This window comes from Carcharhinus amblyrhynchos, chromosome 7 (genome assembly GCF_965287045.1).
Source record: "Carcharhinus amblyrhynchos chromosome 7, sCarAmb.v2.hapA, whole genome shotgun sequence".
In the NCBI taxonomy this organism is placed as follows: Eukaryota; Metazoa; Chordata; class Chondrichthyes; order Carcharhiniformes; family Carcharhinidae; genus Carcharhinus; species Carcharhinus amblyrhynchos.
This window is the reverse complement of record NC_137330.1, coordinates 4,552,615-4,663,994: the sequence shown is the minus strand read 5'-3', so window position 1 is coordinate 4,663,994 and position 111,380 is coordinate 4,552,615. Positions and strand designations below refer to the sequence as shown.

At 43.3% G+C, this 111,380-nt stretch overlaps 6 protein-coding genes, 1 long non-coding RNA gene and 1 pseudogene across 7 annotated transcripts; 5 read left to right on the top strand and 3 right to left on the bottom strand.

Annotated features, from left to right (window-relative positions):
- Positions 1 to 13,620: 13,620 nt before the first annotated feature.
- On the top strand, positions 13,621 to 13,932 carry LOC145345401 (histone H4). Its single transcript, XM_080193217.1, has one exon. It carries the CDS (start codon positions 13,621 to 13,623, stop codon positions 13,930 to 13,932), a length of 312 nt encoding a protein of 103 aa, XP_080049343.1.
- An 839-nt stretch (positions 13,933 to 14,771) lies between these two features.
- On the top strand, positions 14,772 to 15,182 carry LOC145345333 (histone H3). Its single transcript, XM_080193147.1, has one exon. The coding sequence runs from the start codon at positions 14,772 to 14,774 to the stop codon at positions 15,180 to 15,182; it is 411 nt and encodes a 136-aa protein (XP_080049273.1).
- Positions 15,183 to 36,002: 20,820 nt separating this feature from the next.
- LOC145345400 (histone H1.5-like) lies at positions 36,003 to 37,625 on the top strand. The gene has a single exon (XM_080193216.1). The coding sequence runs from the start codon at positions 36,033 to 36,035 to the stop codon at positions 36,678 to 36,680; it is 648 nt and encodes a 215-aa protein (XP_080049342.1). The 5' UTR covers positions 36,003 to 36,032; the 3' UTR covers positions 36,681 to 37,625.
- Positions 37,626 to 38,200: 575 nt separating this feature from the next.
- Positions 38,201 to 38,611, top strand: LOC145345332 (histone H3). Its single transcript, XM_080193146.1, has one exon. It carries the CDS (start codon positions 38,201 to 38,203, stop codon positions 38,609 to 38,611), a length of 411 nt encoding a protein of 136 aa, XP_080049272.1.
- An 18,466-nt stretch (positions 38,612 to 57,077) lies between these two features.
- On the bottom strand, positions 57,078 to 57,488 carry LOC145345331 (histone H3). The gene has a single exon (XM_080193145.1). It carries the CDS (start codon positions 57,486 to 57,488, stop codon positions 57,078 to 57,080), a length of 411 nt encoding a protein of 136 aa, XP_080049271.1.
- A 5,251-nt stretch (positions 57,489 to 62,739) lies between these two features.
- On the bottom strand, positions 62,740 to 63,063 carry LOC145345399 (histone H4). Its single transcript, XM_080193215.1, has one exon. It carries the CDS (start codon positions 63,049 to 63,051, stop codon positions 62,740 to 62,742), a length of 312 nt encoding a protein of 103 aa, XP_080049341.1. The 5' UTR covers positions 63,052 to 63,063.
- A 781-nt stretch (positions 63,064 to 63,844) lies between these two features.
- On the bottom strand, positions 63,845 to 64,546 carry LOC145345329 (histone H1.5-like; annotated as a pseudogene).
- A 3,034-nt stretch (positions 64,547 to 67,580) lies between these two features.
- LOC145344731 (uncharacterized) lies at positions 67,581 to 108,660 on the top strand. Its single transcript, XR_013886968.1, has 4 exons — positions 67,581 to 67,679; positions 72,629 to 72,734; positions 80,182 to 80,247; positions 107,360 to 108,660. It is a non-coding gene; the product is annotated as an uncharacterized LOC145344731 (long non-coding RNA).
- Positions 108,661 to 111,380: the final 2,720 nt, after the last annotated feature.

Here is a 111,380-nt window from a genome sequence, read left to right as displayed (position 1 = left end):
GATTGATTCATGGGGTGCGCAAGGGAGTAAGAGGTTATTGGGGGTTACGGGATGCAGATTTGAGGTGCTAGCAGATCAGCCACGATCATATTAAACGGTGGAACATGCTCGAGGGGCTGAATGGCCTCTTTCTGCTCTTAATTTGTATGTTTGATTGTAGAATGTTTAATGAGCAATTGAACGAAGGTAAACAGATTACAAGCTTCAAGGCATGTCATTGAAATAGTTCTGATGTTGTTTAATCTCTCTGTCTGTCTCTCTCTCTCTCACACACACACACATGCATACTCACAAATACACAAACTCATGCACTCACACATGTGCACTCACAGATACATAGACTCAAAGATCCATACACTCACTAACACAAATATGCTTTCTTGTATGTGGACACCAATCTGACATACATGTGCACGTATACTTACACACACACTCGCACATATACACACACACACACATGCTTCCAGATGCGTAGACTAATTCAGATATACTTCAGACATACACACAAACAAGCACACTTGCAGGCAAGCACAAATACACATGTGCACACACATACATATACCTATGCCTGCACAGTCACATATACACACACTTGCACATGCACAGATACAAGCAGACATTTCCCCAAACTACAATCAATGTTGCTAATCATTGTTGAAGCTATGACCATCCAAATTGCATGAGAATTGAAGCGGTTTTCCTCCAAAGGTGAAACATATGCTTATTATAATGTAAATCTTACTGTAGTCAACAGGAGGAACCTAGAAAAAAAAGGATGCAATTGTAATTGATCATTTGAATGTTGTCCCACATGAAAATCAATTTCCAAATAATTTATTGTTTTACTTTAATATTAAAAAATGTAGGTTTTTTTCCCATCACAGTTGCAGTGATGAAGAGTGGAATACAGACTGAGAGTGAAGCTGCTCCTGCAGAGTGAATGCTTCTTGTTGTAATTCAGAAAATTTTGGATCCAATGTGGTTCTCATTTTCTCTGAACAACTGAACTGGGGCCTTTGGAACAAAGAACAAAAAAAAGTACAGTACAGGAACAGGCCTTTCAGCCCTCTAAGCTTGTGCCGATCATGATGCTGTAAATAAACTAAAGGAAAAGCCATCTACCATTACTCAATTCATACCCCTTTATTCGCTATCTATTCATGTCCCCATCCAGATGCCTCATAAATGTTACTAATGTGCCTTCTTCCACACGTCTGCTGGCAACGCATTCCAGGCACTCACCACTCTCTTCATGAACAACTTCTCCCAACATCTCTGTCAAACATTCTCATTCTCATTCTCACCTTGCACCAGTGTCTCCTTGTGTTGACACTTCCATCCTTAGAAAAAGCCTCTGCTTTCCATTCTGTCTTTGCCTCTCACAATTTTGTAGACATCTATCAAGTCTCCCCTCAGCCTCTGTCTTGCCAGGGAAAGCAATACTCATTTATTCAACCTCTCCTCATAGCCAATGCCCTCAAGACGAGGCAACATCCTGACGAACCTTTTTTGCATTCTCTCCAAAGCTTCTACATCCTTCTGGTAGTGTGGTGACCAAAAAAAAACATGCCATACTCCAAATGTGGCCTAACCAAGGTGCTATATAGCTGCAATGTAATTTGATAACTCTTGTACTCAGTGTTCTGGCTGATGAAGGCAAGCAGGCCATATGCTTTATTAATCATCTTGGCTGCCTGTGTTGCCACTTTTAGGGAACTGTGGACCTGCACACCCAGATCCCTCTGTATGGTATTGCTCCAAAGGGTTCTGTCACTTTCAGTATAATTCACACCTAAATTTGATCTTCCAAAATGCATCACCTTGCATTTGTCCAGATTAAACTCCAGCTGACATTTCTGTGCCCAAATCTCCAATCTACAGCCTGTTATATCCTCTGACAATCCCCAGCACTATCAGCAACTCCACCAATCATTGTGTTATCTGGAAACATCCTAATCAGTCCCCCTCAGGTATTCCTCCAGATCATTTATATATACTGCAGACAACAGATGACCCAGCACTGATCCCTGCAGAACACGACTAGCTATAGATTTCCATTTTGATCTGTAGTTCCATCGCTTCTCTTTGTCTCCTATAACCAAGGCAGTTGTTTCCATCCATCCAGCCCACTCTGAATCCCATTTGATTATAGTTTTTTTTTCTACCAATTTGCCATGTGGGACCTGCCTCTCATTAAGCTGATCTTTCTCTGCATCCGAACTATGATTGTAACACTACATCCTGCACTCTCTCATTTCCTTCTCTATGAATGGTATGCTTTGTCTATAGCACACAATAAACAATACTTTTCAAAGTATATTAATACATGTGACAATAACAATCAACATCTCGTCATCAATTGTCTTTATCACCTCTACAAGAAAAATAATCAAGTTGGTGAGACATGACCGTCCCTGTATCAAACCATGCTGCCTGTCACTGACCAGTCCATTTTCTTCCAGATGTACATATATACTGTCGCTCAGTATCTTCTATAAAAAGCTTCCCCACCACTGATGTCAAGCTCACTGGCCGATAATTTCCTACATTATTCCGACTTCCATTCTTAAAAAAAGGAACATCGGCTATTCTCCTAAGGGAGACTATGCCTGCTGTTGCTCCCCCTCCAGATTGCTAGGGGCTGCGATATCTCTCCATGCTGCTGTTTCCCAGTTGGGCTGCTAGGTTCGAACCAATTCTCCCTGCCGTTGCCTTCTCCCCGGCGGCTGGGAGCCAGCAATAACGCTATGTTGCTAATTTCCTAGCCACCCCATACTTCCCTCCCCGCCATGATGCTGTTTTCTCTCCAGTCCGCTAGGAGTTGCAACAATTCTCCCTGCTGCTGTTCCTCTCCAGGCTGCTAGGGGCCGCTAAAATGCTGCCGACAATTGCTTTTCCTGGAGTCTCAGGCGAGGGTGTAGTGAGAGTGAAGTGAATGTCAGCTCCAGCTTGAAACCGTCTGCTTCTTCAATGAGTTGACTAAATTAAGATGTTCCGTGGATATTTCATACCAGAATTTAGCCTAGGTGAGGACATAGATACGCCTGTTAGCATAGGAACTGAGAAGTTAAAGCATTCCTGATGTGGATTCGATAATACAATGTGCATTGGTGAATGAGTAATGACCCAGAACATTGTTAATCTGTGCATTACTAGTATACACAACTTGCGTTATCCACAACAGAATATAACTACAGGATATACTGACGAGTAAAATGAGGAGTTCCATCTCTGCTCCCTCTCTGCGTTTCTGCGATTTTCCCCATGGCAGCAGCTCCAAAGACCCGCCCGGACTCGACTAGCACCTAAAATACAACTGATGGTTTTGCTATTGAGCAGTAACGTGATAAAAAAAATTGAATATACTGAGTTAAAATACGGTGAAACAAGTCAAGTGATGTAAAAAAAAACTTTCTTTTGGGATACAATTCCAGGGAATATTATCTATTATATAGGAATGTTCTCATGCAAAGTACCAGGGGAGAAACTCTAAGCAGCCGAGCACACGCACAGGTCCTAGAACCACACCGGCCGTTCTCTCTGTGCAATATTTTGTTTTCAATTTAACACAGCAAATGACCACAAATCTGTCAATAGTGAAAGCGACTGTGAGCCAGACTGAAATCTCAGTGGCTGCAAAGAACAGGAGCAACACAAGATGACGCACGAGAGTTAAGAATAGGAATGAATATGAGAAGTAAATCCGAGCAGCCCACCTCAATGTGGGATAAGAAATAAGAGCAGGAGTAGGCCATCTAGCCCTTCGAGCCTGCCCCGCCATTCAATAAGATCATGGCAGATCTGAAGTGGATCAGTTCCACTTTCCCGCTTTTCCCCCGCAGCCCTTAATTCCCTTGTCTGTCAAAAACCTATCTACCCCTGTCTTAAATATATTTAGCGAGGTAGCCTCCACCACTTCAACGGGCAGAGAATTCCAGAGATTCACTACCCTTTGAGTGAAGAAGTTCCTCCTGAACTCTTTTCTAAACTGCGCCCCCCCCCCCCCCCAACAAGACCGACCAGGAGATCTGACATTGCCATTCCCAACAGGTAGCAAGTGATGCATTTGGACAGACTACACTTCCCTCAGAGTAGGATTATAATCACCAACAAGATGACTGCAAGACACAGAGAGGGGAAAGATTGCAGTAAATAACTGTGAATAACTGAGGCCAAATGGCCTCCTTCTGCTCCTATCTTTGTTTCTATGAGAGATTTTCTTATTAATTTAAACATTGGAGTCGAGTAATTTATGGAAGCAAAACAGCATTTGATTAGAATCAACCTATTCAGTCTTGTTCTTGTATCGAATGGTGCAACCACTTTATTAATCAGAGATGGACCTTCAGGAGAGAAGAAGCTTTAAACACAAGCACAATAGCTGAGTAGGAAATGGGCAGTGGAAGTTAATAGTGAGAGCAGCGCAGCTTTTGGAAACACCATCAGAGGGCGCAGTGTGAAGGAACAAATGGTTTTACAGAGAGGAAAGTCACAGGTTAAATATAAACCTGGGCTCCAGGCTTTCACCGACAAGGTTTGCCAATGTGGAATGTGCAGCTGTTTTGTAGCTGTGGGTGAAGTCATGCCTCAGTGACACATTGCCTTGGGTAGGCCATAGTTAAAGTACCCCGAACATTTCTTGCAACAAAACTCAGTAAGGCTGCGTTGATGTTGGAGAGAATTCAGCATAGATTTCCTGAAATAGGAGGTGAATGGTAAAGTTACAAAGAGAGGGCAAATAAACAACTATTCCCTAGTATTTAGCAGATTAAGGACTAATTCATTATGCAATTGGATAGATTTGTTTTAAAAGAAAATGTGGGAAACTGACTGGGTAAGTTAGGAGAGAATCTGGACATACATGGCACCAGCCAAAATAACAGACCATTCAGGAAAGAAAGTAAAATGTAGTTCTCCATACATAGGTTTGTAGAACTTTGGAATTCTTTTCCACAGGGAGCAATGGAGTTTGAGAGGGGCGAATGTGACCAAATTTGGGGCGAATGTGATGGGGAAAAAGCAAGATTAGGCTGTTGAGTTAGATATCAACCATGATCGTAATGAATGGCAGAGCAGGCTCAAAGGGCAAAAAAACCTTCTCCTGCCCTGATCTTCTACCTTTCTATGAGAGACTTTGCTTTTAATTTTAAAACTGGAATCGACTAATTTGTCTTCACCAAAGTTATGAAGAGCCATGTGGACAATATGTGTAACTGGAGTAAACTCCAAAATTAGCCATGAATATCATGCCTAGTTTGCTATTTGTTTCAATAATAATTTCATTATTTCAAGGTTGTGGCTGTGGCCATTGCTAGCTAGGCCAACATTTGTTGCCTCTCCATAAGAGTCCTTGTGATGGCAGTGAGCTACTTCCTGGCAGCATTGCAGACCAGTTTATGCAGATATATCCCCCACATCAGTCAGAAAGCGAGTTCCAGGATAACGAACTCGTGAAGGTAGAGAATCAGTAATATAGTTGGGTGTCAGCATGCAGTGTGATTCAGAGGGGTCCTACAAGTGTCTGTTGCCCTCGTCATTCTAATTGGTGGGTTTCTTACCAAGTTATAGAAGTGTTTCCTTTGAGTTATACTTTTTGCTGCTTTCCTCTTATATTTTAATTCAAGTACCTTTGAAATGAAATGTTGTAGTTTTGAAAAATGTTTCAAAAATCTCTAATTTCAAAATAATCTTCATGGTACGGTCTGATGATTCATTAAATCTGATGCCTTTTGACCTATTCTCTCAGTTTGTTTTAACCTATTTTACAAACGTGTGTGATTTAACCTCTACTGGTGGATAAAGAACAAAGAACAACACAGCACAGGAAAAAGGCCCTTCGGCCCAACGAGCCCGCGCCGTAAAGACAACAGGTCGACTTTGAACACAATTCCCTTTATTTTGCAGCTACTTAAACAACAGTAAATTCTTTCAATGCCTAAATCAAACTCTCACAATCTGTTACGTTACTTAATGTAAAGTGGTTTTGCATTTGCACATGAAACCTGGCTAGGATTTTGCCACATGTCTTTTCTTTCCTGATGTGTTGTTCCTTTTGAGTTTTGGTCCCGGGTTCTTCACAATGCCACAAGCTCTTTGTGTTAGCATAGTTAAAGTGCAAAGGCTCCTTGGCAACCAGCCAATGAATTGATCAAAAATGAAATTGAATGGTTTGATTAGACCAATGAAATAGACCCAGACAGAACTATTTATCTCTCCAGTCTGCATCATGTTTAACCCTTAAGTACATACTGTTTACATTCCGATGGCTATGTAGGAAACAATGGCTCTAAAAATCTGTAACCAACCTCCTTTATGCTAAGGACAAGCTGTTACCCTAACTCCTTGTGCCCTTTGATAAGTTCCAGGCCAGCTTGGACACACAAAATTCCAGGATAGTGAGAAAACAACTTTCACGAAAAATCAAGTTTTCTTTATTGAGGATGTTTTAATATATTAAAAGTTAAATCTCTGCAGGCTGTTCAGCCCCAAAACAAATGTGCCTCCATTCCCCTGTCCCTCATTGACATTATTTTATGTGCAATCCCAAGTCTCTCACATGCAAACATGTGCTAAAATTGCTTCATGTTATGGGCATGATTCACAACGTTATCTACTGCTGTGGGATCACTAATAGGTCAAGTGGTGTTACAAATTGCCAGACTTGAAGTAATATATAATATGGCTGATCTCACAGCAGAGAATGCTGGAAAGCTCAAGAGGTTTGTCAGCACTTGTGGACAGATACACAAAGTTAACGATTCAAAAATGTATTCCTCTTCTTTGGTAAGCTGTTGTAACATTCAGGTAACAGCTTTTTGTGAAGTGGGAAAAATGAGATGCTTAACAGGTTTAGACCATCCAGATTTTGAATACAGTATTGAAAAGCTATTGAGGTCCAAGGACTTACCCCGTGACACCATGCTAATTTTATTTTGCCAGACAACGAAGGGTCCATTGATCTCCATCCTCTGATTTCTGTCTGTCAGCCAATCCTCAATCCAATTTAGTACTTTACCCTCAATGCCATCTCATCTCACTTTCTGGATTCACCTTCGGTGCAGCACCTTGTCAAAAACCTTCTAGGTATCTAGATATACCACATCCATACATTCCCCATGATTCACCTTTCTGATTATGACCTCAATGAACTAAAGGAAGTTTGTAAACACCGTAACAACGTCCTTTAGTAATTCACGTTTGCACTTTTGGAACTCATTATGTCCTTTGAACATGGTGGTCCCCTAGAATCAGCAGCTTATGTACTGCAACAGTGGTTAGAATGCCATACATATTTTCTACCTGTTTTGGGCAATACTCAGGCATCCACATGCCTGGGACATTGATCAGCACAGGCACAATTTCATACTTCACATTATTGTGCAATATTTCTCCCTCATTTATTGGAGAATACAATTCCTTAGCCTTCTTATTCACAGGAAACATTTTGCAGAGTATTCTTAATCGGAACCTATGGATTTGTTTCCACAAGACTCACTCTTACTGCTAACAGTACACATTTCTATAATTTGTGCTAGTACATTTAATTGACTTGCACATCAATGTTGAAGAATGAATTTGATTCAGGTAATGTATTTTTGAATCCTGCAATTGTTCTGACTGCATCTGATGTTAATCCTTGACCACAGTAAGAAGTCTGACAACACCAGGTTTAAGTCCAACTGATTTATTTGATAGGAAACTCACAAGCTTTCGGGGTTAGCTCCTTCGTCAGGTGAATGGAGAGTTCTGGCCTCAGACAGAGCATATAACAGCACAGACAGTTTACAGATTACTGATTAGAATGCGAGTCTTTACAACTAATCTGCTACTCAAGTCTTAGAGAGGCCGACAATGTGAGTGGAAAGAGCATTAAGCACAGGTTAAAGAGGTGTGTATTGTCTCCAGACAGTACAGTAAATGAGGTTCTGCAAACCCAGGCAAGTCATGAGGGTTACAGATAGTGCAACATGAACCCAAGATCCCTGTTGAGACCATCCTCATGTGTACGGAACTTGAATATCAGTTTCTGCTCAGCGACTCTGCGCTGTCGTGTGTCATGAAGGCTGCATTGGAGAATGCTTATCCGAAGGTCAGAGGCCGAATGCCCGTGACCACTGAATTGTTCGCCAACAGGAAGGGAACAGTCTTGCCTGGTGATTGTTGAGCAATGTTCATTCATCCGTTGTTGTAGCATCTGCATGGTCTCCCAAATGTGTGCTACGACAATGGATGGACCCACCCCCACCCCACCCACTCACCCCTCCCCTATCCAACCCTCCAACGCCCCCCACCCACTCACCCCTCCCCTATCCAACCCTCCAACGCCCCCCACCCACCCACCCCAAGCCTCCCCTACCCACTCCTCCACCACCCCCCACCCACCCACCCCACCCCTCCCACCCCTCCCCCTACCCACCCCTCCCCCTACCCACCCCTCCACTCCCCACCCCTCCCCCTACCTATGGCAGCATGGGCTCGTTGGGCTGAAGGGCCTTTTTCCCGTGCTTTGTTCTTTGTTCTTTGTACCCCTCCACCCCCCACCTCCCATGCCCCAACCACCCCACCATCCGCACCCCAACTCCTCCCACCCCCCCCAACCCCACTAACCTCCCACCCCACCCCCAGGAAATTGAGATTTCCTCAGTTTCCGAGTAAAAATTTCCCATTGCGTTCACCATTTACTGAAACAAACAGCCGCTGCTAACACATTTCTTTTTCCTTTCTCAGCTGGATGAGCTGGTGCCGCTGATCCGTTTCAGTTACAGGATCGTTCCCATCCTCACTGTCCCGCCTGTTCCACCATTCACTGGACAATGATAACAAACAAACTGAAACAGGAGCTGAACCGGGATTATACATCACAGGTTTGAGCAGAGAAAATCCCAATCATTTTCACCAGCAGCTTATTCACCCTGTGGCTCCCTCAGCAGTGTCTCACACAGTCCCATGAACGCCTCTCCCTTCCCCTCAGCTCATTCCAATTCTGGAACAGGTTCCTGCTCCACTCTGCCTCTTACAAACAATTTGCGAATCTCCCTGAGCTCCCCCCCGAGTCAGTGAGGATCTCTGAGCTCCTCTGTGTCCACACTCACCAATGGATGTGCTGCTGGGACGAGAATGCTGTTTCCTCGCTGACCTGGGTGCTGACAGTTCCATTTCCCAGTAAGAAGTCTCACAACACCAAGTTAAAGTCCAACAGGTTTATTTGGTAGCAAAAGCCAATAGCTTTCTGAGTGCTGTCTCTTCATCGGGTGCGTGGGAGTTCTATTCACAAACAGGGCATATAAAGACACAAACTCAATTTACAAAATAATTGAGCCAATATTTTGAGCTAGAAAGATGAAGGCTCAAAACATTTGCTCTATTCTCTCTCCACAGATGCTGTCAAACCTGCTGAGAATTTCCAGCATTTTTTGTTTTCGTTCCAATTTTGCTTGCAACAAAGGCAGCTGGGCTGTGGGGGAAAGACACAGAACGGTTCAAGCTGCTGAATAACCCCTGTCTGAAGTTCAAACTGAGATCATTCCCTGCAGTGCCTTTACTGTTCATTAGCACATCCTCGCCAATACATCCTCATCCCAAATCAGTGTGTTTGCTGTGATATCACAAGACTTAATATCTGAACAGAATAGTCCCAGATTAGTTTAATCAGATGGAAAATGTTGGCCATGGAACAGCTATTAACAATTTGATCAAAATATTCTGAATCATTCCAGAGGATATAGACAATGCATTTCAGGCATTAATGACCTGATACTGTGATGAATTCCAGGAGTTTGAGATTGATTTTGTTTCTGTCTCAGGTGCAGCATCAGTGAGAGTTGGGTCACAATTTCTCTCACCACTTGGAAAGAGTCCAGGGCGAAGTGACTCTGTTTAGATCACACTTATTATTCAATAGTAAAATTCTCAACTTGTCTGGGAGAGTTGTGTGGGAATGGAACAGGAGCTGGGATTGAAATGGGAGCAGACAGTTCAACTTATTGTAGAAAGTATTGCACTGAGGCAGGAATATTACTGACCAGTCTGGATTCAATAGACCAGGCTAGCTTATATATGATATTCCAGTTTGTATGTTTTGTTCAAAGCACTCTTTCACTTCTGTTTAGAATTTGATTCTAAAGTGTCAGTTCGAGCAGGCAGTAGGAGGAATGAGATGCTTGCAGCGGTGGGGTCAAGTGGATCTTGGGCTTGATCTGTGAGGAGACCAAGTGAGGGTTTTCCTGGAGAATTTTTCCAGTGATGCATTTGGCCCATCAAGTCTGCATAGGCCATTGAGTACCTATCTATTCTGACCCATATTCCAGCACTTGGCCCTTAGCCTTGTGTGCTATGGCATTCTAAGTGTTCAGCAAAATGCTTCTGAAAACTGAGGGTTCTTGCCTCTATCTGGCAGTGAGTTCCCTGGTTATTGACCCTTCCACTAAGGGAAACAATTCATTCCTATCAGTCTTCTATTCTCTAAAGAAGACAATCCCAGCATAATCAGCCTCTGAAGAACTGAAAAGCTCAGGCAACATCCTGGTGAATCTCCTCTGCTCCCGCTCAAGTGCAAATACTCAGAAACCAGAAGCAGTAGGCCATATTGGCACTTTGAACCTGCTCCACTATTCATTTTGATCACACTGATCATTGAATTATTGAATTCTATATCCTGATACCCCTCCCTCCCACCTCTACCCCCACCCCACAACATACTTTGATCCTTTAAGTCCCAAGAGTGATATTTAATTTCTTCTTGAAATCAGGCAATGTGTTGATCTCAACTACTCTCTGTGATAGTGAATTACACATGTTCACCATTCTCTGGGTGAAAAAAAAATATCCTCACCCCAGTTCTAAAAGGTTTAGCCCTATCCTCAAACTATGACCCCTAGTTCTGGACTCCCCCACCATTGGGAATGTTCATTCTGAATCTACTCTGTCTAACCCCATTAAAACATTATAAGTTTTTATGAGATCCCCTCTCACTCTTCTAAACACAAATGAATATACTACTAACTGAATTAATCTCTCCTCATATGACAGATCTGCCATCCCAGGAATCAGCTTGGTAAACCTTGATGTACTCCCTCTATATATAGCAAGGATATCCTTCTTCAGATAAGGGCAACAAAACTGCATCTAGTACTCCAGGTTTGGCCTCACCAACGCTCGATCCAATTGTAGCAAAACATCCTGCTCCCTATAATCAAATCTCCTCACTATGAAGGCCAGCATACTATTTCTTTGTTTTTACTGCCTGCTGTACCTGTGTGCTTAATTTCAGTGACTGATGCACAAGAACACCAAGTCTCACTGAGTATCCACCTCACTCAATTTAGGCCCGTTCAGATAATACTTGTTTTCCTATTATTGCTACCAAAGTGGATTTCCTTGCATCTATCTGTATTATATTGCATTTGCCATGCACATATCCAGACAGTCAGCCTGTGCAAATCATGCTGAAGCATTTCTGCATCCTCCTCACAGCTCATCCTCCCATCCAACCTTGTATCATCTGCAAATCTGGAGATAGTACATGATGCAAACAGTTGGGTTGCTGACACAGATCGCATTCTATCCCACTGGTCACTTCGTGCCAACTGGGGAAAGATCCAGATATGCTTCCTATCTGCTAACCAGATTTGTCTCCATCTCATGATGCTGTTCGCAATCCTATGAAATTTGAAACTACACAGTAATCTGATATGTGTGACCTTGTTGAAAGCCCTCTGAAGGTCTAGAGTAGAGATAGTGCCATTGTCCGAAACACCTTGTGTTTCATTCTCTGTTTTATTTAACTTTCATCCGAAGTGAAAAAAAACATTAGACCTGACTCAATCAGTCTATTTCTTTGCATGTGAATGCAATGTTGCCTTTAGGTTGCTCAGTGTCTCCTCCATACATTTCATTTCTCATCCAGTTCACATTGACAGAAAGATTTGGTGCAGAGTTCCGGACATGAGCGACAGTGCAGCTGCCGCCACAGGCAAGGCAGCCAAGAAGAAGGAGGCAGTGGCTCCCCAGAAGAAAGCAACAGGTCCCAGTGTGGGCGATCTGATCCTCCAGATAGTGGCGGAATGCAAGGATCGCAAGGGGATCTCCACTGCCGCCATCAAGAAGGTGCTGTGGAGCAAAGGGGTGGATGTGGACAAACGGGGGAGCCAGATCAGGCAAAGTTTAAAGAGGAATGTGGAAAATGGAAAGCTGATTCAGCTGAGTGGTATTGGCGCCTCCGACTCCTACAAACTCGCTAAGAAAACAGCGGAGCGGAAAACTGTCAAGAAGGTAAAGGCAGGAGCGGCCAAGAAAACCCCAGTGGAGAAAGTGGTGGCCAAGAAAGTAACAAAGAAACCAGCAACAAAGAAATCGGCAACAAAGAAACCAGCAGCCAAGAAAGCCATAGTCAAGAAAACAGTCAAGAAAACGACAGCTCCAAAAAAGAACGTGAAGAAAGCATCCCCCAAGAAAAAGATTGCTGTGAAGAAGGTCGCAAAGGTAAAGACATCGAAGGCCAAACCCAAAGCGGCTGCAGCAAAGTCTAAGAAAGCAGGAAAGAAGTGAAATTCGCTGAGCAAATCCCAAACCTCTGAACCCAAAGGCTCTTCTTAGAGCCACCTCTCTCAGGGGTCATAGGTTCAAGGTGAGGGGGGGGGGCGAGGTTTAACTCAGATATCAGAGGGACCTATTTTACACAGAGGGTGGTGGGGGCCTGGAATGCACTGCCAAGCAGGGTGGTGGAGGCGGAGACGCTGGGATCGTTTAAGGCTTATCTGGATAGCCACATGAACAGACTGGGAATAGAGGGATACAAACGAATGGTCTAGTTGGACCAATGAGCGGCGCAGGCTTGGAGGACTGAAGGGCCTGTTTCCTGTGCTGTATTGTTCTTTGAAAGAACTGCTCCCCCCCCCCCCCCCCCTCTCCCGCGGTCAATGAATCGCTGTCCCGGCGATGGAGCAGATTTCAGAGAAAAATGTTAATCCAGTATTCCCGCTCACTCGCTGACATGTTCTAGACCTGGACCCCCCTCGCCCCCCTCACTCTCTGCACTCACACACAGGGATGTTGCTGTCTCTCCCTAAATCGGAAATGGCTCCGGGGGAATACTCACACTGTGTTCATTTATTCACAGATTCAGGGTGAGGATGTAAAAGGAATCCCGGCGGAGAAAATCCACTTCACAGTTTTAACCCCAAACACATTTTATCCGCTGGGAGAGATCTGAATAAAATTCTCAACCTGTCCGTGGAGGCGTTATCGGGAATGGAATAGAAGCTGGGATTGAAATGGAATTAAAGAATTACAGAAAAGATTGTACTGAGGCGGGAATGTTACTGGCAAGTCTGGATTGAATAGACCCGGGTTTCTAACTCGCTCGTATCTGATATTCCAGTTTGTACGTTTTGTTCAGCGCGCTCTTTTCATTTCTGTTTGAATTTGAATCTAAAATATCGGTTCGGGCAGGAGGAGGAGGAGCTGGATGGTGAAAGACATTTCACTGCTCTGCCTGTCTCTCAGTCTCCTCCCCGTCCCGCCTCTCTCTCTCTTTCTCAGTCAGGTCGGGGTGAGCTGTATAATAAAGGAAGCTGCAGCAGCTCCTCTCTCATTCAGCAGCGATTTGACTGAAGAAGAATTATGTCTGGCAGAGGGAAAGGAGGCAAAGGACTGGGGAAAGGCGGAGCAAAGCGGCACCGCAAAGTGCTTCGTGATAACATCCAGGGCATCACCAAGCCAGCCATCCGCCGCCTGGCTCGTCGTGGCGGGGTCAAGCGGATCTCGGGCTTGATCTACGAGGAGACCCGCGGGGTGCTGAAGGTTTTCCTGGAGAATGTGATCAGGGATGCGGTCACCTACACCGAGCACGCCAAGCGCAAGACGGTCACCGCCATGGATGTGGTGTACGCTCTGAAACGCCAGGGCCGCACTCTCTATGGATTCGGCGGCTAAACAAATCCACTCAATTCTCACAAAACCCAAAGGTCCTTTTCAGGGCCACCCACATTCTCACATTGAGAGCACTGACCTTAGTATAGAAGCGCCGATTTTAAACGTTAACATTTTTCGAAAAAAAGTGACATTTACCGATAGGAACCGGACCATAACCTCATTTACCCTGTCCGTCCCATTACACCATCGTCAGAGCATTACTGCCGCCCGCTTCAGAGAGTGGCCTAATTTCTGACATGTCTCGTAGAAAAGTAAGTGTTGGCTGCGGCAGTAAGAAATAAAGGATCAAATTGTCAGATTATATAATTGTTGCTGCAATTTCCGGTTGATCATTTATTACCATTACAATTTGTGCGTTTTAAGCTGATGTATTTGTCTATTCCATTCCTTCTATCGGTCTGTAGCAATTCACCTCCCTTCACCGTCTAAAACTGGGTTTTTAAATCATTTTTAGAGTCAACAAAATCCCTACAGTGCAGAAAGAGGCCATTCTTCATGGTGAAGTGTGTGTGTGAGAGACACTGTTTTGCGCCTCTCTCTGGGAGTTTGCTCCCAGCCTGTTCTGGGTCTATCACAGAATGAATCTGAATGTGTTTTTTGGTGCTGAGGCAGTGAGGAAAAGTTTGCAGTGAAATTGGCGGTCTTTTTTGGCGGTGAATTTTGAAAATCAGCGGCCATCCGAGCTCAGCCAATCAGAGCTGGCAGACTGTGGTTGCTATGAGGGTGATTGGATAGGGGCTGTGGCGGGAGCCAATCAGTGGCGGTGGGCGGTGCTTCAGCCAGTTGAAAAAGGGAGGCTGGAAGCCGCTCTGACATTCCGAGTTACTGCGTTTGAAGAGATGGCCCGAACCAAGCAGACAGCGCGCAAGTCAACCGGCGGGAAAGCTCCCCGCAAGCAGCTGGCTACCAAAGCTGCCCGCAAGAGCGCTCCAGCCACGGGCGGAGTGAAGAAGCCTCACCGTTACCGGCCCGGCACTGTGGCTCTGCGGGAGATCCGCCGCTACCAGAAGTCCACCGAGCTGCTGATCCGCAAGCTGCCCTTCCAGCGCTTGGTGCGGGAGATCGCTCAGGACTTCAAGACCGACCTGCGCTTCCAGAGCTCGGCCGTTATGGCCCTGCAGGAGGCCAGTGAGGCTTACCTGGTGGGGCTCTTTGAGGACACCAACCTGTGCGCCATCCACGCCAAGCGAGTCACCATCATGCCCAAAGACATCCAGCTGGCCCGCCGCATCCGCGGGGAGCGCGCTTAAAAACTCAGCTCAACCCCAATCAAACAAAGGCTCTTTTCAGAGCCACCAAGTCTGTCAGGGAAGAGCTCCAGCACGAATTGTCAGCTGCAGTGGTAATTTTCAATTAAATTCGTGCCGTGCACCCGTTGTGCTTTGTGCGAACCCATCCAGAGGCTGATTAATTCATTCTACCTTTTAACGTGGTTACGTTCTGCATTTTTCAGTCAGTCATGTACAGTAAGACAAGTAAAGGTGTAATTAAACCACTTATGGTACCAGACAAACTGTTGGCTAAGTACATCACAATAGTGAATTACAACTGCGGATTTGTTTAGGGAAATGCAATATTGCATCGTGACATGTACAAAACGTTTTCCCAATTTTCTTGCATATCAGAGATGTTGGATAAATCCCACATGCAGTGGATGGAAGAAGTTGATGGAAAACGGAATTAAAACGCGTCTGTTTGAGGGGCTGATGCGGAAGCATATCTGCACTCCTACCAGAAAATCCCTACAGTGTGGAGATCTTGCACCAACAATCATCCCACCCAGACCCTATTGCACTATCCCCAGGTTTTTATCCTGCTAATCCCCCTGACACTAAGGGACAATGTTAGCATAGCCAAACACACACACAAACAAGATAACACGTAAACCAACACCAATCATTTGAAACATCGTGTACACTAACGGAGACAGACGCATGTATAATGAAACACACTTTATGGTCCCTGAGTTTGTTGGCCCAGCAACCCCGCCTTACTAATTCCCCTGACACTAAGGGATAATTTTAGTATGGCCAATCAACCTAACCCGGGGAGAACTTACTGTGAGACAACAAAACTCATCACTGTGCCACTCAATGGCAATCACAGCATTAGTGCTGGCTGATACAGGGTATCAGAAAGTGACATAGAAACAGGCGCGCGCACGCACTGAGAACACATAAACCAACACCAATCATTTGAAATGCCATAGAATGATAGGCACAAGATGAAATTAACTTACATACTGTGGTAGATACTTAGTGGTAAAAAATAGCTTAGCCACAGCAGTATTTCCAGGTGCAGTCAGCAACAGATTGCATCCCATTTTCAGAGATTGTACCAACTGATGATACAGTTAGATTAATTACCACTCATGTACAGTAATGGTACAGAAAGCATCCCACATTCACATGCAAAAATGGCTGATCGAGTCAGATTAAATGTATTTCAAGTTAGAGCACACTTAAATTATAAGGGAGAAGGTGGTTCCGAGGGACACTTGTGGGTTGAACTGTGTCTGTTTCAATGCTAGGAGTGTGGCAGGGAAAACGGATGAGCTTAGGGCCTTGATGTTTGTGAGGCAGTTGGATGTGGTGGCTGTAACGGAGACGTGGTTACGGGAAGGGCAGGACTGGCAGCTGAATGTTCCTGGGTACAGGTGTTTTAGGTGTGACAGAGGAGGGTTGAAGAGAGGTGGAGGGGTGGCACTGTTAGTCAAGGAAAACATCACAGTAGTGCAGAGGGAGGGCGATATGGAAGAGATAGGGATTGAGTCGCTGTGGGTGGAGTTGAGGAATAAAAAGGGAGAGATCACATTGCTAGGGGTGTACTATAGGCCACCCAATAGCCCAAAGTCAGTGGAGGAGGGAATTTGCAGGGGCATTTTGGACAGGTGCAGGAAGAATAGAGTGGTTGTAGTGGGTGATTTTAATTTTCCCGGAGTGAATTGGAGGGGGCCTAGAGCTGGGGGTACGGAGGGAGAGGAGTTTGTGAAATGTGTTATGGAAGGGTCGCTAGAACAGTATGTAACCAGCCCGACTAGGGGAGGGGCTATACTGGATTTAGTGTTGGGAAATGAGCCGGGGCAGGTGGGTGAGGTAGAGGTAGGCGAACATGTGGCGAACAGTGACCACAAGTCCGTCTACTTTAGGATAAAAATGGAAAGGGACGAGTGCCGTCCGAACGGGAGTGTGCTGAACTGGGGAAAGGCGAGCTATAGCAGGATTAGGAGGGAGCTGCAGCAAACTGACTGGGAGGGACTGTTAGCTGGCAAGTCCACGGTTGGCAAGTGGGAGGCTTTTAGGGACAAAATGAAATGGTTGCAGGGGAGGTATGTTCCGGTTAAGCGAAAGGATGGGAAAGGTAGGATTAGAGAGCCGTGGATTACGGGGGATATTGAAGACTTGGTCAGGAAGAAGAGGGAGGCGTATGTTAGGTCAAAACAAATGGGTACGGAGTGTGCGCTGGAGGAATATAGAGAGAGTAGGAGGGAGCTAAAAAGGGGAATTAGAAGGGCGAAGAGAGGGCATGAGATGGCTTTGGCTGGTAGGATTAAGGATAATCCTAAGGCATTTTATTCCTATATTAGAGGCAAGAGAGTAGTTAGAGGGAAAATTGGTCCTCTTAGGGACAAGAGTGGAGAGTTGTGTATTGAGTCGGAGGGAATGGGGGAGCTCCTGAATGAATACTTTGCGTTGGTATTCACGAAGGAGAGGGGTTCGGAATCGTGCGGTCTCTTGGAGGGAGCGGAGGTTCAGTTGCAGGATATAGTTATTACGAGAGAGAAAGTGCTAGGGCTTTTAGGTAGCGTAAGGACGGATAAAGCTCCGGGGCCTGATGGTATTTATCCCAGGCTGCTTAGGGAGGCAAAAGATGAAATTGCTGGGCCTCTGGCGCACATCTTTGTCTCTTCTTTGGACACAGGTGAGGTCCCAGAAGACTGGAGGGTAGCAAATGTGGTCCCGTTGTTCAAAAAAGGTAGTAGGGATAACCCTGGGAATTATAGGCCAGTGAGTTTGACGTCGGTGGTAGGGAAATTAATGGAAAAAATACTTAGGGGCAGGATGTATGAGCATTTGGAGCGTTGCGATCTGATTAGGGATACGCAACATGGCTTTGTTAGAGGGAGGTCTTGCCTTACGAATCTGGTGGAATTCTTTGAGGAGGTGACAAAAACGGTTGACGATGGGAGAGCCGTTGATGTCATCTATATGGATTTCAGTAAGGCGTTTGACAAAGTCCCTCACGGTAGGCTGGTAGAAAAGGTTAAGGCGCATGGGATACGAGGCCAGGTAGCTAGGTGGATTGAGAACTGGCTGGGAAATAGGAGACAGAGGGTAGTTGTGGAGGGTACCTTGTCGGGCTGGAGGCCAGTGACCAGTGGTGTGCCGCAGGGCTCGGTACTGGGACCTCTCCTCTTTGTAGTCTACATAAATGACTTAGAAGAGGGCGTAGGTGGTGTGATCAGCAAGTTTGCTGATGACACCAAGATGGCAGGGTTGGCGGGTACGGAACTGGATTGTCAGGTGATACAACAGGATATAGATAGGTTGGTGCAGTGGGCAGATAGGTGGCAGATGGCATTTAATCCTGACAAATGCGAGGTGATGCATTTTGGACGGAATAATGCAGAGAGGAGCTATGTGATAAAAGGTAGGCCGATTAGGAGTATAGACATACAGAGGGACCTGGGAGTGCAGGTTCACAAATCCATGAAGGTTGCGTCACAAGTGGAGAACGTTGTTAGGAAGGCTTATGGGATGTTAGCCTTTATAGGAAGGGGCTTAGAGTATAAAAGCTGCCATCTAATGCTTCAGTTATACAGAACGTTGGTTAGACCGCATTTGGAGTACTGCGTCCAGTTCTGGTCACCTTATTACCGGAAGGACGTGGAGTCTCTGGAAAGGGTGCAGAGGAGGTTTACCAGGATGTTGCCTGGCATGGGGGGATTGGGTTACGAGGAGAGATTGAAGAGACTGGGGCTATTCTCCTTGGAAAGACGGAGATTAAGAGGGGACATGATAGAGGTATATAAGATACTGAAGGGAATAGATAGAGTTAATAGTGAGAGACTGCTCCCTAGACTGGGTACGAACACGAGAGGTCATCACTTAAGGGTGAGGGGGGGGAGGTATAATTTGGAGGTAAGAGGAAGGTTCTTTACGCAGAGAGTTGTGGGGGTCTGGAATGCGCTACCGAGTAGGGTGGTGGAGGCAGGAACGTTGGACTCGTTTAAGATGCAGTTAGATAGGCACATGAGTGAAACAAGAATGGAGGGATATGGTAGGGGCTATTAAATAGGGTTAAACCTCGGGAGACACTGGAAGGGCAGGCTATATGATTAATATTTTTTGTCTTTATTCCACAGGTGGAGGTCCACCTCGTGTCAAGCGAGGGGCATGCACACGGCGGGTCGTGCGTGGGCTGCTCTTGGAAGTCCAGGAGTGGCCTAGTACTTCATGTCGGTGTGTGTGCTTGATCCTGGACCGATAGACGGGCGCCACAACAGCTCAGTGGCTAGCACTGCTAACTGTGCAGATACATGGATTTGGGCCTGTGTCTGTGGGAGTTTGCGCATTCTCCCTGTGGTTGCGTGGGTTTCCTCCGGGCGCTCCGGTTTCCTCCCACACCCCAAAGATGTGCTCTTAGGCTAATCGGTTTCCACCAAATTGACACTATTTCTTCCCTGAATCTGACTGAGTAGGGTCCCATTCGTAGACATGCAGGGTAAAATAGGTGTAGGGTGATGCGGCGGCGCGGGCTCGTTGGGCCGAAGGGCCTGTTTCCCGTGCTGGGTTGTTCTTTGTTAAAGGAAGCACAATTAGTTTCAGAGAACAACACTATCTCTATACTTTCAGAAGGCTTCTGACGAGGTCTCACATAGCTGACAACTATATAAATTTAAATTGCACAGGATTGCAGGTAGTGTTTTGAGATGGAGGGACAACTGGTTAGCGAATAGGAAGCAATGAGTTGACAAACTGGGTCTTTCTCTAATTGGCAAACAGTGATTAGTGGAGTACTGATGGGATTTGTGCTCGCACCCCTACTTATATATTAATGATTTGGAAAAGGGGACTAAATGTATTATTTCACCAAATTTGCAGACAATAAAAATTTGTGTGGGACTGTGAGCTGTGATGAGGATGCGGAGATACTTCAGCACAATTTGGACAGGCTGAGCGATTTGGCACATGCAGGTCAGGTCCTGTATAACGTGGATAAATGTGAGATTATCCACTTCGATAATAGGAAGGCAGCCTGTCATTTTAATGGACATAACTTGAGAGAAGTGGATACTCAGCGAGACCTTGCTATCCTTGTGCATCAGTCACTGAAAACAAGTGTGCAGTGCAGCAGGCAGTAAAGAATGAAAGTGTTGCCCTTAATAATGAGAGGATTTGAGTACAGAAATAGAATTTTTTTTTACTGTAATTGTATAGGTGATTGGTGAGGCCACATCTGGAATATTGTGTGCAGTTTTGGTGTCTGTATCTGAGGAAGGATGTCCTTGTTATAGAGGGAGTGCAGCAAAGGTTAACCACATTGATTCCTGCAATGGCAGGTCTGTCATATGAGGGGAGACTAAGGCAGTTATGATTATATTCATTAAAGTTTACAAGCATGAGAGGGGAAACTTCTAAAATTCTAACAGGATTAGACAGGGTAGGTTCAGAAAGAACATTCCTGGAGGCGGGGGAGTCCAGAACTAGGAGTCATAGTTTGAAGATAAGGTGTAAATCCTTTCTGATTGAGGTGAGTAGAAATGTTTTCAACCGGAGACCACTTGATCTGTGGAACTCTCTATTGCAGGAATTACTTAATGCCAAAACTAATTGTCGTTTCAGGAAGAACAGAAATATAGCTCTTGGGGTGAAAACGGATATTTTGGAGGGAGGGGGTGCAGCAAAGCTTAGTGCAGAGGGTGAAATAAGTTATTGGTTAAGGGTAATATTACAACATTTGTAATCAATGACAATAGTACAAACATAAAGACATCGGTTACAGCTTGTACGACAATATATTTAGGGTGTAAAAAGCAGTCGGTTCTATTACTTCTGATCAGGGAGAAGATCACAGAAAGTACAAAGCTGTTTTTAGGGGAGATTTTAGTTTCCACATGGATCAGAATGGGAGGCAGTGCCCCTTGGCAGACCGGTCACACAGACACTACTTCTCTACCACCAGCTGAGTCAGAATGTACGGCATGCCATGAAGCTGCATTTCCAAGAATTGATGGTGAACCTACTCTGAGGAAACTGTCCCCTCAATTGACAGGATTCTCTTCCTCATCTGTTCACTTTAGGATATCTTGCAGTTCATGAAACCATTCCTGTAAACTACTACTGCACTCTCCCCAGTGCATTCACATTCTTTCCATCGTGTTGTATTCAGAACTGTACACCATTTGCAGCTGAGGTCTAACTAGTGTCTTCAATAAGTTCAGCTTTCTCTTGTCCTCTATATTCCTATTATTAAAGCTCAGAATACTATACATTTTATCCCCTGCTGTCTCCACTTATCTTGCCACCTTCAATGATATGTACACAAGTGCACCCAATCCCTCTGCTCCCGTGGTCCTTTTAGAACTTTACCTCATTTTCTCTCCCAGCTCTTCCTACCAAAATGCATCAGCTTGCTTCTCTGCATTGAACTTCAACTGCCAGCTATCTGTCCACTCCACCAACGTGTCTATGTCCTTCTGAAGTTTGACAATTTTTCCATCATAGTTTACAATACTTCCCAAGTTTTGTGTCATTCACCAACTTTCATATTGTCCCCTGCAACAAGATCCAGACCAGCACTCATGTCTGCGGAGAGAGAACAAACCTAGCATTGAGTTCGGATAACTCTTTGTCAGAGTTCAAATGTTAGGTTGTTGTATCAATCTGGACTTACGAGTTTGACTTCAACACAAACACACATTAACACAAGATACTTAACCGACAGATTGTCTTTATTTACTTGCTAGGAAGGGAAGGGTCTTGACACAATGGGTTGGAGACACCACTCCACCAGACAAAGAAAATCATTCTGGTTTATACAATTTTGCAGCTCAATCAGTTGGACGCAATCCAGTCAAAAGTGACACATATGACATATTTTACATATTGATCCAATATAATGAAAATACTGAAACACTATAATCTATGAGATCATGATATTTTGTGGGATACCCCAATATATCATCCCTAAGCCTGTCCACAAGTCTCTTTGTCAGACATCATGGGTCTATTTTCATAGCAGCCTCAAAAAGCACCTTCACTAAAACAGTCTCACATGGGCATCCTTTACTTGATAAAGGGGACCTACAAAAGCCATTAGTATTGTGTGCCCTTGTCAGTGAAGTTAACAATCTCTAAGGGATGTGGTCAACTCAACTTGCCTTCAGGATATTCCCTTATTATAGATCTGATAAGTTTGGTTATTGCCAACATAACAAAACACAGGTATCCATTGCTCATCAATTCAATGACTGAGCTTTTTATCACTACCTACGACTGAGGGGTGTCATCATATTACCATTAGTCCTTATCAGTTCCCACTAAGTCCTCTACCATAATTCTTTTGTTAGCTGTGACATTCATGTCTTTCTAACTCTGTTTTGATTGGAAACTGTGAAGGCATCCTCATTAAAACTCACTCTTGTATCAGTCGTTTCTGATGAGGTGTCTGGTGAGGCAATTAAGTGTTCTTTGTGGCCTCGTGATTTCATCAGTTGGGTGCTTCAAAAGGAATGTATTTAACAAATGATTAGTATCAAGGGGCACTCTGTAACTGCATCAAAATTTGATTAACTACTAAAAATGTATAGAAGATATATTTATATGTGTGATTAATTTAAGGTATATATGTACCTTTAAAACTACAAAGTATTTAAAACACCTAATTACAATTACTAACAAACTTGCTCTGCATTGATAAAGTGAATTCTACATCTGAGTTGATTAAACAAAAAAAACCTTAGCAGAGTCTGGCAATCTTATAGTAGGCTTTTTCTTTTCTATCTTTCTACAATACTGGGATCGGTTCATTGTGCAGGCTTTCACCTTCTGTTCTGTAAGAGATAATGTACATAGTGTCTGTGAAGGTGATGACTGTTGTTTTTTTGTGCAGTAGCTGGAGTAGTAATCACATTTATTCTAATTTGTTGACTTAATCTGCCGTAAGAAAACAAAGACAGAATAATGTCAGTGATATGGACAGGTGTGGGACAGTTCAAGATGTATTTTTGTCTAATTGGATGAAATATCTGAGGAAAATGAATAGCCAATAGAAACAGTGTTCTTTGATTGTACTGCAATGCAGTAACATGCATGGTCTCATTTTTATAGCGAGTTATCAGAAGACCTGAAGAGATGTTAGTGAGGTCTGAATTGGACAAGAAACCCAAAGTTAATTTGGAGGGTGGGAGATTTGATTTAATTAATTTAATCCAGAGTTGCAATTTATATCTAGACTATCAGAAAAGCATCTGGTTCCCTCATAAAACCATGAATCATTGGAGCAGATTTAGGGCACTCAGCCCATCGAGTCTGCTCTGCAATTCGGTCATGGCTGATATTTCTCTCATCTCCATTCTCTTGCCCTTTCCCCATAACCCTCTGATCCCCTTATTAATCAGGAACCTACCTATCTCTGTCTTAAAGGCACTCAATGATGTGGCTCCTGGCCTTGACAGCCTTCTGTGGCAAAGAGTGCCACTGATTCACCACTTTCTCATGTTCCTTGATGCAGGGGGAAGGTATTAACTTCAATTAAGTTAACCTAGAATATAAATCCAGAATTGAAAATTTATGTCTAGACAATCATTAATCATTGTTAAAAAGTACCTGAGAGTCATAAAACGTTACAGCACAGAAAATGCTTTTGGCCCATCAAGTCTACTCTGACGATAACTACCACTAAAATCCCATTTTCCAGGACCAGTCTCCTCTTCTTGAATATTATGTTATTGCAAATGCCTATTCAAATACTTTTTTTTAAAGGTGATTAGGTTTGTGGCTTCCCCTACCTTCCCAGGCAGTGCGTTTCAAATTCTTGCTACCCTTGAGTGAAAAAAAATGTTTTTCACCTGTGATTCACCCTCAACTAAGGGGAACAGCTGCTCCCTACTTGACCTGGCCATATCCTTCAATCTTATACACCTCAATCATCTCCCCCTTCTCTGCTCAAGAGAAAACAAACAATCCAAACCTATCCAGTCTCTCATTTTAACTCAAATGCTCCACCTCAGGCACTATCCTGCTGAATCTCCTCTGTATCCCCTGTAGTGCTATCACATTCTTCCTATAGTGTGGTCATAAGTGCACACTACACTCCAGAAGTGGTCTAACCAAAGACCTGTACAACCCTAACATTATCTCCTTGCTCTTATGCTCTGCTTCACCCACGTACTTTGAACATAAGAACATAAGAAATAGGAGCAGGAGTAGGCCATCTAGCCCTTCGAGCCTGCCCTGCCATTCAATAAGATCATGGCTGATCTGTCGTGGCTCAGTTCCACTTTCCCGCCCTCTCCCCATAACCCTTAATCCCCTCTCTTATCAAAAACCCATCAACCCGCGTCTTAAAAATATTTAGCGAGGCAGCCTCCACCACTTCAACGGGCAGAGAATTCCAGAGATTCACCACCCTTTGAGTGAAGAAGTTCCTCCTCAACTCCGTTCTAATCCGCCCCCCCTTTATCTTGAGGCTGTGCCCCCTAGTCCTACTGTCCTTTCTGAGCGGGAAGAGTCTCTCCACCTCTATCCTATCCATCCCATTCATCATCTTATATGTCTCAATGAGATCTCCCCTCATTCTTCTAAACTCCAACGAGTACAAGCCTAGTTTATTCAGCCTCTCCTCATAGCTCAACCCCCACAACTCCGGTATCAGCCTAGTAAACCTCCTCTGCACTCCCTCCAACGCCAAAATATCTTTGCTCAGGTGCGGCGCCCAAAACTGCACACAGTACTCCAGCAGGGGCCTCACCAATGCCCTATACAGCTGCAGCAAGACCTCCCTACTTTTATATTCAATCCCCCTCGCTATGAAGGCCAGCATCCCATTCGCCTTCCTGACCACCTGCTGCACCTGCAAGCTGGGTTTTTGCGACTCATGCACAAGGACCCCGAGGTCCCTCTGCACCGTCGCCTGCTGCAGTTTTTCACCCCGTAAGTAATAGTCCTTCCTACCATTCTTCCTACCAAAGTGGACCACCTCACACTTGCCAACATTAAATTCCATTTGCCATTTCCTGGCCCATTCGCCCAGCCTATCTAGATCCTTCTGCAGACTCTCTACACCCTCCGCACAATTTGCCGTTCCCCCAATCTTGGTGTCATCAGCAAATTTCGACACCCTACACTCGGTTCCCTCCTCCAGATCATCTACATAAATGGTAAAAAGCTGAGGCCCCAGCACCGACCCCTGGGGCACTCCACTAGTCACCATCCGCCAATCCGAATAGCACCCGTTGACCCCCACTCTCTGCCTCCTATTTGACAACCAATCCTCTATCCACGCTAACACCCTACCCCCAACTCCATGTCCCTCGACCTTCTGCAATAAACTCTTGTGAGGTACTTTGTCAAACGCCTTCTGAAAATCCAGAAAGACCACATCCACCGGCTCTCCTCTATCCACCGCCCTAGACACATCCTCATAGAACTCCAGTAAATTTGTCAGACACGACTTCCCTTTAATGAAACCGTGCTGCGTCTGCTCTATCAAGCAATTCCCTTCAAGATGCCTCGCAATTTCCTCCTTAATGAAGGATTCTAACATTTTACCTACCACAGACGTTAAACTAACCGGCCTATAATTCCCCGCCTTTTGCCTGGCACCCTTCTTAAACAACGGCGTAACATTAGCCGTTTTCCAATCCTCCGGCACTTCCCTGGAATCCAGCGACGTCTGGAAAATAACCACCAAGGCATCCACTATCACCTCTGCCATTTCTTTCAGAACCCTCGGATGCATTCCATCCGGTCCTGGGGACTTGTCCACAATCAGCCCCTCCAGTCTGTCGAGCACCGCCTCTCTAGTAACAGTAATGTCATTAAGACCCTCCAGTCCTACCACCTTTCCATCACTAACACCTGGCAAATTATTCACGTCCTCCTCCGTGAAGACAGAAACAAAAAAGTTATTCAATACCTTAGCCATATAAGAACATAAGAAATAGGAGCAGGAGTAGGCCATCTAGCCCTTCGAGCCTGCCCCGCCATTCAATAAGATCATGGCTGATCTGTCGTGGCTCAGTTCCACTTTCCGGCCCTCTCCCCATAACCCTTAATCCCCTCTCTTATCAAAAACCCATCAACCCGCTTCTTGAAAATATTTAGCAAGGCAGCCTCCACCACTTCAACGGGTAGAGAATTCCAGAGATTCACCACCCTTTGAGTGAAGAACTTCCTCCTCAACGCTGTTCTAAAACGCCCCCCCTTTATCTTGAGGCTGTGCCCCCTAGTCCTACTGTCTTTTTTGAGCGGGAAGAGTCTCTCCACCTCTATCCTATCCATCTCATTCATCATCTTATACGTCTATATATATCTTATATATCCCCATCCCCTACCACTAGGTCCCCTTTCTCATCCTCTAAAGGACCAACGTTCACCCTAGCCAGCCTCTTCCTTTTTATATATTTATAAAAGCTCTTGCTATCCTTTTTTATATTAAGCGCTAGCCCAGCTTCATAGTTTCTCCTACCCTTCTTTATCAACTTCTTTGTCAATCTTTGTTGACATTTAAACCTCTCCCAATCCTCTTCTCGCCCACTACTCTTAGCTACTCTAAATTCCTCCGCTTTTAATTTAACACTTTCCTTCACCTCCTTCGTTATCCACGGCTTATTACCTCTCCTCCTACTGTCCTTTTTGACCATCGGAATAAATTTCCGCTGAGCACCAAGAAAGATCTCCTTAAAGATCCTCCACTGCTCCTCAGCAGACCCTCCCTCCAACGCGCTCCCCCAGTCCACATTCGCCAATTCTTCTCTCATCCTACCATACTCCCCTCTATTCAAACAAAGTATGCGTGTCCGGGAACCCACTTTCTCCTCCTCCATCTGCACCAGAAACTCCACCATACAATAATCACTCTCCCCAAGAGGATCCTTCACCGCAAGGTCCCTAATTCTACCCGCCTCATTACATAATACCAGATCCAAGATAGCTCGCTCCCTCGTCGGCTCCAACACACACTGTTCCAGGAAACTATCCCGGCAGCATTCCAAGAACTCCTCCTCGAGCCCACCGTGTCCAACATGGGTCGACCAATCAATATGCAGATTGAAATCCCCCATAACTACGGCCGTCCTATTCCTGCACGCCGCACTTATTTGCGCGTTAACAGCCCGCCCCACCTCCAGATCATTATTCGGGGGCCTATAGACGACACCCACCAGCGTCTTCCTCCCTTTGCTGTTCCTAATCTCCACCCACAACGATTCCACGTTCTGCTCCTTGGCTCCAATATCATCCCTTGCTACCACCTTGATGCTATCCTTAATCAGCAGAGCTACGCCCCCCCACCTTTTCCCTCCTGCCTATCCTTCCTAAACACTTGATAGCCCTGTACATTCAGCTCCCAGTCCCTGTCACCTTGCAGCCACGTCTCTGTAATGGCCACCAGATCGTATCCATTTGTGTCGATCTGCGCCACCAGCTCATCCACTTTATTCCGAATGCTTTGTGCATTCAGATAAAGCGCTTTCATCCCAGCCTTCACCTGGACCCTATTTGCCGTAACGCCACCAACCACACTCACGCCCCCTACTCCCTCTATTATTGGGACATCCTCGGCCTCTTCCCTTACCTGTACCCTATCCTTAACTTTAGACCTCGTAACGTCACCTACCCTCGCACCCTCCCCCCCCCCCCCAATTAGTTTAAAGCTCTGTCTACAGTCCTCTTTACTCGATTCGCCAGCACTCTGGTCCCAGCACGGTTCAGACCAACCCCATCCCGCCCGAACAGGTCCCACCTACCCCAATACTGGTGCCAATGCCCCATAAATTCAAACCCATTCCTCCCACACCAATCCCTGAGCCACCCATTCAATTCCTTAATCCTGTCAACCTTATGCCCGTCTGCACTCGGTTCAGGCAGTAGCCCAGAGATGACCACCTTGTCGGTTCTACTTTTTAATTCCATTCCCAGCTTTTCATACTCCCTCCCCAGATCCTCAGTCCGCATTTTACTTACGTCGCCGACACCCACATGTACCACAACGACCGGATTCTCACCCTCCCACTCCAGGTTCCTCTGCAGCCCAGCTGCGACATCCTGGACCCGAGCACCAGGCAGACAACACACCCTTCTGTGCACTTTGTCATTGTGACAAAGGACAGTGTCAATACCCTTCACCCCACTATCCCCAATCACTACTACGTTCCTTTTCCCCTTCTCTTTGCCTATGTCCTGCTGCATCACTGTACCGTGTGCAGTTTGCTCACCAACCTCACCTGCCTTGTCCTCTTCCAGACTGGAAGCAAGAACCTCAAACCTGTTATGCAGATTAAGAGGCTGATGTGATGGGTGGATGGAATTCAATTGATTCAGTCTAGAGCATAAAGTTAGACTTGATTTTCTAATTTTCATAAACTGTGTGGAGTTTGCACATTCTCCCTGTGTCTGAGTGGGTTTCCTTCAGGTGCTCCAGTTCCCTCACACAGTCCAAAGATTTGTGGATTGGGTTGATTGCCCTGGGATGTGCGGTTTAGAGGGATTAGTGGAGTAAATGTGAGAGTTTGTGGGGAAAGGGCCTGGGATTGTTATTGGTGCAGACTCGATGGACCAAATGGCTTCCTTCTGCACTGTAGGCTTTTTATGATTCTACGTCTAGACTATCAGTCATTAAAAATGCATCTGGTTCACTCACGTACTTTGGTGTCTATACGTGACTCCAGACCCCTAACAATTTGATTGACTCTCTACCAGCCTGGGGAGCTACATCTCATGAAGCAAAACAAAATTACATTGGAAATGTTTGTGGGTCCTGTCCATGTTCATATCACTCACTTCCCCGGTGATTAAACGTAACATTACAAATCTCTTCATGGGATACAACCAGATACACCCTGCCTCTGTGTGTACAGCCATAGAACGTTACAGCACAGAAAGAGGGCCTTCGGCTTATTGTGACAGACCGTTACAGCACAAAAAGAGGCCCTCGTGCCTGTCAAGACTACGCTGGCCATCGAGCAGCAGTAGATTGCAATCCCATTATGTAGTACTCAGTCCGTTTCCTTGTAAGTTACGGTATTTCAACTGTTCATCTAAATGGCGCTTAAAATGTTCTGAGGGTCCCCGTCTCTACCACCCTTTCACACACTCAGTTCCAGATTCCCACCATCTTTAATTTTTCCTCAAACCCCTTGTAAATCTCCTACTCCTTAAACTTACATTTAAGCTGCCTGGTTTTATTGACCCCTTTGCTGAGTTTCCTATCTTCTCCGTGTCCCTCATAATTTGGTACACTTAAATCAGGTCCATTCCTCAGCCATCAACTTTCTTCCTTGCTATTTAACACATTACTGACTTTTGTGTCCATGCTGGCCATCAAACACCTATCTATTCTCATCCCAATTGCCCAACACTTGCTCTGTAGCCTTGTATGCTTTTGTATTTCAAGTGCTCATCTAAATGCTTCTTAAATGTTGTGCAACAATTCTTCTCATTGAGTTGAGCAGAGACTGAGAGGGTCTGTGGAGTTTACGATAGCCAACATCTTTGTGCAGTTGATGGCACTACTGCTGTGACTGGAGACTTGGCTGTTTGCTAAACTCTGTTCTCACAGTTGATGGGTACTAGCGTATTTTGGCTCTCAGCAGGCCTGGTCTTGGTATCAAGATTCAATAAAATTGCTGGGGGTCTGGCATCACGTATAGACACCAAAGTACATGAGTGAACCAGATGTGTTTTTAATGACAATTACTGATAGTCTAGACATGGAATCATAGAGTCATAAGAACATAAGAAATAGGAGCAGGAGTAGGCCATCTAGCCCTTCGAGCCTGCCCCGCCAATCAATAAGATCATGGCTGATCTGTCGTGGCTCAGTTCCACTTTCCCGCCCTCTCCCCATAACCCTTAATCCCCTCTCTTATCAAAAACCCATCAACCCGCTTCTTAAAAATATTTAGCGAGGCAGCCTCCACCACTTCAACGGGCAGAGAATTCCAGAGATTCACCACCCTTTGAGTGAAGAAGTTCCTCCTCAACTCCGTTCTAAACCGCCCCCCCCTTTATCTTGAGGCTGTGCCCCCTAGTCCTACTATCCTTTCTGAGCGGGAAGAGTCTCTCCACCTCTATCCTATCCATCCCATTCATCATCTTATACGTCTCAATGAGATCTCCCCTCATTCTTCTAAACTCTAACGAGTACAAGCCTAATTTATTCAGCCTCTCCTCCTCAACCCCCTCAACTCCAGCATCAGCCTAGTAAACCTCCTCTGCACTCAGGAAGCTGGGATCCCTTGAAGAGTACAGAGGTGTAGGAGTAGAGTTAAAAGAGAAATCAGGTGGGCATAAAAGGGGACATGAGATTGTTTTGGCAGATAAGGCAAAAAAGAATCCAATGAGCTTCGACAAATGCATAAAGGGCAAAAGAGTAACAAGGGATGTCTTGAGTCATGTTCATATTACAGAGAAAGAGGTGCTGGAAATTTTAAAGTGCATCAAGGTAGATAAATCTCCAGGACCTGATGAAGTGTATCCCAGAACATTATTTGAGGCTAGGAAGTAAATTACAGGTACGCTAGCAGAAATATTTGAATCATTGATAGTCATGGATGAGGTGCCTGAAAATTGGAGGGTGGCATATATTGTGCCTCTGTTTAAAAAGGGCTGGGAACAACAGCCAGCGAACCTCACATCGGTGGTGGGCAAGTTGTTGGAAGGAACTTTGAGAGACAGGATCTACAGGCATTTAGAGATGCAAGGACTAATTTGGGACAAGCATGGCTTTGAGTGGAAAATCATGTCTCACAAATTTGATTGAATTTTTCAAAGGAGTAACCAAAAAAGGTAGATGAGGGCTAATCAGTTGATGCAGTCTACATGGACTTTAGCAAGACTTTTAACAAGGTACCGCATGGTAGATTGTTGCATGAGGTTAAATCTCACAGGATCCAGGGTAAGGTACTAAATGGATACAAAATTGGCTTCTTGACAGAAGCCAGGAGGTGGCTGTAGAGGGTTATTTTTCAAACTGGAGGCCTGTGACCAGCAGTATACCTCAAGTGCTGGATCCACTGTTATTTATCATTTATATTAATGATTTGGATGAGAATATAGCAGGCATGGTTAATAAGTTTGCAGATAACACCAAGATTGATGGCATAGTGGATAGTGAAGAAAATTATCTCCGATTGCAACGGGATCTTGATCAATTGGGCTAGTGGGCTGACAAATGGCAGATGGAGTTTCATTTAGATAAATGCAAAGTGATGCATTTTGGAAGACTGAACAGGGCAGGACTTACTCAGTTAATGGAAGGATACTGGGCAGACTTAGAGAACAAAAAGATCTAGGAGTACATGCTCATAACTCTTTGAAAGTGGAGTCACAGGTGGACAGAGTGGCGAAGAAGGCATTCAACATGCTTAGTTTCATTGGTCAGAACATTGAATACAGGAAGGAGACATCTTGTTGAAGTTGTACAAGACATTGGTAAGGCCACACTTGGAATACTGTGTACAGTTCTGGTCACCCTAATATAGAAAGGAAACTAAACTAATATAGAAAGGAAATTAAACTAGAAAGAGTGCAGAAAAGATTTACTAGCATGCTCTCCGAACCTGAAGTTTGACTTATAAGGAGAGGCTGAATAGATTGGGACTTCTTTTCTCTGGAGTGTAGAAGGCTGATGCGTGACCTTATAGAGGTCTATAAAACAATGAGGAGCATATATCAGCTAGGTAGTCAATATCTTTTCCCAAAGGTAGGGCAGTTTAAAACTAGAGGGCATATGTTTAAGGTGAGATGGGAAAGATACAAAAGTGTCCAGAGGGGCATTTTTTTTCCACACGGAGGGTGGTGATTCTCCAAAACAAGCTGCCAGAGGTAGTGCAATGTTGTCTTTAAAAAGCATTTAGACAGTTACATGGGTAAAATAGGTATAGACGGATATGGGCCAAATGCGGGCAGTTGGTATTAGATTAGGGATTTAAAAAATGCGGTATGGATAATTTGGGCCGAAGGGCCTGTTTCCATGCTGTAAACCTTTATGACTTTATCAACATTTGGAAAACTGCATATCTAACAACAAACACGACTAAATTCAAATACGGTGGCACAGTAATTAGCACGACAGTCTCTCAATACAGGGACCCCGGTTCAATTCCGGCTTCGGGCGACTTTATGGAGTTTGCATATTCTCCCGGTGTTTGCATGGGTTTCCTTTCGGTGCTCTAATCCCTCTTTTTCTTTCTCTAGTCTAAAAGATGTGCATTTCAGGCGGATTGCTAAAATGACCCAAAACATGTAATTTAGGGTGATTAAAGTGCTAAATACGTGGAGTTAGGGGGATAGGGCCTGGAGGTGGATGAGGGGGGGAGGATGCAGCGTCGGAGGCGACCTCCTTTTGTATTGTAAGCATTCTGTGGCTCACAAGGCAAAATAGTACGGATTTGGAAATCTAAATTACAAATTCTGAGTGTTGTTTGTATACGGTGGGTCAGACGGACTGCTTTAGCCGGAATGAATTCTCTCAGTCTGCTGCCAGTGGGAACGGAGAGTTGGCTCTAAATGCAGCGGGACCGGAAAATTCTAGTTGCGGTCGAGTTTGTAGAATGCAGCCCAGTTTCCTGTAGGGACCGGGGAGGGATGGTCCGGCAGATTGGAAATTTTAGCCGGAATTCTCTAGTGTCACACGTTCCGCTATCGTTGCCAGTGAAAACGGAGAACCGTTAAATACAGCGAAACCGGAAAATCTCAGTTGCGGCGAAGCCGGAGAATTCCGGCCATGTTTTTCTCTCTCTGAGTTCACGCAACATTTTCTGCTTTTAATGAGGAAGTAAGATGCAAACCATCCTTTGAAGGAACATCTACTATCTCTGTTACCTTGTAAGGTATGCACTGATACGAGCAGTGGACTGCCCGCTTTCCTCCTCACTTTCTGCAGCTTCCGGGTCCAGTTCAGGCTCCTCTGTGCCTCCCCGGCCAGCTTGTGTTCCGCGGGTTTCATCAGTCAAATGCTATGCTGCAACTGGGCAACAGGCGATTTGCTGTTCTTCACTGGAGCTGCTTTAATTCCCGGCCTTTGTCTCTCTGATACTTTGAACTATCCGCACACGGCCCAGCACAAGAGCAAAACACAATGTACTGGCACAGGGGGAAGGGCAGTAAAGGCGCATGCGCCCTTTCTGACAGTGTACAGGTAGGGAATTAGCACGCAGCCGCGGGACCCAAGGGAACCCAACAGCAACAAGCAACTGAATTTGCATAGCGCCCGCAACGTCACTTATCGGCTTAAATCGATTTGCAGGACTGTCAGCAAAGGCAATCAGTCCATAATGCAGAATCAGAATCGCTCTCAAATATCCTGTACAAACACGCAGGCATAATGGAGGACAATGTTGCCTCTCAGCGCCATTGAACGGGGTTCAATTGCAGCCATGAGTCACTGTCTGTGTGGAGTTTGCATGTTTCTTCGTCATGCAAGAAAGAATATTTTTGACTGCATACTAATGCTTGTGACAATAACAAAATGAACTTAAAACTTAAACAACAGGTCTGTGTTTGTGATCTGAAAATAAAGCAGGCCAGATCTGTCCGGCTGAAATGTGAAGACTAAAATGTTGGCGATTTGGTGATGATCCCTGATAGCGGCTGCTAGATTTAATCCGAGTGAAACAACTAACCTCTCTGAATGAAGCCGGAAGAGTCATGGACTGTGTTGCCGCAGTCCTGTACAACGGGTAGAAAGTGTTCCACTAGTTCACTGCATAGCACTGTCTTTGAGTGCGGCGATAGTGGATGATCCATTTTTGAACAAAGTGCTAAACAATTTTGTGATTTATTTATTTATCTCTGTAACAATGAAGTTGAAGAGCAGAAAGAAGAGGAACAACATTCATCCCTCACTGATCCTAAACATGACACTGTGGCTGCGTCTGTGATAGACTTTCTCTGTGTGTCTCTCTCGCTCTTCATTATACTTTCTCCCTCACTCACTCTGTCTCTCTTTCTGCCTTTATTTCTGTCTCCCTCCATCTCTCACTCTTTGTCTGTCTTCTCCTTCTTTCACGGTTTCTCACTTCGTCCTCCTGCCTTTCTTTCCGCCTCTATCTTCCTCTCTTACTGCTCCCCCCTTTTTTCCTCTTTTAGTGTGTGCCTGTCTCTCTTTCTCGATCTGTTTGTTTTTGTTTCTACCCCTCACTCTCCTCTCTGCCTCACTTTCTCCTACCCCTATTTTTTTCTCTATTTTTCCCCCTCTCTCTCTTTCTCTGCCTTTCGTTCTTCCTCAATATCCTCTCTCTGCTTCCCAATCTCACGGCATCAAAATCTCTCTCTTTCTCTCAAACTGTTCCTTCTCTCTTTCCATGTTTGCACCTCATTCTCCCATTACCAATGCCTTGCAAGATATCAGTTTAATGTTCCCAAGTGAATGAGTGACAGCGACTCGGATCAGATGTTAATTACTCCAGATGAGTGTGAGGTAGTTCCAAACCCTTCTCCTGGAGAATGGAAATTTACAAGTATGCTGATTCTCCAGTCCTTCTGTTCTCCAGCCTTGCGAGTTTGATCTGAACAGTTTGCACGTTCTCCCTGTGTCTGCACTAGTTACCTCTGGGTGTTCTGGTTTCCTTCCACGTGCCAAATTTGTGCATGTTAGTTGGATTGGCCGTGCTAATTTACCCCTTAGTGTCCCAAGATGTGTAGGTTAGTGGAAATTAGTCGAGTTAGTATGTGGTGATACCGGGATACAGCCTGCATAATTTGCTCTCTGAGTCATTGCATACTTGATGGGACAAATGGCTTCCATCTGCACTGTAGGATTAAATGGGAAAATTGGTTGTAATGTCGAGGTCAGCGCGATTAACAGGTCATCCCATTCTTCCTGTGAACAATCTGAAAGCTAGATCTGGCAGACACAGTCGAAAGTGTGTTCTGTCGCTGGGGGGTGGGGGATGATCGAAGTGAACAAAATTATCAGGTAGCTAGGAAGAACATTTTCCCATTAGTCCAGGTTGAATATAAAAGGCGCAAACATTTAAGATAAAGGGCAACGGATTTAGAGGGGATTTGACGGGATTTTTTTTTAAATCTCCCAGAGCGTGGTGGGAATATTGAAGCCGCTGCCTGGGAGGCTACTGGAGGCGGAAACCCTCACAACATTTCAGAATTTGGAGAAACATTTGAAATGCCATCGCATACAAAACTATGGAGCAAGTGCTTGGAAATGGGATTACAATAGATAGGTGGCCGGCACTGACATGAAGGGCAGAATGGCCTCTTTCTATGCTGTAAAACTCCATGATTGTCTAAAACATAAACGGCAAAGGTACCAAGAGCAAGAACTCCCCAAGTCAGACTGGGAAGAGGGAAGATCCAGCTCCCGGAAACTCTTTAAGAGTAGACGCGGGCGGGTTCTACTCTCCCTGTGCTTGTGTATCCGGCTTCATTGGAGCATTTCTCGGCCACTTTTCAACCTAATGATCTGAATCCCCGGCAGAAGCAGAGCAGTGATGTCCTGTCGGAAGTCCGGCTGGGAACTGGGGGTAAAGCCTGGCGTCTTGCTGACGATTTGGAGCAAAAGGAAGAGGACTTGTCGGCGGAGCTAGTCAGACAGATAGCTCTGTGCAACATTTGGAGAGGTTTAACTCGCCAATGCTGGCTTAAATCCGGTGGGATTTTTTATCACGATAAAGGATCCAGTCTTAGGCACATGGGGGACCACTACTGATGTTTTCGGGAATTCGAATTAGGTGGGTATCGGGGGGTTTACGTGGGAGAGAAACACAGACATGGAGGCAGCTCTGAAGCTGAGAGCTGCCAGTCACCGTTCACGTCCGCTCCATGTCTTTAACTTGCTCTGTGCTGCCGCCTCTCGCTTCATTCCAGATTTAACTCTCTCTGAATTCGAGATAGTTTTCGGACACAGATCCAGCTATGGCAGACGCTGCAGCAATCGAGACAGCTCCGGCAGCCGCTCCCGCCGCTCCAGCCAAGAGCCCCAAGAAGAAGAAGAAGGCGGCGTCCGCCCGCTCCAAGTCCACCGGTCCCAAACTCAGCGAGCAGATCGTCAAATTGGTCGCGGCCGGCACCGAGCGTCGGGGGGTCTCCGTGGTGGCCATCAGAAAGGCGCTGGCCGTAAGCGGGCTGGACGTGGGAAAGAACCGTGGCCGCATCAGGCTGGCCATCAAGAGGAGCGTGGAGAAAGGTGTCTTGCTGCAAACCACGGGCAAAGGCGCCTCCGGCTCCTTGAAACTTGCCAAGCAGGCAACAAAGACCAAGAAGGCGAAAAAACCGGCGGCTAAGAAAACCATCGCCAAGAAACCGGTATCCACCAAAAAACCCACGAAGAGGTCAGTCAAGAAATCTCCCGCCAAGAAGTCAGTCAAGAAAGCTCCAGCCAAGAAATCCGTCAAGAAAACTCCCGTCAAAAAATCTGTCAAGAAAGTGACCAAAAAACCCCTCGTTAAGAAGGCTGCCTCCGCTCCCAAAAAGGCTGTCCCCAAGAAGGGCAAGCCCGTGGCAGCGAAACCTGTTAAAGCCAAGGCGAAAACCTCGAAGACCAAGAAAGTGGCCAAAAAGTGAAGTGACCCCCGCAACCTGTTGCAAAAAGTTAAAACTCTGAAACCAAAGGCTCTTTTAAGAGCCACCACATCTTCCAAAAGAGCCTCAGCCTGGTTAATTGTTCATGCACTTAGGTGGTAATAAATGTTTAAACGGCTTTTAATAAATGTATTTTTTTCTAAAGAAGCGTTTAGCGATGTAACGCCATTGCATCCATGGCTACTCACCAAGTGCTGGGAAATGGGGTTAGAATAGACGAGACGTTTGATGGTCTGCACAGATGCAATGGGACAAAAGATAGCGCATGCCCAAAGGGCCTAATATCATGTTCCTAATTTCCATGTTTGCTTCGGGGGCCTGGAATAGCTACATTTTATTTTCAAAGAAACATTGCTGGGGTTGCGCACTACTTTTTAAACGCTGTGCGCCTTTAATGTGTTGACACGTACACTTATAATGAGCTTTAGAGCACATTTGTCTTAGAATTAGGGTGAGGAGGGCCAGGAGATGTCAACGTTAATACGAGATGGTTACGTGAGATTAGCGCTATGTGCGCTGTGTCCAAGTGTGGCGTTTTGCATTTTGTGAAGTGATCCCAGATGAAAGCCGCGGAAAAGGAATCCTCATTTCGAACGGGGAGATGTAACATTGAGTGCCCGTTGATTCCGTAAAGAGATTCTGTTGGGCAGAATGGATACTATGCATAATGCACACTTTCAATATTTTGTATTTTGTTAGATATTTATTTAATAAACATGTATTTCCAACAAAAAGTAACACTAAATGCCGTCCCTCCTACTGCAGAGGGATGTGGTAGTGTGGAACAGTATGCACTAGAGAATGAAATGTTAAGTCTCCATGTTAAATTAACCATGCATTTCTTGTGCAGTGAGACAGCGCAGAGTGCCAGATATTGTAGTGAAGCAAACTAAACTCCACAGTTTCTGACAAATTTGAACAGCTATCAATGTGCCTTTACCAATATTAGAAATCTGTGTATATAATAAAAACATAATGCTGGGACAACTCAACATACCCAGAAATTGTTTTTACATTCTATTGCGAACAATCGCACTATTGCTTCACATATATTACGATATAATTTTATATGTATATAAATATTATATATACATTTATTGTGCGCATTTATGTATAATATACATTTTAACGTATGCATTATCTAAATTGTATATGCCTAAATTGAAATATATGTATTATGTGTACAATACATAAAATGTAGTGATATATACATTTGTATAATATGTAGATATATATATATTTAAAAACACATTGGAAAGGGTTTGCTTTGACCAATACGGTTTGATTTACACTGAACTTGGCGGTCTTTTTTGGCGGTGAATTTTGAAAATCAGCGGCCATCCGAGCTCAGCCAATCAGAGCTGGCAGCCTGTGGTTGCTATGAGGGTGATTGGATAGGGGCTGTAGCGGGAGCCAATCAGTGGCGGTGGGCGGTGCTTCAGCCGGTTGAAAAAGGGAGGCTGGAAGCCGCTCTGACATTCCGAGTTACTGCGTTTGAAGAGATGGCCCGAACCAAGCAGACAGCGCGCAAGTCAACCGGCGGGAAAGCTCCCCGCAAGCAGCTGGCTACTAAAGCTGCCCGCAAGAGCGCTCCAGCCACGGGCGGAGTGAAGAAGCCTCACCGCTACCGGCCCGGCACTGTGGCTCTGCGGGAGATCCGCCGCTACCAGAAATCCACTGAGCTGCTGATCCGCAAGCTGCCCTTCCAGCGCTTGGTGCGGGAGATTGCTCAGGACTTCAAGACCGACCTGCGCTTCCAGAGCTCGGCCGTCATGGCCTTGCAGGAGGCCAGCGAGGCTTACCTGGTGGGGCTCTTTGAGGACACCAATCTGTGCGCCATCCACGCCAAGCGAGTCACCATCATGCCCAAAGACATCCAGCTGGCCCGCCGCATCCGCGGGGAGCGCGCCTAAACTTACCGGAACCCACTTCTGGCCTTTGAAGACTAAACCAACCAACAAAGGCTCTTTTCAGAGCCACCAAATATACCCAAAAGAGCAACGATGCGCCGTGAGATAAGAGTTCGGTTCTAGTGTGGCTGGTGTTTGTGCTAACTAAATCCGATTTTCAAGTTATAGAATGAGATTGATTATTTAATAGTAGGACGAGTCTGGGCATATGAGCTTCATTCAGGTGCCCGCCCGCGGTCTGGATGAGCATCTCTAGGTGTAGGTAGGGATTCTTGTGCGTTAGAAGGGCAGCTTCACAAAGTGTATTAAATTTAATTGTCCTGTCCTATTCTGCGTGGTGGGATTCGAAACAAAGCGTTCTTCAGAGTATTATCATATGCTTGTGTATTGCACTACCCCACTGCCACCTCTCTTTCATCCAGTTTTACGTAGCCAAATGAATCCCTTTTGGCTGTCATAGCTACGCGGGCCTTTCAGCAGCTACGCATTCTAACCCCATTTTCCAGCAATACGCCTTGCTTGAGTGCCATTAGTTTGCAAGTTACACATAGAATCATACTGTGAAAGAGGCTATTCTGCACATCCATTCCACAACGACCAAAGATGGGCGGGGGCTAACGGTAAATACATGGGGACGCGGGGCGGGGGCGAACGGTAAATACATGGGGACGCGGGGCGGGGGCGAACGGTAAATACATGGGGACGCGGGGCGGGGGCTAACGGTAAATACATGGGGACGCGGGGGTGGGGGGGGGGGGTTAACAGGGTAAATACATGGGGACGCGGGGGTGGGGGGGGTTAACAGGGTAAATACATGGGGACGCGGGGGTGGGGGGGGTTAACAGGGTAAATACATGGGGACGCGGGGGTGGGGGGGTTAACAGGGTAAATACATGGGGACACGGGGCGGGATTGTTGTGCAGGCTCGATGGGCCGTATGGCCTCCTGTGGGGAGTCTGAGACTTTGACAGAATGTAACCCTACGTATTTACCCTGCTGTAACCCTACGTATTTACCCTGCTATCCCCCTACACATCTTGGGAGTACTAACGTGTATTTTTTAATATATATTTCAAAAACATCCTTTTCATATAATCTGAGAAAACATTCCCAATCACGACAACAGTTTAAAAAAGCCTTCTTTATATTTCCTTAATTTCAGTCCAACAAGTTTTATACTTCAACACAATTCAAAGAATGTGCATTTGTCAAATTGAACTTTTTGGTGCTTTAACGGGGTTACACATATTTGGGACAGTGAGGGTCTTTGCCAATCAACCTGACCTGCACATCTTTGGACTGTGGGAGGAAATAGGAGCCGAAAAAGGGAGAAAATGCAAATTCACATGGTCACCCAAGACCAGAATTGAACCTGGTTCCTTGGTGCTTTGAGGCAACCATGCCAACGTGATGCGGCAGCACGGTGGTCAACACTGCTGCCTCTCAGGGCCAGGGACCCAGATTCCATTCCTGGCTTGGCTCACTGTATCTGCACATTCGCCCATTGTCAGCGTGGGTTTCCTTCATGTTCTCCGGTTTCGTCCCATTGTTCGAAATACATGATGATTAGGTGCAGTGGCCATGCTAATTCCCCCTCCCTCACTGTACCGAATAGGTGCCGGAATGTGTTGACTAGGGAATTTTCACAACAACTCTTTGCAGTGTTAATGTAAGCCTACTCAATGTAATAATAAACAAACTTTAATTACTCTACCACTACTTCCTCACGCACCCCCCCCCCCACCCGCCTCAAGCTACGATGGTACCGACCGCCACGGGCTATGCAAATAATGGATTATTGAAGGCAGAGACCACGATTTGTTCAACTCCTGATATTGTCCCTGTGCAGATAGAGCTAAAGTACTGAAATTGGACTGAGCGCTCAGAGTTGAAGTTGAATTCCATTGCGCTTTTGTCATTTTCAGTTTGGTCTTTCGCCCCAAAAAAATGTCTGACATGGAATGAATCGTGTAAACATTACAACTGAGTGCGGCTGAAAGAGGCAGGTTGAAACTTCCCATCATATACTCGCCAGAACACGTCACAGGAACATTAGTATAGAGGGAAAGCAGCAATTCATACCGTGTGTATAAATTAGTGTTCTCCTGACACCGGTTTTCTTGCAAAATGCCCTCATGACGGAAAGATGAACAGCTTCCACATAAGTATACATTATTCAGCATAGACATGGGGATCGAAGGCCCCGTTTTTGTGCTCTATGAGCACAAGATGAAATGGTTAAGATGAAATGTCGGATTTCTGCCTTTATTAGCTAAGATGTGGAGATGCCGACGTTGGACTGGAGTAAACACAGTAAGAAGTCTCACAACACCAGGTTAAAATCCAACAGGTTTATTTGATAGCAAACAGTACCAGCTTTCGGAAAGCTGCTCCTTCATCGGGTAAGTGGGAGTTCTCCCACTTTCTTTATTAGCCAAGGCATAGAATACAAAAACAGTGAGGTTATGATGTAGAAATCGCTGGTTAAGTCACAACTAGAGTATTGTGTGCAGTTCTGATTGTACAATTATATCCTTCCTATCGTGTGGTAAAGAGACGGTGCGGAGGAGATTCACCATGATGTTGCCTGAGTTGGAGCGTTTCAATTGTTGAGGCTCATGACGCTGGGATTGTTTTCTTTAGCGAAGAGAAATGATTGCTGGGAATGAACGCTTCTCCTTAATGGCAGGGACATTAATCAGTGAGCACAGATTTAAGGTTCGGGGCAGGAGAATTAAAGGGGATTTGATGAAAACTTTTTTTTTCACCCAAAGACTGGTGGGAATCTGGAACTCTGCCTGAAAGGGTGGCACTTTAGATGAACAGTCAGAATGCTATAACACACCAGACTCAGGGTGCTGGGATATGGGATCAGAATAGTCAGGTGCTCGTTGGCCTACAGAGATACGATGAGCCAAATGAGTGTGTAGGTGAGTGCATCCGGAAAAAAAGATTCAGCGGGTCTCCTTGTAGATCAAGCCCGAGATCCGCCTGACGCCGCCATGGCCATTATGCAGCTCCTCCTCCTGCCTGCTGGAGCCGACATTTTAGATTCAAATTCAAATAGAAGCGAAAAGAGCGCGCGAAACAAAAAGTACAAACTGGAATATCATATACAAGCTAGAAGAAACCCGGGTCTATTCAATCCAGACTGGTCAGTAATATTCCCGCCTCAGTACAATCCTTTCTATAACGAGCCGAACTGTCTGATCCCATTTCAACCCCAGCTCCTACTCCAAGCCTGACAACGCCTCTTCCAGACGAGTTAAGAATGTTACTACTGAACAATAAGTCTGATCTTAGATTTAGAGTCTGAAATTGGATTATTTTCTGAATGACTGTAGAGAGAAAGGCATGCGCGGCGCAGCCTTGCTCTCAACGTGATTGGCTGGGATTACAATAGCGCATGCCCTCCCCTGGCCCCGCCCATTTCCTCAGTGAGCGGAAATCCTTTGTTTGAAACTGACTGAAATGGAAATGTCAGCGCCCAGGTCAGCGAGGGAACAGCGTTCACATCCCAGCAGCACATCCATTGGGGAGTGTGGACACAGAGGGGCTCAGAGATCCTCACTGACTCGGGGGAAGTTCAGGGAGATTCGGGAGCTGTTTGTAAGAGGCAGAGCGGAGCAGGAACCTGTTCCGGGATTGGAGTGAGTGAGCCGGGGGGAATGGAGAGGAGTTCCTGGGACTGTGTGAGACACTGCTGAGGGAGTCACAAGGTGAATAAGCTGCTAGTGAAAATGACCGGGCTTTTCTCTGCTCAAACCTGTGATATATAATCCTGGTTCAGCTCCTGTTTCAGCTTGTTTGTTGACATTGTCCAGTGAATGGGGGAAAACAGGCGGGACAGTGATGATGGGAACAATCCTGTAACTGACACGGATCGGAGGCACCAGCTCATTCAACTGAGAAAAGAGAAAAAAAAAAGGGTTAGCAGCAGCTGTAGTTTCAGGAAATGGTGAGTACAATGGGAAATTTTAACCAGATCTGAGGAAATCTCCCTGTTACCCCAGGTAGTGACATCCTCTGAGCGCTACTGGTGTGGATAGATTCTAAATGTTGTCAAGTGTTATCAAAGCACCAAAAAATACCGGATGGATTGAGCTGTGTGTGGGGGAGTGAAATCAGAAACGTGCTGTTTTGGTTATGAGATGTAGAACACGTTTTTCTTACTGATTATCAATTGAAAAATGTATTTGACTCTTTCATGATATAGGCTGAGCTTGAGTTACAAGATAGATAGTTTCTTCCTCCAAGGTGCAGATTAATTTGAAAAGAATAAGTTCCCCTGTCTCCTAATTGCCAACTGCAATATTAATTCTACAATGCAGACGCATCTGCGGAATGTCAGTTCCACTGTTACAGTGAACAGAAATCATCAGAATTTCATTGATCTGAAGTTCTGGGTAAACATATTCAATCCAACAATCATACAATTAAATGCAAGTGGGGGAAAAAAAACTTCCCCAGTTCACTCCTGCTCAGTGTCACAGGGCAGTTGAGTGTCAATTCAAAGCCCCAAGCATTATCACATAGTCAGACAGTACACCAGAGGCTTTTTGGCCCATTGAGCCTGGATGAGAAAACTAAAGCTACAAGAATCTCGCATAATTTGCTCTTACAGAAAATGTTAAACCAAATCATTTGGCCCAAAATCTTGACTGTTATATGTATGTATGAATGTACATGTTCATCCATGTACATTTTAAAGTTTGATCTTTCCAGTCTCTACTACCCTTACAGGCAGTGCAGCCCAGACACCCACCACCCTCCGGGTGAAGGAATCTTTCCTCAAAACACATTGGACAGTAGTCCAATCACCTCACAAGTGTAGATCTTCAGCTAGAAATGAAATATTCGTTGCTGTAGCTGATTGGAATGTTCAGTATTAATACAAGGATTGTACCTTTGTAAGATCTCATAAAACAACACCTTGAATTCCACTGCAAAGATCTCAAACTTTATCTTTAATTTTCATATTGTTTCAATTTCAGTTATACACCATGTGCCAGATCATTATTTTCATTAATGGTCATAATACCAGATCACAGCAAAAACAAAGTTATACTGAAACTTGTTCAACATCCCTCACATAGGAAACATAACCCATTGGAGAATAAACCCAGTTTCCCATAATGAAGACAGGCAGTCATGTAAAACCCATGGATAGATATTAGAGACAGAGTGATGTGGAATGAAATCACTTCTTCCTGAACAGCAACAACAAAGCAGTAGAAACGTGCCAACGTTGCAGCCGACCATGTCAGTCTTTATTTTAAAACAAAGTTATGAAAACTTTCCAGTTTAAGTTAAAATGGACAACACACAGTCACATACCAGAAGCTGACAATTCATTGTTTTGCCAAGGCACTTGTGCAAAATATTGAACAGACATATTTTATTCAAAATTTCCTAGGTACGGAATAGAGCCACACCACCATGTAATAAACTGATGATTGCTGATAAACATGATGTCACAGATTGAATACTGAGTTAAAGTAAAATGTCCATGCACCAACAATATCTAACAGATTTCAGGGTGCAAACTCGCTGACAAGTGCACCACACACACGTATGCATACAATCTTATATTTACTATTAGATGCAGAATGAAGGTAACACATGCAAAATAATTAATAGATGTTAAAACATGCTCACCTGCCACAGAGCCAGTGATTCATTGATATTCATAAGAACTAGGAGCAGGAGTAGGCCATCTGGCCCCTCAAGCATGCTCTGCCATTCAATAAGATCATGGCTGATCTTTTTGTGGACCCAGCTCCACTTATCCGCCCACTATTCATAAGCCTTAATTCCTTTACAGTTCACAAATTCAGCTATCCTTGCCTTAAGGCAAGCAATGAAGGACAAAATTCCATTTGCCTTCTTAATTAGCTGCACCCACAAACCAACTCCTTGTGATTCTTGCACAAGGTCCCTCTGCACAATAGCATGCTGCAATTTTTCACTTCGTAAATAATAGTCCATTTTGTTGATATTCCTACCAAAATGGATGACCTCACATTTACTGACACTGTATTCCAACTGCCAGACACTCGCCCATTCACTTAGACTATCTGTATCCTTTTATGGACTTTCAGGGTCCTCTGCACACTTTGTTGTGCCACTCATCTTATTGTCATCTGCGAATTTTGACACACTACACTTGGCCCCCAACTACTAACCATCTATGTAAATTGTAAACAATTGGGTCCCAACACTGATCACTGAGACACACCATGAGTCACTGATCACCAACCAAAAAAAAACACCAATTTACCCCCATTCTTTGCTTTCTGTTAGTTAAGCAATCATCTGTCCATGCTAATACATTACCTGTAACACTGTACACCTTTATCTTATATGGCAGTCTTTGTTGTGGCACCTTGTCAATTGCCTTCTGGAAATCCAGAAACACTACATGCACAGGGACAGGGGAACTTGTGGATGTGATGTTCTCAAAAAATTCCACCAAATTAGTAAAACACAACTTACCCTTCATGAAGCCATGCTGCTTGTTACCAATGGGACAACTTATATCCAAATGCCTCACTATTTCTTCCTTGATGATAGATTCAAGCATTTTCCCTACTATAGAAGTTAAACTAACTGGCCGATAGTTCCCACTTTTAATCTGTCTCCTTTTTTAAAGTAGCGATGTCACATTTGTTATTTTCCAATCTGCAGGAACCACCCCAGAGTCCAGCGAATTTTGGTAAATTACCACTAGTGCATTTGCGATTTCCCCCACCATCTCTTTTTGTAGCTTGTGATGCATTCCATCAGGGCCAGGTGACTTGTCTACCTTTAGCCCCATTAACTTGCCCAACACTATCTCTTTCATGATAATGGTAGTTTCTAGGTCCTCACCTGCCATAGCCTACCTGTCATCAATTTTTGGCATGTTAATTGTGTCTTCCACTGTGATGATCGACATAAAATACCTGTTCAATATCTCAGCCATTTTCTCATTTCCAGTTATTAGATCCTTCTTCTCACTCTCTAAAGGACAAATGTTTACTTTAGCTACTCTTTTTCATTTTATATATTGTAGAAACTTTTGCTATATGTTTTTATATTCTGAGTAAGAAGTCTCACAACACCAGGTTAAAGTCCAACAGGTTTATTTGGTAGCAAAAGCCACTAACTTTCGGGCCTCTGACACTTCGTCAGGTGAGTGGAGAATGGAGGGTCAAAGGCCCAAAAGTTAGTGGCTTTTGCTACCAAATAAATCTGTTGGACTTTAACTGGGTGTTGTGAGACTTCTTACTGTGTTTATCCCAGTCCAATGCCGGCATCACCACATCATTTATATTCTAAGCCAGTTTACTCTCATAATCCATCTTACTTTTCTTTATAGCTTTTCTCATGGCTGTCTGTTGACCTTTAAAGATTTCCCAATCCTCTAGTTTCTCACTAATCTTTCCCACTTTGTATGCATTTTCTTCAATTTGATACCCTCTATTTCCTTAGATATCCATGGCTGATTATCTCTTTTTTGACAGTTCTTCCTTATCACAGGTATATACTTTTGCTGAGCGCTGTGAAAAATCCCTTTGAAAGTCCTCCACTGTTCTTCAATTGTCCCACCATAAAGTTTTTTCTCCCATTCTAACTTAACCAACCGCTCCCTCATAACATTGCAGTCTCCTTTGTTTAAGCACAAAACACTGGCATTGGATTTTACCTTCTCACGCTCCGTCTGTATTTTAAATTCAACCATACTGAGATTGCTTCTTCTGAAAGAATGCATAACTGTAAGATCATTAATTATTCCTCTCCTATTACACAGGACCAGATCTGGGATAGCTTGCTCTCTCATAGCTTCCTTTGACGCCCGTTTTCCTAACTTACTTCCTAGCTCCTTTGTGCTTTTAGGACCTCATCTCTTTTTTTTAACCTATATCATTTGTACCAATGTATACTACAACCACTGATTGTTTGCCCTCTCCCTACAGAATGTCGTGCAGCTGCTCCAAGATATCCTTGATCCTAGCTACTTAAACATTTAGCAAAAACTGCCATGCTGACTAATATCAAATCCGTATATCAGTTATTGACAGATACAGAATAATTCAGAAACTGACTGAGAAAGAGAGCAAAAGAAAACAAATCATGTACAAACAAGGTTCTTGACACCAGAAATGCACAGGGACAATGAAACCTTAGTACGCAATTATCAGAAACTGACAGAAGTGCCAAAATCACAATTACATATCAGGAGCTGATTTGTAATAAATGGACAAAGGAATCACTTCAACACAACCAAACTTTTACACACAGTTCAGAACTTATTTTCAATGTTAAGAAGTGACAGATAGAGAAACAAATACATTGTCTTCTGCAAAATAAAAGCTTTGGTATGTACAGATTAAAAAAAAGACTTATGTATTGCAAAAAAATGACACATGTATTGTAATGAGATCAAAGATGAGCTACATGGCTAAATCAATCTTCTTTCCCACATAACTGAGGTAGAAAGCTAAGTGGGCCTTTGGCATGAATCAGAAGGATGGAGGGAGAAAACTAGATCTCATAGCAGAAAATGATCAGCAAAAAACTAATAATAAAATCTATACTGGCAATTGACAGTGATGTTATAATGAGAAAAATACACAGAATGACATAATATCACAGAGAGAGCAGATTGACAGATACAGACTGAACCCAGATTCCCATGACATAGACAGGCAGTCACAATGCTAAACTCCAAAAACAGACAACAAAATGGAGAATAAAACGAGTATTTGCACAACATAAATATACAAACAGAAATAGCACGCTTCTCAAAATAAGATAAATTTGGACTGAAAGCATATATTGGTAGCTACAGTAGATAACAAACATGCCTACAACCCTATGGTATAGAGCAGACTGCCAAATAAGAGCTTTGATGTGTACAGATTTTAGAAAACTCATGTTGCAAAAAAAAAAGATACATGTAGTGTAATAAGATCAAAGATGAGCTATGTAACTGGATCACTCTTCTTTCCCAAAACTTTGAGGTATTAAGCTAAGTGGGCCCAGAGGCATGAATTAGAGGACACTGACAGATACAGTCTGAACCTAGATTCTCTTGACATAGACAGGCAGTCACAATGTGAAATCTACAACACAAAGTAGTACTGAATGAAACCATTCTCTACACAATATAAATATAAAAGTCAGGAAAAGTTTTCTGAAGATAACAAGGATGAACTTAGTTAGAAAACAGACATTGAAAGCTTTGGTAAAATAACAAACATGTACAGGCAACTGTAATGTGAGGAACAAACTGGGAGAAACTGGTGAGAAAGATGAATGCTCACACAGGAAATTGAAAGGTACAAAGTGTATCTTGCACTTAAATAGCAGAGCTTCAGAAACAGAAATAACAGAAAATGACATACCAGGTGCAAAAGAGACGGGAAGTAAAAGCGATGGAACCAAATCCCAGAAACAGATAAGCAAAGGTTAAATCCCACAATCTCATATCACAGATTGTCTAGAAATTATGAATTTCTCATTAACTTACTGTCACCTAAGGAACACAGGTTAAATTCATGGACATATGTGACCCTGACATTTACAAGAAGAACATACAATTGCAGTTACATGTCACAATAGTTAAAAAAAGCTGAATGGAACCCACATACATGCCTATCAGAAACATTTTCATGTCAGAGACACAGTGAATGTAAAACATACAGCTCCTAATCAGGCACATTATTTGCATTATTTCAGCTATATTCATATTGCAGAGAATGGTACATTCAGAATAAAACTCAGTCAATGAGACATATATTAAATAGGTCAAGTAGTTGCACAGCAGTAATTAACAATATGAAGAGTAAAATTCCCATGCAAAAACACAATGTTAAAACAAAAAACGATAGTAATTTTATTTTAAGTACATGGGACTTAATAGGATTGAGGGTTATAGGGAGGCCTAGTAGGGAGAGATATGATCAGCACAACTTGTGGGCCAAAGGGCCTGTTGTGGTGTAGTTTTTCTATGTTCTATGTAAGATAAAGGAAAGTGACAGACACAGAGGGGCGGCATGTAGTTTGCACTGCTGCCTCACAGCACCGGGTTCAGTTCCATCCTTGGATCACTGTCTGTGTGGAGTCTGCATATTCTCCCCATGTCTGCATGGGTTGCCTCTAGGTGCTCCAGTTTCATTCCACCTTCCAACAGATGTGTTGTTTAGCTGCAGTGGCCATGCTAAATTCTCCCTTGGTGTGCCCTAATAAGATAATGGAAGTCCAGCTTCTTCACAAATTCTCTTTTGCAGCTCCACATAAACATACCTAATGCCACTGTAACTATGATTAAGTGATTGACATCCAATTTAGGACATAAGTGGAAGGTGACTGTTAACCCATTCCTAACACCTGAACAGGGACCGGAGTGTGGCGACTTGGGGATTTTCACAGTAACTATTGCCACATTAATGTAAGCCTACATCTGATACGAATAAATACATTTTAAAACTTTAAACTGGCGACTGCATTTGCCTCTTGGTAAAGCATATCTTCACCAGCTCCAAGAGCAGCTTCAAGCCCGTTGCTTTCCAACTTTATGCTCACAGATGGCAAGATCTGTTTTGTTGTGGACTGTTGCCATCTGCGGGGTTGAAAATGACACAAACAAGAAGGTAAAGATTAATTTGGAAACATTTTAACTTGGAACAACGTACCGTCAGGTTCAACTGTTTGCAAATCATTGCATAGAAAAATGTGAAGTTCTAAAGGTCAAGGGTATAAAGCAGTTCCACAAATACAGAATGTGTAGCATAATGTGAATTTCAACAATCAGATAGCTATGACAAGAACTGCCTTCCACACCATTGACCTTAGTTTGATTCCCAGCTTTTGCAGTGTTCCCATACTTTTAATGTATTTAATTAATTATTTCCAGCATTGATGTAGTTCACTGTTAAAATAAGAACAACAAAATAATCTTAACATGGATGTGATTTCAATGTAAAATTCTGTTTCATTCTTGAATAGAAATTTTGTTCTAACGGAAGTATAGGCTTGTAAATTAATAAATTAATTCAAGAGGAGAAAACAATCCTTAATACTGAAACATACAATAAAAAAAATACAAACAAGTTCAGACACTGGATTCTCCTGATGCCTGCTGAAGTGAGTAATTGAGGTAGATACATAAGTGTCAACTTAAAAAGACAGAACTTAAACACCTGAAATGCCAAGATAATTTTGACACAATGTGGATAAATGTCACTCACAAAATATACAGATACTATCAGATCATCAGGCCCAATGTAACAAAGAATAGAATTATTCAGTCACACACTGTTCCCAAGGTCATAGATCACTTTTTAATCCAAAAGTAAAACAGAGTGCGACTGGATGACTTTTTTCAAATTTTTCTTTAACCCAGGTGAGAGGTGGAGACATCAAATACAGAATTTAATAATGCCAGATTTAAATATCCTGTATGATACTGGTCAGAAATCAAATGGCTATTCTTAGCTAGAGCAGATAGTGTATAACTTATAAACAGAACCTGGAATAATTGCAATGAAGGGCCCAATAATTCATCCAAGGTTACATTTTGCACACCAGTTCATCATACAGAAAAAAATCCCAGCACGTTCTATAAAACTGAAAGATAAGAGGTCAATACCTTTACTACACTATGCAAGAATTAAACGTGAGGCCACGGACCTAACTGAAGCATTTTATTATTCAAAATGTTTCAAAGTGAACACTATTCCACACCTCAAATGCAGCAAGTGAGAGTAGCCTATTACTATAATATAGAACAAATATCAATGTGTTAATGTGTTAAACAAATATTTCCAACACAATGCCAGAAATAAAAATAAAGTTCTGGGAAAATGTGAGGTAATGCCTTTTGGAAGGTCTAATACAGATAGGAAATATACAGTAAATGGCAGAACACTTGAGCGTATTGATAGTCAAAAGGATCTGGGTGTACAGGTACACGGGTGACCGAAAGTGGCAATGTAGGTGGAGAAGGTAGTCAACAAGGCAATATGGCATGCGTGCCTTCAACAGCCGCGGTATTGAGTTTAAAAACTGGCAAGTTGTGTTTAAGCTTTATAGAACCTTAGTAAGGCCACACTTGAATACAGTGTTCAAGCCTGGTCACCACACTACCAGAAGGATGTGGAGGTTTTGGAGAGGGTACAGAAAAGATTTACCAGGATGTCACCTGGTATGGAGGGCATTAGCTATGAGGAGAGGTTGGAGAAACTTGATTTGTTCTTGCTGGAACGACAGAGGTTGAGGGAAGACCTGATAGAAGTCAACAAGATTATGAGAGGCATGGACAAAGTGGATAGTCAGAAGCTTTTCCCCAGGGTCAAAGAGTCAATTACTTGGGGGGGAGGGGGAGGGGGGGGGGCATGGGTGTGGTGGGCGCAGCAGGCATAGGTTTAAGGTGCAAGGGCCAAGTTTTAAAAGAGACATACGAGGCAGATTTTTTACAGACAGTGGTGGGTGCCTGGAACCCATTGCTGGGGGAGATAGTGGAAGCAGATACAGCAATGACTTTTAAGGGGCATCTTGACAAGTACATGTATTGAAAGGAATAGAGGGATATGGTCCCTGGAAGCATAGGGGGTTTTAGTTAAGTCAGACAACATGGTCGGTACAGGTTTGGAGGGCCGAAGAGCCTGTTCCTGTGCTGTAATTTTCTTTGTTCTTTGTACAGAATATCCCACATTTACATAGATAAACATGGATTCAGAGCTGCAAAATGAATCTGCCATTCACATTCTTTTCTTTATGGAATCATACTGTGCAAATGGAGGCCATTTGGTCCACCACGTCCACAGCAACGACAATCCCACCCAGGCCCCACTCCCATAACCCCATGAATCTACCCCAGCCAGTCTCCCCAATACCAAAGGCAACCCAGCATGGCCAATCCACCCAACACGCACATCTTTGGACTGTGGGAGGAAACCAGTTCCCCCGGAGGAAACCCACACAGACATGGGGACAACTTGTAATCTCCACACAGCCAGTGACCTAAGCTGGGAATCAAACCCAGGACCCTGGCACTGTGAAGCAGCAATGCTAACCATGTGCCACTGTGCCACCCATGCCCTGCCACAGCTAAACACAAGAACAATATGTTTCAAAGCTTCCCGGGGGGGGGTAAAAAAACAACTACTGATTGATTCCTACCTGTATACATCATACTGGAAGCTGACAGACTGAGGATGCAAACTTTAGTTGTAAGAATTGCCAAGACTGAAATCTATATAAGAAATCCTACAGTCATTTACACTCTCTGAAACTGAAGAATCAGAAAAATAATCTTGTTCATAAAAAAATCTATATGAATACGGAAACTATGTTACAATCAGATACAATGTAATCTGAAAATGATGCAATGTGTCAGACACTGAAAGAAACAGATAGTGGCCTACTCACACCCAACAGCAAAAACAACGGAATTTAAATGAATCAAACACACAATATCAGCTGCATCTTGATGAGTTAATCCACATTCACATTTGCTTCGAGAGAATGACAAATGCAGAATCATGTTCCCACTCACAGACTGTCCAAAAAACTAAGAATAAATGCATTAAACCCACCTGACTGAGACTACGAGAAAATTAAGCGCAGAGTATTGCCACAGTCATATATGTAGTTCTTTTTATTCCAAAGTTGAATAGACAGAGAGCTGGATCCACGGTCATACAACATGCCACAGATTGAAAGACACTAAAAAGCATTTGTTTTGACTGGATCACAATCAACTTTAACTTCACATTTGTTCCTGACAGATTCTGCTGGAACTCACTCTCACAGGTTTTACCAGACACAGTTTGATTCCTAGTCATGCATGCTTCACAAATACTGAACGATACACAGAGGCACAAGATCCATGTATTCACATATAATATGCAAAAGCAGTGAGTGCAGAGTCGCTGAGAGTACACAGCAAGGAGAAATCATAGAGTGAACAGTCTATTTCACAATCCTTAAGAACAATCGTCAAACAAAAGTATTTCTACACAAGAATGAAAAAAAGTGTGCAGAGTACAACAAACTGATGGACATAGAAATAAAAGAACATTATTCTGACAATGAGAGAAGAAAGAGCAATACTCACTTGCAGAAAGATAAAGTCTAAAACCGGGAATCCCATAAAAAAAATTCAGAGAACCAGATTTACTATAGTTAACAATACTCAAACTGGAGACTACAGAGCAAAGACTTACTAAATTGGTTCTTGATTTAAGAGTGCACTATGATGAGATTTTGAGCAAATTAGGATTATATTCTCTAGAATTTAGTCTCTTGGGAAACAAGTTTATGGGACAGCAGTTGGAAAATGCGAGGAACAAGAGATTGGCGGGGGGGCGGCGGGGAAACACCCTTTCTCAATTCAGATTACAGATAGTGAAAAATAGGCAGTTCCACATTCCAGAGACAGAGAGACAGTTTGAAAACCCTCAGTCAATTATGAGCATAAAATTCTTACATAATATTGATGCAATTGAAATGAAGTAACTAACAGATAGAGAATACAATCCAGACTCTCATTATCAGAAACAGACAGGTCAGAGTAAAAACAAAGATGATATGTTCTGAAATGTTACAAAAAAAAACAAGTTATCAGAAACAGACACGTGCAGAGTTAAAATAAAAATAATATGTTATGAAATGGTGCAGAATAATACCAAAAATAATAGATCAGAATTTGACAGGTACAGAGTACACACACAAAAAAGAGGATTGATAGAGAGTAACACATATATCAGACTGTGACAGGTTCAGAGAGACCCATATAAACTTATCAGAATATAAAATGTGTAGATAAATGTTCTTTTTTCATCTGTACTAGAAACTGCCATATGTGAAGGAAAACAATCATTTATATGGTTGTAACTGAAGGCACTGAACAAATCTGGATTTACACATTAGAAACTGACATGCAGCATATAATTTTAAAATAACAGCTGAGAAGCTCACAGGCTGACAATAATGCTACATTTACCAGCCTGGAAGTAAGTGATAACAACTTTCGATAAAAGCAAATGACTGTGGTTGCTAGAATCTGAAGCCAAAAGAGAAAACACTGGAAAATTTCAGCAAGTCTGGAGCATCTGTGAGGAGGGAAAACAACTGATTTTTTGAGTCCAGATGACACTTTGTCAAAGCTTTGGCCTCATGGCAGACTGGTGCAGAAGGTGAAGTCACATGGGATCAGAGGTGAGTTGGCTATGTGGATACAAAAGTGGCTTGGTCAAAGAAGATAGAATGTAGCAGTGGAGGGGTGCATTTCTGGATGGAGGGCGGTGACAAGTGGCATTCCTCAGGGATCTGTACTGGGACTGTTGCTGTTTGTAAGATATACAAATGATTTGGGGGAAAATGTAACTGGATTGATGAGTAAGTTTGTGGACGACACAAAGATTGGTGGATTTGCAGATAGCGATGAGGACTGTCAGAGGACACAACAAATATAAATCAGTTGGAGACTTGGGCAGAGAGGTGGCAGGTGGAGTTTAATCCAGATAAATGTGAGGTAATGCATTTTGGAAGGTCTAATACAAATAGGAAATACACAATAAATGACAGAATCCTTAAGAGTATTGATAGGCAAAGGGACCTGGGTGTACAGGTACACAGGTCACTGAAAGTGGCAATACACATGGAGAAGGTAGTCAAGAAGGCATACAGCATGTTTGCCTTCATTGGCCAGAGCATTGAGTTTAAAAATTGGTAAGTCATATTGTAGCTTTATAGAACCTTAGTTAGGCCACATTTCAGATATAGTGTTCAATTCTGGTCACCACACTACCAGAAAGATGTTGAAGCTTTGGAGAGGGTATAAAAAATATTTACCTGCATGTTGCCTGGTGTGGAGGGCATCAGCTGTGAGGGGAGGTTGGAGAAATTTGGTTTATTCTCATAGAACAACGGAAGTTGAGGGGAGATCTGGTAGAAGTCTACAAGATTATGAGAGGCATGGACAGAGTGGATAGTCAGAAGCATTTTCCCCAGAGTGGAAGAGTCAATTACTAGGGCACAGGGGTTTAAGGTGTAAGGGGCAAGGTTTAAAGGCGATGTACAAGGTAGATTTTTTTAAAAAAGAGGGTGTAGGTGCCTCAAACTCATTTCCAGAGGAGGTAGTGGAAGCAGATATGATGGTGACTTTGAAGGGGTGTCTTGACAAATATATGAATAGGATGAGAATAGAGGGATATGGTCTCGGGAAGGGTTAGAGGTTTTAGTTAAGTCAGGCAACATGGTTGGTCCAGGCTTGGAGGGCCAAAGAGACTGTTCCTGCACTTTTTTTTGTTCTTTGTTCCTATTTTGATTCTAAATGATACGGTTTAAAATCCCCATTCAGACATTTGAAGATGATTTACAAAAGAAAGGATCAGTTTCTCATCACAATGAGGCCAGGTACACACTTAGAGGCAAAGACACATTGAATACCAAATATATACAGACACAGGCATAATCCATACTCTGTAATAAAAATAATTAAAATAAAAAACTCCCCAGTACAGATCAGAAACCTCACAATCTGAGAAATATCAATAATTTGTAGGAAAAGAAATACATATAAGTGAAATTCCACTCTACATACCAGAAACCCACAAATACTGAATGCAACAATCAATGAACCAGAACGTGATAAATATTGGAATCATGATGATTTCCTTCATCAGAAATAGAACATAGAACATTACAGCGCAGTATGGGACCTTCGGCCCTCGATGTTGCGCCGACCAGTGGAACCAATCTAATGACCCTCTAACCTAAACTATTCCAATGTTATTCATATGCCTATCCACTGACCATTTGAACACCCTTAAAGTTGGCGAGTCCACAACTGCTGCAGGCAGGGCATTCCATGCCCTTACTATCCTCTGAGTAAAGACCCTACCTCTGACATCCGTCCTATAATTACCACCCCTTAATTTAAAGCTATGTCCCCTTGTGTTAGCCATCACCATCCAATGAAAAAGGCTCTCACTATCCACCCTAACTAACCCTCTGATTATCTTGTATGCCTCAATTAGGTCACCTCTCAACCTTCTTTCTAACGAAAACAAGCTCAAGTCCCTCAGCCTTTCCTTGTTGGAAACAAAAATGAAATAACATACATACATTTTTTAAGAGCCAGCCACAACTTCTGTGAGAAAGCTATGCTATTATACTTTTAGAAGTTATTTAATTCGGATTGTATGTTTCATTAGCTCCTCAATCAGAAAGTTATGGATAACATAGAGTATTCGCCTGTTTGGTTATGAGTCTGTTAACCTGTTCTGAGGGCGGTCAGGGGTCCACAACACGGGAGACGGTGTGAGAGTATAGTTTTATAATACAATATTAATTTACTCAAAATCCACGCCATTAGTCTCCAAAGTCCAAAGAAGTGAGACTTTGGGCCGCCAGGAAAGTGGGTTTCAAAAAAAAATCAGATTAAACCCGTATGGATCCACGTTTGTAGAAGCTAATCTGAGACTCGTGATAAAATAGGATCCAGCAAAATAATGGACGGTAATTTCTAAATATTTTCATTTGGCGGTGTTAACCATTCATAGAATTTGAGTGAAAGCATTTCCTTCTTCCTAACAAATATCGACGTTTGAATTAAAAAAAACATTTTCAGATTCTGCAAATTTGGCGTTTTATTTTCTGTTATTGTTCTGTCTTCGTTAAACAGACACACATAATGAGGAACTAGAGGAAGAGAGAATGTTAACATCCCTCATTAAAACTGTTTGATTATTTTAATTATTTCTTGTTTTACACATTGGCGGGATTTTAAAATGTAAAAAAAATCGGTTGGGATTTGAAAATGTGGCTCCTGACCTCCCGCCCTCTGATTTTCTGTTTTAACGTCAGAATTCCCGCTTCTCAGTTACAGAGAAATCTCACATAAACTCGGAAACTGGCTGATAACGGGAATTTTTCGAGAGGGAGAGAAAGTGCATTGTAATCTTGAACTGAAATCTGAATTCCATGATCACATTTTTTACAATTCTTATTCGACTTGTGATGTATTTTGGGTTAAAATTTGAAATAAAGAATCGGTTGGAATTTGAGAATTTGCCCCCCTTACTTTCCGCCCTTAGCACCGGGGCCTTTCCCGATTGGTGCTTTAAACAGATATCTGATTGGACATTGTGGAGAAGGTCTCATTAGGTTTTTCTTGTGGCCAATCAGCAACGTGTGCACCACCATCCCTCCCCAAGCTGTAAGAGAAGTGAATCTGCTTGTATAAGGAAACACCGCGTGCGCTGTATTGAATTGAACTCATATCAGTTTAAATGAAATATTTACTGCCACACAACCGACAACGTGCCACACATTGAGGTGACATAACTAGGTGAAAGAAATTAAGTGAAAGAAAGCACACTGTACCATCCATATACAATCCACGTTGTAGCCCTTTTCCTGACAGACGTGGCGGCTCTGAAAAGAGCCTTTGTTTGTTCGGGGTTGAGCTGAGTTTTTAAGCGCGCTCCCCGCGGATGCGGCGGGCCAGCTGGATGTCTTTGGGCATGATGGTGACTCGCTTGGCGTGGATGGCGCACAGATTGGTGTCCTCAAAGAGCCCCACCAGGTAAGCCTCGCTGGCCTCCTGCAGGGCCATGACGGCCGAGCTCTGGAAGCGCAGATCGGTCTTGAAGTCCTGAGCGATCTCCCGCACCAGGCGCTGGAAGGGCAGCTTGCGGATCAGCAGCTCGGTGGATTTCTGGTAACGGCGGATCTCCCGCAGAGCCACAGTGCCGGGCCGGTAGCGGTGAGGCTTCTTCACTCCGCCCGTGGCTGGAGCGCTCTTGCGGGCAGCTTTGGTAGCCAGCTGCTTGCGGGGAGCTTTCCCGCCGGTTGACTTGCGCGCTGTCTGCTTGGTTCTGGCCATGATGTGTAACTGTGTGGGACACAAAGGCTGAGAAAGTGGGTGCCGCTCTGCGAGTGTCTATTGAATACATTCTAGTCACCGCCCTCTGCTCCTGACTGGACGCTGCCCCATCCCGTGGACCATTTGTAAAGAGCGATTGGTCAACAGGGGTTTCCGGGCCCCGATTGGTGGAACTCTGACAATTCACCAATTCAAAATGCGCGCCAATTTCTGAGCGACAAGAAAGGGAAATTTGAAAAGAGCCTTTGTTGGACTTTGAAATGAATTGTCTCATTATTAGAGACCGCAAAAAATCTCAATGTTTGCTCACTGCCTTGACACCAGGAATAAATTCAGATTCATTCCGCGATAGCCCTGTAACAAGCTGGGATAAAACTCCAAGTCATATGCGGAAAGCGGAGTGTCACACAAACGTCATGTGTGTACGGGATTGTTTATATCAAAGCCGAATACTTGTTAAGGGGCAACGGGCCGCTTCACTTTTCTAATGCATTGAAATGGAGTGGGTGGAGGTGGTATCGGCCGGATCTTCTGCACCGTTTTTGTAAACCATTTATGACCAAATTCATAATATTGATTTTGGCTTTCTACTTTCTGCAGACAGATTAAATAAATGGAATACACATAGAAACTAGAAGAAGGAATAGGTCATTCGGCCCTTCGAGTCTTCTCCGTCATTCATTTTGATCATGACTAATCATCGAATTCAATATCCAGATTCCCCCTTCCCCACATATCCCTTCATCCCTTTAGCCCCAAGAGCTATATCTAATTTCTTCTTGAAATTTGATAATAAGAACATAAGAAATAGGAGCAGGAGTAGGCCAACTAGCCCTTCGAGCCTGCCCCGCCATTCAATAAGATCATGGCTGATCTGTCGTGGCTCAGTTCCACATTCCCGCCCTCTCCCCATAACCCTTAATCCCCTCTCTCATCAAAAACCCATCAACCCATGTCTTAAAAATATTTAGCGAGGCAGCCTCCACCACTTCAACGGGCAGAGAATTCCAGAGATTCACCACCCTTTGAGTGAAGAAGTTCCTCCTCAACTCCGTTCTAAACCGCCCCCCCCTTTATCTTGAGGCTATGCCCCCTAGTCCTACTATCCTTTCTGAGCGGGAAGAGTCTCTCCACCTCTATCCTATCCATCCCATTCATCATCTTATACGTCTCAATGAGATCTCCCCTCATTCTTCTAAACTCTAGCCTCAACTACATTCTATGGTAATGAATTCCGAACATTCACCACCCTCGGGGTGATTAAACTTTTCTTCAATTCAGTTCTGAAATGTTTATCCCTTATTCTCAAACCAATGCCCATCGTTCTGGACTCCCTCACCATCGAAAACATTATTTCTGAACCTATCTTTCTGAAATTGTTTTAAGTTTCTGAGATCCCCTCTCATTCTTCTAAACTCCAGTGAATATAATCTTAACAATTTAGTCTTTCTTCATAGGCAGACATGCCATCCCAGGATTCAGCCTGGTAATTTTTTTGTTGTACTCCCTCTAATGGCAAGGACATCTTTCCTCAGATAAGGTCACTCCAGAAATTCCTCCTCTATTGTACTGTGACTAATTTGACCCTCCCAATGTTTTTGCAGATTAAAGTCACCCATAATCACAGATTCATCTCTGATTTCCTGTCTAATGTTTTTTCCCAACATTACCACTACAGTTTGGTGGTCTGTCTCCCACCATCACACATTTTTTTTTCTCCCTTGCTGTTTCCTAACTCGATCCCTACAGATTCCACGTCATCTATGCTAATGTCTTTTCTCAATATCATATCACTATCACCCTTAATCAACAATGCAACTGCAACTTTTTTTTCCTTTAGTCTGTCGTTCCTAAACATTGAATAGCACTCAATGTTTAGTTCCCATCCTGGCTCACCTTGGAGCCATGTATCCATAATTCCATGTTTCAAATGCTTTGCACATTCAGGTACAAAACCTTAAGGTGGGCGCTTTTAACATTTATTTTCCCTTTCCTATTATTTTGCTCTTGATCCTAATCTGACTTTAGCCTTCGATTTCTCTGCCTATCACTTTCTCCTTACTATCTTTTCGACTTGTTCTGAATTCTTCCTGCTCTGAACCCTTGCAATGGTTTCCATTCCCTGCCATATCAGTTTAAACCATCTCCAGCCACTCTAGCAAGGGACCCAGCTTTGATTCCTGGCCCGGATCACTGTCTGACAGGAGTTTGCACGTTCTCCCCATGTCTGTGTGTGTTTCCTCTGGGTGCTCTGATTTCCTCACAGTCCAAAGATGTGCTGGTTAGGTGCATTGGCCATGCTAAATTGCCCCTTACTGCCTGGGGGACTAGCTAGGGTAAATACATGGGGTAATGGGGATTGAGCCTGGTGGGATTGTGGTCAGTGTAAACTCGATGGGCTGAACAGTCTTCCTCTGCACTGTAGGATTCTATGAAGTACTCCCCCTCCCCCCCCCCCCCCACTACCCCAAGGACATCAATCCTGATCCTGCCCAGGTGTAACCCATCCAGTTTGTACACGTCCCACCTCCCCCAGAACCGGTCCCAATGCCCTAGGAATCTAAAATCCTGCTGTTCATACCATCTTTTGACCCGCATATTCACCCTGCCTACGTATCTCGCTGTTTCTACTCTGACTAGCACGTGTCACAAGAGTAATCATGATATCATGACCTTTGAGGTCCTACTTTTCAGATTGCTTCCTAGCTCCCTATGTTCCACTTTCAGGACTTCATTCTTTTTTGTTTATGACTTTTGTACCAACGTGTACTATGACCACATACTGTTCATTTTCCCCTTTCAGAATGTCCTCCAGCCACTCTGAGACATCCATGACCCTACCAACAGGGAGGCAACATACCATCATGGAGTGTCGTTTGCAGCCACAGAAATTGAATCCCACGTATCTAATGCATTTCCACACATTTTACTCCTCCTCTCTGCAGCAGAACCAACTATGGTGCAATGGATTTGGGTGTTGCTGATTTCCCTGAAAGACCATTCCCTCAACAGTATCCAAAACGGTATATTTGTTTTGTAGGGGAATAGCCACAGGAGATTCCTGCACTGCCTGCCTGACTGTTTTGCTCTCCCTGGTGGATAAACTGATACATCAGCTTACAACACTCGCAAAGGATTAACAAGAAATTGCAAAAAAACTAATAAATTCTACCCATTACTCTTTCGACCCACAGTCAGTCTGTCTTTTTCTACCAGATGTTTGAAGTTTATTTATTAGTATCACAAATAGACTTACATTGACACTGCAAAGAGGTTACTGTGAAAATCCCATAATCGCCACACTCCAGGCCCATTTCGGTACAAAGAGAGAATTTAGCACGGCCAGTACACCTAACCACCACGTCTTTTGAACCATAGGTAAAATGTTAGAATCCGTCATCGAGGAGGAAATAGCGAGGCATCTTAAGGGGAATTGCTTGATAGAGCAGACGCAGCATGGTTTCATTAAGGGGAAGTTGTGTCTGACAAAATTATTGGAGTTCTATGAGGATGTGTCTAGGGCGGTGAATAGAGGAGAGCCGGTGGATGTGGTCTTTCTTGATCTTCAGAAGGCGTTTGACAAAGTACCTCACAAGAGGTTATTGCAGAAAGTAAGGGGGCATGGAGTTGGGGGTAGGGTGTTAGCGTGGATAGAGGATTGGTTGTCAAATAGGAGGCAGAGAGTGGGGGTTAATGGGTGCTATTCGGATTGGTGGTTGGTGACTAGTGGAGTGCCCCCAGGGGTCAGTGCTGGGGTCTCAGCTATTTACCATTTATATAGATGATCTGGAGGAGGGAACCGAGTGTATGGTGTCGAAATTTGCTGATGACACAAAGATTGGTGGAAAGGCAAATTGCGCGGAGGGTGTGGAGCGTCTGCAGAAGGATCTAGATAGGCTGGGCGAATGGGCCAGGAACTGGCAAATGGAGTTTAATGTTGGCAAGTGCGAGGTGGTCCACTTTGGTAGGAATAATGGTAGGAAGGACTATTACTTACGGGGCGAAAAACTGCAACAGGCGACGGTGCAGAGGGACCTCGGGGTCCTTGTGCATGAGTCGCAAAAACCCAGCTTGCAGGTGCAGCAGGTGGTCAGGAAGGCTAATGGGGTGCTGGCCTTCATAGCGAGGGGGATTGAATATAAAAGTAGGGAGGTCTTGCTGCAGCTGTATAGGGCATTGGTGAGGCCGCAGCTGGAGTACTGTGTGCAGTTTTGGTCGCCGCACTTACATAAGGATATTTTGGCCTTGGAGGGAGTGCAGAGGAGGTTTACTAGGCTGATACCGGAGTTGAGGGGGTTGACCTATGAGGAGAGGCTGAATAATTTAGGCTTGTACTCATTAGAGTTTAGAAGAATGAGGGGAGATCTCATTGAGACATATAAGATGATGAATGGAATGGATAGGATAGAGGTGGAGAGACTCTTCCCGCTCAGAAAGGACAGTAGGACTAGGGGGCACAGCCTCAAGATAAAGGGGGGGCGGTTTAGAACGGAGTTGAGGAGGAACTTCTTCACCCAAAGGATGGTGAATCTCTGGAATTTTCTGCCCGTTGAAGTGGTGGAGGCTGCCTCGCTAAATATTTTTAAGACGCGGGTTGATGGGTTTTTGATAAGCGAGGGGACTAAGGGTTATGGGGAGAGAGCGGGAATGTGGAACTGAGCCACGACAGATCAGCCATGATCTTATTGAATGGCGGGGCAGGCTCGAAAGGCTGGATGGCCTACTCCTGCTCCTATTTCTTATGTTCTTACTATGTTCTTATAAGAGAAAACCGTAGCACCCGAAGGAAAGCTACTCAGACAACGTACAGACTCCAGTGACACAAGCCGGGAATCGAACACCGGTTCATGGCGCTGTGAGGTAGCAGTGCTAACAACTGTGTTGCCCCCATGTACATCAAGAATTGCAGTCAACTTAGCTGAAAGGTGGCAATAACAGTCAGGTTGTTGTGCAACAGGACAAAGGGTAAATGCTTAAGGCCGAAAGGTTAACATGATTAATTATATATGACAAATTATAAACATAAGAATTTACACCCTCATCCTGAATCTGTATATAAATAAACTCACACAAAGTGTGAGTGTTCCTCCAGAACCATTCCCGGGTTAGGGAGAGGCAGCAACATCCCTGTGTTGAGTGCAGAGAGTGAGGTGGGAGAGGGGGCTTTTGTACCAAGGTCGATGCTCTCAACGTGAGATGTGGGCGGCTCTGGAAAGAGCCTTTGGGTTTTGTGAGAATTACGTTGAATTATTTAGCCGCCGAATCCATAGAGAGTACGGCCCTGGCGTTTCAGAGCGTACACCACATCCATGGCGGTGACCGTCTTGCGCTTGGCGTGCTCGGTGTAGGTGACCGCATCCCTGATCACATTCTCCAGGAAAACCTTCAGCACCCCGCGGGTCTCCTCGTAGATCAAGCCCGAGATCCGCTTGACCCCGCCACGGCGAGCCAGGCGGCGGATGGCTGGCTTGGTGATGCCCTGGATGTTATCACGAAGCACTTTGCGGTGCCGCTTTGCTCCGCCTTTCCCCAGTCCTTTGCCTCCTTTCCCTCTGCCAGACATGATTCTTCTTCAGTCAAATCGCTGCTGAATGAGAGAGGAGCTGCTGCAGCTCCCTTTATTATACAGCTCGCCCCGACCTGACTGAGAAAGAGAGAGAGAGGCGGGACGGGGAGGAGACTGAGAGACAGGCAGAGCAGTGAAATGTCTTTCACCATCCAGCTCCTCCTCCTCCTGCCCGAACTGATATTTTAGATTCAAATTCAAACAGAAATGAAAAGAGCGCGCTGAACAAAACGTACAAACTGGAATATCAGATACGAGCGAGTTAAAAACCCGGGTCTACTCAATCCAGACTTGTGGCGACTAGGGGAAATTCACAGTAACTTCTTTGCTGTGTTAATGTCTTACTTGCGACCAATAAATAAAATGTACTTTAATATTCCCGCCTCAGTGCAATCCTTTCTATAACGAGTTACACTGCCTTTCTATTTCAATCCCAGCTCCTACTCCATTCCCGACAACTTCTCTGAGAATTTTATTTACACCTCTCCCAGCTGATAAAATGTGTTTGGGGTTTGAGTTGTGAAGTGGGTTTTCTCCCCCAGGATTCCTTTACACCCGCATTCTGAATTTGCGAGTAAATAAACACTGAGTGATTCCCGGAGCCATTCCCGGGTTAGGGAGAGGCAGCAATGTCCCCGTGTGTGAGTGCAGAGAGTGAGGGGGGTCCGGGTCTAGAACATGTCAGCGAGTGAGCGGGAATACTGGATTAATATTTCTATCTGAAATCTGCTCCCAGCGCCGGGACAGCGATTCATTGACCGCGGGCGGGTGGGGGGGCGGGGGGCGGTGTTCAGTTCTTTCCTGAGAGAGGTGGGTGGCTCTGAGAAGAGCCTTTGGGTTCACAGGTTTGGGATTTGCTCGGCGAACTTCACTTCTTTCCTGCTTTCTTAGACTTTGCTGCAGCCGCTTTGGGTTTGGCCTTCGATGTCTTTACCTTCGTGACCTTCTTCACAGCAATCTTTTTCTTGGGGGATGCTTTCTTCACGCTCTTTTTTGGAGTTGTCGTTTTCTTGACTGTTTTCTTGACTATGGCTTTCTTGGCTGCTGGTTTCTTTGTTGCCGATTTCTTTGTTGCTGGTTTCTTTGTTGCTTTCTTGGTCACCGCTTTCTTCACTGGGGTTTTCTTGGCCGCTCCTGCCTTTACCTTCTTGACAGTTTTCCGCTCCGCTGTTTTCTGAGCGAGTTTGTAGGAGCCGGAGGCGCCAATACCACTCAGCTGAGTCAGCTTTCCATTTTCCACATTCCTCTTTAAACTTTGCCTGATCTGGCTCCCCCGTTTGCCCACATCCACCCCTTTGTCCCGCAGCACCTTCTTGATGGCGGCAGTGGACATCCCCTTGCGATCCTTGCATTCCGCCACTATCTGGAGGATCAGATCGCCCACACTGGGACCTGTTGCTTTCTTCCGGGGAGCCGCTGCCTTCTTCTTCTTGGCTGCCTTGCCTGTGGCGGCTGCTGGAGGAGCCGTTTCGGCGGCTGCACTGTCGCTCATGTCCGGAACTCTGCACCAAATCTCTCCGTCAATGTGAACTGGATGAGAAATGAAGCGTTTGGTGGCGGCACTGAGCAACTTAAAGGCAGCGAGCGGACGGGGCGGAGACAAGCTGCTGTCAGCTCCAGGCTGCTGCTGCCTTCTCTGTGTTTCTCTCTCGTCCCAAACTCTCAATTTCCACTCAAATCCCGGCTCCACATTGTCCGAGATTCAATCCCCATTGTGCCTGACACCCTATGTTTGTTGTTGAAAAAATTTCACTCGGATTGAAGGCTGCATTTGGGAGTAAATCCCGTTTCTCTGCTGTATTGCTCGCACTCTCTCACCCCATCGCAGTCATCTCCCTTACTTTTCGACTGAAATCTGAAAAGCGTCATGGAAATTGCGTTGAAATCTAACTTTGAGAAGTAGGAGGGATACAGGCAGAGAACTTGATTGAAAAATATTTTTGTTTTACACAAGCATAATGTGGAGATCTCACAATCTGAACGGACACACAAACACAGTGATCTTCTCCTGTTTCCCCCGCCCCTATCACACACTCTCTCCTGCACAACATTCCCATCTACACAATCCCAGGCTAAAGTGATTTTGCAATTTAAACTTTCCAGGGCATATTGTCCTTCTCTTCGACACTTTCCCCGTTATGTTGGTTAATTGTAAATTCTCCCTTCACTTTGTTAATCTCTCCGTATTTCCTGCACCATGTATAGTGTGTTAACCTCGCTCCCCAGAGCAGCCAATCAGATGTGTTTTCATGAAATTATATTGAAGAAAGCTGCACGATCAAGGTAAAAATACAAATGATTTCTTCACTAAACCTGGAGATTTTCCAGATTGAGGTTATCCTCCTGCACTGCTCAGTAACACCAAACCCTGAACTCAAATAGCAGGGACGTCCAGTTAAAAAAAAGTCCTACAGCTGCTGTTAGTGGAGTTGCTGACAGTCACAGGCAAACTCTGACTGCTCTGATCCGAACTGGAGATTTAAACACTAAAGATAAAATCATGCAATAGGTCATTCTGAGGCATAGTGACCTTCTCGCCCACAACACGGCAGCAGTGTTCACAGTGAGTGTCAGTGTTACACATGTTACAATTTTGTCCACAACACGCGCAATAAGATACTGGAAATGAGAAGAGAAATGGGGAGACCCATAGCCACAGACAAAAAGAGACAGATAGTGATACTCAGAGAGAGGGAGCTGGAGAAAGAAACAGAGAGATAGAGGAACAGAGAGGCAGAGTTAGAGAACGAGTGGAAGGGGCATAAAAAAGACAAAAGGATAAAAGAGAGAGAGAGAGAGAATGGGACATATAGTTTGAGAGAAGCAGACATAAGCACGTACAGCAAAATAAAGAGGGGGTGGGGGTCGGGGGCCATAAAGGTACAGAAAGACAGAGAAGAGAATGGGAAACATAGAGAGACAAACAGAGGGTGAGAAATGGGCAGCCATGTAGAGACAACATAGAGAGACATAGAGAGTCACATTGAGATGGCAGGCATAGTGGCAAAGAACGAGAAATAGATTGAGCGAGATAGAAAGGGAGAGAGACATACAAAGACAGAGAAAATGAAATAGAGACACAGAGAGAGGAGAAAAAGAATCAATACTACAATACCGAGCTTTCTGCCAATGTCAGAATGAAGGACAATATTACACAAACACATGCAGTAACAGATGATGTAAGATGCGGTATGAATACATAGATACCACAATCCATAACTGCGCCAAAAGTATATATATATATCCTCAAAGGGAAATAAAATCGCTTTAGAATCATATCATATTAGAGGAGGTTGTAAGACAGGAGATTGTGTATACCAGAGATATGTTTAAAACCAGGGACTGTATAACATCAAGCGAGTTGGTGAACTGTGTATACCAGGGATGTGAAGCAGGAAAGTGTAAACTAGGGAAGTATGTATACCTGAGGAATTGTGCACACGAGGGGAGAGAATAAAAATCCAGCTATATGTCCTCTTCTAAAGCAGAGGAATATGCAAATAGAGAGAGTGTAAATTAGGGGTGTGTACACGGAGAGAAAAGTACAAACCCGGCAACTGTTAAATTGAGGGATTTGTGTCAATGCATCGGAACATGAAAAACTGGGAGAGTGCACAAACCAGGTGAGTGAACAAACCGGGGGATTGTGCAAACCAGAAGCATGTGTAAACAATGGGAGTATACAAATTAGGGGACTGTGCAAACCAAAGGCTGATGAATGTGCAAACTAGGGGAGTGTGCGCAAACCAGAGGAGTGTGTAAGGAAGGAAGGGAGGGGAGGGGAGGGGTGCGCAAACCAGAGGAGTGTGTAAAGGAGGGGGGGTGCACAAACCAGAGGGTGCGCAAACTGGGGGTGGGGGTGTAAAACAGAAGAGTGTGCAAACCAGGGGATTGCGTAAACTAGAGTGCGGAAATTAGAGGAGTGCGTAAACCAGTTGGGTGTGCAAACGGAGGAGTAAGTAAACAAAGGGCATGCACAAACCAGGGGACTGAGTAAGCCAGAGGAGTGCGTAAGCCAGGTGAGATCATGAACCAGGGGAGCGTGTCAACCAGTGGAGTGCATAAAGCAGGGGAGTGTATCAATCATATTACCTGAAAAGACTCACATTACAACCATTCTTTTGCAAATGTGCCTTTGTCTATCAATGCCGTATTTGTGAAGCCTACCTCTTCATTCACCTGATGAAGGAGCAGCGCTCCGAAAGTTCGTGATTTCAAATAAACCTGTTGGACTTTAACCTGGTGATGTGAGACTCCTTACTGTGTCCAGCCCAGTCCAACGCCGGCATCTCCCCATCACCTCTTGTCCCTGAACCATCCTCTCGGCTTCTCTGTTTACTTTGGGATTTAATCGGGTCAGTCAAGATTAGAAGTGAGAGCGAGCTCCCTATTGGCTGCGAATGATTGATTGATATCTCCATTCGCCAATTAACTGGGAGGATCATGGAGCTCCCGCCCGCCGCTGGGTCTCGCGCCTCGGCCGTTAAACCGCCTGCGCGCGCGCGCCCCCTGGCCACGGCGGGAGTGACGTCACGCCTGAGCAGTGCGCATGTGTAGAAACCCCCAACAAACAGGAAAGGCGCTGCTCTAATGAGCGGGTTTGCGCGGAGCTGCTCCGGTGGCAGGTGAGTGGAAACGGTGTGAGGTGATTGAGAAGCTCGGAGAGAGGGGCAGAGGGGCAGTCGCGGTCTTTTAGGTTTTTCTGGGGAGGAGAGAGGCAGCAACCCCTGGGGAGGAGGAGGAGGAGAAGGAGGAGAGTTGCCGAGATTAGACACTTTGCCGTACCGTAAGAACTTGCAGGTATAGCGTGCGATAAAGCAAGCAAATGGTATGTTGGCCTTCGTTGTGAGAGGTTTAAGAAGGGAGGGAGGCCGGCGATGGGAAATTATAGGCTGGTTAACCTGACTTCAGTCATTGCGAAGATTTGAGAATCCATTATTAAAGATGATATCGCAGTGTACTTGGAAGTGCATGATAAAGTAGGCCTGAATCAGCACGGTTTTGACAAGGGGAGGTCATGTGTGACAAATCTGCCAGTTCTTTGAGGAGGTAACAAGAAGGTTAGATAAAAGAGAACCAGTGGACATGATTTATTTAGATTTCCAAAAACCTTTGACCAGATGCCACATAGTAGACTGTTAAATAAGTTAAGTATCCATGGTGTAAAGGGTAAGATCCTGGCATGGTAGAGAATTGGCTGACTAGCAGAACATAGAACATTACAGCGCAGAACAGGCCCTTCGGCTCACGATGTTGCGCCGACCAGTTTAAAAAAAACAATGACCCACTAATCTAAACCAATCCCTTTTCGTCCATAAACCTATCCACGGATCTCTTAAACACCCCCAAACTAGGCGCATTTACAACCGCAGCAGGCAGGGCATTCTAATCCCTCACCACCCTCTGGGTAAAGAACCTACCCCTGACATCCGAGTGGGCTTAAAGTGGTCTTTTTCAGGATCGCAGCTGGTGACTAGTGATGTGCCTCGGGTCAGTGCTTGGACCACAATTTTTCACAATATACGTTAATGATTTGGAGGAAGGAACTGAAGGCACTGTTGCTATATTTGCAGATGATACAAAGATATGTAGGGGGACAAGTATTATTGAGGAAGTGGAGGGGGAGGGGTGGTGGTAGTGGTGCTACAGAAGGACTTAGGTTAGGAGAGTGAGCGAGAAGTGGCAGATGGAATACAACATGGAAAAGTGTGAGGTTATGTATTTTGGAAGGTGGAATAGAGACATAGACTATTTTCTAAATGGGAAAATGCCTAGGAAATCCGAAACACAAAGGGGCTTGGGAGTCATCGTTCAAGATTCTCTTAAGGTTAATGTGCATGTGTGCAGCTGGCAATTAGGACGACAAATGCAAAGTTAGCATTGATGCTGAGAGGGCTAGAATACAAGAGCAGGGATGCACTTTTAAAGCTTTATAAGGCTCTGGTCAGACCCTATTTGGTGTATTGTGAACAGTTTTTGCCCCATATCTGGGGAAGGATGTGTTTGCCTTGGAAAAGGGTCCAGGAGAGGTTCAGAAGAATGATCCCTGGAACAATTGAGATCTGTACTCTTTGGAGTTTAGGAGGGTGAGGTGGGATCTTATTGAAACTGTGAGTGGATGTGGAGAGAATGTTTCCACCAGCAGGAAAAACTAGAACCAGAGGGCACAACCCAAGGCTAAAGGGACAATCTTTTAAAACAGATGTGGAGGAATTTCCTCAGACAAAGAGTGATGAATCTGTGGAACTCTTTGCCACAGAAGGCTGTGGAGGCCAGGTCATTAAGTGTTTTTAGGACAGAGATAAATAGGGTCTTGATTAATTAGGGGATCAGGGGTTATGGAGAAAAGGCAGGAGAATGGGGGAAAGAAAAATATCAGCCATGATTGAATGACGGGGCAGACTCGATGGGCTGAGTGCTTAATTCTGGCTCAAGTGGCTTAAGTCTTATGGTGACCTGGGGAGAATGGAGCCAGTGAGTTCAGGGAGTTTGTGACCCGGAGAGAATGGAGTCAGAGATCAGATAAAGAAGTTGATAAAGGAGGGTAGGAGAAACTATGAAGCTGGGCTAGCGCTTAATATAAAAAAGGATAGCAAGAGTTTTTATAAATATATAAAAAGGAAGAGGCTGGCTAGGGTGAATGTTGGTCCTTTAGAGGATGAGAAAGGGGACCTAGTGGTAGGGGATGGGGATATGGCTAAGGTATTGAATAACTTTTTTGTTTCTGTCTTCACGGAGGAGGACGTGAATAATTTGCCGGGTGTTAGCGATGGAAAGGTGGTAGGACTGGAGGGTCTTAATGACATTACTGTTACTAGAGAGGCGGTGCTCGACAGACTGGAGGGGCTGATTGTGGACAAGTCCCCAGGACCGGATGGAATGCATCCGAGGGTTCTGAAAGAAATGGCGGAGGTTATAGTGGATGCATTGGTGGTTATTTTCCAGACGTCGCTGGATTCCGGGGAAGTGCCGGATGATTGGAAAATGGCTAATGTTACGCCGTTGTTTAAGAAGGGTGCCAGGCAAAAGGCAGGGAATTATAGGCCGGTTAGTTTAACGTCTGTGGTAGGTAAAATGTTAGAATCCGTCATTAAGGAGGAAATTGCGAGGCATCTTGAAGGGAATTGCTTGATAGAGCAGACGCAGCACGGTTTCATTAAAGGGAAGTCGTGTCTGACAAATTTACTGGAGTTCTATGAGGATGTGTCTAGGGCGGTCGATAGAGGAGAGCCGGTGGATGTGGTCTTTCTGGATTTTCAGAAAGCGTTTGACAAAGTACCTCATAAGAGGTTATTGCAGAAGGTCAGGGGACTTGGAGTTGGGGGTAGGGTGTTAGCGTGGATAGAGGATTGGTTGTCAAATAGGAGGCAGAGAGTGGGGGTCAACGGGTGCTATTCGGATTGGCGGATGGTGACTAGTGGAGTGCCCCAGGGGTCGGTGCTGGGGCCTCAGCTTTTTACCATTTATATAGATGATCTGGAGGAGGGAACCGAGTGTAGGGTGTCGAAATTTGCGGATGACACCTAGATTGGGGGAACGGCAAATTGTGCGGAGGGTGTGGAGAGTCTGCAGAAGGATCTAGATAGGCTGGGCGAATGGGCCAGGAAATGGCAAATGGAATTTAATGTTGGCAAGTGTGAGGTGGTCCACTTTGGTAGGAAGAATGGTAGGAAGGACTATTACTTACGGGGTGAAAAACTGCAGCAGGTGACGGTGCAGAGGGACCTCGGGGTCCTTGTGTATGAGTCGCAAAAACCCAGCTTGCAGGTGCAGCAGGTGGTCAGGAAGGCGAATGGGATGCTGGCCTTCATAGCGAAGGGGATTGAATATAAAAGTAGGGAGGTCTTGCTGCAGCTGTATAGGGCATTGGTGAGGCCGCAGCTGGAGTACTGTGTGCAGTTTTGGGCGCCGCACCTGCGCAAAGATGTTTTGGCCTTGGAGGGAGTGCAGAGGAGGTTTACTAGGCTGATACCGGAGTTGAGGGGGTTGAGCTATGAGGAGAGGCTGAATAAACTAGGCTTGTACTCGTTGGAGTTTAGAAGAATGAGGGGAGATCTCATTGAGACGTATAAGATGATGAATGGGATGGATAGGATAGAGGTGGAGAGACTCTTCCTGCTCAAAAAAGACAGTAGGACTAGGGGCACAGCCTCAAGATAAAGGGGGGGCGTTTTAGAACGGAGTTGAGGAGGAACTTCTTCACTCAAAGGGTGGTGAATCTCTGGAATTCTCTACCCGTTGAAGTGGTGGAGGCTGCCTCGCTAAATATTTTCAAGAAGCGGGTTGATGGGTTTTTGATAAGAGAGGGGATTAAGGGTTATGGGGAGAGGGCCGGAAAGTGGAACTGAGCCACGACAGATCAGCCATGATCTTATTGAATGGCGGGGCAGGCTCGAAGGGCCAGATGGCCTACTCCTGCTCCTATTTCTTATGTTCCTATGTAACTCGGGGAGGATGGAGTTGGTGAGATCAGACCGTGTGTAAATTGCGGAGAATGGGGTCAGTGAGATTAGGTGGTACGTAACTTATGGAGGATGACATCAGCGTGATTAGGCTCTGGTTATACTAGGTGGGATTTGAAAAATCAGTCAGTGTTTCCTGGAAAGTTCTCAAACCAGAGAAGCAACAGTCCCTTCCTGTCTCTTAGCAATGTTTATATAAACTAAAATCAAAAATTCTTGGAAATACTCAGCATATCTGGCAGAATATGTAGAATGAGAAACAGAGTTTATGTTTCAGCCCTGTAGAAGCTTTGTTCGAGTGAATTATTTTTATCTCTACTTTTTGTCATGCTGTTTGTCTCGAGTCTTGTCTTTGGTCATCGTTATCTGTCTGCAATTAAACATTGGACAGAAGTCATTGACATTTATTCTGCAGCTTCCAATGCTCATTTAGAACCCTCCAAAACTCACTTCATTAATCTAGTTTTCCATCAGTCCTCTTTCTGCTTCCTTTGTTCTGCACCACGACGTTCTCAGAGCCAAATAAATATTGTTGTTTAATTTAACCTAAGAAATAGGAACAGAAGTAGGCCATCTAGCCCTTTGAGCCTGCCCTGCTATTCAATAAGATTGTGGCTGATCTAAAGTGGATCAGTTCCACTTTCCTGCTTTCTCCCCATAATCCTTAATTTCCTTGGCTATCAGAAGTCTATCTACCCGTAACTTAAATATATTCAGCGAGGTAGCCTCCACCACTTTAATGGGCAGAGAAGTTCCTCCTCAACTCCATTCTAAACTGCACCCCCCACCCCTCTCCCCAGCTTATTTTGAGACTGTGACCTCTAGTTCTGCTATCCTTTCTAAGTGGGAAGAATCTCTCTACTTCTACCCCATCTAGCCCTTTCATTATCTTGTAAGTCTCTATAAGATCCCTCCTCAGCCTTCTAAACTCTAATGAGTACAGACCCAGTCTATTCAATCTCTTCAAAAGCTAATTTATTCTGATTATATTAGTGTCACTGAAAAAAAAACAGGTGATAACGTTTTATATGATTATAACGTAATGCTGGTGAATGGTATCAGCAAAATTTGCAGAATTTGAAACTAAATTGCTTTTCCATTTGTACATTCAGCAAATTAAAGTTCGCTAACCGAAAGCATGATTGGAAGTAGGGACATAAGCACATGTCGTGCAATACACAAAATTTCACATCAGCCTCAAATCCCAGAGGGAGAAAGGTATGTACAATGTGTATCACTTCGTGGAAATGTCCTTTGTATTCTTTTGCCTATGAGTTACCACTGCATAACTTTCACCTCTCTGTCTTCACCCAGTGGATGGGCAATCTTGTTGCCATCTGGCAGGCTAAAGTCCCCAGTGGATTGCTCTTTATGCTAGAGTCCTATCCCTTACATCAGTGACCTTGGGTGGAGGGTGTTATGTAGACATGAATCCCATACAATCATACGTTTTGTTAATTCAGACTTACAAGATGCTTGCATCTTTTACAGCCTTGTGTTGTACATGAGAACACATGTATGTAAATTATCCAAAACAGCACCCTTTTAAGTTTCCTGAGAAATCTGTAACTTTAATTTTTGATTGCTCTTGATACCTATTACAAAGGAGAGCAGGAAGGTGGCAGGACCTCCACATGTTCCTACTTCTGAGCTTTGTGAAGCTGGCCATTAATAGATATAGGCTGTGGGAGGTTGAGTGGTTGTCACTGACTGTTTACCCATCTTCTGTGGCTATGTTTATTGGTGATCTTGGAAAAAGAAAACGTGATGTCTGTTAGCAACATCGAGGCTTTCTTTATCTGGTGGGCACTGCAGGGACTGAGTTGTGTTCTTAATCTTTCATGTTGTGTCATCATATTTTGCTTTGTTGTTTGTTGCAAAGCTGAATTTGTCAAGTTGGAACTTCATGTTGGTAAAGATGTGAAAATTGTAAAAATGCTGGAGGGGATAAACATTGTGTGGTCCCTTTAAAAGCTGGTGTTTTTCTGTGACTGGAGTTTTAAAATGCAATGTACATAGGGAATCCAAGCTGAAACATTTGTATTGAAAAGTCGAGCAGCATTCTTGACAGGACAATGTGTTTTTTAATATAGCCAATCAATTTAAAGCAGACGCTCAGCCATCAAGAACTACAGGGCCTGAATGTCAGACCAAATCTATTCGAGGAAAAAATGATAGGTTGTCACAGGTGTAAAAGAGATTGCGGGGAGAAAACAGAAGAACTGCCACATCAAGCCTCAAAAGGGAGAGAGCAGCTCTCACCACTGCCAGCCACAAAACCCGGTTGTATTTTGAGTGTGATTGAGTTCTGTTGTTACAATTGTTTGGTTAATGAATAAGTATTTTATTTATTTAAATAAGATTCCAGTAGAATCTTATTTTATTTGTTTGAGGTTCCCAATTAGTTAAATAAATTAAGTGCTCATTTTAAGAATGTCAGGTATTTCTGTTAGTTACCCACTAAACGTTACCGAAGGACAGTTCACCTTCTCAGACACTTTTAACAGATTACAAACTGAGGTAGTCACCTTTGGGGAATTCAACGTTACATCTCAAAATGGAGCAACCTCCACATCATAACATGTTTAAGTGTTTTTTTTTGTGATTCTGTTCATTTTTACACAGCATTCCATTAAAGAGTTGCATTTTAACTGATCATCCAATTTACTGATTTGGATATTTGGTTAACCAAAATATGCCCATTGCATCACACAGAATTTCAGTTCCACCTCACACCCCAAACTTTCCCTCAGTTGTCAGTGCCCCACAATCTGACTTAGCTTGCAGAAATGTGGACATCCAGAAGGCATTTGGACAGACTTCCCTAAAGTTTCAATCATGGAATGAAGGCAAATTATTGGTCTTATTATGAAATTGACAGAGTATCAGGAGATGGGGAATATGTAAATATTTAGGTTACTTGCAGGATGCAACTTGCCATGTTCCAGAAGGATCTGCGTTAGGCTCTCAACTATTAACCATATTTATTGATGACCTAATTTAGAATTCTAGAATCCCTACAGTGCAGAAGGAGGCCATTCAGCCCATCAGGTCTGTATCAACCACATTCACAGCCAGGCCTTATCCCCATAGCCCCACGTTTACCCAACTAGGCCTTCTGACACTAAGGGGCAATTTAGCATGGCCAATCAACCTAATCCACACAACTTTAGATTGTAGGAGGACAGGAACACCTGGAGGAAACCCACACAGACACAGGGAGAACATGCAAATTCCACACAGTTACCCAAGGCTGGAATTGAACCTGGGTCCCTGGTGCTGTGAGGCAGCATGGCTTATCACTGTGCCACCATGCCGTCGCCATGAAATAAAAAGCCACACGTCTAAATTTGCTGATGACAGACTATAGTAAAGTTTACTTATTACTCACAAGAAAAGCTTACGTTAACACTGCAATGATGTTACTGAGAAATTCCCCTAGTTGCCACACCGGCACCTGTTCAGGTCAATGTAGCTAACTAGCATGTCTTTCAGACTGTGGAAGGAAACCAGAGCACCTGAAGGAAACCCACGCAGACACTGGGAGAATGTGCAAAATCCATACCAAAAGTGACCCAAGCAAGGAATAGAACCCAGGTCCCTGGTGCTATGAGGCAGCAGTGCTACCACTATGCCACTGTGGCCTCTGATTGTGATGGAAATATGCAAAGAGATGTCAGTAAATCATGTGAATTTACCAATTGTGTACAAAAATAATGTTGGCCCTTGTATTCAGTGAACAAAGACACTAAGAGATAGACAGTGTTTTCGGAGCTAACAAGCTCCTGTACAGACAGTTCCTAGAGTTAAGGCCACAGTCAGGTCATCCATTATCTCAGTGGATGGGAGTACTGGCTTCATGAGCTGAATGGCCTTAACTGCTGCTCCTAGTTCATATGATTACATGATCATGCTGTTAACAATTGTGCTTCACGTCTTAGGAAGGGTCTCTTGTCTTTAGTGGCAATGCAGTGTATATTTAGTGAAATTATACCTGGCCTGCAAGGATTATGTTTTGAGAGTTGATTATATAAATTGTGATCGTATTCAATGCTATTTAGAACATTACGTGGCAGATAGAGAAACACATGCTGGTATGAGGTTGGGTCTAGGATTTGGTGCTGTAGGGTGGATGTGTGGTAGTGGTTGTAGTCAAAATTAGATTTTGATTTGATTTATTATTGTCACATGTATTAGTTTACAGTAAAAAAAATGTTTCTTGCATGCAATATACTGCATACTGTTCATAGAGAAGGAAAGGAGAGGATGCAGAATGCAATGTTACAGTCGTAGCTAGGGTGTAGAGAAAGATCAATTTAATACAAGCTAGGTCCATTTGAAAATCTAATAGCAGCAGGGAAGAAGTCGTTTGGTTGATACATGACCTCGGACTTTTGTATCCTTTTCCTACAGAAGAAAATGGAAGAGATTATGTCCGGGGTGTGTGGGGTCCTGGCTGCTTTTCGGAGGTAACAGGAGGTGTAGACAGAGTCAATGGATGGGAGGCTGGTTTGCATGATTGACTGGGCTTTGTTCATGACACTTTGTAGTTTCCTGCGCTCTTGGACAGAGCAAGAGCCATACTAAGTTGTGATACAACCAGATGGGATGCTTTCCGTGGTGCTTCCATAAAAATTGGTGGGAGTCATAGCTAACATGCTAAATTTCCTTCGCCTCTTGTGAAAGTAGAGGCATTGGTGAGCCTTCATAACTATAGCGCTGGCATGGAGGGGCCAGGACAGGTTGTTGGTGATCTGGACACTTAAAAACTTGAAGCTCTTGACCTTTTTCACTTCACCCCCATTGTAGACAGGAGCATGTTCTCCTTTACATTTCCTGAAGTCAATGACTATCTTCTTCATTTTGTTGACATTGAGGGAGAGGTTATTGTCGTTGCCAGTTCACCAGATTCGCTATCTCTTTCCTGAAGTCGTCTGATCATTGTTTGAGATCCAACCCACCATGGTGGTTTCATCAGCAAAATTGAAAATTGAGTTGGAGGGGAATTTGGCAACACATTCTTCGGTGTATAATAAAGGGCCGAGGACAAAGCATTGTGGGACACAAGTATTGAGGATAATCATGGAGGAGATATTGTTGTCTGTTCCAACTGATTGCAGTCTGTGGGTTAGGAAGTGTAAGATCCAGTCGCAGAGGGAGGAGCCGAGCCCATGGAGTTTGAAGACTAGTTTTATGGGAGTAATGGCGATGAAGGCTAAGCTGTACCCAATAAATTGGAGTCTGACAAGTGTCTTTCTTATCCTGGTGTTCCAAGATTGAGTGTAGGGCTGGGTAGATGGTCTGCTGTGGACCTGTCAAACTGTAGTGGATCCAGACAGTCTGGCAGGGAGGAATTGATTTGTGCCATGACAATCCTTTCGGAGCACTTCATAGTGATGGATGTCAGTGCCTCCGGATGATGGTCATTAAGACACTCTGCCTGGCTTTTCTTTGGTACAGGAATTTTGGTTCTCATCTTGAAGCAGATAAGGCCCTCAGATTGATGTAAGGGGATGTTAAAAATGTCTATGAATGCCCCCTCCAGCTGGTCCATGCAAGATTTGAACGTTCATCCGGGCTAGTCGCTTCCTGAGGCTTTTCAGAAGGCTGATCTGATGTCTGTGATGGTGACCTTGGATATTGGTTCAGCGAGGCTTCTGGGGTGGAAGGTATGCTCTTGTTGACTTCCTGCTCAAAATGGGCATAGAATGTGATGGGCTCATCAAGGAGGGGTACATTGCTGGTAATTCTACATGCCTGCATATTGTAACCTGTTAAGTCCTGCAGACCTTGCCATAGTCAATGGAAGCCTGTGTGGCTAGCCTGGGACTCTAGCTTGGTCCAGTACTGTCTTTTGGCATCTTTGATGTATTTCCGTAGACCATATATGGATTTCTTGTATGGGCAGTGTCATTTGACTTGAATGCCTCAGACCTGGACTTGAGCAAGCAGTGGATATCCTTGTTCATCCATGGTTCTGGTTTGGAAACACACAATTTTGCTTCTTTGGTGCACAGTCTTCTACACATTACTGACAAAGCCAGTTACTGTATTGGTGTACTCACTCTGGCATATCTTGCAGGAGTGAAATTAGAAAATGCTTCTTCATGTAAAGACATTCCTTCCACAAAATAAATTTGATATTTGAAATTTGAGGTCAAATTTCTTGTTAACTTGAGGTGTTAAGTGATTTGGAGCAAAACTGGTTATATGATCTTAAGTCATGAATTAGCTAGGATATCTTTGAATGCTCATGGAATTTTGAAAGGTTGTTGAAATGTGGCTCACAGGAAACTTTAGTGATGTGCTACAAGTCTAAGAGGAATTGTAAGGGCCCAGGTAGAAACTAAATAACATGTGTTTCCTAATTTTGTGTTCACAAATCCAAACTCTAAAATCACTGAATTTTTGACAAAGTCTGCTGATTATCAACTGTTCCTGCTGATAAAATTCTATTGGGACAGAATAGAAATGGTGATAGTAGAAGGATTGGAAGGTCTTGGTCTTACAATAACAGAATGCAACAATTTCAGTGGTCAAGAATATCGTGCAAGTGTGGGAGAAGTTTATACAATGGGCAGCGCAAGATGGAACTCCTTGGACAGCAAAAGCTGGACCATATTCAGTCTGATACAAGCTACATAAATACCAGGCAATGACCATATCCATAAAGAGAAATTTTAATGAGCTTTGTTTGAAATTCAGCAGCTGTAACATTGCTAAATTCCTCACTGCCACAATGGTTACTATTGACCAGCAACTTAATTAGTCTGGCAAGGTAAAACTGTGGCTACAAGAGGAATTATGCTGCAAGTGGCTCACTTCTTGACTTTCCAAAGCCTACAACTCATCAAAAAGACATAAGTGAGGAATATGACATATTACTCTCTACTACCATGTATTAGTGCAGGTCCAACAGTATCTAAGAAGCTCACCATCATCCAGGATAAAGCTATTCACTTGATTTGCATGCAGTCTGCTACTGGAAACATTTCCTTCCCTCTACCACTGACACAGTGACACTCATATACCATTATGCTAGTTGCACTGAAGTAACTCACTCAGACTCCCTTGACAGAATCTCCAAAATGCAAAGTGTGGACCACCTGGAAGGACAAAGACTGAAATATATGTCTGGTGTACTCAGTAATTCTGTATCCAATCCTATCACCCAATTTAATCTTCAATAATTATTTTGCACTGAGGCATCTACAATTACATGCTCACATCAAAAAAAGAAAGACTTGTATTTATATAGCATTTTTCACCTCAACAGGCATTTCAAAGCCCCTTATCATCTACAAAGTGCTTCTGAAGGGTAGTCGTGACAGCGGCCAATTTGTACACATCAAATTCTCACAAATCTTTTACATCCACTGGAACAGGCAGATTGTCCATCGATTTAACATTTCATCTGAAAGACAACGCTTCCAATAGTTCAATGCTTCTCGTTACTGCTGTAGGGTGTAAACCTTAATTTTTGTGCTGCAAAAATGTTCTTGTGTCAGGAAGAGAAAGGGTTATCTCACAGGAGTCTATTTTACCCTATTAAATACAGCACAATACAATAGTTAATTTCCACGCTTTCACTGGGAATTATTGGATGTTTGTAGAATGTTATAGTAAAATAGGAAAGAAAGAAATAAACTCAGCAAATGTTATCCAAAACAATCTGAACAGTTGAAGATAGTGGAGGATTTCTCAGTATCTGCACCAAGGACAGGGAAACAATTTAGGGATAATGGAGTGAAAACAAGGAAAAGAGCTTTAGTGGGATTGGGAAAAGGAGTGACCACAGGTAACTCCTTCCACCTTTACGTATGTAGAAGGAAGGCAATGAATTACACAGGAAACTATATTGACTAGAAACTGAACTGAACCAATCGTGAATACTGTAGTGATGAGAGCAGGTCAGAGTCTGGAAGGTCTCTGAGACAAACTCACCTGACTCTCCAAAGAACTGTCCAAAATCCACTATTTACAAGGCATAACTCAGGAGTGTGATGGAATACTCTCCACTTGCTGGATAAGTGCAGCTCAAACAACTACCGAAGTGTGAGAACATCTAGAGTAAAGCAGTCGCCTGAAAGCCACCCATCCTTCGCCTTCAACATTCACACCCTCCCCAGTGATGCACAGTAGCAGTAAGGTATATATGATGCACTGCAGCAACTCATCAAAACTCCTTTGCTGCCATCTTCCAAACCCATTACATCTACCACCTTTGAATGATCGTCATTTCTTTGTAAATCACTAAGTGTGAGAAACAAGTTGTTCATGTTGACAATCAGTCATTTAATGACTTGTTGGACGTTTAAGGGCAGAGAAAATTAATTACTTTATAATTATTGCATGTTCTCTGTGATTATTTACTCTCTCAAATGTTTTTTTCAATTATAAATTTAGTTTATTCCCATGTACTTGACGTTAACAACTGAATCAAGATGTGAGGAGAACATGCAAACTTCACACAGACAGTGACCCGAGCTGGGAATTGAACCCAGGACCCTGGAGCTGTGAAACAGCAGTACTAACCACTGTGCTACCGTGCCGCCCAGGATCTTGGTACGTTAGGATAACACAGTGAATTCAAGGTTTAAACACTGCAGATTTTACTATGTAATGTTACACATCTGATTTCATGAAATGTAATTCCTTTATTCAGGTCATGATCCATTTGATTATATGAACATCACACGTGGTTTATCAGAAATACCCACTCACCTGAAAGGTAAGAGATGAATAAGAAATTTCAAACCATGTACTTCACTTTTTAAATCTGAATGATTAGCTGTCTGAATGTGACTCTGCTTTCAGTGAGCTATGAATATGTACCCTTAGATCTCTTTGTTCTTTAATTCTCCACAATGTCCTAAAATTAATTAAGTCCTGCCTTGGTTTGATCGACCAAAATGCATCATCCCACATTTATCTAAATTAAACTCCATTTGCCATTCGTCAGCCCACTGGCCCAATTGATCAAGATACCATTGCAGTCCTAGATAACCCTCTTCGCTGTCCACTAAGCCACCAATCTTGGTGTCATCTGCAAACTTACTAACCATACCTCCTAAATCCTTATCCAAATCATGAATATAAATAACAAATAACAGTGGACCCAACACTGATACCTGAGGCACATTGCTGGTCACAGGCCTCCAGTTAGAAAAGAAGAACCCTCGACAACCACCCTCTGTTTTCTGATATCAAGCCAATTTTGTATCCATTTGGCTTTCATCATTCTATAAAATCATAGCGAATCAGATTGCAGCCTCAATCCCACATTCCTGTCTTCCCCCGATAATTTTTCTCCCATTCGTTAGTCAAGAATCTATTGAGCTGTGCTTTGAAATATTCATAGATAGTGCTTCCACTGTCTTTGGAAGAATGATTTCCAAAAATCCTTTGAGAGCAAATTTCTCCACAACTCTGCCTTAATGGATTGATTTGACTTATTGATTGTCACAAGTAATCTTACATTAACACTGCAATGAAATTACTGTGAAAATCCCATCTTATTTTGAAACAGTGACCCCAGTTCTAGATTCTATTACAAAAGTTAACATCCTTTCTGCATCCACCCTGTCAGTAGCCCCGAAGAATCTTAAATTAAGTTGTTTTCTACTCTTCCAAACGGCAGTGGAAACATTGTCCAACCTTTTCTCATTGGACAACCCATTCATTTCATGTATTTGTCCAGTAAACCCGTCTGAACTGCTTCTAACCCTTTTAAATAAGTGGATCAATACTGTATGTAGAATAGTACCAGTGCCCCACACAATTAAAGCATAACCTCCATCTTTCTGTTATCAATTTCCCTAATACTAAATGATAATACTCATTAGCTTTCTTGTGTTACTCATGAATTACTTATTCAAAAGATTTCTGCCATGCATCATGCACATCTTTGGACATTGCATTTTCTTATCAAATTGAAATAATTTCTGTTATATATGACACCTTTTACCTGGAAGGATGTCGATTCTCTTTGAATCCTGATATCAATCTTCTACGTGGAGCAAGGACACTGCTCACAACGAAGGGGAAGAAAGGCATTACACCAAGTGATAAGCATCTCCTACACCTGAGAAACAGCCAAAAATGTAACAAAGCAGTTACGTTTTTTGTAGAAGTAGGAAGTGACCCGATGGCCCGCCAAACCATGCTGCAAAATGTCAGTGTCATGGATAAACACATCCACCCTCTCACTTTGCAAACCTACAGTCATGTATTTTACAAGCAAAAATGAGAAAATCACAAACAATAATGAAAAGCTAATGTTCTTTCCTGATTGCCTCAGCCGATTGAAACCAATCCAGGAAATTATATGGGCTAAATGTTGCTTGTAATGATACTAACCCTTTACATGCTGAGTTCCACCCCAGTCAGAAACAGGTACATGGACCTCAATGGCAGAGATTCAGCGAACACCTGCTGTTGAAATTACAATTCTTAGAAAATTAACAAAGAACACTGAGAATAAGCCAGTGTTCATGTGTCCTCCCCAACCTGATAAACTGGAATAATTTATCAATAGTGAGTCTGTTGGGCTATTTAGTTATTTATTTAACCTTTACAAGGTCATATGTGTATGCACTAGAGGAAAGTAAATAAACAGGATCTTTGAGCCAGTCTGAATAGCTGAACACCTCTAAACTGAAATCATTCCTATAGTAGTTCTCTGGCAATTTTCCATTGTGACTATATCACTTACCATGCTAGGGTTAGCAAAAATATGCAGAGCACCTATGGGCTTGTGCTAATATTTGGAAAGTTGTCTCTCAGCCTAGTCAAGCAACAGCCCGACAGATGTATTCATACCTTGCAGATAATGTCCCTATCACCAGTATCACTATTCCTGGTTATCACCTGTCCCACAGGCAGGATAGACCCAGCAGGAGTTTGCTGCACAATTGTACACAGGAACAACAACATTGTGCTGAGTGTGTTCAATATCAGCTTTAGACCCCAGGATGTCTCATTGCATCATATGGGCAAGGAAACCTCCAGCTGATTATCAAATATGACCCCTTCAGCTGATAAATGAGTACTCCTACACAATGAATCCCATGATGAATAACAAATTAGGGTGCCTAGAGTGCAGCATGTACTCTGGATGGATTTCCTGAATATCCACCACTAAAAGTGGCTCGGAATCGTCAACATAGATTGACAAAAAGTCTCCTCCCCCTCCTCCTCCACCGCACTATCACCACCAAGCTAGTGGACCAACCCTGTTTCAATGAAGAGTGAAAGAGAGCATATCAGGGACAACACCACCCAAACTTGTTTCAAAAAAAAAGTGCCAACTTGGTAAGGCTACAACACAGGAATTATTCTTTGCCAATAGCATGAACAGCAAGTAATTACACAACCATTGGATTGTATAGTTAAGGGCATTGATGTTGTACTCTGTGATCAAGATCCTGAATCCTGAAGGTTGTGTTCAAGATATCTCAGATGGGCTGCGGAGGAACTTGGAGTGGGAAGGTAAAGATCCAGTTATCATGGTCCACGTAGATACCAATGACGTAGGTAGAACAGGAACAAAGGTTCTGCTAAGGAAGTACAAACAGCTGGGAGCGAAATTAAAAAACCAAAAAGCTAATAATCTCTGGATTACTACCAGAGCCACAAGCTAATTGGCACAGGGTCAATAAAATTAAGGAAGTAAATGTGTGGCTCAAAAATTGGTGTGGGAGGAATTGGTTTGAATTCATGGGATATTGGCACCAGTATTGGGGAAGAGAGGACCTGTTCCGATGGAACGTTCTTCATCTGATCATGCTGGGACCAGAGTCCTAGCGAATCATATAACTAGGGCTATAGATAGGGCTTTAAGCTAAAGATCTGGGGGGAGGGTTCAGTTGTATAGAAAGTTAGAAAATCAAAGTTAAAGGATGGGGTAGAAGTGCAGGTTAATGGAGCTGAGAGCTCAGGAGAGATTGGTAAAGTTTCCAGACCAAGTAGTATAGAAGGTGGCAGGAATCTAACCTCAAGCAGAGCAAAAAAGGTGACAAGTATGAGAGAGGAGGTGGTCAATGCGGGACTGAAGGTGTTGTACCTAAATGCGCACAGTATACGGAACAAGGTAAATGTTGCACACATTGAAATTGGTTGGTACGATATTGTGGGCAGCAGAGACGTGGCTGCTTGGAGATCAGGCTGGGATCTAAATATCCAAGAGTATGTGTCCTATCGGAAGGACAGGCAGATGGGCAAAGGGCGCAGGGTTGCATTGTTTGTAAGAAATGAAGTTAAATCAATAGCAAGAAGTGATATAGGATCAGAAGGCAATCTCTATGGATAGAATTGAGGAATCGCAAAGGTAAAGAGACCCTGATGGGAGTTATGTACAGGCCCCTAGCAGTAGCCAGGATGTGAAGCAGAAAATATGTTAGGAGATGGAAAAGGCATATATAACAATAATCATGGAGGACTTCAATGTGCAAGTGGACTGGGAAAATCAGGTAGGTAGTGGATCCCAAGAAAAGGAATTTGTGGAATGTCTAAGGTGTTTTTTTTTTGAAGCAGCTTGTAATAGTGCCTATTGTGGAATAGGCAATTCTGGATTTGGTGATGCGTAATGAGGCAGACTTGATTAGGGAACTTAGTGAAGGAACCCTTAGGGAGCTGTGACCACAATATGATAGAATTTACCCTGCAGTTTGAGAGGGAGAATCTGGAATCAGATATAACGGTATTAAATTAAATAAAGGTAACTACAGATAAAAGAGAGAGGAGCTGGCCAGAGTTGATTGGAAAGGGAACCTAGCAGGGAAGACAGTGGCACAGCAATGGCAGGAGTTTGAGAGTTATTTGGGAGGCAGAATAGAAATTCATCCCAAGAGGGAAGAAACATGCTAAGGGGAGGACGAGGCTTCTGTGGCTGATGAGGGAAAAGCATATGAAGTGGCAAGGATTCGTGGGAAGCCAGAGGATTAGGAAGCCTTTAAAAGAAATCAGAGGACAACTAAAAAAGCAGTAAGGGAGAGAAGATGAAATATGAGTGTAAGCTTGTTAGTAGTATAAAAGAAGATGGGAAGAGTTATTTCAATATATAAAAGGTAAGAGAAGAGGCAAAAATAGCCATTGGATGACTGGAGAAGCAATAATAGAAAACAAAGCAGTGGCAGAGTAACTGAACAGTTACTTTGCATGAGTCTTAATGGTGGAACACACCAGTGGGATGCCAGAACTGCAGGAAAGTTGGCGTCACAGGTGAGTGTAATGCCATCATGAAGGAGAAGTTTCTGGGGAAACTGAAATGTCTGAAGGTGGATAAATCACCTGGACCAGATGCACTACACCTCAGGGTTCAAAAAGAGATAGCAGAGGAAATTGTGGAGGCATTGGTGATCTTTCAGGAATCACTCGCTGCAAGGGCAGTATCAGAAGACTGGAAAATAATGAATGTAACACCGCTGTTTAAGAAGGGAGGAAGGCAGCAGATGGGAAATTATAGATGGCTAGTCTGACTTTTGTCATTGGCAAGATTTGAAAGTCCATTATTAAAGATGAGAGCACAGTGTACTTGGAAGTGCATGATAAAGAAGGACTGAGTCAGCACAGCTTTGTCAAGGGGAGGTCATGTGTCACAAATCTGTTAGAGTTCTTTGAGGAGGTAGCAAGGAGGTTAGATAAAGGAGAACTAGCAAACACGATTTATTTAGATTTCCAGAAGGCCTTTGACAAGACTGTTAAATAAGTTAAGTGTCCATGGTGTGAAGGGTAAGATCCTGGCACAGATAAAGGATTGGCTGACTAGCAGAAGGCAGAAAGTGGGGATAAAGGGGTCTTTATCAGGATTGTGGCCTTACTAGTAGTATGCCTCAGGGGTCAGTGTTGGGATCACAACTTTTCACAATATACATTAATGATTTGAAGGAGGATACAAAGATATGTAGAGGGACAAGTATTGAGGAAGCAGAGGGCTGCAGAAAGACTTGGACAGGTTAGGAGAGTTGGTAAAGCAATGGCAGATGGAATACAATGTGAAAACGTGTGAGGTTATGCACTTTGGAAGGCAGAACGGAGGCATAGACTGTTTTCTAAATAGGGAACTGCTTAGGAAACGAGAAACACAAAGGGATTTGGGGGTCCTTGTTCAAGATTGTCTTAAGGTTGATGTATAGGTTCAATCAGCAGTTGGGAAGACAAATGTAATGTTAGCATTCATGTTGAGAGGGCTGCAATACAAGAGCAGGGATGTACTTTTGAGGCTGTATAAAGCTCTGGTCAGACTCCATTTGGAAAATTGTGAGCAGTTTTGGGCCTAGTGTCTAAGGAAGGATGTGCTGGCCTTGGAGAGGGTCCAGAGGCGGTTCACAAGAATGATCCCTGGAATGAAAAGCTTGTCATATGAGGAACGGTTGAGGACTCTGCGTCAATACTTGTTGGAGTTTAGTAGGATGAGGAAGGAATCTTGTTGAAACTTATAGGATGCTAAGAGGCCTAGATAGAGTGGATGTGGAGAGGATGTTTCCACTAGCAAGAAAAACTAGAACCTGAGGGCACAACTTGGGCTTAAGGAACGATCCTTTAAACAGTGATGAGGAATTTCTTCAGCCAGAGAGGTAAAACTGTGGAACTCGTTGCAGAAGGCTGTGAAGGCCAGATCATTGAGTGTTTTTAAGATAAAGATAGGTTCTTGATTGATAAGGGGATCAGGGAAAAGGCAGGAGAAAAGAAACAGCCATGATTGTATGGCAGAGCAGACTCGATGGACCAAATGGCCTAATTGTACTTCTATGTCTAATAGTCTTATGGATCAGATCTAAGCTGTTCAATGCTGCCACATTCAACCATGATGGTGTTGGACAATTAAATAACTCAGTGGAGGAGGCGGCTCCACATATATCCCCATCCTAACTAATAGAGGAGCCCTGCACATCAGTGCAAAAAAAAGAGGCTGAAGCATGGGCAACAATTTTAGCCAGAATTGCCAACAGGAGGATCCACTCAGCCTCCTCTGGAGATCTCCAGCATCACAGATCTGTCTTCAGCAAATTTGATTCACTCCACATGATGTCAAGAGCGGAAGGCACTGAAAACTGTAAAAAGGCTATGGACCCTGACAATATTCAGCAACAGTACTGAAAACGTATGCTCCAAAACATGCCACTCCCCTCAGCAAGCTATCCCAGTTACAGTTACAGCAGTGTGGAAAATTTCCAAGGTATGTCAAATACACAAATAGCAGGACAAATCCAACCGGTCCAATTAATCTTGATCACTAGTTAAGCGATGAGAGTGGTCATAAACTGTGCTATCATGCACCTGCTCATTAAAGCTTAGTTTGACTTCTGCCAAGGTCACTCAACTCCTGACCTCATTACAGCCTTTGAACAAGCATGAACAAAAGAGCTGAATTCCAGAGGTGAGGTGCGAGTAACTTTCCTTAGCATTAACACAATATTTGACTGAATGTGGCATCAGGGAATTGTATCAAGAGGAAAGTTCTCTGCTGGCTAGAGTCATTCTTGGCACAAAGATGCATGGTTGTGGTGGTTGGAGGTCAACCATCTTAGCTCCAGGACAACATTGCAGGAGTTCCGCAGGGTTGTCATAATTCCAACTATCTTCAGCTGCTCCTTTCCATTTTCTGTTGATTGCACAATGCTCATACCATATTCAGTGGGGCTGATGTGAAGAAAGGTTGAGTTTGATACAATTATATTCCCTCAAGTACCGAAGAATGAGGGAGGATCTTTCAGAAACCTATAAAATTCTAACAAGACTACACAGGTAAATGCAGGAAGTATGTTCCTGATGGTAGAGGAGCCCAGAACCAGGGATAGTCTAAACAAAAAGAGTAAACATTTTTGGACTGAGGTGAGGAGGAATTTCTTCATTCAGAGAATGGAGAGTCTCTGAAACTATCTACCACAGAAAGCACTTGAGGTCACAACAATGAAATGTTTTCAGAAAGGAGGTAAATATAGCTTTTGACAATAATGGGAACAATGGATATGGGGGGGATGTGGGATCTGGTTGTTTATTGAGTTGGATGATCAGCCATGATGGCAATGAATGTTGGAGTATGTTCAAAAGGCCTGCAACTCCTACTCCTAGTTTCTATATTCCTGTTCATGACACTGGTGACATTGAAGCTGCCTATGTCCAAACTCAGCAAGACCTGGACAATATCCAGCTCAGGCTGACACATGCCAAGTAACATTTGTGCCATACAATTGTTAGGCAATTACCGACTCCAACAAGAAATAACCTAAAAATCTACCCTTGACATTCATAGAATCTACATAGTGCAGAAGGAAGCCATTCGGCCCATCAAGTTTGCCCCTCACGTTTACCCTACTAATCCCCCTAACCTTCACATCCTAGGACACTAAGGGGCAATTCAGCATGGCCAATCAACCTAACCTGCACATTTTTGGGCTGTGGGAGGAAACCAGAGCACTTGGTGGACACCCACACAGATGCAGGGAGAACATGCAAACTCCACACAGACTTTCACCCAAGGCTGAACCTGGGTCATTAGCGCTGTGAGGCAGCAATGCTAACGATTGTGCCACCAATTAGCACAACCATCACTGAATTTGCCACTATCAACATCCTTGACTTTACTCTTGACCAGAAACAGAACTAAGCTAACCGTATGAACACTGTGCCTACAAGAGGCTAGGAATCCTTCAGATTGTAAATCATCTCCGAACACCACAAAGCCTGTCCACGACCCCAACCTCATTCTAAACATCAACATGACAGAGGAGCACAGGTTAGGAGTTTGATGAAATGCTTTTCACTTGCTTAGATTTGTCCTGTTCTGACAGCTGTCAAAAGACTTAATACTGTAAAGTACAAAGAATTCCCCATGATTGGCACCCCTTCCACAAACATTCGCTCCTTCCATCACTGACATACAGTAGCAGCAAAGTGTATTGTCTACAAGATGTACTGTCAAAACTTGCCAATGTTCCTTGGGCAAAATCTTTCCATTGTAAATTGTTGGGAAACGTGGAGAAATGAGGAACGTTCAAATGTTACTGAAATATTAAAAAGACGTTGCTCAGAATGGGAGATTAGAAAGTATTTGATCCATTCAGAGATTGTACAGATGGATAGACCATAGAATATGAATCCATAGAAATTTTGAGGAAAATGGATCAGAAAGATTCTGAAGCTATTGGCTAGCTTCCTAATTGTAGTTAAAGAAAGACTTATTCCACATGAAAAATGAACTGATATCTATCATTCAAGGATTATTTTTGTCCAGTGTAATGATTAACAGAGAAATATAGTTTGAATCCCTGAGCCAGCATTTTAGCAAGCTAGGGCAAAATAAATCATTGACTATCACTATTGGTGGAACAGTTCAAATGATCTGAGTATTTTCTGCTATAGTTTCACTCTGATTGAAATGGGCAGATGCTTGATTTCTAACTCTACTCATTAGCATGTCAGGATTGTCATAAAAAGCAAAATCAATATTTGTGTATAAAACTGCTAAACACAAAACTGTTTGTGATTTTTGAACCTTAATGTGACAGGGGAGTTTTATGGACAAAAAAGGCCACTTTACCTAAACCGGTCCTTGTTACAGAGATAAATCATTCTGCTCATGCACACTATATCCATATAAGTAGCTTCATTTATCTTCACACCCTACCTGCGCTCAGTGTCGGTTTTAGACTTGGTGAGGCCCTAAGCTATGTAAAGCTTGGAGGCCCCTTGTTAAATAGTTAAACAAAAAGTTTCTCAAAGGTGCGTACCAAAACAGGACCTTGGGTCACCACAAAATATTGAAAACATAATAATGCCTTTTAATTATTTAATAGCAAGGTATTTAAAGTGAAAAATACAAGTTATTTTCAAGTGAATGTATTTTCTGATTACATATTTATCATTTGGCTGGCTTGATCTCTCATGATAATATAGTACACCCTGGAAACAACACTTAAATGTAATTTTTAAAATCTAGAAGAGTACCAGCTTGTCATCTTGTATCACCCTTTTCATTCTCCTCAGTATGGAGATGACTTTGAGCACTGGTGGTTAACCTGTAACTCTCATTTATGGCAGACACAGCTTTGGCATGTGCTCCCCACCTAGTGTCAGATAGATATTTAACATACTTGGATACTTTGGAGTGTGCATTCAAGAATGATAACAACACAGCCCACCTCTTTGTAGAAGATGAAAATAAAGTGTATATTTCTTGCACAACAGCAAAGAAGTTAACTGCATCTAAACAGCAATCTACTGCAGCACGGCCAATAAGATTTAGTGAATGTCCGGCACAGGGAATGTACATAGCATGCTTGTTTTTCTCTAGAATTATTTGCTGCATTCCTTTGTATTTACCAGCCATATTTGCTGCATTATCATATGACTGCCCTCAGCACTTACTGAAATCAATGTTGCAGTCTTTACTTAGTCCACCACCATATCCACCATACTTTTACCACTGTGATTTTCCAACTCCAGGAAAGCTAGAAAGCGTTCAATAGGTAAACAGTCATCAGGTGACACATCTTACTGTAACATTTAGTTGATCCATGTGGGAAAGATCTGGTGTACAGTCCACAGACAAACTGAAGTAGCCAGCTTTTCTCAAATCATCCAAAACTGATGCTCTTATTCTATTACCCATAAACTGAATAAGTTCATCACATTGTCTTAGACAAATATGAAGGAGACCCAGATCCTCTGTTTCCATATTATTTTGTGTGGTTGGAAAGAAATGGATCAAACATAGCAACTAATTCTAATAGGCCAAGGTAGTTGCCATTATTTGGTGATCTAAAAGTTTTATTGTCTCCCCTAAAAGCTAGCCCACATTCTGCTAATGCGCATATCACCGCAACAACACTTGCAAGCACATGTCTCCAGTAGTGTGGTTTTGTTCTTATTTGTTCTGCTACTCTTGAGTCTAAGGTTGAACCACATTTTCTTGTCAAGTATGTCAGCAAAGCTGTTCTATGCGCTTCAGAGTTTTCATGACTTTTAATTGCAATGGGATTTCACCAGTCAGAATACCCACCAGAAGCTAGTGCTGCAGTTGATGTAGAAAAGACCTTGCAGACAAAGCAATTAACACAGCCAGTTGTTGGAGAGTACACTAGCCACTCCCGATCGTATATTTCACCATTAACTTTTCTGGACTGAAAAAAAAAACCTTTTGAACAATATCTATCCTGATTTTTGAATGACCACTTTGAGTTTTCAAATGGGCCTTTCCAGTGTTGACACTCTGAAGGACCCTTAAGGATCCAGTATCAGAGTTCAGCCTCGGTTATGACACCCCATTGATCTACATCATTGAGTTTTGTGAATTTTGTTGTTTCAACTGTGCATGTCGGCTCTGCAGCACTCACATTTGCATCACTTCCACTGTTTTCCTCAGCTGAGATTCCTGACTCTGTCTCAGTAACAGAGGCACTAGGCTGTGGTTGTTTGGACTTTGCTGATCACCTTGGATGTGCGGAGCCTTATCTGTTTCTGCAGTAAAGTAACTATCAAGTTTAGATAATTCTTTTGAGTTGCTCTTCAAGCTGGTGCTTTCTTTTTCTTTTCTGGTACCCACTGTCAAATGGTCTCTTCATTATTTCATTGTGAAATTTAGTGAGGCCCTAAGTGGTAGCTTGTTTAGCTTTTGCCTAAATCCGGCACTGCCTGCACTGCTCCTATCTTTCCCTGCTAAATGCTTCTCCACCTTCTATTGCGTTATGCATGGACACATTTTCCCTGCTCACTCTCGTTTCTGTCAACTTCATGCATTCTTGCTTATTTTGGGAATTGAGTCTGCTTGTGGAATTATAAACTATTCCACATTATTCTGCTGTCACTTTTCCCTCCCTGCCAGAACCACGCTAGGTAGCTGCTTGTCATCCCATAGCCTCCATATTTATTCTCGGTCATTCTTGGTCATACTTTCAGTGTGGAGTTCTATGAGGATGTGTCTAGGGCAGTGGATAGAGGAGAGCCGGTGGATGTGGTCTTTCTGGATTTTCAGAAGGCGTTTGACAAGGTACCTCACAAGAGGTTATTGCAGAAGGTCAGGGGACATGGAGTTGGGGGTAGGGTGTTAGCGTGGATAGAGGATTGGCTGTCTAATAGGAGGCAGAGAGTGGGGGTCAATGGGTGCTATTCGGATTGGCGGATGGTGACTAGTGGGGTGCCCCAGGGGTCGGTGCTGGGGCCTCAGCTATTTACCATTTATATAGATGATCTGGAGGAGGGAACCGAGTGCAGGGTGTCGAAATTTGCTGATGACACCAAGATTGGGGGAAAGGCAAATTGTGCGGAGGGTGTGGAGAGTCTGCAGAAGGATCTAGATAGGCTGGGCGAATGGGCCAGGAAATGGCAAATGGAATTTAATGTTGGCAAGTGTGAGGTGGTCCACTTTGGTAGGAAGAATGGTAGGAAGGACTATTACTTACGTGGCGAAAAACTGCAGCAGGCGACGGTGCAGAGGGACCTCGGGGTCCTTGTGCATGAGTCGCAAAAACCCAGCTTGCAGGTGCAGCAGGTGGTCAGGAAGGCGAATGGGATGCTGGCCTTCATAGCGAGGGGGATTGAATATAAAAGTAGGGAGGTCTTGCTGCAGCTGTATAGGGCATTGGTGAGGCCGCAGCCGGAGTACTGTGTGCAGTTTTGGGCGCTGCACCTGCGCAAGGATATTTTGGCCCTGGAGGGAGTGCAGAGGAGGTTTACTAGGCTGATACCGGAGTTGAGGGGATTGAGCTATGAGGAGAGGCTGAATAAACTAGGCTTGTACTCGTTAGAGTTTAGAAGAATGAGGGGAGATCTCATTGAGACGTATAAGATGATGAATGGGATGGATAGGATAGAGGTGGAGAGACTCTTCCCGCTCAAAAAAGGCAGTAGGACTAGGGGGCACAGCCTCAAGATAAAGGGGAGGCGGTTTAGAACGGAGTTGAGGAGGAACTTCTTCACTCAAAGGGTGGTGAATCTCTGGAATTCTCTGCCCGTTGAAGTGGTGGAGGCTGCCTCGCTAAATATTTTTAAGAAGCGGGTTGATGGGTTCTTGATAAGAGAGGGGATTAAGGGTTATGGGGAGAGGGCGGGAAAGTGGAACTGAGCCACAACAGATCAGCCATGATCTTATTGAATGGCGGAGCAGGCTCGAAGGGCTAGATGGCCTACTCCTGCTCCTATTTCTTATGTTCTTATGATAATGCACATCCCCTTTTAGCATTCAAAAGGAATTATTAATTCTGCCTCACTGACAACCTGATTTCGTCCCAGTTCCCACAGAGCACCTATCAACCCTTCTCCTCCAACACCCCCTCTCCCCAAACCCAAATATTACCTCCTTACCGAACGTACTTCTCCCTGGAATCTGAAAGTGGCAGGATCTTGAAACATACCTGTATGACCACATTTTGTGTTGTAAACAATAGGTGTCTCCTCCTTACCTATTATTCAGCAGCCCATAGAAAGCTTTCTCACACTGCATGTGTTAGAAAATTGGTTGAGAAAGAAGCAACTTCATTTTAGTATAAGTGATTAGGAGTAGAGTGGCAATCTGACTCTGCCATTTCACAAAGATTATGGGCCACTGGTGAAGGGCTGTTGCTTGAGTTCTATCTGAGGACAAGAAGTTGAAACTTGCTTTGTGGCTATGATGGAATCTGAGTACAGGTTCCAGCTTTGTACTTTCTTTTCAGTACTGCAGGTGGTGTCTCTAAGTAGATTGGTTTTAGTACAGCATTGTAATAGTTTCTGGCAACCTTCATCAGGTACTGCCTGTTGATATGTAGTTTCTGTTTTGAGATGTCTCTTTCATGATCATGATGGTTCTTAACACCAAAATGCAAATCAGCAGCCTGCCATTATACTGTCAAGAAACTTAGAAGTGGCTGCTTTCATGTGATCTGGGCAAAATGCCTAATTTTCTTTTTTCTTCCTTCAGTGGATGTGAGCATCGCTGGCTGACCCAACATTTAGTGCTCATCCCTAATAGTCTTTGAACTGAATAGTTTGGGCATTTCAGAAATAAGACAAGTAGCAATTACATTTAGAAAATCCCTTAAACAGCTGCAATGCTCCAAAAGGACCAGATCCTTTCAAGGAAGTTCATTGTCTCCTTGAAGACCAAGGAAATTTCACAAGACTTTTCACATCTTTTCACATATGTCTGCGTGCAATTTACCTAGAAATGTTTGGAAGTGTGATCACATTGCAAGGGAATTTCAGCAGCCAATTTTATGGCTTCTTGTCTCCATTTCAACAAGGAAGATTAGCTTTAACTACAAAATTTATAATTTCACAACTCTTACCATTCTGTCCTTTGCCAGCTATGTTGTCCCAAAGAAGTTAAATGCAAGCTGTAGGGACACTTTCAACTCAGCATTCATCCTTGTCCATTCATAGAAACTACAAGCAGGAAGAGGCCATTTGGCCCTTCGAGCCCGCTGCACCATTCACATTAATCACGGCTGACCATCAAATTCAATATCAAGGTCCCCTCCTTCCTCCATATCCCTTAATTCCTTTAGCCCCAAGAACTTCTAACTACTTCTTGCTCTTCCCTAGCTGTTATCTAATTTCTTCTTGCTCCTCATCAGCCAGACCCAACATCTCCTTACCTTTCCACAGCATCTCCCAGACAAGCACAGCAGTTTCAACATTGACCCTTTCATTGAGTCCTGTCTAACCATCCAGCACCATTAGCACTCCTCCCAGGTGAAATTCTTTATCTTTTTTCCCCAATTAAGTAACTCTATTCACAACTCACTAGGAAGATTGAACAATATCTGGATGTGGGACTCCTCCATTCAATCAACAAGCATGGCCCTGAACTTCCAGTCTCCTGTTGTTTTAATTTTCTATCTCATTCCAGCATTTGTTTTTGTACTCACAATTCCACTGAAGCTCAATTTAATATCAAACTACAGTGCCTTGTTTTTTTGTTAAGTCAGGAAAGCCTTTCAATCAGTTCATAGGAACATTGGAATTAGGAGCGAGAGTAGGCAGTTCAGCCTTTTGAGCCCGCTTCGCTATTCGGTATGATCATGGTTGATCTCCATCTCACCCTATCTCCAAATTCCTGCCTTTTCTCCATAGCCCTTTATTCTGCTTTTCATCAAATATTTATCTATCTCTTGACTCCATTGATTGCTTCTGCATCTATCGCACTCAGCACTGATTTCCATAGATTCCCAACCGTCTGAGAGAAGTAGCTTCTCCCTGTCTGTCTTGAACCTCGCCCCTCTCACTCTACAGTTATGACTTCTTGTCCTAGACTGCTCTAGAGAAAGGAACATTTGGTTAACGTTTATTTTATCAATCCCATTCAGCACACATTCAGATCATAATTTCTGTTCCCATTTTCTCTGGATTGTTGGTGGTGATGTTGCGATTGTTGCACACATCCTCTTGACTCGTTATTACTTTTCACTTGTTCCATTACCGTCTCATTTTCCTTTTTTTTTTCATTTAATTGTTGCTGGCTCTCACCCTGTCACAACACTTTGCTATTTTTGACACTTCTTTTCTTTCACTGTTCTGGTTGAATGTCCCTCACATCCCTAACATTTTTTTCCAATTAATGAAAGGCATTCGACCTTAAGCATTAACTCTGTTTCTTTGTCAATAGATGCTGCCTGATTTGAGTACTTTGTTTTTTTTTCTGTTTTTGTTTCAGATTCCCAGCATTTGCACTAATTTATTTTTGTTCCTTAATCATCATTCATAGCTATTCTGTATCTTTAGAATGACAATAATCTTAACCTCTCATCAGCTGACTATAGAAGTGCAGATAATATCCTGAATTGTCTAACTCCTGAAACAGCAGCAATTTAACTCCTATGTATTTTCAGTCTGTCTCTCGCTAAGTGCATGCAATACCCAAGATAACCTGTCCAAATCCTGAAACCAGATATTTAATCCCTGTGTTTCCACAGTTGTCTTTTCTCCTAGTGGATACAGACACCAGATAACTCCCTTTGACGTGGTATAATGACAATAAAACTTTTGTAAAGATCTCTGGGAGTTAAAGGGAAAAAAGGTCAGATCTTCAGGTCCAGACAGCTAAAGGCATAGTTGTCAATGATGGACTGTGGAAAGCTGGCAGTGGGAATAGGCCAAAATCGACGTAACACAAAGATTTTGGCTGGACTAAGCATGCAGAAGGTTATAGAAATAAATGACAGTGTTATAGAGAATATTGTTACACAGATTAGAGTGTTAATTGATACGTTGCTGGACTAGGAACAGATCTAGGTTTTTGAACACAAGAGTTTGAGTGAATGAGAGTTCCAAAACAGATTTGAATGAGCTCAGGCTTACACATTGTGGGCTGCTCGCTGGAAGATCGTTGGAATACTCGAGTTTGGAGTTAATTATGCTCTTGATGAATCATCCACAAGCAAATTCAATGAGGCAGGAATGAAATTGGTGTTTTCATAATGTTGGTAATTTGTGGTCTTTGTATTGGTGACAGTATGGAATGGGAAGCTTGGTTAATGGGCAAAGAAGATGCTGACTGGAATTTCTTCCCATGCCCAATCTACCTGATGCTGTCTGGTGTCCTGAATAACCTACCCACAGTCTGAAGGAGACAGTGGGATTCTTGTCTACTTGTAATTGTTTCTTCCCCCACTGTACACAATATCCATGATCAACTGCCCAATGCTTTGTGTAATAACAGTGGGATTGCTGATCCTGTACCAACCGATTCAAGAACAGCTGCTTCCCTGCTGCCACCAGACTTTTAATGGACCTACTTCGCATTAACTTGATCTTTCTCTATGACCATAACATTACATTGTGCACTCTCACAGTATGCTTTGTCTGTATAATATGCATGAAGCCATACTTTTCATTGTATGCCAATACATGTGTCAAATCAAATTTTGTCCTGCATTGATATCTGTCTCTCTCTAATTGATATTCAATGCTATGTTGCCCATTTCTACAAAAGATGCACATCAGTAATGTCTTCTCATAATGATCTACTATAACATCTACTTCATTATTACCAAGATTTTGTTTGAGTTGTTAGTACTCCATGAGTCTGGAACATTAGTGTGAAAGCTTAAATCACTGTGACCAGTTGTTTATTTTTGCTATTGTTTGATCCAGAATGAAAGAGACCTAAACAAGGCTTCTTTCAATAAACATAACATCATTGATTTATTATGAAAATAATCAAAAACTGTAACTGTATCCCTTTCAAATCCCAACAAGCACTAACATACAGATACAAGCCAACTGCTGCAAAGAGCCTCTTTGTTGTGTCACTTGTTTTGACGAAGGGAAAATGTCCTTTTCCCAATGGAAACACATTATGGAGAAGATAGAAGTTGGAAGAGTTTTGACTGTGGTGGTCCTGTATGTGATGACAGCTCATTGGTCAGCAGTTGTCTGGAAGTTTGTTCCAGTTCTTGAACTCTCTTTTTCAGCACAACTTCTCTGCAGGAAAGCTGAATTGAGATGATGAATCTCTGGTTAAAGGTGCATATCAGCACTGAATCCCAGGAAGAGAGAGAGGTGTGATGTTCCTCCTTAGTTTTCTGAGTACACCCACCTAACCCAAATACACATTCAAACAAGACTGGTTTCAAGTCAAGCATATTATAGCAAGTCAGCAGGGTTCAGAGCAAGGAAACAACTTTTTTTCAGCAGTAATTACTACAAGTAAACAATTGGTATCAGCTCAGATCTTGCTGATCATTAAGCTGAGGTCATGTGATCTCAAATGATCAGATCAATACCAAGACAGTTCATATAATTTATCATGTTTCCATTAAAAAAACATGTAAATCTTATGGATATCAATCGAATAGAATTGTAAAGAGATAACCACAGCATTAAACAGATGGGATAGTATTCACCATCAAGAAGAAAGTATAATCGTTGAAACCCACATGTTCAACAGATACTAGACTTAAATAAGGAGTTCAAAATATTCATAAACATTGCAAACTTTCAAGCTTTGCTTTCATTAGCTGAGTTTTAATGTCTTCATGCAGTACAACAGCCAGATCACTCTGATTCTCAGAGCTTGGCAAATTCCCACCATTTAGGTTTTTTTTCATTCTGCCTGCCAAAATGTATTAATTTCACATTTTCTCGCATTAGATTCCATTTACCAGATCTCTGTCCTCACTGATCCCTATGCCATATAGATGCAATGAAACCCTGTGGTACAGAAGGAAGCCATTCAGTCCATCAAGTCTGCTCTGACTCTCCAAAAGCGTGCCTTATCCAGGCTCTATTCCTGGAAGGTCATAATCCCCCTAACCTACACATTTTTGAACACAAAGGGGCAATTTTTCATGGCCAATTCACCTAACTGTGAGAAGTAGTTCCTCCTCATCTCAGTTTTAAATCTACCATCTCTCAGGCTATACCTGTGACCTCTTGTTTAAGATTGCTTCTTTAAACGGAAACGTTTGCTCTACATTTACTTTACATAGGAATTAGGAGCAGAAGTAGGCAAGTTAAGCCTCTTGAGCCTGTTCTGCCATTCAATCAGATCATTGCTGATCTCTCCCTGGTCTCAAATCCATCTCCCCACCTGTTCTCTGGATTTTTTTTAAAATTAAAAATCAATCCATCTCCTTCTTGACACCATTCAACGATTCAGATTCCAGCATGCTATGGGGCAGCGAGTTCTAAAAATTCACCACCTTCTACAGGAAATATTTCCTCCTCATCTCAATTTTAAATTTACTGCCTCTCAACCTATTCCTATGATCACTTGTTCAGGATTTCCCCTTAAGAGAAAACGTTTGGTCTACATTTACTTTACCAATCCCTTTTTAATTCTTTTTACACCTCAATTAGATCTCCTCCCATCCTTCTAAGCTCCAGTGAGTATAAGCCTTACGTTTGCTCCTTTTTCATTTGACAAGCAGATTCTCACAATTTTTCCAATTAATTATATTGACTGCGTAATGACATAGCAAAATAAAAAGCTGGAAGTAGTCTCCAGATCCAGCAGCATCTGTGGAGCAAGGAAACAGAATGCTCTGGCAAAATTCTGATGAAGGGTCATCTAGACTCAATGTTGATGCCATTCACTCCCCACAGATGCAGTCAGACCTATTGAGATTTTCCAGCATTTCCTGTTTTTGTTCTAAGTCCAGTATGATTCTTTAAATCTGAGCTGTCCATCAGTGTTTGGGCACAATTTAGACAGACTGTTACGTGAATGTGATCTATCAGCCAAGTCCAAAGTTAGAAAGCACTGTTGGCAGAAATCACTTTTGAATCTCATTTAATGCCTCCTGCATTAAATGAGATTAGAGAATTTTTATTTGCAATTTAATTTTATATCAATACAAACAAAGGTGCAGGTTAGGTGGAATAGCCGTGGAAAATGTGCTGTGTTACGAGGACAGAGCAAGGAGAGGGTTAGCTTGGCTAAGATGCTCTTTCAGAGATAATGCAGACTTGATGGGCTGAATGGCCTCCTCCTGCTCTATAGGTATTCTATAGTTTGAAGGACAATATACCCTAATGTTTCAAACTTCTTTCTATCTGTTCTAATTGAAGACGTTCATCAGAAACAAGGAGACATCACGGGAACAAACTGAAACACAGTGAACACTATCCTAGTAAAGGAAAAAGTTAAGTCTTTCTAGCTGGTTGATCAATACTGATGGTTATGTCTGGTGTTCGAGGTTGGACACTTGTAGAACATGAGCTCTGGCAAGGGCTGAGACCATGAAGAGTGGAGAGAGTGAAGCATCTGTGGAGAGAACTGTGGATAAAAATAATATCTGAACTAATCAATTTTTCCAAGTCAGCTTTTCCGAGGGAAAACCCAAATCTGGGGGTTCAGCAGCAGTGAACGGAGTCCCAAGAATTGGAAAAAAAAACAATAATACAGATTGGGCGACTGAAAAATTATACCCACACTTTCAATTTGTTTTCTGTTTTAAATTCCAGGATGTGAACACTGCAGAATAAACCTGAGGAATTAGCTAGTGGGTCAGTATCCTCACCCTGGGAATGTTCTGAGAGAACTCTGGAAGAATTCAGAGGGATTGTTGTTTTTCTTTGAAGGTTTGGATGAATTCAAGGACAGCATTGATTTTCCTGACAATCAGAGCAATACAGAACTTAAGTTCATGTGTACAGGTCCCTGGTGTGATGTATCTGACATTGTGTACAGGTCAATGCAGCATAAGCTGCTCCCAGGATGTTCAATGCTAGTGACCAGCCACCCCACTGTATCACATGTTTTGGAAAAGGCTGACATCAGTGTCTGGGCTGAAATCCTGGGATTTGTTGGTAATGAACGGAAGGAATATTTCAAGTTTTTTTGAAAATCAGAAAGTTGCAGCGGCTGTTTTCAAACACATGGAGGAAAACAAGATCCTGTACAACATGTGTTACAACATGTGTTACAACCCTTCCTACAGCTGGATCCTCGGCGTGTTACTCAGTCCCTTCTTCACACAGAGACAAGAAACAGCAGCAAGTTCACAAGACTATCAACCAACTATATTTCTACCATATTTACAGTATTTTGAAAAGCCATGGCTGAGGCATTAAAAACCCATGTGACGTGTTATTGAAGCTTGGTGAGATGGCCTTCACAGGAGTGTCTGAGAAGAGGATTGTGTTTAACAATGAAGATTTGATCATGTTCGATCTGCAACCTTCCCAATTCCTGTCTGGGTTCCTGATGGAACTTTTGGAGACCGATCATTCTGCCCAGGGTGTGATTTACACATTCCCACACCTCGCCATCCAAGAATTTGTAGCTGCACTCTCTCAATTCCTGACTCCAAATCCAGAGGACATCCAGAAACTCCTCAGTGAAACCCACAGCGAGGAAGATGTGCGATTTGAGGTATTTCTCTGTTTTGTTGCTGGTCTCTCCTCCTCGCAGTCAACTTGGCCTCTAGAGGAGCTTCTGGGTCCATTTCTTCATCAAATAACCTGTTGAGGATTGGGTGAAAGAGAAAGTTGAAAGGCAGATTGGAAATACAGTGTGAAACTGAGAAAAGGAACATTCCACTCCCTGTTTGAGTCTCAGAATAAGTAAGCACTGGCTCGAACACTGTGGGATCTATGGAAATATTTTGATTTAGTAGATTGCGACTGACCCCAATTGACTATGTCTAATCTTGCTCATGTCTAATCTTGCTCATGTCATTAGACTCTGTGATACAATAAAACATCTCGATCTACATAAATGCTGCGTTCAGTATGAAGGACTCCAGCAACTGGGATTCATTCTGTACAAATGTCAGGAATTGAGGTAACTGCTTGTTTGCTCCCATACTTGATACTTTCATTGTAGATGAGCCATTTATTTTGTTTGCAATACCACCTTCCAACTCAATCAAAAATGGACACAGTCAGAAAATCTTTCTGAACTAAGAGGATGAGTGGAAAATAATAATAATAATGTCTTTGCTAAAACGTTATTGGTTTACTGAGTAATGAGTTGAAGAGTTTGACCATTGACTCAAAATGCAAAGAACTGTGAAATTTATTTACAATTACATAATATTGTGTTATTGTAAATACATCTTATAATAGGGAGGCACTGTGGTTAGCACTGCTGCCTCACAGTACCAGCAATTCAGGTTTGAATCCAGCCTTGGTGACTATCTGGAGTTTCCTCTGGGTGCTGGGTTGCTTTTCACAGTCCAAAGATGTGCCAAGTAGGTAGATTGGTGGGGTGATTTAGTGGCGTTATGGGGATAGGGTGGGGGATGGCCCTGGAAAGACTGCTCTATTGGAGAGGTGGTGCAGACTCGATGGGCTGAATGGCCTCTTCCTGCAATGTAGGAATTCTGATTCTATCCATAATAAACACAAATGCTGGGGGGAAAAATCCTGTTAATAATCAATCACATGATTGTAAGCTGTACTGAATGCAAGAGAAATTACGTCTTTCTTAGCGTCATAAATAATCAGGTAGGTTCTATTCAGGGAGAGTGAAACATGCTTTTTATTTTGTACCAAGACCCTACGGCTGTAATTATTTATAATTTATTCCAAAATGTTTTTATTCATTCAAGGAACGTAGTCTTTATTGGCTAGGCCTTCTTGAATCTACCTTCTTGAACCGCTGCAGTTTTATCACAGAATCATTGATTTATTACAGGTTCAGAAGGAGGCCAATCAGGCCATCCTGTGTGCAGCAGCTTTCAAGTTAGCTTTATGACTTTGTGCCATTCTCCTGCCTTTTTCCTGTGATCATTGTATTTTTTTTTCTGTGGAAGTAATCTCTAATTCCCTCTTGACTTCCTCGATTGCAGGTGGCACAGTGGTTAGCACTGCTGCCTCACAATGCCAGGGACTCTGGTTCAATTCCTGGATTGGGTCACTGTCTGTACGGAGACCGCACATTCTCCCCATGTCTGCTTAGGCTTTCTCCAACAGTCCAAAAGATGTGCTGGTTAGATGCACATGGCCATGCTAAATTCTTCCTCAATGTACCTGATTAGGTGCTGGAGTGTGGCAACTGGGGGATTTTCACAGTAACTTCATTGCAGAATTAATGTAAGCCTACTTGTGACACTAATACATAAACTTTAAACATTAAAAAGATTGAACCTGCCTCTGTTATGGATTGGGGCCCACCCTGAGTGGGCAATCAACATTTTATTACTCAGCTATTAATTCAAACACCCTCCAAGCATTCCAGTTTCATGAGAGAAACAAGGACAGGAGTCGGCTCTTCATTTATTCTCCGTTTATTTAACGGTTCAGGTACTAACTTAAACTTTAACAGATGTAACACTTCTAACTATTTTACTGAACTTTAATCCTTAATTGAAAATTAACTCTAATTATTTAGCTAACTAAAAGTAGATAATACCAGGTATTAGAAAAAACTGGCTTGGACTATTTTTTGAATGTAGAATCTAACCTCATTGTCCTCTCTGAAGAAGTTCCTTCAGGGCACACGTCTTATGATAGCGAGAAGGTCTTCTTGCTCTCCAAAGAGCTAAACTGCCAAACTCCACTGTCAAAAATGTTTTGGAATCCTTTCTCAAATGATGCTTCCTGTCAGGATTTCAATGCTTTATTTCACCTTTCCTCAGCCTTGGATTGTCATGTGCATTCAAACTTCCACACAACCATGTACCCAGCCATGCCAACAGAACATCATTGTTTTACACGCTGTATGAAAATGTCAGCAACCTTTGGATTACTTCAGACGTCTGGATTCCCTGTTAGCAAACATTCCGGTCCAAATTTTGGTAAATTTGCCACCATTATCATCATCCCCACTAACAGTTCCACTCGAGCCACTGACCATCCCATTTCCCTCCCTAGTGACTCCAGGTTACAGACATGAAAATCCTGTGGTTTTTCTATCTCACCACGATCCTTTTTGTCATTTAATCACTCCTACACTTCCAGTTTTTTCTTTCCTTGCCATTCATCCCCATTTTCCTATCACTTAAAACAATTTAATTCACTGCTCTTTCCCAGTTCTAATTAAAACTCATCAAACTGAAACATTAAATCGGTTTCTTTCTTCAAGATACTGACTGACCCACTGAATATTTCCAGCATATTCTGTTAAATATCAAACTTGCAGCATCAAAAGTACTTGGCAGTTGTGTTAGTTGTGTACCATATTATTATTGGCAATGGTATTTCTTAAAAACGCTGGGGATTTACACTGATTCCTGTTTTTTTTCTCTCTCTGATCTTCAGTCTGAATGTTAACAAGCTTGCAGAATATGTACTAAGGACGTGGCCTCTGTTCTCAGTGCAAATTAGTCACTCATTAATCTGAATCTGTGTTGTAATAAACTGGGAGATTCGGGAGTGCAACTACTTTCAGTGGCTCTAAGGAAATCAGACTGTAAAATACAGAATCCACAGTAAGTTCCAGATGGTGTGAGAATATGTTTGTAATAACTGGATATTTGTCAGTATATTTTGAGCACCATTATTAGTATAATATATAAAGTGTCCATTATTATCAGTGACATGGGGTGAAAATCAGAGTCAGATTGCCAAACTGCTACTTGCAATTTATCCTCAAATGCAGCTGCATATTTCTCAGCCTACCTTCTGACCCGGGCACTCGCCGTTGACTGCTGGCTGGAACTTGCAGTCCCACCAGTGTGTATGGTGCTTTGTGTTGCTCACACCTTCCACCACCCATCAACCCACCACGGGGTCACCTTTGGCAAGATAGGATGATCCTGGTAGAGGGAAGGTCTGAAAATTCAGCCTCTTCAGTATAGTGCGGGAGAGTTGAACGTAAAGAAATACCTGCCTTTTTTTTTACAGGGTTGAGAGCATAACTGTGCTGGGAACTTTAGTTAGCATGAGATGTGGATGAGTCAGGGAGGTGGGTTGCCATCTGGGGGGTTGTCATGGAGGAGTCAGGACAATTGGGGGGTGTCTCTAGGGTGGTTGCAATGGTCATATCTATAGTTACTCAGGAGTTAGAAAAGTTTTAATTGTTCTAACATTTTTCTGGGGTGGTCTTACTGTAAGACAGTGGGAACAATCTGAAACTTGCAACTTAATTCGAACTCAGATGTTTCTTATTTCAGAGCAATTGCCCAACTGAAGTTTGAACTTTCAAGGCAATTTAGAACCATAGAACATTACAGCACAGAAACAGGCCTTTTGGCCCTTGGCTGTGCCAAAACCATTTTTCTGCCTAATTCTGCTGACCTGCACATGGACCATATCCCTCCACACTCCCCTCGTCCATGTACCTGTCCAAGTTTTTCTTAAATGTTAAAAGTGAGCCGGCATTCACCACTTCATCTGGCAGCTCATTCCACACTCCCTCCATTCTGTGTGAAGAACCCCGCCCCCGCCAATATTCCCTTTTAAACTTTTCCCCCTTCACCCTTAACCCGTGTCCTCTTCATCAAACATCCTAGTGATCCCAAACTTCCCTGACATTTCTCCTCCCTCTGAAAACTACACCAGAAGCTTGTTCCACCAGTGGTGACTCTTCTGCTAACTGTGGTCACCCGGTGACCAAAGGAATCCTTCAGTTGCCCCGCAGACCCCAGATGTCAGTGACGGTTGTAGAGAGCAGTTCCGTGGTGGCACCCGAGTCCACGTGCTTGTTGCCTTCCTACACTCTTCCTGATGCCTTTTGAGTGCCTATCTGCCCTCCAATTGTTTTGGTACTCTTTCCCTCAAAGGTCCGTGGCGAAAGTCCCTGCTCTTGCCTTACGGCCATCAAAATGGACAGCGTGTCTTCACCAATGTTAAGTCTGAGACTACTGTGAGTAATCCCTCCAAATCGCTCCAAGGCAGGCCTCAGGAATGACAATGGTTTACTGAAAACCCTACTCACTTCACTCCGCAGCAGACAACTGACCTGAAAGGACCGATCTGAAAGGGCCAATTCCCGGTAGGTCACCCCAAACCCAGGATCAGCTGACCTGTTCTCTTAAAGGGCCTATGCCCCACAAACATAACACAATCCATTGTACATGTCACGTTCCTCTCTAGCCACTCTGAGTGAGGACAAGGGGATCCTGTGTTTTTTGTCTTGTTCTGTCATCCCTTTTTGATATTTAATCACTCTACTCAATTCAATTTTGTCCTTTCCTTGTTTTTTCCCCAGTCACCCACTGCTGTCACTTCAAACCTGTCAATTGAGAGAAGAATTGGCGAGTGTGGACTGGGGGAGCGCGTTGGAGGGAGGGTCTGCTGAGGAGCAGTGGAGGATCTTTAAGGAGATCTTTCTTGGTGCTCAGCGGAAATTTATTCCGATGGTCAAAAAGGACCGTAGGAAGAGAGGTAATAAGCCATGGATAACGAAGGAGGTGAAGGAAAGTGTTAAATTAAAAGCGGAGGAATTTAGAGTAGCTAAGAGTAGTGGGCGAGAAGAGGATTGGGAGAGGTTTAAATGTCAACAAAGATTGACAAAGAAGTTGATAAAGAAGGGTAGGAAAAAATATGAAGCTGGGCTAGCGCTTAATATAAAAAAGGATAGCAAGAGCTTTTATAAATATATAAAAAGGAAGAGGCTGGCTAGGGTGAACGTTGGTCGTTTAGAGGATGAGAAAGGGGACCTAGTGGTAGGGGATGGGGATATGGCTAAGGTATTGAATAACTTTTTTGTTTCTGTCTTCACGGAGGAGGACGTGAATAATTTGTCGGGTGTTAGCGATGGAAAGGTGGTAGGACTGGAGGGTCTTAATGACATTACTGTTACTAGAGAGGTGGTGCTCGACAGACTGGAGGGGCTGATTGTGGACAAGTCCCCAGGACCGGATGGAATGCATCCGAGGGTTCTGAAAGAAACGGCGGAGGTTATTGTGGATGCCTTGGTGGTTATTTTCCAGACGTCGCTGGATTCCGGGGAAGTGCCGGAGGATTGTAAAACGGCTAATGTTACGCCGTTGTTTAAGAAGGGTGCCAGGCAAAAGGCGGGGAATTATAGGCCGGTTAATTTAACGTCTGTGGTAGGTAAAATGTTAGAATCTGTCATCAAGGAGGAAATTGCGAGGCATCGTGAAGGGAATTGCTTGATAGAGCAGACGCAGCACGGTTTCATTAAAGGGAAGTTGTGTCTGACAAATTTACTGGAGTTCTATGAGGATGTGTCTAGGGCAGTGGATAGAGGAGAGCCGGTGGATGTGGTCTTTCTAGATTTTCAGAAGGCGTTTGACAAAGTACCTCACAAGAGGTTATTGCAGAAGGTCGAGGGACATGGAGTTGGGGGTAGGGTGTTAGCGTGGATAGAGGATTGGTTGTCAAATAGGAGGCAGAGAGTGGGGGTCAACGGGTGCTATTCGGATTGGTGGATGGTGACTAGTGGAGTGCCCCAGGGGTCGGTGCTGGGGCCTCAGCTTTTTACCATTTATATAGATGATCTGGAGGAGGGAACCAAGTGTGTAGGGTGTCGAAATTTGCTGATGACACCAAGATTGGGGGAACGGCAAATTGTGCGGAGGGTGTGGAGAGTCTGCAGAAGGATCTAGATAGGCTGGGCGAATGGGCTAGGAAATGGCAAATGGAATTTAATGTTGGCAAGTGTGAGGTGGCCCACTTTGGTAGGAATAATGGTAGGAAGGATTATTACTTACGTGGGGAAAAACTGCAGCAGGCGATGGTGCAGAGGGACCTAGGGGTCCTTGCGCATGAGTCACAAAAACCCAGCTTGCAGGTGCAGCAGGTGGTCAGGAAGGCGAATGGGATGCTGGCCTTCATAGTGAGGGGGATTGAATATAAAAGTAGGGAGGTCTTGCTGCAGCTGTACAGAGCATTGGTGAGGCCGCAGCTGGAGTACTGTGTGCAGTTTTGGGCGCCGCACCTGCGCAAAGATATTTTGGCCTTGGAGGGAGTGCAGAGGAGGTTTACTAGGCTGATACCGGAGTTGAGGGGGATGAGCTATGAGGAGAGGCTGAATAAACTAGGCTTGTACTCGTTAGAGTTTAGAAGAATGAGGGGAGATCTCATTGAGACGTATAAGATGATGAATGGGATGGATAGGATAGAGGTGGAGAGACTCTTCCCGCTCAGAAAGGACAGTAGGACTAGGGGGCACAGCCTCAAGATAAAGGGGGGGCGGTTTAGAACGGAGTTGAGGTGGAACTTCTTCACTCAAAGGGTGGTGAATCTCTGGAATTCTCTTCCCATTGAAGTGGTGGAGGCTGCCTCGCTAAATATTTTTAAGACGCGGGTTGATGGGCTTTTGATAAGAGAGGGGATTAAGGGTTATGGGGAGAGGGCGGGAAAGTGGAACTGAGCCACGACAGATCAGCCATGATCTTATTGAATGGCGGGGCAGGCTCGAAGGGCTAGATGGCCTACTCCTGCTCCTATTTCTTATGTTCACTGCCACTTCCCAGTTCTAATGAAAGCTCAAACTTCAACTCTGCTTCTTGTTACTTAAACTGCTATTCAATGTCCTTATTTTCTGTTCCATCTTTAATCTGTTTCAGGCTGGGAGGAAATCAGTTCAATCCAAATGGAAAGAGACCCTGCAGGAATCCAGACGGGGACTACGTATGGATGTGTGAACATTTTAACTTCTAAATATTGCTGCTCTACCAGTCACAGTGAATTCCTGAATTGTGAACATCTTCGACAGCCCCTTCCAAACCCTTTATCCCTCCCTCCCTATTTCATCAGCCCATCAGCCAGGCAGTGACTTTCCTGCTTACCTGGTTTGGTTGAGATTCCAGCTGGTCAACTGTACGCAGTTTTGGCCTCCACATTGAAGGAAAGATTTTTGGAAACCATTGTTTAAACGGCAATGTGTTGTCAGCACCAAAGTCTTCATTCTCTTTTCATAAGGAAGCAGCTAAGATAATTCTCCAGAGAGAAGTGTACAAATGCGATTCTGACAGTATCCAGCAGAGGGTAGATTGGTAAAGGCCTTGTCAGAGATTCCTGTCTGTCAGTGTGAATGAATTAAAGGCTCCACAAGCATTTCCTCAAACTTTTGTCACTCGCTTGCAGTTAAAGTGATACAATGCCACCATCTACTGGTTGCTCATAGCTACTGCAGGTGTTGCCCTTCTTGAGCTACAGACAAGTTCAGTAACTCCCACATCTGCACCTGGGAACTGGTTGCTGAAGTTTGAACAATATTGTCAGGGATTAAAGTTTACAGTAAGAACCTCAGCTGGTGCATTTACCCATTATCACCAAACACTGTCCACGAATCCTGCTCCCTCATTCCCTATGGGAGGTATGGGTCATACAAATATACAGTTCCGAAACAGATCCTCCAGCCCAACTCACCCCTGCCGACTAGGTTTCCTAGACTAAATTAGTCCCATTTGGCTGTGTTTGGTCCATATCCCTCTAAACTTTTCCTACCCGTGTACCTGTCCAAATACCTTTTAAATGCTGTAATTGTACCTGCCTCTGCCAACTCTTCTGGCAGCTCATTCCATTTATGCACCATCCTCTGTGTGAGAAGATTCTTTTTTTAAATCTTCCCCCTCATACCTTAAACCTATACGCTCTGGTTTTGGACTCCCAGGCTTGGAGGAAAAAAGACCTTGGCTATTAATTTGATCTATGCTCCTTGCTTATAAACCTCTGCAAAACAGAGATTGTAGTTATGGATTATCTCAGAATATAATGCAGTTATCAGACACTAATCCCATTCAGAATGGAAGTGAGTAAATTTAACTTGTGTATCAGACATTGTCAATGTTTAGTCTTTTAAATGTTTCCAAGATAATTGTCTCAACAGACTGATTTTTTGATTATTGAAAACACAATCATTTTATGGCACGTATTTTAGTATTTTATAACTTTACAAACTTTATTCACATTGTGTCTGCACTCAACCAGAAAGATCTAAACAACCTATTTGCATTTTGTAGCTCTCGATCTACAATTCCACAGACTATGGTGAGAGAACAGCTCAATTTGAAATCTAAATGTTCCACGCTTACATCAGAACATAAGAACTCAGAGCAGGAGTAAGCTATCTGGCCCCTCGAGCCTGCTCCAGAATTCAGTAAGATCATGGCTGATCTTTTTGTGGACTTAGCTCCACTTACTTGCCTGCTCACCATAACCCTTAATTCCTTTACTGTTCAAAAATGTATCTATTCTTAGCTTAAATTTACCCTGCCAGTTATAAACCTCAATATTTGTCAGGAGAAGTTTTAATGTTGATTATGGCAAAAGAGAATGACCATTCCTTACACACAAACACACAGAGGATAAATGATACTTAAATTGTTTTATTAACTATTAACATCCCAAATGCACAGGTTGGTTAGTGATTCTGTTCCAAATATGCTTCTGCTTAATAATCTCAATGTCAGTCACTGAGACTCACACTCTCACACAAACACAATATGTCATACAGGCACTGACACAGAAAGAAATACGTAGTCATAAAAACACAGACAGATATACAGCCACATAGTTATACAAAGATGCATACAACCCATATCCACTACACCCAAACACAACAGATACAGGCACAAACTGAGAAGCACACATTCACACACACTTACAGGCAGCCAGAGAGAAACAGACCTTTTTTTTTCCCCAGATACACTGAAACCCATAGAGACACCCATGTACTGACATGTAGAGAGAAACACACATAGAAATCTCTAGGTGACATCTCTCTCAGACACAATCACAAACAAACAGATACACAGACACATGAAACATGAAGGGTCACCCAGACTCCAAATGTTGGCTTTACTTTCTCCACAGATGTTGTCAAACCTGTTGAGGTTTTCATGACACAGAAACAGGTGATCTTACCAAAATGTTAGCGGACAATAAATTTCTGAAGTTAGGTATATAATATGAAACAGACTAAACTGCACTCAGAACCCCTCCATTAAAGATCACAAGGGAACAGATCCAGACAAGCAGGCAAAGGACATGCTTTTAAAATACAGACAAGGTCTAACACACAAAAGGAACCAGACAGGATAGCACCAACGGAAACTAAATTAAAAGTACACCCTCATCTAATCAAATCAGCACCACTGACCTAATCAAGTGATATCGGGAAGCCTCTATAGAAACACCTAAGGAGAGGATTAACATAACTAAGGAAGCCTTCTTGGCCTCAAAAGACTTCCTGAGATTAGCCAAACATCCATTGTTCAAGAAACCCCGGAGATCCAACCAGTTGAAAAATATATATAACGGTTCATTGCAATCGTCAGGATTTGTTGCTGTTATGTTGTAATACAAGAAATGTATTACATAAATAGACCACATAAATATGAAACGTCGAGATATTGTGAATAGTAAAATGACGGATACTTTTCCGCTGTCCATTTATGGATCATTGTGATGACCTGCCTTGTTCTGGCTCTTCAGTTCCTTACGAACATCATTGACCAACAGAATGTGTCTAACTGTCAATGCGTTGAGCAACGTAATTGACGTGAATAGGAGCAATCGAGTTAAAGTCGTAATAAACAAGTCAAATCCCATTTCTCCTGGCTCAGTCAAAGTAGTCTGATTCTGAATCACAAAACAATATTCTATTACTTATTAAGGTTCGATTACAAAGTGCAATGGAATGTTTTTAAACAAACAAGAATTCAAGGCATTGTTAGGACCAGAGCCACAGATCTTTTTTTGGTGCATTATTTGGTTTTCAGTTTTAAACAACAACCGGTGACAAGTCGGTCAAAGGAGAAAGTTACAGACAGAACAATCATTTGATGCTCGAATTTGGACAGTGACAAAACTACATAAACGGGTGATTTCTAGAAAACATCCCGCGAAATAATAAGGATAAGTCTGCACCAATCAGACTTCAGTGATAATCCCCAAAAGGGCCAACACAGCATGGCCACCAAGTAACGAATAGTGCTGCTGGAAAGTTGTAATTGCCTCGTGACATTATCACAATCGCCACTAAATTATTTGTAAGATAATGACGGACAATGGAAAATGAATGTATGTGAAATCAGTGATCACATATTATCACCTGAGCCCAGATATTAAGAATTCTCTATATCCAAAAGACAGGTTATGTATAAACAATGTGCACATTATCATATGTAGAAAAAACACAACTTCAATATTTCCGTCTTCATAAACTAGAACACTGCGCTCAACGGAAACAGCTAGCAAAGGAGTAACTGTCAGTCTGTATAGTTAATGTTCTGGCAGTAGTCTACTCAAGTTTATTTAACAGGAATATTTGTGGTCTACCAGGGTTCACGGCCGCTACAAAACATCACCTCTGATATGAGCAGAATCAGTTAACTTATGGAGGTTTTAACCTTACTCGCTGGGAAACATCGTTTCGTTTCAAACGAATTGTGGACTGAAGTGATTTTTTTTTTGCTTTACTGACATGGTGTGGGAAGACAAGGATAGATATATTGGTGTAGAAGTAATTTCTGAATCATTTTGGTACGGGCAGCAATTTCATGTTTGAAAATGTAGAAATATCAATTTATTTTTCGAAAATCAAACAAAAACATGTGGTTCCAACTTCATATTAAAAGTCAC

What these genes read in the sequence shown, in the direction of transcription:
- LOC145345401 (XM_080193217.1), top strand. Translation starts at nt 13,621, where the DNA reads ATGTCTGGCAGAGGGAAAGGAGGCAAAGGACTGGGGAAAGGCGGAGCA.
- LOC145345333 (XM_080193147.1), top strand. Translation starts at nt 14,772, where the DNA reads ATGGCCCGAACCAAGCAGACAGCGCGCAAGTCAACCGGCGGGAAAGCT.
- LOC145345400 (XM_080193216.1), top strand. Translation starts at nt 36,033, where the DNA reads ATGGCAGACGCTGCAGCAATCGAGACAGCTCCGGCAGCCGCTCCCGCC.
- LOC145345332 (XM_080193146.1), top strand. Translation starts at nt 38,201, where the DNA reads ATGGCCCGAACCAAGCAGACAGCGCGCAAGTCAACCGGCGGGAAAGCT.
- LOC145345331 (XM_080193145.1), bottom strand. Translation starts at nt 57,488, where the DNA reads ATGGCCAGAACCAAGCAGACAGCGCGCAAGTCAACCGGCGGGAAAGCT.
- LOC145345399 (XM_080193215.1), bottom strand. Translation starts at nt 63,051, where the DNA reads ATGTCTGGCAGAGGGAAAGGAGGCAAAGGACTGGGGAAAGGCGGAGCA.